Genomic DNA, 138,777 nt, shown 5'->3' with positions numbered 1-138,777 from the left:
AATCCTTGACAACATCGATCTTTTCTCCGTTTATCATGATGTTGCTTGTTTGTCAAGCTGTGAGGATTTTTATTTTCTTTATGTTGAGGTGTAATCCATACTGAAGGCTATAGTCTTTGATCTTTGGCAGTGAGTGCTTCAAGTCCTCTTTGCTTTCAACAAGAAAGGTTGTATCATCTGCATAGTGCAGGTTGTTAATGAGTCTTTCTCCAATCCTGATGCTGTGTTCTTCATATAGGCCTTCTTCTTGGGTTATTTGTTCAGCATACGGATTGAATAAGTACAGTGAAAGGATACAACCCTGATACACACCTTTCCTGATTTTAAACAACACAGAATCCTCTTGTTCTGTTCAAACAACTGCCTTTTGGTCTATGTACAGGTTCCTCATGAGCACAATTAAGTGTTCTGAAATTCCCATCATTTGCAATGTTATCCATAATTTGTTATATGATCCACACAGTCGAATGCCTTTGCATAGTTAATAAAACACAGGAAAACATCTTTCGGGTATTCTCTGCTTTCAGCCAAAATCCATCTGACATCAGCAATGATATCCTTAGTTCCACATCCTCTTCTGAATCTGGCTTGAATTTCTGAGAGTTCCCTGTAGATGTGCTGCTACAACTGTTTTTGAATTATCTTCAGCAAAATTTTACTTGCGTGCGATATTAATGACATTGTTCAATAATTTCCACATTCTGTTGTATCACCTTTTTTTTGGAATGGGCACAGATGTGGATATCTTCCAGTTGGTTGGCCAGGGAGCTGTCTTCCAAATTTCTATCGTAGATGAGTGAGCACCTCCAGCACTGCATCCGTTTGTTGAAACATCTCAAGTGGTATTCCATCAATTCTTGGAGCCTTGTTTTTTGCTGATGCCTTCAGTACAGCCTGAGCTTTTTCCTTCAATACCATCAGTTCCTGATCATATGCTACCTCCTAAAGCGGTTGAATGTTGACCAGTTCATTTTGGTACAGTGACTTTGTATATTCTTGCCATCTTCTTTTGATGCTTCCTGCATCGGTCAATATTTTGCCCATAGAATCCTTCAATATTACAACTCAAAGCTTGAATTTTTTCTTCAGTTCTTTCAACTTGAGAAATGCTGAGCATATTCTTCCCTTTTGGTTTTCTATCTCCAGGTCTTTGCACATGTCATTATAATACTTTGTCTTCTCAAGCCACCCTTTGAAATCTTCTGTTTAGCTCTTTCCCTTCATTTCTTCCATTTGCTTTAGCTACTCTGCATTCAAGAGCAAGTTGCAGGGTCCTTTGCAACATCCATTTTGGTCTTTTCTTTCTTTCCTGTCTTTGTAATGACCTTTTGCTTTCTTCACATATGATGTCCTTGATGTCACCCCACAACTCGTCTGATCTTCAGTCATTAGCGTGCAATGCATCAAATCTACTCTTGAAATGGTCTCTAAATTCAGGTGGGATATACTCAAGGTCATATTTTGACTCTTGCAGACTTGTTTACATTTTCTTCATCGTCAACTTGAACTTGCATATGAACAATTGATGGTCTGTTCTGCAGTCATTCCCTGGCCTTGTTCTGACTGATGATATTGAGCTTTTCCATTGTCTCTTTCCACAGATGTAGTCAGGTTGATTCCTGTTTCCTGTCCATTGAGGTCCATGTGTATACTCACTGTTTATGTTGTTGAAAATAAGTATCTTCAATGAAGAATCCATTGATCTTGCAAAATCTATCATGAGATCTTTGGCATCATTTCTACCTCCTAGGTCATATTTTCCAACTACTAACCCTTCTTCTTTGTTTCCAACTTTTGCATTCCAGTCACCAATAATTATCAATGCATCTTGATTACAGGTTTGATCAGTTTCAGACTGCAGAAGTTGGTAAAAATCTTCAGTTTCCTCACCTTCGGCATTAGTGGTTGATGCATAAATTTGGATAATAATCTTATTAACAGGTCTTCCTTGTAGGTATATGGATATTATCCTATAACTAACAGCATTGTACTTCAGAATAGATCTTGAAATGTTCTTTTTGCTGATGAACGCAAATGCCATTCCTCTTCAATTTCTCATTCCCAACATAGTAGACCACATGATTGTGTGATTCAAAATGTTCAATACCAGTCGATTTCAGCCTTCTAATGTCTAGAATATCAGTCTTAATGGATTCCATTTTGTTTTTGACAGCTTCCAACTTTCCTAAATTCATACTTCCTACATCCCACGCTCCAGTTAGCAATGTATGATTGCAGCTGTTTCTTCTCATTTTGATTCATGCCACATGAGCCAATGAAGGTCCTAACTGCTTTACTCAATCCTCCTCATTAAGGTCAATTCTTCTTTGAGGAGGTAGCTGTTCCCCAGTCATATTTTGAGTGTCTTCCAGACTAGGGATTCATCTTCCGGCACTAATCAGACAATGTTCCACTGCTATTCATAAAGTTTCCACTGGGCAATTCTTTCAGAAGTAGACCGCCAGATCCTTCTTCCTAGTCTGTCTTAGTCTGGAAGCTCAGCTGAAAACTGTCCATCATGGGTGATCCTGCTAGTATTTCAAATACTGGTAGTATAGCTTCCAGCATCACAGCAACATCCAAGCCACCACAGTAGGGCAAACTGACAGATGCGTGGCAGTGTATTCTCTTAAACCTACCAAAATGCTAAAGTAATCATGTTCCCATCTTTGGCATACTTGAAATCATTCACAGAAGTCCCAAAGCCCACTTTCCCCCAGCTGACCGGCTGCTCAGTGGAGCATTCTCTGCTTAGCTGCTTCAAACTCCCCTCTTTTTATAATTTTAGCTGATCTTCTCTGAGCCTGTTCCAGGTTGCCTGCATCTTCTTGACACCATGGTGCTCAGGACTGAATGCCGGGCATGTTTACACAGACGTTCACCTCTGTCCCACTGTGAGCCTCAGGCAGCGAGTGCAGCAACACCGTGCAAGCATCTTATCCAATCACTGTAATTGCTTTGGAGACACATGCGCACACAGACAGATATACTTTGCTACTCAAGAGAATTAAATGCCTTCCCAAGGTCAAAAACCACATGTCTTTTGGTTTAGAAAAGACAGAAATAATCTTGTAAAATTGATGAGCACAACAGTAGGGTAAAACTCTGGGGATCTGGTTAGAGGTCTAGCTCTGCCAGCTGGGAGACCTTGGAGACGTCGTTTCAACTGTCTGGTTCTCCATTTCTTTGTGAATAAAAATGAAAGGGTTATTCCTCAAAATGTTAGAGTTACCCTATGAACCACCAATTCCACTCCTAGGCATATACCTGGAAGAATTAAAGCAGGACCGCAAACGATGTTCATTGCAGCACTATTCACTATTCACAATAGCCGAGAGATGGAAACCCAAGTGTCCGTCAACAGGTGAGTGGATACACAATATGTAGTATATACACAGAGCCCTGGCAGTGTAGTGGTTAAGAGCTCGGCTGCTAACCAAAAGGTTGCCAGTTCGAATCCACCAGCCGCTCCTTGGAAACCTTATGGGACAGTTCTACTCTGTCCTGTAGGGTCTTATGAGTCCAAATCCACTCAGTGGCAACAAGTTTGGTTTGTTTTTTGTTTGTTTTAGTGTATATACAATGGAACACTACTCAGCCATAAAGAGACATGAAGTTCTGATTCATACTACAACATGCGCGTGCCTTGAAAACATCAAGCTGAGAGAAATAAGTCAGTCACAAAAGGAGAAACTTGCCAAGACCCCACTTACATGAAATATCAAGAATAGGCAAAGGTATGGATAGCAAGGCCATGAAGGTGATGCAGGACTCAGCAATGTTATATTCTGTCATACATAAGGCCACAACCACGACAATAGATACCAAAGTTCATTAGTGGTTAGAAGGGGTGAAAGTGAGGAGGAAGGGGGAGCCGTTATTTGGGGAGCTCTGGATCTCTGTTAAGGGCTGCTGAGAAATTTGGAAACGGACGATGGTGACGGTTACACAGCATGGTGACCGTGACTAGTGACTGAATTGTACATGTGAAAATGTTACAACAGCAAATGTTTTAGAGTATGTACTTCACCACAATAAAAAAAAAAAAAAAAAAGGAAGGCGTTAGATACGTCAGCACAAAAGTCACTTCCATCGTTGTGTTTGCGAAAAAACAAATACCATTTCAGAACGACATCTCAGACATGGGGTCCCAATGGGAGTGGGGCTCCATCAGAGTCACCAGGCACACTTTTGCAAAATACACTTGTTTCTCCAGCCCACTGCCAACTGGCCTCTGAGGCATGTTGACAGCTGAAGGGAGGGGGAATAAAAGGCCTTTCTGCTATATGAAAGTTCTTCTAGTGATCATGTGGTGGCTGTGGCAGGGAGAACAATAACCAAAAAAATCCTGCTGCCATTGAGTTGATTCCAACTCATAGTGACCCTAAAAGAGAGAGTAGAACTGCCCTATAGGGCAGATTGAGAGAGAGATAGAGACCCACTGCTGAGACCCCATAGGGTTTACAAGGCTAAAAATCTTTATGGAAACAGACTGGCACATCTTTCTCCCTCAGAGCTGCTGGTGGTTTCAAACAGCTGACCTTTCAGTTAGCAGTCCATCGCTTTAACCACCAGGGCTCCTTATAGGGCAGATCACAAGGCTGTAATCTTTATGGAAGCAGACCACCACATCTTTCTCCTGGGGAGCGGCTGGTGGGTTCGAACCGCCTACCTTTCAGTTAGCAGCTGAGAACTTGAGCACTTTGCTACCAGGACTCCCAGCAGAATAATGTCCACCTCTAACCCCGAGAACCCATGAATATGTTAGGTTACATGGCAAAGGGGAATTAAGGTTGCAGATTGAATTAAGGTTGCTAATTAGCTGACCTTAAGAGATTATCCCAGTGGGCTCCATGTAATCATAGGATCCTTAAAAGTGGAAGTCGGAGGCAGAAGGGTAGGTCAGAGTGATTCAGAATAAGGACTCCACCTGCCTTTGCTGGCTCTGATGAAAGAGGAAGGGGGTTACCAGCTAAGGAATGCCAGAAGCCTCTAGAAGCTGGAAAAAGCACGGAACAGATTCTTTCCTAGAGCTTTCAGAAGGAATGCAGCCATTCCAACGCCTTATATATTGTGATTTGTACAGCAGCAATGAAAATCTAATACAGTGATCTTTAGGGCCAATGTGTAGACATACACTGACACCCCACAAACACTCACATACACACTCATACAGTCACACTCATACAACCACACACTCACCCACCCACACTCTCCCATACACACACTCACACACTAACACTCACACAGACACACTCACACACATACACACTCACCTGCCCACAATCTCCCATACACACTCACACACAAATAGTGACATACACCCACTCACACACATTCTCTCACACACCCATATACACTCAGCACACATATACCCTCACACACACACACACAAGAAATAACCCATTGAACTGCCTTAGATTTTCTGGAATAATACCTATGGACTTTTCAGTGTCCCAAAGAGAAAACTTTGAAACTCTAGTAACTATACCAAGAAATAATTTGTAATGAAACAAGCTATGAAATGCGAGACAGGTTCTAACAATTCCAGCTTCCATCAGACTCATTGTGATGGTTAATTTTATGTATCAAGATGGCTAGGCTATGGTTCCTAATTGTTGGCCAAACACTAGCTTAGTTGCTGCTGCATAATGTAATGTCATATACTTCTGTTCCATAATGTAATCCAATCTAATGTAATCAATCACTCGGTTGGCCTGTGATTAAAACACATTGCCAGTGTCAGGTGGATCCCAAACCTAATCATTTCTGAGTTATAAAAAGAGCAGAATACACACAGACAGGAAAGACAGAAAACACCAAAATGGACGTCAGAAGAGACTCTGAAACTTGCTCTTGAATGTAGAGTAGCTAAAGCAAATGAAAGAAATTATGAAGTAAAACAGCCGAACAGATTTCAAAGGGTGGCTCAAGAAGACAAAGTAAAGTGTTATAATGAAATGTGCAAAGAACTGGAGTTAGAAAACCAAAAGGAAAGAATACACTTGCGATTTCTCAAAATGAAAGACCTGAAGAAAAAATTCAAGCCTCTAGTTGCAATTTTGAAGGATTCTACAGAGAAAATATTGAACGATGAAGGAAGCAGCAAAAGAAGATGGCAGGAATACACAGAGTCACTGTACCAAAAAGAATTGGTCAACGTTCCACCATTTCAGGAGGCAGCATATGATTAAGAACTGATGGTATTGAAGGAAGAAGTCCAAGCTGCACTGAAGGCATTGGTGAAAAACAAGGCTCCAGGAATTGATGGAATACCTATTGAGATATTTCAATAATCTTGTCTATACCAAGAAATTTGGATGACAGCCACCTGGCCAACCCACTAGAAAAAATCCATAATCATGCCCATTCCAATAAACGTGATCCAAAAGAATGAAGAAATTATTTAACAATATCATTAATACCACATGCAAGTTAAATTTTGCTGAAGATAATTAAAAAATAGTTGCAGCACTACATCAACAGGGAACTGCCAGAAACTCAAGTTGAATTCAGAAGAGAATATTGCTAATGTCAGATGGCCCTTGGCTGAAAGGAGAGAATAACAGAAAGATGTTTATCTGTGTTTTTTGACTATGCAAAGGCATTGGACTATGTGGATCATAACAAATTATGAGTAACGCTGCAGAGAATGGGAATTCCAGAACACTTAATTGTGCTCATGAGGAACCTTGTATGCAGCCCAAGAGGCAGTGGTTCAAACAGAACAAGGGGATACTGTGTGGTTTAAAATTAGGAAAGGTGTATGTCAGGGTTGTATACTTTCACCATACCTATTCAATCTGTGTGCTGAGCAGATACCCAAGAAGCTGAAATAAATGAAGAAGAATGCAGCATCAGGATAGAAGGAAGATTAATGAACATCCTGTGATACACAAATGACACAATCTTGCTTGCTGAAAATGAAGAGGGCTTGAAGTACTTACTGACGAAGATCAAAGACCACAGCCTTCAGTATGGATTATACCACAACATAAAGAAAACAAAAATCCTCACAACTGGACCGATAAGCAACATCACGATAAATGGAGAAAAGATTGAAGTTGTCAAGGATTTCATTTTACTTGGATCCACAATCAACACCCATGGAGGCAGCAGTCAAGAAATCAAAGGATATATTGCACTAGGCAACTCTACTGCAAAAAAAACTCTTTAAAGTATTGAAAAACAAAGATTTCACTTTGAGGACTATGGTGGACCTGACCCAAGCCATTGTGTTTTCAAACACCTCATACGCATGTGCAAGCTGGATGATGAATAAGGAGGACTAAAGTCTTGATGCCTTTGAATTATGGTGTTGGCAAATAATATTGAATATACCATGGACTTCTAGAAGAAAGAACAAATCTGTCTTGAAAGAAGTACAGCCAGAATGGTCCTTAGAAATGAGGATGGAGAGACTTCATCCCATATACTTTCAATGTGTTACCAGAAGGGACCATTCCAGGAGAAGGACATCACGCTTGGCAAATTAGAAAGTCAGCGAAAAAGACGAAGATCCTTAACAAGATGGATTGACACAGTGGCTGCAACAATGGGCTCAAACGAAGCAACAATTGTGAGGATGGCACAGTACCAGTGTTTCGTTCTGTTGTACATAGGGTTGCTACGAGTCAGAACCAACTTGAAGGCACCTAACAATACACAGACAGGCACCATGTGAAAATTGCCTACAAGTCAGGAAACCAAGGAACACTCAGGGTTCCAACGAGGAAGAAATTGACATGCCGAGTCCCTGACTTAGACCTTTAGCCTCCATAACCGTGAGAAAATAAATTTCTATTTTTTAAAGCCACCCATTTGTGATATTTGCATCACCACAGCCCTAGGTAACTGAGTCTCTCACCCTCCACCTCCTTGCACTGGTCTCAGGTCTGTGCTGACTCCGTGTGCCCTTCACTGTGGTCACACAGACCTCCCCTTTCCCATGGGAGAATGTCTCCTTCCTCCCCAGGCCTTGTGATCTCCCTTCCTTGGCCTGAAAGGAGCTCCTAGCGTTCTATACCAGCCTGCAGCAAGCAACTCTGACCCTGAGGGCAACCAGACTATAAAACCACTCTCCCTGCTCCTTTCCTCTCAATCCATACCAATTTCATCTTAGTCACCCAGTGCTGCCCCAACACAAATACCATTCAGGTGGCCTTAGAGAACAACCCATCTTCCCATACTTGGGGAGGCTAGAAGTCCCTACTCAAGGCATGGCTCCAGGGCAAGGTCCCTCCCTCTCTACTTCAGCTTTTAGCAGCTGGCAACAATCCTTGTAGGTGCATCTGTCTTCATTGTCTGTCTTCCTCTTCTCCCTGTTTGTGTCCCTGTTTCCATTTTGCCCTTTTCATAACCCAGCCATGATTAAATTTACAATCCACCTTACTTGGGGGGAGGGAGAGGGCATGGCCTAATTAACGTAACAAAAAAACCCATTTCCAAATAGGATCAAATCCACAGGTACGGGGCCCAGGGCTTCAACACCTATCCCTGGGAGACGCAATTCAATCACAACATCTTCCTGCCTCCAAAACGCATTTGAAATATTCTTCCTAATACCGAGATCCGGCTTTGTTTTCTTCCCTCCCTCCCCCCGCCCCCGGCATTTAGTGCACAAGTTTGTCCGGGCAGTTGATGGAGCCCTGTGCGGTCGACTGAGGGGTGAAGTGAGGGGACACTATCAAGGAGGGAGTTGGGGGCTGTGGGCCAGTGAGTGTGTGGTCATCTAATTACAAATAAGCCACCCTCTACAACCCCAGTTAGACCGCTTATCTAGACCCCACGTGAAATGTTTCCTCATTACTGGTGCATTTGTGTTTAGCAGGAGTGTTCTATGTCCCCAAGAAATTAGGAGCTCCTCCTGGGTACAAGCTGAAAAAAAAAAAAAAATGTTATTTTTAACTCCCCCCCCACACCTAGTCAGCCCCACACCCTGTGGGTGCCCAGTAAATGTGGGTACCCAGCAGATTATTTCATTCCAGTGCTGCTCTGGGAAGGGAGAGCGTTTGAGGGCAGGTATTTGAATCTTCCTCCTATCGTCAGCCACATCAGGGGAATCTATGCCTAAAATTCAGCAGCTGTCAAGTAATTATTAACATGATCATATCATCATGCTGTAATTATTTCTTAAAGCAGAACAGTCTCATGTGAAAATTACTGTTGTTGTTGTCGTCGTTAGCTGCCATCAAGCCAACCTACGACTCAGGACAGCCCCGTGTACAACGGCACTAAATGCTGCCCAGTCTTGACCTCTTACATTTGGTTACAAATAAACCAAATATTTGCACCACCTAGTCTATTGCCCTCAAATGAAATCCACAGATAGTGTGACCAATCTCGTTGTTATGGCTGTTAGCTACCGTCCCACGACTCATGGCGACCCTATGCACAACAGGACAAAACACTGCCTAGTCCTGCACCATCCCTGTGATTGGTTGTGAAGTGGACCGTTGTGGTCCATAGGGTTTTCGTTGGCTGAATTTTGGAGTAGATCTCCAGACCTTTCTTCTTAGTCCGTCTTAAGCTAAAGGATCCTCTGAAACCTGTTCAGCATCATAGCAACACGAAAGTCTCCAGTGGAAGGCAAGAATTCTGCCACTGAACCACCAATGACCAACCCACGTCTACGTAAACGCTCAAGTCCGACTGCACTAGAAGGCATTTTAATTAGTAGTCAGATGCTTGCTTTACTTATAAAACCTCTGTGAACAGGACAGTAACGTGTAAGCTGAAATGGGTGTGTTGCTTTAGCAACTCAAATCCCACGAGCAGTGTTGCCATCTTTGATATGGTTTTCAGACATGGTGAGCAAGTCTTGGTAAAGTTTCCACAAAATGGAATTCAATGTTGTTTTACTTTCTATGGTATTTACGCAACTGGAAAATTCAGTGTGTATTAAAGCTGTACAAAAAATGATTTGTGTTAAATTGGAGTTCAGTTCTAAGATTAGACCATTATCAACAAGTTTTTTACCTACATGCATGACCAGTAAGACCCTAAAAAATAACGCAGGCTGAGAGACAATTCTACTAGCCCCACACCCTGTAGGATGACTAGCAATCCCGGCTCCCACCTATAAATGCCAGGGGCATCACCAATCGCTGTGACCACAAAGAATGCCCCCATAGATTTCCAAAACATCCTGGGAGTAGAACTGCCCCCATTAAGAGTCACTAGACAAATGTTCTTAAAATAGGATACGCTGAGGCAAACACTACACTTTGAATGGGGAGTGACGGAAGAAGTGTGAAGTAAATTCCACAGGGATGTCAGATTGTTTCTATATCAAGTGCCATTGACTGGTAGAAGTTGGCTGAAGTGCAGTGTTGAGAAGCATCTGGAACTGCCTTTGGACTCAGCAAGGAAGAATGGACTCCTGATCGATCCATGGTGTCTTCCATGGAGGGGAGGGCAGGCCTGCGCGCCACGTGTCTGCAGAGCAAGAAACATCAACTGTCTTATTCTGGACGTCTTTTGCCCATGACTGAAGCTTAAAATCAAAATAGCTTTTTGGCAGGAATACACGCAATTGACTCATTCAAGCTCCATTTCCCACATATAACAAAACATTTCAGAATTTAGAGCAAAGAGGAAAACATTGGGTTCAGTTATTCAGAACTACGTGTATTTCACCAAAGGGGAAAAACTCACTGTGACAGAAAAATAGGAAAACAGAGAACTGCTCAGCAGATATATAAGGCACACTTCCTGTTGATGAGCAGTCTGGAAGAATTTACACATGGTCAGCTTCAAAACTGAAGAACCCGGAACCCTGCTTGCGTTTAACTTTGACCACATTTTCCTTCCATAGCCTGCCCTCTGGTGGAGATGTTGGTGAGCATCATACCACTCCCACCAGCTGGTGTGGAGTAGACTCCAACTCAGGTTGACCCACGTGTATCAGAGTAGAATGGTGCTCCACCGGATTTTCAATAGCTGATTTTTTCAGAAGTAGATAGCCAGGTCTCTGGGTGGACTCGAACCACCAACCTTTCGGTTAACAGCCAAGCTAACTGAGGCACAGAGATGTTATTTCAGCTCTTGCTCCCAAGAAGACATATATATATATACTATATATAAAGAACAGAGGCATTGGTGGTTCAGCAGTAGAATTCTTGCCTTTCGATGAGGAGACGTGGGTTCAATTCCCAGCCACAGTACCTCATTTGCCCCCACCACACATTTATCAGTGGAGGCTTATGTGTTGCTATGATGTTGAGCAGGTTTCATCAGAGCTTCCAGACTAAGACAGACTAGGAAGAAAGGCCTGGCGAGCTACTTCCAAAAATCAGCCTATGAAAACCCTATGGATCACAATGGTCAGATCCATAACCCATCATGGGGATGGTGCAGGACCAGGAAGCATTTCGCCCCATTGTGCATGAGTTGGGGGCCAGCTCGACACAGCTAACAACATGTCCTGTTGGGTCTGTTTCTCTGAAGAACCCTCGCTGGCACAGGACCTGACCATGCCAGGCTTTCTAAACCGGGGAAACGGGCTTTGTTTTTATTCTAACTCCAAGGGAGAAGCCCTGGGGGGGGATTTAAGCAAGGGAGTAGCAAGGTGTGGTTTATTTTAAAAGAACCTCCCCCCCTCCCCAGCTGTGTTTGGAGAAGGGCTGAGGCAGGGAGACCACTGGAATCATCTTAGCAGAAGCCCAGGCCAGCCCTCATGGTGGCTTGTGCTAGGGTGGAAGCAGAGAGAGTGGAGAGAAGAGGGCAGAGTCTGGGTACGTCTTGGACGTAGACAGGGCAGGACTTTGGATTAGTGGAATAGGAGAAGGACGAGAATCGAGGATCTGGTCTTTGGCCTGAGAAGCTGGGTGGATATTGGTGCCATTTATTGAGATGGGGGAGGCTGGGAACAGAGTAATTTTTCTCTTCTTTTTGGAGTGGGGTAAGGAGTGGATCAAGAGCTCTGTCGTGGCCACATCAGTTTAGAGATCCCAATTAGAGCCCAAGGAGTCCCTGTGTGCCACAGGCAGGGTAAGTGCTTGATTCCTTAGCTGGAAGGTTGGCGGTTCAAACCTGCCCAGGGAGGAGTCTCAGAAGACAGGCCTGCCAATCTACTTCCAAAAGGTCACAGCCTTGAAAACTCCATGGAGCAGTTCTAGTCAGCACACATGGGGTCGCCGTAAGTCAGTGACAACCAGCAACATCAATAACAAAAGAGACCACCACCTACCTATCAGTTGGTTGTAGGGCAGTGGCTTCCATGTTGCTGAAAGCTACGCCACCAGTATTTCAAATACCAGCAGAGTGACCCATGGTGGACAGGTTTCAGCAGAGCTTTCAGACTCAGACAGACTAGGAAGAAGGGCCTGGCAATCTACTTCTGAAAATGAGTCACTGGAAAACCCAATGGAGGACAACAGAACATTGTCCAATGTAGCGCTGGAAGATGAAGCCCTTAGGTTAACAAGTGGTGGTGGACACAGGCATTGAAAATACATAGCAGCTGAAAAAATGGATGTGAGCATGCCAAGGATTGTGAAGACGGCACAGGACCGGGCAATATTTCATTCTGTTGTCCGTGGGGTCACCATGAGTTGGAGCCAACTCAATGTCAACTAAAAACAACATTAGACATTAGGGAGAGATTTGAAGCAGGACACTCTAGAGAGAGGCCAGGCCTGAAGAAACAGAGAGCAGTGGGAAGGAGCAGACAAGGAGCAATTGCTTGACATTTGACAGTGTATGGAGCACCTGTGTGCCTTAGTTCATCAGTCTCACAGCAGCCTAGTGAGGTGGCTATTACTATTACAATTTTACAAATTCATAATAATACTCCCCATTTGTATTTCACTTTGGGGTCCCTGGGTGGTACAAACAGTTAACACAGTTGGCTTCTAACCAAAAGGCTGGAGGTTTGAGCCCACCTGAAGGAGCCTCGGAAGAAACTTCAGGCAGTCTACTTCCAAAAAGTTAGCCACTGAAAGCCCTGTGGAGCATACCTCTACTCTGATACACATGGAGTTGCCGTGAGTCAGAATCAACTCTACAGCAACGGGTCTGGCTTTTGGTTTAGAGTTGCTACAACGCTTCCCTGCTGGCTGTTGCCATCCCGATGGCCCCTTCCACAACAAGGGGAAATAGAGAGGCACAAGCCACGCTGACTGTGAGCGCGGAAGTTACACCTATTGAGATTCCTGCCTGTAAAGAGAGGCACACAGACGGCAGCACCTGGTCTGCACACCTGTGCTTAAGCTCTTTAAAAGCAGTTCACAAGAGCCCTCTGCTGTTCAGAGTGGGTTTATCTGTCAACCGGGATTTTTCAGCGGAACCATATAAAAGTATTGAATCTTTTAATCTTTAATCTTTGTTAAATGTTCTTGGGGCAGAAATCCCACGTCACACCTATGAACAATGTGTATCACAGTTTATTTTTTTCATAATCAACAACACTTCCGTATTAGAAAACCCAGTACTTTATTTTTCAAGAAAGCAAAATTGAGTGAAAGAAACTAAGTGCTTGTACGCTTGAGGCTTTCTTTTTCCACTACTAATTACCCAAATCCAGACATGATCCTCAAGTAGAAACGATAAATTCACGGCTAAAAGGAAGATGTAAAGCATCTAAGTCTGTAAATGTCTGCCTCAGAAGAACATGACACGAAGACAATACCTTAATATTTCAGAAAAAAATTAGGAAACATCATATTTGTTGCTGTTACTGGCTGCCATCGAGCCACCCCCAACTCATGGGGACCCCATGCATAACAGAAGGAAACACCGCCTGGTCCTTTGCCATTCCCATGACTGGTTTCGGGACAAACCATTGTGATCCATAGGGTTTTCACTGGCTGATTTTCAGAAGTAGATCACCGGGCCTTTTCCGTCTTAGTCTGAAAGCTCTGCTGAAACCTTCCACCCTAGTGACAAGCAGCTGCCACTGACAGACAAGTGGCAGCTGCACATGAGATGCATTGGCCAGGAATCAAGCCTGGGTCTCTAGCATGGAAGGCAAGAATTCACCATGAACCACCAATGCCTGTTGTATTTATCAGGGTGCTTTACCTGCTATGCACAGAAATTGGTTCTCGGATAGAGCAGCATTTGAACTGGTTCCTAAGGGATGCAGAGAATGCAAGAACACATAGGGGAGGGTATGCGTGGGTCCTGGATAGATGTAGAGGTCGCAGAAACAAATGGTAAAGCATTTTCCAGACAGAAGGAATACCCTGAAACCAAGACCTGGTTCTGGAAGACTTGGGAGATGGCCCCAGCCAGCTTGGGTGAGGGTGTTTTTACCCAGCTAAATGGTTTGGCCTTCATTTGGTAGGCCATGAGACCCCAGAAGGTTACTACCTGGGCAATAACATGATCATGTCTGAACTTTAAAGGATACGTCCAAAGTTGTATGGAGCGTAGGTGGAAGAGGGTAGGGTCGGGATAAAGAACTGTCGTTTAGGCAGCTCTTAAACAAAAATCCACAAAAGAAATAACAAGGTCCTTAGCTAGAGTAGGAGCCCTGATGACAAATGGTTAAATGCTCTCCTGCTAACCAAGGTCAGCACTTGAACCCACCAGCTGCTCCATGGGATAAAGATGTGGCAGTCTGCTTCTGTACGATTTACAGCCTTGGAAACCCTATGGAGCAGTTCTACTGTGTCCTATAGGGTCGCTATGAGTCAAAATTCGACTCAAGGGCAAGTAGACTCTTTGGTTTTAGCTAGAGTAGTATTAATGGAAAGGAGAAAAAAATAAAACTGAGAGAAAGGAAAGAAGGAAAAGGTAAGATGGCTGGGAGAATGGAAGTACTGCTGCATAAACTGTTGTACAGAAGTCTTGAACAATAAATTCCATTTTCATCATTAAAAAACAAAACAACACTCCTACAACTCAACAGCGAATGACACAATAAAAAAAAAAATGGGCATAAGCTTGAATAGACATTTCACCAAAGAAGATACAAAAATGGACAATAAGCATACAAAAAGATGCTCAAAGTCATTGGTCTTTCCAAACCAAACCAAATCCGGTGCCGTCGAGTTGATTCCAACTCATAGCAACCCTATAGGACAGAGTAGAACTGCCCTATAGAGTTTCCAAGGAGGGCCTGGCGGATTCGAACTGCCGACCCTTTGGTTAGCAGCCATAGCACTTAACCACTACGCCACCAGGGTTTCCCACTGGTCTTGAGGGAAATGCAAATCAAAACCACAGTGAGATATCACTTCACACCCACTAGAATGGCTAGTATCAGAAAAAACGGAAAATGACAAGCGTTGGTGAGGATGTGGAGAAATTGGAACCCTCATTCATTGCTGGTGGGAGCGTAAAATGGTGGAGCTGTTGTGGAAAACAAATTGATGGCTCCTCAAATAGTTAATTATAGGACTACCATATGAGCCAACAATTCCACTCCTAGGAATATACCCAAAAGACTTGAAAGCAGGGACTCAAAGACTTGTACACTGATGTTCACTGCAACATTATTCACAATAGCCCAAAGGTGAAAATAACCCAAGTGTCCATCAACAGATGGATGGATAAACAAAATGTGACATGTACATACATTGGAGTACTACCCTGCCATAAAAAGAAATGAAGTCCTGATACACGCCACAGCATGGAGAAGCCTTGAAAACATTATGCTGAGTGAAATAAGCCAAACACAAAAGGACAAACATTTTATAACCCCACTTATATGAAATAAGGAGCCCTGGTGGCACAGTGGTTAAGAGCTTGGCTGATAAGCAAAAGTTTGGCAGTTCAAATCCGCCAGCTGCTCCTTGGAAATCCCACGGGGCAGTTCTACTCTGTTATGTAGGGTCCCTATCAGTCAGAATTGACTTAACAGCAATGGGTTATATGAAATACCTAGAGCAGACAAATGCATAGAGGCCAAAGCTTATGAGTGAGCACCAGGGGCGGGTGGGAGGAGGAAATGAAAAGGTATTGCTTATGTGGCACTAAGTTTCTGTTAAGGGAGATGAAAAATTTGGAAACAGTGATGATGGTTGTTCAACATGGACTATAGGATTTTCCAGGAGAATGGAATAAATGAGGACTAGGAGTGATCAGGAAACGGGAGGACTAGATAAAAGACAGTGGCGAGGCCATGCTCATTAGTGTTTCCCAAAGTGGGTTCCCGGGAGCACTGATTCGATGGAATATTAACTGCTATTACTGGGAAAAAAAATTCCAAAGTCAAGTAAGTTTGGGATTGCTGGGTTAAGCAACATTCATCAGATTTCTTTATTCTAGGATGTTTTAGATTGTCATAGCAAAGATAAGACTTTGAGGACTAAGGTGCACCTGACCCAAACCACGGTATTTTCAATTGCCTCAAATGCGTTCTAAAACTGGACAATGAATAAGGAAGGCCAAAGAAGAACTGATGCCTTTGAATTATGGCATTGGTGAATAATATTGAATATATCATAGACTTCCACTTAATTGTGCCCGTGAGGAACCTGTACATGGATCAAGAAGCAGTTGTTCGAACAGAGCAGGGGACTACTCTGTGGTTTAAAGTCAGGAGAGGTGTGCATTGGGGTTGTATCCTTTCACCAGATTTATTCAACCTGTATGCTGAGCAAATAATCTGAGAAGCTGGACTATATGAAGAAGAAAACAGCATCAGGATTGAAGGAATACTCATTAACAACCTGCATTATGCAGATGACACAACCTTGCTTGCTGAAAGTGAAGAGGACTTGAAGCACTTACTAATGAAGATCAAAGACCACAGCCTTCAGTATGGATTGCACCTCAACATAAAGAAAACAAAAATCCTCACAACTGGACCAACGAGCAATATCATGATAAACGGAAAAAAGATTGAAGTTGCCAAGGATTTCATTTTACTTGGATCCACAATCAACACCCATGGAAGCAGCAGTCAAGAAATCAAAAGACTCATTGCACTGGGTAAATCTGCTGCAAAGAATCTCTTTCAAGTGTCGAAGAACAAAGATGTCACCTTGAAGACTAAGGTGCGCCTGACCCAAGCCATGGTATTTTCAATTGCATCATATGCGTGTGAAAGCTGGACAATGAATAAGCAAGACTGAAGAACTGATGCCTTCGAATTGTGGTGTTGGTGAAGAATATTGAATATACCATGGACTGCCAAAAGAACGAACAAATCTGTCTTAGAAGAAGTACAACCAAAATGCTCCTTAGAGGCAAGGATGGCAAGACTGTGTCTTACATACTTTGGACATGTTGTCAGGAGGGATCAGTCCCTGGAGAAGGACACCATACTTGGCAGAGTACAGGGTCAGCGGAAAAGAAGAAGACCCTCAACAAGGTGGATTGAAACAGTGGCTGCAACAATGAGCTCAAGCATAACAACGATTGTAAGGATGGTTCAGGACCGGGCAGTGTTTTTTTCTGTTGTGCATAGGGTCGCTATGAGTTGGAACCGACTTGCCGATAACAACACCGTAACCTTGTTTGACTTGATAGTTTAATTACATTTGTATATTGAAAACCCTATGGAGCACACTTCCACTCTGACACACATAGAGTCATCATGAGTCAGGATCAACTCAACGGCAACTGGTTTACTGGATATACATACATTGTGGAGTTGCTGATTTCTAAACTTTTATAAATGGATCATTCTGTAGATATTGTTCTGTGATTTATTTTTTCCTTCAGCTTTATGTTCCAGAGATTCACCCATGGTGATGCTTGTGGCTCTAGTTCATTCATCTTCACTGTTCTTTAGTATTGTGTTCCATGATATGAACATATCCCATACTTTTTCATCCATTCTTCAGTCAATGAACATTTGGATTGATTCCAATGTTTCTGGGGTTTTTTTTTTTTTTTTGGCTGTAACAAAAATGCTGCCAAGAAAATTATTCTGCATGTCTCCTGTGGCAAGTATTCAAGCGTTTCAGGATGGTAGTGTACCTTCAGCTTAGGTACTCCCACGATGTCTTCTGAAATGATTGCATGGACTCACAGTGCCCCCAGCTGTATGTACAAGTTCTCTTTCTTTACATCACTGATCCTGGGAACTTCTTTCGTGTGTGTGCTTTAGAGGAAGGTTTACAGAACAAATCAGTTTCTCGTTAAGTAATTAATACACATATTGTTTTGTAAGATTGATTGCCAACCCCTTGACGTGTCATCACTCTCCCCTTCTCGACCTTGGGTTGGGTTTCTTATTTCCATTAGTCCAGCTTTCCTATCCCTTCCTGCCTTCCCGTCCTTGCCCGTGGGCTGGTGTGCCCATTTGGTTTTGTATACATGGTTGAGCTACGGGTATTATTGTTTGTTTTATGGGTCTGTCTAATCTTTGGCTGAAGGGTGAATCTCAGGAGTAACTTCAGTACTGAGTTAAAAAGGCATCCAGGGGCCACACTCTCAAGGTTTCTCCAGTCTCTATCAGACCAGTAAGTCTGGTCTTTTTTGTTGTTTGTGAATTAGAATTTTGTTCTACATTTTTCTCCAGGTCTGCCCAGGACCCTCTATGGTGATCCCTGTCAGAGCAGTCGGTGGTGGTAGCCAGGCACCACCTAGTTGTGCGGGACTCAGTCTGGTGGAAACTGTGGTTGTTGTGGTCCATTAATCCTTTGGACTAATCTTTTACTTGTGTCTTTGATTTTCTTCATTCCCCCTTGCTCCCGAAGGGATGGGAAGAGTGGAGTATCTTAGATGGCCACTCACAGGCTTTTAAGACCCCAGACACTACTCACTAACGTAGAACGTAGAACATTTCCTTTACAAACTTGTTATGCCAGTTGAGCTAGATATCCCTGAGACAACGATCCCCACCATCAGCCCAGTAATTCGGTCCCTCGGGGAGTCTGGATGTATCTATGAAGCTTCTCTGGCTTTGCCTTGGTCAAGTTGTGCTGATTTCCCCAGCGTTGTGTACTGTCTTACTTTCACCAAAGGTACCACTTACCTATTGTCTATTTAGTGTTTTTCCCCTCCTTACCCTACCCCTCCCGCCTCGTAACAATCAAAGATTGTTTCTTTCTGTACGTAAACCTTTTCTTTAGTTTTTATAATAATGGTCTCATATTTATTTTTCCTTTTTTGATTACTTATTCCACTCAGCATAATGCCTTCCAGATTCATCTATGTTGTGAGATGTTTCACAGATTCGTCATTTTTCTTTATTGTTACATATTATTCCATTGTTTATCCATTCATCTGTTGATAGGCATTTAGTTTGTTTTCATCTTTTTGCTATTATGAATAATGCTGCAGTGAACATGGGTGTGCATATGTCTATTTATGTGATGGCTCTTATTTCTCTAGGATATATTCCTAGGAGTGAGAAAGCTAGATCATATGGTATTTGTATTTCTAGCTTTTTAAGGAAGTGCCATATCATTTTCCAAAATCGTTGTACAATTTTGCATTCCCACCAGCAGTGCATAAGAGTTCCAAGCTCCCTGAGGCCTCTTCGGTGTTTGTTATTTTCTGTTTTGGGTTTTTTTGGTGTGTGCTAGTAATGTTGAGGTGAGATGGTATCTCATTGTAGTTTTGATTTGCATTTCTTTAATGATTAGTGATCATGAGCATTTCCTCACGTGTCCGTTAGCCTCCTTCTTTGGTGAAGTGCCTGTTCATAACATTTGCCTATTTTTTAATTGTGATCCTGGAAACTTTTGAGCAAAGGAATGACCAGCCAAAGCTGTGTTTCTGGAAATGGTGGGGGTGGTGGGAGAAGTCACTTGCCAGTGAAGATGGATAAGAGCAGAGGATATCACAGAAGCATCCTTGCAGAGACCCATGGACCAAGCTAAGACAGAGGTCCCCAGGCTGCAAAAAATTCCACTGCCTCAAGGATCTTGCTTGGCATGCCCCGTTAGCTTTACATTAACATCCTGGTTCCCTTGCTTGACACAACCCATAGCTTTACAGTAAAATCCTGGTTTCGCTCTCCTTAACTGCTGCCCAGAGCTAGAGGAAATTGGTGGAAACCAGCGCAGGACGGGGTTCCTGCTGTGTATGGGGTCACCATGTGTCATTTGGCACCATGTTGACATTCTGGTTAACCTTTTAGCTCATTAAGTGCCTCATACATAGTAACTTCCCCGCCTCTGGGTGGAGTTTAACCACCATTTTCTGAACATGCAATGCATGAAGTTATATGTAAACCCCGTTGTGCCTGCATAGTATGATTGAAAATGTTGCTGATGTAACTTGTATAAACTTCCTGCTTGTAAACTCCATGAAAGTAACCTTCCCCCTTGTCTTCACTGAGCAGTCTTGGAGGCAGGAGCCCCAACTGTTCCTTTCCTTAAAAAAAAAAAAAGAAATAAAAGCACTTTCCTAATCTCCCACCTCAGCCTCTCATTTATTGGCTGAGATGAGTCACGCCAAGGAAAAGCTGGGGTTTCCACCTGGCAATAAAGCAAGGAGCAGGCTCCTTTTTCGGCAGAGCTTCTATAGTTTTTCTTTTGTGTATGGATTGGAATCCACCATTGGAGTTTATGAAAGGACCTAACAGTCTATGTACCTTCCATGCGCGAGATCAGTTCTCGTTTCCAGCCAATGCACCTCAAGCACAGCTACCACCCATGTGTCACTGGAGGCTTAAGTGTTGCTATGACGCTGAACAGGTTTCAGTGGAGCTTCCAGGCTAAGGCAGATTAGGAAGAAAGGCCTGGTGATCTGCTTCCAAAAATCAGCCAATGAAAACCCTATGGATCACAGCTTTGCGATTTACAACCTACCATGGAATCAGTGCAGAACTGGGTTCCCGCTGTGCATGGGGTCACCATGCATCAGGGGCTGACTCAAGGGCAGCTAAAAGCAACAACAGGACAGCGAACAGTTAAACACAGGAATTCTAATATAAGCCCCAGGCTCTGTTAGAAGGATTCTACCCCTAGAAAGGCACTTTGCATCTTCAAACTTCATTCCCCTTGTTTGTGATTCAGGTATCATTATCTGCCCCTACAGAATTGTTGCGTAGCATAGCAGCTAATTAATGGTAAGAGGCCCTTGGCACCCATAACGCAGGATGTAAATGTTTACTGCTGCTCTGAAGTAAGGAAAAAGAAAACCCATTGCCATCAAGTTGATTCCGACTCATAATGACCCTATAAGGCAGAGTAGAACTGTCCCACAGGGGTTCCAAGGAGCAGCTGGTGGATTCCAACTGCCAACCTTTTCGTTATCAGCCTGAGCTCTTAACCAATGTGCCATATATTAGGGTGAAGCAGGATTGAATGAGATTGGCCCAAACAGTGCTTCTCAGCTACAGCTTGAATCTCATTGAATTTTAAATGGATTCATTTTGTATTAACAGGTCTCTTCCAAAACTATTGGTTTCCTCTGATTTCTGTGCAACCAAACTGGACAGCCACTGGGGAGGTAGGTGGAATCTATAGGCAAGTTTCTTGAGAGGTCACTCCCCCTGCGCAGGCCTGACCAGGCCCCTGATGGAAGGCCCTTGGCCCGTCTGTGTGTTCACAGCCTCCCCAGCTCACGGGGAAATTCCCCACTACTTCCGCTCAGCTGGAGCCCTTGTGGCACAGTGGTTAAGAGCTCGGCTGCTAACCAAAAGGTTGGCAATTCGAATCCACCAGCAGCCCCTTGGAAACCCTATAAGGCAGCTCTACTCTGCCGTCATAGGGTTGCTATGAGTCAGATTTGCCTTCACAGTGATGAGCTTGATTTGGGGTTTATGTACATACAATGGAAACCTTGGTGGTGTGGTGGTTAAGTGCTACGTCTGCTAACCAAAAGGTTGGCAGTTCAAATCCACCAGCTGCTATGCGGCAGTTCTACTCTGTCAAATAGGGTCACTGTGAGTTGGAATTGACTCGAGGCCAACAGGTTGGTTTTTTGGGTTTTTATACATACAGTGGAATATTTTTCAGCCATAAAAAGAAATGAATTCCTGATACATGCTACAAAGAAGGGGAACCTTGAAAACATTATTCTCAATGAAATAAGTCAGGCCCTAAAACGTAAATATCATATGATCTCACTTATATGTAAATGCATAAAGACAAAAGTCTGTTCACGGTTACAAAGGGCTGGGCGGTGTGGGGAATTATTGCTTAAGGGGCGTTGAGTTTCTGTGTGGGGCCTTGAAAAACATTCAGAAATAGACAGCGGTGGTGGTCGTACAACATGGTGAGTGTAATTGATGTCACTGAATTGTATACTTAAAAATGGTTAAAATGGGATAAACATATTTACAACAATGACAAAAAAAAAAGTAGCTGTTGAGACTGTTCATATACAACCAAATACCTCATGGGATTTGGTTCACTTGGTTTGGAGGTTTAGAGTTATGGTTTCATGGGACATCCCAGTTAATTAGCCTGATATTGTGATTAGTGCTTCTGTTCTAACCTCCTGGTTCATTGAGTAGTGCCTGGGGTCTTAAAAGCTTATAAGCAGATATCCACTTACAAAAAAATTGGTCTCTAATTGCCTGAATTAACAAAGGAAGAAGGAGAGTCAGGAACAGGAGGAGGAAATGGAATGTGTGGCTAATTGCCGCCATGAACAACTGCCCCTTTGCCATGAGATCAGAAGAACTGGATGATGCCTGACTACTATCACTGGATATTTTTATAAAAGATTCTAGAAAAGAATCCTGATCAAAAAGAGGGAAATGCAGAACAGAATTTCAAATTCTCATGGAATCCAGATATTCTGGAGCCATAAAAGCTGTATAAACTGCTAAAACTATTGCCCTGAGATAACTTTTGAACCTTTAACCAAAAATATCCTCCGCAGTTTTCTTAAAACCAAACAATAGTTTAGCTTAACTAGTAAAGAATGTCTACCTTGTCAAAGTCATGGAAGCTCCATAGACACATCCAAACTCCCTGAGGGACCAAATTACCAGGCTGAGGCTGTGAGGACTATGGTCTCGGGGACTATCTAGCTTAAATGGCATAAAATAGTTTATAAAGAAAATGTTCTACATTCTACATTGGTGAGTAGTGTCTGGGGTCTTAAAAGGTTGTGAGTGGCTATCTAAGATACTCCACTGGTCTCACCCTGTCTGGAGCAAGGGAGAATGAAGAAAACCGAAGACCCACAAGGGAAAAATTACTCTAAATGACTGATGGACCACAAGTACTACAGCCTCCACCAGGCTGAGTCCAGAACAACTAGATGGTACCATCACTAACTGCTCTGACAGGAACCACAATGGAGGGTCCCAGACAGAGATGGAGAAAAATGTAGAACAAGATTCTAACACACACACACACACACACACACAAGAGACTAAACTTACTGGTCTGACAGAGACTGGAGAAACCCTGAGAGTATGGCCCCTGGACACCGTTTTAGCTCAGTAATGAGCTCACTCCTAAGATTCGTTCTTCAGCCAAAGATCAGAAAAAAAAAAAAAAAAAAGATCAGACAGGGCCATAAAACAAAATGAGACTAAAGGGGCGCACCAACCTAGGGGCTAGGATAAGAACACAGGAGCGGACAGGAAAGCTAGTAAAAGGGAACCCAAGATGAGGAAGGGAGAGTGTTGACATGTCGTGGGTTTGGTAACCAGCGTCACAAAACAATATGTGTACTAATTGTTTAACGAGAAGCTAGTTTGCCCTGTAAACCTTCATCTAAAGTACAGTTAAAAAAAAAAAAAGAATGTCTGCCTTGAGCATTGTGCTCTTTTAAGATCTATCTATATGGGATCAAATTGACAACAGCAACTCGAAAGATTAGATAGGAAACTTAGGGGGCAGAGTGTTTATGTGAATGGGGAGAAACAGGTCAGAAAAGGAAGGTGAGATGGTTGCATGACTCGAAGAATGTACTCAATGTTACTGAATTGTACACGTGGAAATTGTTGCATTGGTGTATGTACTGCTGTGTACATTCTCAACAGCACCAATAAAAATAAAGTATTAAAAAATTGTTAAAATGGCAAAATTTTTGTTATATATATTTTACAACAATAAAATTAAATACATATGTGTGTATGTATATATACATATATACATAAAAAAAATTTTTATGTATATATATATATATTTTTTCTTTTGGGACCCAGAGCCAGAGGTGTCTGAATCTCTGGCATAGCCAGGTTTCTTCCAGCTTCTTGGTTCCCTTCCTAAATTCGAATGTTCTTTCCCCCTTTTCTATCTCTTTGGCCCATTTTTCCGTTGTGTTGACTCACACTTCCTGCCCCCAAAGCCAACCAGCTCTAAAATCTACTTCCACAACTGTTCTGTATCCATCTGTCAGTTTAGGGCCCTGGAGATCCAGCAAGTCTCAAAGGCATATCTGCATCTCACTGGCATACATAGAGCAAAAAGGGGGTGTAGCTGTAATAAACAAATAATTGGAGGAGGAAGCTCTAAAGCACAAAGAGAAGGGAAAAGTATCCAAGCACAACTAAATATAGACTCCACTGCAGGCTGTGTGGCTGAGGCGCAGTCATTCATGGCAGGTGTTCAGTTTTGCTTATCACCACAACGCGCCAGACTCTGCAATCATTTTCACATCATACAGCAAGGAGGCCCTTAGAGACCAGTTCCGCCCACTGCCGTCCAGATGCGGAGCCTGAGACACAAGAAGGAGAACTGGCTCGGCCAAGGTCATGTACCTGCTGAGTGCCAGGGCAAGGATGCAATCCTGGGTCTCGTGACAGCCAAACAAGTCCTTTTATGACGAGCCCATATTGTCGTCTCTCAGCAGAGATTTATAAAAGGCCGGACAATAATAAGCTCATGCAACATGGTAACCCGATGCAAATTAAGAAGCTGATTTGAGGAACAGAAACTTGGTTAAGCATAGATAGCCAGGGCACCTACAACAACACCAGAGAGAAAGTTGAATACTTAAAATAGAAGAAGAAAACGATTCCTTTTTGTGACTTAGAGCACCTTCTCTTCTAGTCTGAGTAATAGAGGGCTGCCTGTCAAAAGCTTTATACTCACATTTAGAAATTGTAAAGTGTAACACAAGCTTCTAGAATACACCACAAAATAACCCAATATTTGCATAGTTCAATAGGTTACAAAACATTGTGATAAGAATTATCCTCTCTGTCTCCACAATATTCCTGTGTGATGCTGGGAATTAAACTATCCTAATCCCTGTTCCGTAACGGAGGGGATTAGGGCTCAGAGAAATTAGGTGACACCCTCAAGTCACGCAGCTGAGCCTTGAAACTCAGGCTGCCAGATTCTTTTTATAAAGTGCAGTGAGTTGAATAACTTCCCCCCAAGTTCATGTCTACCAACAACCTCAGAATGTGGCCTTGTTTGGAAACAGTGTCTTTGCAGACATAACCACGTAAAATGAGGTCGTACTGGATTGGGGGGTCCAATCCATGCCTAGTGTCCTTAGAAGAAGAACAGGGTACACACAAATAAGATAGGGAAGAAGGTCACGTGAAGACGGAGGCAGAGATTGGCATGATGTGGCTACAAGCCAAGGAATGCCTGGAGCCACCAGAGGCTGGAATAGGCAAGGAACGATTCTCCCTAGGTTATTTGGAGGTCATGTGGCCCCGTCAATACCTGGATTTCAAATTCTAGCCCCCAGAACCGTGAGAGAATAAATATCTGCTGTTTTAAGCCACCCAGTTTATCATGGCAGTCATAGGAAACTAATATATGAGGTAGGCTGTTGTCGTTGCTAGTTACTCTGGAGTCGATTCCGACACATGGCAACCCCATACATGCAGAGTGGAGCTGCTCCCTCGTGTTTTTAACTCTGTGACCTTTCAAAAGCAGATCACCAGGTCTATCTTCCCAGGTGCCTCTGGGTGGGTTCAAACTGTCAACCTTTCGGCTAATAGCCGAGCACATAACAGTTTGCACCACTGAGGGACTCCTAATACATAAGATATGGTAGAAGAAAACTCATGTTTGAAGAAAGCAAGAAGTTATTAAAAAGACAGAAAAGGAAAAAAAAAAAAGACCAAAATGGATGTCAGAAGAGACCCTGAAGCTTGCTTTTGAATGTAGAGTAGCTAAACTGAAAGGAGGAAATGGTGGAGTCAAAGAGCTGAACAGAAGATTTCAAAGGGTGGCTTGAGAAGACGAAGTAAAGTATTGAAATGTGCAAAGACCGGGAGTTAGAAAACCAAAAGGAAAGAACACACTCAGCGTTTCTCAAGCTGAAAGAACTGAAGAAAAAATTCAAGCCTTGAGTTGCCATATTTAATGATGCTGTGGGGCAGAAAAGAGGAAGATCCTCAACGAGGTGGATTGACACAGTGGCTTCAACAATGAGCTCAAGCATAACAACGATTGTAAGGGTGGCGCAGGACAGGGCAGTGTTTCGTTCTTTTTGTTGTACATGGGGTCGCTATGAGTCAGAACCGACTCGACGGCACCTAACAACAGCAACAACATGGGGCAAAAAATTGAATGGCTCAGGAAACATCAAGAGAAGATGGAAGGAATACACAGAGTCACTGTACCAAAAAGAATCAGTCAATGTTCAGCCATTTCAGGAGTTAGCATATGGTCAAGAACTGATGGTATTGAAGGAAGAACTGTAAGCTGTACTGAAGGCATCGGCGAAAGACAAGACTTCAGGAATTGATGGAATACCAGTTGAGGTGTTTGAACAAATAGATGCAGTGCTGGAGGTATTCACTCATCTATCGCAGGAAATTTGGAAGACAGCTACCTGGCCAACCGGCTGGAAGAGATCCATATTTGTGCCCGTTCTAAAAAAAGGTGATCCAACCAAATGAGGAAATTATTAAACAATATCATTAACATCACATGCAAGTAGAGTTTTGCTGAAGATAATTCAAAAGTGGCTGCAGTAGTACATTGACAGGAAACTGCCAGAAATTCAAGCCGGACTCAGGAGAAGATATGGAACGAGGGATATTATTGCTGTCAGATGAATCTTGATTGAAAGCAGAGAATACCAGAAAGACGTTTATCTGTGTTTTACTGACTATGCAAAGGCATTTGACTGGTGGATCATAACAAATTATGGATGACATTGCAAAGAATGGGAATTCCAGAAGACTTAATTGTGCTCATGAGGAACCTTTACATAGATCAAGAGGCAGTCATTCAAATAGAACGAGGAGATACTGCATGGTTTAAAGTCAGGAAAGTTGTGCATTAGGGTTGTATCCTTTCACCACACTTATTCAGTCTATATGCTAAGCAAATAATGTGAGAAACTGGACTATATGAAGAGCATGACATCAAGATTGGAAGTCTGATTAAAAACCTGTGTAATGCAGATGACACAATCTTGCTTGCTGAAAGTGAAGAGGACTTGAACACTTACTGATGGAGATCAAAGACCACAGCCTTCAGTATGGATTACGCCTCAACATAAAGAAAACAAAAATTCTCACAACTGAACCAATAAGCAACATCATGATAAACGGAGAAAAGATTGAAGTTGTCAAGGATTTCATTTTGCTTAGATTCAAAATCAATGCCCATGGAAGGAGCAGTGAAGAAATCAAACAATGAGCTTCATTGACACATCCAAACTCCCTGAAAGACCGAATTACTGGGCTGAGGGCTTGGGACCATGATCTCGGGGAACATCTAGCTCAACTGGCATAGTATAATTTATAAAGAAAATGTTCTACATTCTACTTTGGTGAGTTGCAACTGGGGTCTTAAAAGCATGTGAGCGGCCATCTAGGATTCTCCACTGGTCTCACCCTTTCAGGAGCAAGGAAGAATGAAGAAAACCAAAGACACAAAAGAAAGATTTATCCAAAGGGCTAATGGGCCACAGCTACCACAGCCTGCACCAGACTGAGTCCAGCACAACTAGATGGTGCCCGGCTACCACCACCAACTGCTCTGACAGGCATCACAATTTTTTTTTTTTTTTTATAGAGGGTCCCAAATAGAACTGGAGAAAAATGTAGAACAAAATTCTAACTCACAAAAAAATGACCAGACTTACTGGTCTGACAGAGACAGGAGAAACCCCAAGAGTATGGCCCCTGGACACCCTTTTAACTCAATACTGAAGTCACTTCTAAGGCTCACCCTTCAGCCAAAGATTAGACAGGTCCTTGAAACAAAATGAGACTAAATGGGCACACCAGCCCAGGAGCAAGGACGAGAAGGTAGGAGGGGACAGGAAAGCTGGTAATGGGGAATCCAAGGTCTAGAAGGGGAGAGTGTTGACATGTCGTGGGGTTGGCAACTAATGTCACAAAACAATACGTGTATTAATCGTTTAATGAGAAACTAAGCTGTTCTGTAAACTTTCATCTGAAGTATAACAAAAAAAATCAAACAACGTATTACATTGGGCTGCTGCATAAGACCTCTTTAAAGTGTTAAAAGGCAAAGATGTCACCTTGAGGACTAAGGTGCACCTGGCCAAAGCCATGGTATTTTCAATCGCCTCATGTGCATGCGAAAGCTGGGCAATGAATAAGGAAAACTAAAGAAGAACTGATGCCTTTGAATGATGATGTTGGTGAAGAATATTGAATATACCATGGACTGCCAGAAGAACAAACAGATCTTTCTTGGAAAAAGTACAGCCAGACTGCTCCTTAGAAGTGAGGATGGGGAGACTTCATCTCATGTACTTCGGGCATATTATCAGAAGGAACCAGTCCCTGGAGAAGGATGTCATGCTTATTAGAGAGTCAGTGTAAAAATGGTGTGGCATCAGAGGTCCTCTAACTTCAAGGAGGAGAGAGAATCCCATCAACTTAAGCCCAAGGCTGATTGCTGTCAGGCATACCTCCACCCTCCAAACTTTTTACTAGTTCTGACACCAGCTGTCCCTTCCATGGCACTCTCCACTTCTCTGCTGGGTTCGATAATTCATTGCAATGGCCACATAGAACTCAGACTATACCCACAGTTGTGGGATTTATTAGGGAAATAACAGGTTACAATTCAGGATCAGGATACTGTTCTTTGGTCAGGACAGCTTCTCAGCTGTGCCTCACAAGCAGGCCTCTCTCTCTCTGTCTCTTCATCCCTCGGCCCCTTGACACCTCAGCGCAGCTTCTGGCCTGCTCAGGTAAGTATTACAGAGCTCTTTAGCTCTGCTGGTAAGTACCCAGAGACACCCCACTCTACCAGTAAGCCTCTGCCCAAAAGTGCTCAGCTCTTTTGCTCCTTAAGTCCATGAGCCTCACTCTGCCAACAAGTGCTCAGAGGCACCGCACTATGCCAGGAAGCCTCCGAACTAAAGGCACTCTGCTCTCTTGTTCAATGGATCAGCATGCCCACTGTAGTTGCCTCGCTCCGTGGGCTGGGAAGTTCACTGCACCCTATCCTGGTTCTGCTGCTGCCATTTCTCTGCCACCAGATTCTGCCATGCTTGCTGCTGCTTCGGGTTTACGGCTCTCTCTGTTTCCTGGTTCTAGGATGTTCCCAGTGCAGGGACCCCAGGTCCAAAGGAAATGCTCCACTCCCAGCTTTTCTTCTTGGTGGTAGTGAAGTCCCCTCTCTGCTCTGAGATTGGCTCTCTTTTAAGCCTAGCAGGGTGGCAAAACTGATCAATCCCCTCATTAGAGTTCCATATACCTTATTTGCATGGCCCTACTCCCACAGGGGTTCAATGCACCTTATTTGCATTATGAGCAAGCTGTCCAATCCCCTTGGTGGGCCACAAACACCTTATTTGCACAGTCCCACCGAATCATTTTGTGAAAGTCACAAAGACTGTGGCTAGAAGAATCATATTAAGTAACTCACGGCATTGCAGTCAGCAAAAAGGAGGAAGAACCTTGAAGAGATGTATTGACACAGTGGCTGCAACAATGGGCTCAAACATAGCAACGATTGTGATGATGGCACAGGATCAGGCAATGTTTCATTCTGTCGTACATAGTGTAGCTATGAATCGGAACCAACTTGACAGCACTAACAACACACTTACATGTTGTTTGTCCTTGGAGAAGTTATTTACCCCACAAAGCCTTGGTTGACTCATCTGTAACATGGAAAGAATAACACCTATGTGTTCGGCATTGTAGGGATTAAATGAGAGAATGTGTGAAAAGCACCCAGCTCAGGGCCTGACACAATATCAGCCCTCGAACAAGGGTCTTTGTCATTACTAGTATATGTGGCTTTTCTTCATTAAGCTCATTTCTCAGCTTTTCTAGCCACTCACTGCACAACTCATGACTTAAAGATACACTGGGGAGACAGCCTTTCCCATGGTCTCCCTCCCTCATTCATTGGTCTGGTTTCTTATTGAGAAAGGTCTTGACCTGCTTTAAACAGAGAATCACTCATCAAAGAGCCAGTAGATGGACTCACCAGGAAGAAAATATGAAGGAGAAGATAGCCAGCCAGCACTTCATTTGCTCACTTAATAAATTTTAATGAAGTGTCTACCATTAGCCAAGTTCAGTAAGATCACTGGAGCCCTGGTGGCATAGTAGTTAAGAGCTTGGCTGCTAACCAAAAGGTTGGCAGTTCAAATCCACCAGCTGCTCCTTGGAAACCCTACTGGGCAGTTCTACTGTGTCCTATAGGGTGACTATGAGTTGGAACCGACTTAACGGCACCTAACAACAACACGGTAAGACCATGGTGAATTAGGTAGGTATGGCTCTGGGGCTTGGGGAGTTCTCCAACTGTGGAGAAGACAAACATCATGCAAGTTATTTGCATCGCCAACATGAATGTCATCCCTCTGGTCCTCTGGCTCTTTGAAGGTTCAGGGTCAACAGAGAGGCGTTCCTTTCACTTCACTACTTCTCTGCAAAATCATCTCCAATTAAGCAAGCATCCAGTCTCAGCCAGAAGAATAATTATGTCTGTCTTATTATCCTACTGCTGCCGTAACACAAATGACACAAGTAGATGGCTTCAAAGAACAGAAGTTTATTTTCTCACAGTCCTGGAGGCTAAAAGTCCAGATTAGGGTCTTGGCCAAGTTGACTTTTTCAGTGGGCCTCTCTCCTAGTTTCTGGGGTCTGCCAATCATCTTCGGTGTTCCTTTGCTTGCAGACGATCCTCACGTGTCTGTCTTCTGCTGTGTGTGTGTGTGTCTCTGTCTGGACTGTTCTTTCTATAATTCAGAAGTGATTAGATCTAGAACCCACCCTATACTGCTATGATCTAATTAACATAACAAAGAAAACCCTATTTCCAAACAGGGTTATATCCTGTTAGGATAGGATAGGGGTTAGGATTCCAACACTTATTTTAGGGGACACAACTCAATCTATAACAATGTCCTTGAAAGCCCTGGCCCAGAAGGAATTCCCATCACTGCTGCCCCCATTCCACCAGTGATAAATATCCACATGACCTTACCTGGGTTTGAGAAGGGCTATAAAAGTTATCCTTGACTGGGAAGTCACTTTCCAGATGATGGAGTGGGAGCATGAATTTTTTTTAAATCTTTTTTAAATTGTTGTAAAAATATAAACAATGTAACATTTACCAATTCAACATTTTTGTGTGTACCGGAGCATGGATTTTTGGTAGTCAACTGGCCACCTCTACCACAGCCAGAAAGAAGGCCAAACAGCAGTGGTGATATAACACGAAATGAAAATAATACAGGAAAGTTCAAAATAAAGAGACAGAAAAAGACTTTGTTGTTGTTAGGTGCTGTCCAGTTGATTCCAACTCATAATGACTCCATGTGTGCAGAGTAGAACTGCTCCACAGGGTTTTCAAGTGACCTTTAGGAAGCAGATCTCCAGGCCTGTGAAGGTGCCTCTGGCGGGGTTCAAACTGCCAACCTTTTGGTTACTAGTACAGTGCTTATCTGTTCGCACCACCCAACCAAAACCAAAACCAAGCATACTGTCATCAAGTTGATTCCAACTTGTAGCGACCCTGCAGGTCAGAGTAGAAGTGCCGCGTAGAGTTTCCAAGGCGCAGATGGTGGATTTGAACTGCTAACTTTTTAGTCAGCAGCCGAGTGCTTAACCACTGCATCACCAGTGCTCTTTTGCACCATCCAATGACTCCCAATGAAAATAATACAAGAAAGTTGAAAATAAAGAGATGGAAAAAAGCATGCTAGGTATTTATTAACAATACTAATTTCAGACTAAACAAAATTCAAGGTGAAAAGCATGAAAAGAAATATATCATAATTATAATATTACAATCCACCAAATATAAATCATAAATCTTTATGCACCTGAGAGCATAGCCTCAAAATATGTAAGCCAAAATCTGATAGAAGTGCAAGGAGACACTGACAAGTTCTCATAATGGGAGGCTTTAAACACATCTCGGAAATTGGCTGATCGAATACTGCAAAGCAAAGAATGTTAGAAAAGCCCTGAATAATAAAGCTAGCAATTAAAATCTAATAGATATATGGAGAGAAATAATTTTTTACCCAACAGAGACGACATATTCTTTTTAAAACTCTCATGAGACATTCTCCAAATATCTCAGGTCACAAAGGAAATTACGACAAATCCCCAAAAGCAAAACTCTGACTGTACACATTCACTAACTATAATCGAATAAAAGCGAAAATAACGACAGAAAGATAGCCAACAAAAACCTCTCCCCTTGGATATTTCGTAACACTCTACTAAATAACCCTTGGGTTTAAGAGGAAATAAAAACAGAAATTACAAACTATTTAGAGCTGAATCACAGTAAAAGCAGTATGGGATAAAACCCATGGGGTATGCCACGGTGGCCCTCAGCGGGAAAATTTATAACCTTAAATGCATACAGTAGAAAATTAAAAAGGTTGAAAATAAATCAATCAGTCAAGTTTCTAACTCAACAGGCTAAGCCGGCAAAGGCAAAATAAACCTAAAGAAAGTTGAAGGAAGGAATTAAAGAAGATGCAAGCAGAAAATTTATAAAAATAGAAAGAAGGTAGAACTGATTAATTAAACCGGTTCTTCAAAAGAACCAAGTAAAAACAAATCTTCGGCATAGCTGTAGAGAAGAAGGAAAACAGAAAAAATCCTGTCAAAAATCGTTATAAGACTGTTTACCTTTATGGCAAGCATTTTGAAAACCACTAGATAAGGTGACTAAATTTCTAGGAAAATATTAATTATAAATTATAATTAATATGTTTTTATATTAATTATAATTATAAATCATTCAGGAAAAAGTATAAAACTTGACTAGAATCATAACCATAAAGAAACTGATAATTCTTAAAGATCTATCCGTAAACTAGGAATAAAGCCCAAACAGCTTTTCTGGTAGATTCTACCTTAGAGAAGAAATAATTCTATTCGCACTGTACCAAAGCAAAGGAAAAGAGGGGAACCCTACCTATGTCACTTACAGGCTCAGTATGACGTTGATATATATACATATGTGTGTGTGTATGTATTACATATACTTGTATATGTGTACATGTGTGCATGTATATGTATGTATATGTAGATGTATATGAGTGTGTACATATGTGTTCTATTGAAGAGATGAAAGTAGAAAAACCATGTGATTGTATGAATAGATGCTTTCGAGGCATTTACCAACATACAACATCCATTCATGATTGTAAACTAGGAAAAGAAATGTCTTGAACCTGATAAAGTACGTTAGTAACCTAAGTAAGCATAATTTTATTGCTCAAATATTACAAACCACTCCTATTACAGTCAGGTACAAGGAAAGATTCCTATTCCATACTTTAAAGGCAGGTACGGGATAATACCTGGAAAAGCTAACATTCAACATTAACAAGTACTTTAGGGAGGGTAATAAAAACAATACTGTGTCTCTTCTCGCACTTTGGAGTTTCTGGGTGGTGTAAACAGTGAACGTGTTCAGCTGCTAACAAAAGGGATGGAGGTTTGAGTCCACCCAGAGGCACCTCAGAAGAAAGGCCTGGCAAGCTACTTCTGAAGAATCAGCCATTGAAAACCCTAGGGAGCACAATTCTACTCTGAGACACATGCGGTCACCATGAGTCAGAATCAACTCAACAGGAATTGGTGGTTTTGGTTTGCAATTTACACTTTATAAAAGATTTCTACAAGCATTATCCTTACAATGACCAAGCAAGATGAAAACAATGATTATCATCCCAATTTTAAGGATGAGGAACGCAGGGGCAACAGAATTTCAGATTTCCTTACAGATACATAGCTGGTAAGCAATGATGGAGGGAAGAATCCAGGTTTTCTCTTTCCTGGGCAGGTACTTCCTCAGAGCAAAGTCCAACCAAAAAACCAAACCAGTTGCCATCGAGCTAATCGCAACTCACGGAAACCCCATATGTGTCAGAGTAGAGCTCAGTGCCAGGTGTGCTCACTTAAGACACAATACAAAGCAAAGCCCTAGGATCTTCCTAGACACATCTAAACACCGTGAGTGGGACTGAGTTACAGGAGCTGAGAGCTGGGGACCGTGGTCTGGGGGGCATCCAGGTCAATTGGCATAACACAGTTCATAAAGAAAATGTTCTACATCCTACTTTGGTGAGTAGTGTCTGGATTCTTAAAAGCTTGCAAGTGGCCATCTAAGATATATCTATTGATCCCCTCCCATCTGGAGAAAAGGAGAATGAAGAAAACCAAAGACACAGGAAAATATTAGTCTAAAAGACTAACGGACCAAACGAGCCACAGCCTCCACCAGCCTGATCCCAGAAGAGCTAGATGGTGCCCGGCAGGGATCACAATAGAGGGTTCCAGACAGAGCTGGAGAAAAATGTAGAGCAAAATTCAAATTCACAAAAAAAGACCAGACTTAGTAGTCTGACAGAGACTGGAGGAACCCCCGTGACTATGGCCACTGGACACCCTGCTAACTCAGAATTGAAGCCATTCCGAAGTCCATCTTTCAACCAAAGATTAGACAGGCCTACAAAACAAACAACACCCGTGAGGAACATGCCTCTTAGTTCAATCAAGTACACGAGAACAAATGAGCACCACCTGCCCAAAAGCAAAGACGAGAAGGCAAGAAGGGACAGGAAAACTGGAGAGATGGACACGGGGAACCCGGGGTGTAAAGGGAAAGGGGGAGAGTGCTGACACAGTGCAGGGATGGCAACCAATCTCCCAAAACAATTTGGGTGTAATTTTTTAACAAGAAACTAATTTGCACCGTAACTTTCACCGAAAGCACAATGAAATTAAAAAAAAGATAGACACAATGTACCACATTTTGAGCAGTGACTGACATGACCCAGGCCACTGCCCTCTGAACAAGTGACGTCTGAGCCCCAGGAGCTAATTGGGGTGAGGATGGGGCAAGACACCGAATAGCAAATAAGAGTGTAGGGAAAAGAAGGAGTAGAAAGACGATGTATCCCTGGGTGCTGTTTGATAGATTAGGGTCGTTGACACTCAGGTGATGCCTACCATGCACCAGGGACCCTTCTAAGCACCTCACAGGTGTCATAAAAACTCTGAGGTCAGCGCTATTACTATCACCTCCATTTTACAGATGAGAATGCTGACAGCCATCCACGTTGAGTAGCTCACTCTAGGTCATACAGTTACTAAGTGGTAGTGTCAGGATTCGAACCTAGGCAGCTTGTGTTTTAGATTTAACAATGCTGATTAAAAAAAAAAAAAAGGCCTCAGTGTGCTCGTCAGTTTTTTTGGCCTTGTATGAGATCAGGTAGGGAGAAGGCGCTTTAGCACACAGGCACGCATGCCCACGCCGTCTCAGAAGTGCATCCACTCTTATCAAGCATCTCTCTTACAAAAGACCAAAAACTAAACCCAGCTCCATCAAGTCTATTCCGACTCCTAGCAACCCTATAGGACAGGGTAGAGCTGCCCCATAGAGTTTCCAAGGAGCACCTGGTGGATTTGAACTGCCAACCCTTATGGTTAGCAGCCGTAGCACTTAACCACTATGCCACCAGTGTTTCCTCTCTCTTACTGATGCCTGAAATTAACGTCTCCTTGGCTTATTTCCTTCAGTTTCTAGACCTGTACACTAGGGGTCTTCCTCCACAGCACCAGGTAAAATTATGATTACCTGGTTAGGAATCTAGTTAGGGACGATATAGAAGTGTTATCTTAGAGAATTACTTTTACTCCAAAATTTATTACCCCAAAACTACATTGCTCCAAACTTCTTTGATCTGCAGCTGTCCTCACTTCTTGCATCAAAGGTCCTCCATCCCTTCCCATCCCCTCAACCTGATTCTACACCTTGCGGCATCACCCAGAGAAAACCTGTGAACACTTTGGTTCAATCCAAGTTTTTACCAAGCACATACTTTTGTAAGTGCAGAGTTAGACGATCTCAACTCCATGCTTATGTGAACCTGCTGAAGATCATGCAAATAGAATTCCAGTATTTTATTTACACAACCTATTCTTTCCTCCTGGCATGCTTTACCCAAACCAAAGATACCCTATTCTTCTTGTAAGACTGAGTTCACCTCTTCCAGGAAGCCCTCCCTGATGGCACCACTACAGGTGCTCCCACAGAACCAGAGAACCCCCCGAGGCCATTGAACTTACCCAGAACAGAAGCTTTCTTAGCAGTTGTCACATTCATTGCAATTTCTTTCAACTTATCAGACTCTCACCTGAAGCTGCAAGGCTCCATGAGGGTAGGGACCCTGCCCTATTCAATTCTGTATCCACTGCTTTTTGAATTAAGAGATGAATTAATAGTTCAACAATTTGTCATGGAAATTAAAGATCAATGCTTTGAAAGTTATTAAAAAATTATTTTTGTCTTTTTTTTTTTTTTTAGTAAGTGGAGCCCTGGTGGCACAAAGGTTAAGAACTCAGCTGCTAACCAAAAGGTTGGCAGTTTGAATTCACCAGCCACTCCTTGGAAATCCTATGGAACAGTTCCACTCTGTCCTATAGGGTTGCTATGAGTAGGAATCAACTCGATGGCAATGGGTTTGTTTGTCTTTTTTTTCTTAATTTCCATACATATTAAAGTTTAGGTAGAGGTGCCTTAGATGCAATTTATAATGCTTCTAACTTAAAAAAAAAAGATGCTGTAGAGTCAGTTCTGACTCATGGCAACAGTATGTGTGTCCGAGTAGAACTGTGTGCGCCATAAGGTTTTCAAGGCTATGATCTTTCAGAAGTAAGTTGTCAAGCCTTTCTTCCAAGGCATTTCTGGACAGACTCAAACCTCCAACTTTTTGGATAGCTGTCAAGTATGTTAACCGTTTGCACCACCATGGACTCAATGTTTCTAACAGGACATTATAAATAATATTTCTAAAGAGATAATCAATCTATGGTCCTTTATCATTAAGAATATACTTAGATATTTTCTTAACAGTTTGGTATAAAAAGCCTATAAATAATCTCTCTATATGAGATCAAATTGACCACAGCAAATCAAAAGATTAGTTAGGAAACTTAGGGGGCAGTGAGTTTGTGGTAATGGAGGAGGAACAACTCAGAAGAGGAAGATGAGAATGGCTGCATAACTTGAAAAAGTATAATCAATGACACTGAACTGTACACATAGAGATTGTCGCACTGGTGTCTGTTCTGCTGTGTATATTCTCAACAACAACAACAACAAAAATAAAATGTATTATTTAAAAAAAAAAAAAAAAGCCCGTGAACAATCTCAGTAGATCAGAAGGCTGGCAGGAATGGAGCAGCTACTGTCCTTTAGGTAACAGTATCTCTTTACCAAAGTGATTATTAGAGAAAAATATCCAAGGAATGTAATAGACTAGAAAGAAAAATCTTTGAACTTTTACTTTGTGGGGGCAGGGAGGGAGGGAAAAAAATCAGGTATTCAATCTCATCCAGGCGGAGTTGGCAATAATGTCACTTCACAGAAGAAGTGGATGAAATGTCGGCAGTAACGAGTGCAGAATCTGTCCATGTGAACGGTAACACACCTTGAAGACTCAGGAAGCAATGTCATTGCGTTACAGGGTGCTAGGAATTATGTCCAGGGGAGGCAGGTTCTGAGAGTGGTCAGCGTTGCAGGAGAATTTTAGGATCATTTTCTTTGAGAAGATTTCAAGACAAATTGCCTAAAACCATCTGCATGGACAGGGGCCCTGGGAAAATCAATCCCACTCAAAGAACAAGACGTGAGTGAGATAACTGCAGCTCAGCTATAGTCTAATGGATCGTTTTAAAACAAAATGTTGGAACATTAAAAATACACAGTGATATAGCCACATGTCAGGTACTTAAGCTGGTTCTGTTTATGCAGCCAACACTCGTCACATGCCCCCAAACTATTTTCCCAGGGAGAAATTGTGATGGATTTGACCTGATCTGTCCAAACTCTTCTTCAGTCCTTCATGAACGCAGGCTGAGAATATCCAAGAGTAAGGGGAAAGTATGCAGTCATGAAGGTCCCCAGATGGCACAAATGATTGTGCCCATCTACTGACTGAAGGAACCCTGGTGGCACTGTGGTTAAGAGCTCAGCTGCTAACCAAATGTCGGCAGTTCAAATCCACTAGCTGCTTCTTGGAAACCGTATGGGGAAGTTCTACTCAGTCTTATAGGGTTGCTATGAGTTGGAATTGACTTGGCAGCAATGGGTTTGGTTTTTTAGTAATCTAAAAGTTGGTGGTTCAAACACACCCAGTGGCACCATGGAAGAAAAGCCTGGCAATCAACTCCCATAAAGATTACAGCCAAGAAAACTCCACAGAGCAGTTCTACTCTGTAACACATGGGGTCACCGTGAGTCAGAACTGACTCAGTGGTGACCTCCTAGTCTGATAGAAACTGGAGGAACCCATGAGACTATGGACTCTGGACACCCTGCTAACTCAGAACTGACACCACTCCTGAAGTTCACCTTTCAGACAAAGATTAGACAGGCCTAGAAAACAAACAATAATAAAAACGTGAGGAAAGTGCTTCTTAGTTCAACCAAGTATAGGAGACCGAATGGGCAACACCTGCCCAAAAGCAAAGTCGAGAAGACAGGAAGGGACAGGAAACTTGGACGAATGGACACAGGCAACTTGGGATGGAAAAGGGGAGGGTAACGACACATTGTGGGGACTGCAACCAATGTCACAAAAAATTTGTGCATAAATTTTTGAATAAGAAACTAATATATGCAGTAAACTTTCACCTAGAGCACAATAAGAATTTTAAAACATGTATTAAAAATTATACTTTACTATTGCATTGGTATAAAGATAAGTATCAGCCCCAGAGTTGATTACAACTCATAGAGACCCTATTGGACAGAGTAGAACTGCCCCATAGAGTTTCCAAGGAGCAGCTGGTGGATTTGAATCGCCATCCTTTTGGTTAGCAGCCCAGCTCTTAACCACTGCGCCACCAGGGCTCCAAAGATAAGTGTATTAATATTATATATTAAAATATTTTCTTCAACCTAAAAAAAAATTGACTCAATGGCAGCAGGTGGTATAGCCATGACTGGGAAGAAAGGCCTGGTGATCTGCTTTGGAAAATTGGTCAATGAAAGCCCCACGGATTACAACAATCCAGTCCCTAAATGATCTAGTAGATGTTGCAGGACTGGGCAGTGCTTGGCTCTGCGGTGCATGGGGTCACCATGAGCTGGGGCTGACTCCACAACAGCTGACAGCAACGTGTAATCATGAAACAGTGAAAAGCCGCCTGGTGTAACCCAGGGCCAAACTTGGGAACACTCTCCTCCAGGAAGTGGTCTGTGAGGTGGGGGTGGGGAGAGCCCCTTCCTCACACCACAAGGCCTAGGCCCCAGCCGGGCTTTGATCTGCTCTCAGGAGAGACGAATCACTCCTTTGATCTCAAAGAAGAGCGAAAGCCATGAAAGCCACATTTGAGGAGGGAAATGAAGTTCCTCAAACACAGAACGGGCGAGTCCACAGGCCTCTGGGCAGGCACAGGGTGGGCAATAGCAGCCTGCCGTTGCCATAGTAGCAACAGGTAACAACACCACCACTTGTCCCTTACCTTGGTTGTCAGTGAGATGGGCTCATTTTTATTTGCTATTCATTAGGAACAAGAAGGAACGGTGTATCCTTTTTGAACTTTTAAAAAGTGCAATATTTTCTTTCTCCTGAAGACTTAAAGCTCCAATATGTCTCTAAAACATATGTATCTAAAATTGTGGGCAAACTTCTTTTGAAAGGGGTCAGATGGCAAATTTTAGTCTTCACAGACCATACATGTTAATACATGTCCATTAACACTGGCTTCTGTCACCACTACATAACTCTGCCGTCATAGCAAGAAGGCAGCCATAGACAATGTGTACACGAATGGGCATGTTTATGTTCCAATAAAACTTTATTTACATTAACAGGCAGTGGGCCAGATTTGATCTGCAGGCTGCAGTTTGCCAAACCCTGATCTAAAACCCTGTCCAAAAAGTGACAGCACACTCTAACATAAAGCATTTTTATTTTATACACAGTGGGCAAAGACAGACTAAATCAAAATGACAATAGTATTTGAGGAGAAATACTTGAAACTGAGAATTAGCCACAGCGATGGTGGTAGTAGCAAGGGAAGAAAAAGAATGTATTTATTTATTCTTTAGCAGACATTTACCTAGTGCTTACTAAATGCCAAGTTCTAGTCCAAATACTATAAATTACACCACCACCACAGCCACCAAATCAAAAAAACCAAACCTATTGCCATCAAGTCAATTCTGATTCATAGTACCACCAAAAAACCAAACAAACCCATTGCCGTCCAGTCGATTCCGACCCATAGCGACCCTCTAGGACAAAGTAGAACTCCCCCGTACGGTTTCCAAGGAGTACCTGGTGGATGTGAACTGCTGAACTTTTCGTTATACCACAGTTGCCCTCAAAAAACGATTCCAACTCATAGCGACTCCATGTGTGTCAGAGAAGGACTGTGTCTCATTAGGTTTTCAATGGCTGATTTTTCAGAAGTAGATCACCCACCAGGCCTTTCTTCCAACATGCCCCTGGGTGGACTCAAACCTCTAACCTTTTGGTTAATAGCTAGGCATGTTACTTGTTTGCACCACTCAAGGACTCTTCATAAAAATATTAGGTCATTTAATTATCAAAACAACCCTATCTGCTAGGGAAAATTATTGACCTCATTTGACAGATTAGGAAAGTGAGGCATGACGCGGCTAAGTAACGTGCTCAAGGTCACAAAGCTGGTAAACAAGAAGACAAGAATGAGAAATTAGGAGAGACTCACAGAAATATCATCAGAAGCCAGGATTAAAATTCTCCTCCCACCACTTTCTAGCTGAACACATGGTTACGTACACCTTTCTACGTACCAGTTTTTACCTGGTAAATTGTGACTGTAATGCTGTCCTCCCTCCTGGCTGCTCAGAGTTCCTGTCTGTCTCAGATGTGATTACGCACTTGAAAGTGCTTTACCACTCTGTTCACTCTTATAAAATGTCAGTTATTACATTTATCTACAAATACATATTGAATACTGATGATGAAGCACTGGGATCCAAAGGTACACATCAACTGATTTGTTATTTTTTTCAAATATGAAAACCAGCAACCAACACAGAAAACAAAGGATTTCTATTAGAGATAAATGCCGTTAATGATCATTGTGACTATCTCCAACCAGGCACCTTGAATGGGTTCCAACTCATGGCCACCGCATATGTTTCTGAGTAGAACTATGCTCCACAGGGTTTTCAATGGCTGATTTTTTAGAAGTAGATCACCAGGCCTTTCTTCCAAGGTGTCTCTGGGTGGACTTGAACCTCTGATATTTCTGTTAGCAGCCTAGTGCGTGAACTACACCACCTGGGGACTCCACTACTGTCTCAGCCCTCTAAATTCAGAAAAACATAAAACCTGCCTCCACTGCCCTGGGCTCAATAATGATTTTTTGCATATATGAATTAATTTGATACCGTTGTGGATTGAATTGTGTCCCCCAAAAATGTGTGTCAACTTGGCTAGGCCATGTTTCCCAGAACTGTGTGATTGTCCACCATTTACTCATCTGATGTGATTTTCCTATGTGTTGTAAATCCTACCTCTACGATGCTAGTGAGGCAGGATTAGAGGCAGTTATGTTAATAAGGCAGGACTTAGTCTGCAAGATTAGATTGTGTCTTAAGCCAGTCTCTTTTGAGATATAAAATAGAGAAGGGAGTACAGAAATGCACAAACCTCATACCACCGAGAAACAAGAGCCAGGAGAATAGTGTGTCCTCGGACCCATGGTCCCTGCACTGAGAAGCTTCTAGACCAGGGGAAGATTGATGACAAGGACCTTCCTCCAGAGTCGACAGAGAGAAAAACCCTTTCCCTGGAGCTGGCACTTTGAATTTGGACTTCTAGCTGCCTAGGCTGTGAGAGAATAAATTTCTGTTTGTTAAAGCCATCCACTTGTGGTATTTCTGTTACAGCAGCTCTAGCTAACTAAGATGGAGCACAGTCCTATCTGCAACACATGGGGTCCCATGAGTGGGAATTGACTTGACAGCAATGGGTAATAAAGTAGCTCAAGGGGAAGAAAAAGGTGTTGGGGAGTAAGTGGAGTTATTGTTTTAATAAATCTTGTATAAGTGTGTTTTCAAATACTTAAAATGCTACTTGGAATTGAGCTGCCAATATACTAGAAATTTTTGGTAAGTAAATCTTATCTCCTTGATCATAAAAATTGTACTGATTGATCATTTTTTAAGTCAGTCAATACTCATTTTCTTTCATGTCGATATTCATATTGGCTATATTGTCATCTTAGTCCAGTTTCTAGCCACTCTTATCTGCCAGAACAGAAATGATTATTATAAATGGAATACCAATTCTGGAAGATGTCATTAAGAGTTATAAACACAAAAGATTTTATACTGAATAAATTAGGATACTTTCAATTGCCAATAGCAGAAAACTCAAACTGGCTTAAATAAGAAAATGTATTGGCTCTCACAAGGGCAAGTGACAAGACAAAGCAGACTTCAGGGCTGGCTTAATCCAGCAGCTCCAGTTCAGTTTCTCTGGGTTTCTCTTGGCTCTCTGCCCACCTTCCTGTAGCAGCTCCGTCCTCAGACTGCTATCAAGATGGTTGCAGACATCACCTACAGAAGATACTATAGTCTTTCTTTCTCTAGCTTTCTGAAACATGACGACTTTTTTCCAGAATACCCCTTCATCTTTCATGTCATTAGGCTAAAATGTGAACCAGTCCCTGGGATCGGAGGAATGCCATGTGCTAATTGTCTTAGGTTCAACTTTCTGAAGAAATCACTAGCAAGTGAGAGTATTACACTTGCCTTGGATAAAGCATAGGCCACCTTTGAGCTGGACTTAATCCTCTAAACCTCACAGTTGCTAAACAACAGAGGAAGGGTAAAATGGATCAGGGAAAAGAATTTGTCAGCAGCCTGTGAGCCCCCTTCCTATGTCTGGGATAAAATCTGGGTTTGTTTCACCAGATTATAAATCCTGGTGGAAGGCAGACTCTACTTCCCACTGTTGAAAATGAAAACGCCAGGTTTATGATCCTCCAGACTCTTCTGCAGCTAGGGTATGGGCAAGTGACTTAGGCTTGGTGAACTGGACCTCACCACCCCCAAATATTGAATCAGGAGCAAGTGACCCAAGGAAGCAGGGGTTAAGCGTTTAGCTGCTAACCAAAAGGCTGGAAGTTCAAATCCATCAGCCGCTCCTCGGAAACCCTATAGGGTCGCTATAAGTTGGAACCAACTTGACGGCACCTAAAAACAACAACAATTTGATCGTGGAATTTCTAGGAGCAAAACAACGGAAAGCTCTTCTAAACAAGGTATAAACTGAGCCACTGTTTATTGGGATACCAAAAAACCCAAACCCAGTACCGTCGAGTCGATTCTGACTCATAGCGACCCTATAGGACAGAGTAGAACTGCCCCATAGAGTTTCCAAGAAGCGCCTGGCGGATTCAAACTGCTGACCCTTTGGTTAGCAGCAGTAGCACTTAACCACTACGCCACCAGGGTTTCCGTTTATTGGGATATAGATTCCCCAATTCCCAGACTCACACCAGTTCACAACTTGTAGAACCGACTGAATGAAGGAGAGGTCAGGTACTTTTAATGAAGAACATTATAATAAGGTTACAAATATACGTTATAAGTCTTCACCCTGATTGTCCCCCAGAACTGCTACCACATTTAACCAGGGTGTCGTGGATTGAATTGTGTCCCCCAAATATATGTATATCAATCTGGCTAGGCTGTGATTCCCAATATTGTGTGATTGTCCACCATTTTACCATCTGCTGTGATTTTCCTATGTGTTATAAATTCTGCCTCTATGATGTTAATGAGGTGGGATTAGCAGCAGTTATGTTAATGAGGTAGCGCTCAATCTGCAAGATTGGCTTGTGTCTTGAGCCAATCTCTTTTGAGATATATAAGAGAGAAGCCAGCAGAGAGACATGGAGACCTCAACCCACTGAGAAGAAGCACCTGGAGCATACCGTGTCCTTCGGACCCAGGGTCCCTGCACTGAGGAAGCTCCTAGATCTGGGAAGATGGATGACAAGAACCTTCCTCCAGAGCCGGCAGAAAGAGAAAGGCTTCCCCTGATGCCTGGCACCCTGAATTTGGACTTCTAGCCTACCAGGCTGTGAGAAAATAAATCGCTGTTTGTTGAAGGCATCCACTTGTGGTATTCCTGTTACAGCAGCACCAGATAACTAAGACACAGGGTAAGTGTCTACTAACCCAAAAACCAAACCTGTTGCCATGGAGCTGATCCCGACTCCTAGCGACCCTATAAGACAGAGTAGAACTGCCCTGTTGGGTTTCCAAGGAATGGCTGGTGGGTGGGAACTGCCAACATTTTGGTTAACAGCCGAGCTCTAACCGGGGCTCCACGTGTGTGCTAGGGAAACGGAAATACCTAGATCTTTGGAAGATTATTGTCGAGTGCGACATGCCTGAATCGTGAGCAACAGCATTTGCTGACTTCCTACCTTCGTGTTGTTTAATAACCTTTTGTTTTGCTTCCAAATCTACACTTCTCTTTTGCCTCTTGCTGCCGCTGCTGCTGTCACTAGTACTGGTCTTGCAGCATTTGGGAGCCATGATACATTTCATGGTAATATTTTCAAAAGGAAATTAAACAGAGAGATAACGCTACACACTCAAGAGACACGCAATACACAAGATTAGATACCGCTGCCTACGGATCTAAGCAAACGCTGTTATACCGTAAACTTTTTATTTGTAAGTAGGGAAAGTTCACATTAAAATAGCAATGGAAAGCACAGTAGAGTATATACATAAGCCAGTAACATAGGCACTTATTATGACTATCAAGGCATATGTATTACAGGTTATGTATGTAGTGTATCACTATAAGCCTGGCAGCGCAAATATTTTGTATACAAGAGACATGAGATACACGTGTTGCGTGCAGGAAGCTGCTGCTTTCACTACGTCCATTTATGTTGGCCATGTCCTGTTCTTCAATTGGGATTTCTGAACTCTATTATAACCTTATGAGACCACAGACATATTTGCAGTCAGAAGTTGCCCGAGTGTTCTTTATGCAGTACAAGACTGTATTAATGATATTCAGTATATTGAACAAGCATGAATCATGCCACAAGCAAAACTTTAGCTCCGTGTGTCTCCCATCACTCCTTGAAGGTGTCTTCCATGCAGGTAGTCTTTTCACGATGCTGGATAAAACTCTAGCAGGTCCCAGCTTTTCTACTCACTCCTGGGGAATCGGCAGTCGTGAGTCGCATTAGGTCACAAATAGTCTCAGTGCAGTAGTCAGGAATGTCAGAACCCCAAACGTGACAGCATTAAACTTCTGCACTCCCCAGCTTTGGGCTTTGTGCCTGGGAGCCTGCAGTGGGCAAGAGGGCTGTGATCCTCTTACCCCTCTGCTCTCTCTACTCCCATCCTCCCCAACTTGCTAGCGGCTGGTGCAGTCCCATCAGGGTGAGGCAGGGGTGAGAGGCTGAGGAGATGTAGGGTCTAGGTCATCTGTGGCTTGGCTGGTGGCTTCATGCTGAGTCTCAGGGATGGCAGACGGTGAGAGGTGGCTCTCTCCAGATGCTTTAGTGGGCTCTTTAGAGTTCTTTGCTGGATCATTTTCTCCCACAACTCCTTGAACCACAAAGGATGCACATATTCTAGATGGTCTCTGGCAGTTTCTTCTCTCATTCTTGAGCATGCAGTGTTCAACTCCAGCCTATTTCTGCAGAGGTCTCTAGACGGCCTAGTTGCTGTTGTTGTTAGGTGCTGTTGAGTCAGTTACAGCTCATAGCGGCCCTACGCACAAAGGAAACACTGCCTAGTCCTGCACCATCCTCACAATCGTTGCTATGCTTGAGCCCATTGTTGCAGCCACTGTGTCAATCCATCTCATTGAGAGTCTTCCTCTTTTTCACTAACCCTCTACTCTACCAAGCACGATGTCCTTCTTTAGGGACTGGTCCCTCCTGATAACGTGTCCAAAGTACGTGAGATGAAGTCTTGCCATCCTTGCTTATAAGGAGCATTCTGACTGTACTTCTTCCGAGACAGATTTGTTCATTCAACTGGTAGTCCATGGTATATTCAATATTCTTCGCCAACATCATCATTCAAAAGCATCAGTTCCTCTTTGGTTTTCCTTATTCATTGTCCAGCTTTCCCATGCATACGAGGCGATTGAAGATACCGTGGCTTGGGTCAGGAGCACCTTAGTCCTCAAGGTGACCGCTTTGTTTTTCAACACTTTAAAGAGGTCTTTTGTGGCAGATTTGCCCAATGCAACGCGTCTTTTGATTTCTTGACTGCTGCTTCCATGGATCTAGCCTCCTAAACTTTGAAAAATAAAGTCCTGTTTGTTAAAGCCACCCACTTGTGGTACTTCTATCACAGCAGCACTAGGTAACTGAGATAATGACCACCCTGAGTGGCCCTCGGGAAGCCCTCGTTATCACTTTCCCTAACACCCTAGATCCTGACATCACAGCCACAAAAGCAGACATTCAGCCTGTCTCTCACGCTCTGGATTTCCCAGGAGAAGTCAGACCCCAGCCCGTGGTCTGCCTTAGCTGCTTTCGCTGTGGTTTAGGCACGAGTTCTACAGGGAACACATTGCAAAACTCTCCCCGCGAGCCCCAAGTCTTCCTCATGGGGCATGGGGTCAGAATGTTGTTGTCAGTTGTTGTCAAGTCACCGCCAGCTCATGTCGGCCCCTTCTGTGCGGAGCAGAACTGCCCCACCGGGTATTCAAGACTGTGACCTCTCAGAAGCAGACCGCCAGGCCTTATTTCTGAGACACCTCTGAGTGGATTTGAACTGCCGATCTTTTGGTTGATATAGAAGTCAGCAAACTTTTTCTGAAAAAGGTCAGATGGTAAATATTTTATCCTTTGTGGCACAGTGGTTAAGAGCTCGGCTGCTAACCAAAAGGTCGCCAGTCCAAGCACACCAGCCACTCCTTGGAAGCCCTATGGGGCAGTTCTACTTTGTCCTGTAGGGTCGCTATGAGTCAGAATTGACTCTAGGGCAATGGGTTTGGTTGGTTTTTGGTTTGGGGCCAAATGAACTGTTTCAAATACTTGATTCTGCCGTTGTCTCTTGAAAGCAGCCATAGCACAGACAACACATAAACAAATGAGCATGGTTTCGCCCCAATAAAATTTTATTTACAAAAACAGGTGTTGACCTTATTTGGCCTTCAGGCCTAGTGTGCTAATCCCTGGGTTAACTACTTGCCATCGAGTCAACTCTGACTCATGGTGACCCCACGTGGGTCAGAGTAGAACTGTGCTTCATAGGGTTTTCAGTAACTGAGTTTTTGGAAATAGATTGCCAGGCCTTTCTTTAAAGGCGCCTCTGGGTGGACTGGAATCTCCAACCTTTCTGTTAGCAGGTGAACATTTTAACTGTTTTTACCACCCAGGGATAGGAGGTAGTATTCCTCTACCCCTCCCTTCAGCCTCAAAACGGAGGAGAGATAGAGGCCTGGCACAGGCAACCGCTTTCTCCAGACACGTCTCTTCACCCATATCCTCACCCCAAATCCTCGCTCTTTGTGCTCTGAATGTGAAGAAGGTCTAAGACTTGCGGAATGCTTTCTTGGACATTTCCTTTGAAAATCTTTATGCGTGGGTTTGCCTTACAATCACTTTGGTTACCGATATCCAATTGGCATCTTGATAAAAAATGAGACGGGAAGAGTTTCAAATGTGTTGAGCTTGCAGTGTCTGTGGGCACTCAGGAGGGATGTCCAGTCGCAAACTGAGACCTGCACTTCTGCTCAGGGCCAGGTGCTGAGCCTTGGAAGTCACAAGAACGAACTGGACATTTCTGAAAGAGGCAGAGACATGGCTCTCCATTCTACAGTGCTCTGCTCTGCTTTCTTGAGTACAGAAAGTGGCCCAACTCTAACGTTGCTTGTTGAGTCAGGTCTGAGTTTCCACCAGCCATTGTGACTGATGCCACCACAGGTTGTAAAGTTGCCTAGAACCAGTTTCCTTTAAACTGAATGACCCTGACAGCTTTGCCCTTGTGGGTTCTTGTGTCTGTTTTCTATGGATTTTTTTGTCTCACCCCTCACACTCAGCCGCCAGCAGTCACCTCTTGTGGCCCCCAGTTTGATGCTCTCTGACAGTCTCCCTCCTTATTTTGCTACTTTCAATGTCTTTGGATCTAAAAAAACCCAAAAATTCAAGGTGTTGGAATTGTTAGATAATTCTACGAGAAGTGAGGGCCGGTGGCTGTCGGCTGGGTGACGTGTGATCGTAATGCGTGGACAACAGGCCATCCATGTGGCTCCTCACATGTGGCTCATGTTGCTCTTATTGAATGGCTTAAATTTTGCTTGAATGCAGGTGCTCAGTCATGGTGCTGACAGTTCATGCTGCCAGAAAAATGCTTTATTTGGGGTGGAGTTCAGAGTTGCTTTTTAATCTTCTATTTATGGATGTAGTCACATACATACAAAATTTTACATAAATGCATAAATGTGATCTACATATTTCTACCCCAAACCAAAATCCAAACCCATTGCCGTCGAGTCGATTCCAACTCATCGCGACTCTATAGGACGGGGTAGAACTGCCCCATAGGGTTTCCAAGGAGTGGCTGGTGAATTTGAACTGCTGACCTTTTGGTTAGCAGCTAAATGCTTAACACCTGCACCACCAGGGGACCTTTTTTTCTCCCATTTTTGCTTGCCTCCCTTCCTGCTTTCACCCACTGCAATGTACCACATGATCACCAAAGGAAAAAAAAAACCTGTTGCCATCGAATCAATTCCAACTCCTAGTGACCCCACAGGATAGAGTAGACTTGCCCTATAGGGTTCCCAAGGCTGTCATCTATACAGAAGCAGACTGCCACATCTTTCTCCCACAGGGCCGCTGGTGGGTTCAAACCATCAACCTTTTGGTTGGCAGCTGATTGCTTTAACCACTGTGACACCAGGGCTCCTTCACGTGTTCACAACTGCGTATAAACCCTTCCACAGTTTCTGCATGCTTATATAGTCACGCACACACACACAGGGTGTCCCTGTATGGCAGTCAGTCTTTATTGCCTACTCAACAGCAACACCTTAGCTCCCTCCCCCTCCCTTATTCCTTGCTAATAGAATTAGATTCCTTCATATGGTAGGGCAAGGACCCCTTGATCTGAAGGAAAGTCACCCGTATCCTATCCCTAAAGGGTGAATTCTGATTTCTCTTAAACAGAAAATCCTTTTTGTCCCTCACTGGTTTAAGTCTGAGCATATGCCTCAGCTCTGGCCAATAAGAGGTAAGGAGAACCATGTGGAGAAATTTCTAGAAAGCTTGCTTTTTTTGTATAAGGAAAAGATTCAGCAAGGGCCACCCTATTGGGTGATTCATGCCTTGAAACAGATGTGATGACTGGAGCTGTGGCAATCATCTTACAACCAGGAAGTGACAAGGAAAAGTAAAAAAGCCAACGCTAAGAAAAGCCAAGCAGAAAAAAAGACAGAAGGAGCCTCAGTCCTCCAGGTAATATTTTGATGGAAAAAAAAAAAACCACCATGAACCCAGCCAGGACCAGTCTGTGACTACCCAACCTTTGAAGTAGTGATTCTCAACCTTGACTTCACATTGGAATCGCCCTGGAAGTTTTAAATATTGCTGATCCTGAATCCCTTAGATTCTGATTTAATGGGCCTGAAGGTGTCATGTTTTTAATTTTATATGCAGCAAAGTTTGAGAACAACTGTGTACAGTGTTGAGCTGTGTCTCCAAAAAAGATTTGCTCACGTCCTAATACCTGTGAATATGCCCTTATTTGGAAATACGATCTTTGCAGATGTCAGCAAGTTAAAATGAGGTCATGCTGGATTGGGGGGGCCCCAATATAATGACTGGTGTCTTTATAAAGAGTGAAATTTAGACACAGGCAAACAGGGGAGAATGCCATGTGAAGATGGAGGTGGAGATTGGAGTCACATGTCTCTAAGCCAAGGAAAGCCCAGGATTGCTAGAAGCCACCAAAAGCTAGGAGAGAGGCCTGGAACTGATCATTCCCTAGAATCCCAGAGGGAACACAGCCCTCCCGACATCTTGAATTTGGACTTCTAGGTCCAGAACTGTGAGAGAATAAATTTCTGTTGTTTTAAGACACCCAGTTTGTAGTAATTTGGTACAGCAGCCATAGGAAGCTAATACCACTGCCTCAAGGCAATCCTTACACCTCGAAATGGCATGAACAGAAAGATGAGTGCGGAAGTTGTGTATTCACGGTAGGAGTATCCTTCCTAATAGGTCCACGGAGGAAGGACAGCAGAGCAGGGAGAACTTCCTGGTACATGAGCGGAGCAGGTAGAATCTCCCAAGGAGCAGAACTAGGGGTTTCCAGGTAAACTAAACACAAGAATTACACCATGCTAGTGCAGGGAGCCATCACTATCCCTGTCCAGCAGATTTGATATGTTTTCTGGACCAGTGATTCCTGGGTATTTCCCTCTTTCCCCTTCCCAAATAAGAGTTTTAAATGCACTTATTCAGTTCCTTTTCCATTGGTTTATGTTGGGAGTATTGGGATGAACAATTTATCTTTTAGCTACATGGCATCAGACAGTGAGGAAGCACATCTGTCTTGATGGAAAGGTTGTGCATCAGGGAGAGATCCAGGGCTTCAATCTGGACACATCTGGATGAGGCTTTGGGCTGGGTTCCTGTGTGCAAAAAGCAGTTTGCTTACTTTGGACTCTGGCTCACTTACTTTGGACACATCATCAGCAAAGACTAATTGCTGGAAAAGGACATTATGGTTGCTAAAGTTGAGGGTCAGCAAAAACAAGGGAAACCCTCAATGACATGGATTGACACCATAGCCACAAAAACGGACTCACACATACCAAGGATCATGAAGATGGCACAGGGATAGGCAACATTTTGTTCTGTTATACATAAAGTCTCTGTGAGTCAGAGCTGACTCAACAGCAACTAACAACAACAACTTGGTAGGAGCAGTGAGTGCAATAGAGCAACGTTTCAAGAAGGGAGAAGTAAAAGCTTCATATAATGCACGTGATCCAGTAAAGAGAGAAAACTGATGATGTAATAGACAAGGGGAGACACTGAGTAGGCAAGAAAGGCTGGGAGCTGGTGTACAAGGAGAGGAATAAACCCTTAGAAAAGACAGAAAACTGATGATGTAATAGACAAGGGGAAGACATTGAGAAACCAAGAAAGGCTGGGATCTTGTGTACAAGTAGGGGATAAACCCTTAGAAATGAGCACATACAGTCCACTTAGAGACACAGGAGTCAAAATGGAGTCTCTACATACAGAGGCTGGTAAGCCTAGGGGTGTGGTGTGGGAGTCTGAGGAAGTTCTACTGTCAGTGTTTCCACACTCTCAGTGAAGTGAAAGTCATCATTTGAAAGTGAGAACTGGGAGCATGTTAGAAGTTAGAGGAGAGAGAAAAAGGCATAAAATTGTTCTCTAGGAGAGAGGAAGACTGACTGAGGATGGCTGGATTTCGTGATTGGCCCACTTGAGACTCATGGTCATGAACTTCAAGTGGGCATGAGAACTCTCAATCAAAATCCAAACCCACTGCCGTTGAGTCAATTCCGACTCATGGCGACCCTATGGGACAGAGTAGAACTGCCCCGTCAATCGAAATACTCAACAGAATTCATTTTTCTCTAAAATTGCCAAGCTAAAGTTGTCTGCTATGCCAGGAATGACAACTTGAAGAGGAATGGTGTTGCATTCATCATTAAAAAGAACATTTCAAGATCTATCCTGAAATATAATGCTGTCAGCAATAAAAAAAAAATACCCATGCACCTACAAGGAAGAACAGGTAATACGACTATTATTCAAATTTATGCACAAACCGATAAGGCCAAAGATGAAGAAATTGAAGATTTTTACCAACTTCTGCAGCCTGAAATTGATTGAACATGCAATCAGGATGAATTGATAATTACTGGTGATTGGAATGTGAAAGTTGGTAACAAAGAAGAAGGATTGATAGTTGGAAAACGTGGCCTCAGTATTAGAAACGATGTCGGAGATCACATGATAGAATTTTGCAAGACCAGCAACTTCATTGTAAATATCTTTTTTCAACAACATAAACAGTGGCTATACACATGGACCTCACCAGACGGAATACACAGGAATCAAGTCAACTACATCTGTGGAAAGAGACAATGGAAAACCTCAATATCATCAGTAAGAACAAGGCCAGGCCCTAACTGCACAATAGACTATCAATTGCTTACATGCAAGTTCAAGTCGAAACTGAAGAAAATTAGAAAAAGTCCACAAGAGCAAAAGTACAACCTTGAGTATACCCCCCTGAATTTAGAGACGATCTCAAGAATAGATTTGATGTGTTGAACATCAATAATCAAAGACAAGTTGTGGAATGACATCAAGGACATCATACATGAAGAAAGCAAGAGATCAATAAAGAAAAGACCAAAATGTATGTTAGAAGAGACTCTGAAACTTGCTCTTGAATGTTGAGCAGCTAAAGCAGAAGGAAAAAATGAAGTAAAAGAGCTGAACAGAAGATTTCAAAGGACAGCTAGAGAAGACAAACCCAAAACCCAGTGCCGTCGAGTCGATTCCGACTCATAGTGACCCTATAGGACAGAGTAGAACTGCCCCATAGAGTTTCCAAGGAGCGCCTGGCAGATTCGAACTGCCGACCCTCTGGTTAGCAGCCGTAGCACTTAACCACTATGCCACCAGGGTTTCCTGAGAAGACAAAGTAAAGTATTATAATGGCATGAGCAAAGAGCTGGAGATAGAAAACCAAAAGGGAAGAACACGCTTGGCATTTCTCAAGCTGAAAGAACTGAAGAAAAAATTCAAGTCTCGAGTTGCAATACTGAAGGATTCTACGAGGAAAATACTGAACGATGCAGGAAGCATCAAAAGAAGATGGAAGGAATATACGGAGTCACTGTACCAAAAAGAACTGATTTATGTTCAACCATTTCAGGAAGTAGCATATGATCAGGAACTGATGGTACTGAAGGAAGAAGTTCAAGCTGCCCTGAAGGCATTGCTGAAAAACAAGACTTCAGGAATTGATGGAATGCCAACTGGGATGTTTCAACAAATGGATGCAGCGCTGGAAGTGCTCACTTGTCTATGTCAAGAAATTCGGAAGATGGCTACCTGGCCAACCAACTGGAAGAGATCCGTATTTATGCCTATTCCAAAGAAAGGTGATTCAACAGGATGTGGAAATTATCAAACAATATCATTAATATCACACACAAGTAAAATTTTGCTGAAGATCATTCAAAAGCAGCTGCAGCAGCACATCAACAGGGAACTGCCAGAAATTTAAGCCAAATTCAGAAGAGGATGTGGAACCAGGGATATCATTGCTGATGTCAGATGGTCCTGGCTGAAAGCAGAGAATACCAGAAAGAAGTTTACCTGTGTTTTATTAGCTATGCAAAGGCATTTGACTGTGTGGATCATAACAAATTATGCATAACATTGCGAAGAATGGGAATTCCAGAACACTTACTTGTGCTATCAAGTAACCTGTACATAGACCAAGAGGCAGTCAGTTGTTCAGGAAAGGTGTACATCAGGGTTGTAGCCTTTAAACATACTTATTCAATCTGTAGGCTTAGCAAATAATCCAAGAAGCTGGACTATATGAAGTACACAGCATCAGGATTGGAGGAGGACTCACTAACAACCTGCACTACGCAGATGACACAACCTTGCTTGCTGAATGTGAAGAGAATTTGAAGCGCTTACTGATGAAGATTAAAGACCAGAGCTTTCAGTTTGGATTACAACCCAACATAAAAAAAAAAAACAAAAATCCTCACAACTGGACCAATAAGAGCGTTACAATAAATGGAGAAAAGACTGAAGTTGTCAAGAATTTCATTTTACTTGAATCCACAGTAAATGCCTGTGGAAGCCGCAGTCAAGAAATCAAATGACAAATTGTTTTGGGCAAATCTGATGCAAAAGACCTCTTTAAAGTGTTAAAAAGCAAAGATGTCACCTTGAAGAACAAGGTGCACTTGACTCAAGCCATGGTGTATTCAGTTGCCTAATATGCACGTGAAAGCTGAAGAAGTGTTGACACCTTTGAATTATGGTGTTGGTGAAGAATATCGAATATACCATGGACTGTCAAAACAACAAACAAATTTGTCTTGGAAGAACTACAGCTAGAATGCTCCTTAGATGAAAGTCTCACATACTTTGGACATGTTATCAGGAGGGATCAGTCCCTGGAGAAGGACATCATGCTTGGTAATGTAGAGGGTTAGCAAAAAAGAGGAAGACCCTCAACGAGATGAACTGACAGTGGCTGCAATAAGGGGCTCAAGCATAACAACAATCGTGAGGATAACGCAAGACCTGGCAGTGTTTCATTTCATTGTACACAGGGTCGCTATGAGTCAGAACCAACTGGAGGCCACTTAACAACAACAACATGATGTTAATGAGGCAGTTATGTTAACGAGGCAAGACTCAATCTACATGATTAGGTTGTATCCTGAGTCAATCTTTTTGAGATATGAAAGAGAGAATCCAGCAGAGAGAAGGGGAACATCCTACCACCAAGAAAGCAGAGCATGTCCTTTGGACCTGGGGTCCCTGCACTGAGAAGCTCCTAGACCAGGAGAAGACTGATAACAAGGACCTTTCTCCAGAACGGACAGAGAGAGAAAGCCTTCCCCTGGATCTGGCACCCTGAATTCAGACTTCTAGCCTCCTAGGCTGTGACAGAATAAATTCCTCTTTGTTAAAGCTATCCACTCATTGTATTTCTGTTACAGCAGCACTAGATAACTAAGGAGCCCTCGTGGTGCAATGGTTAGGAACTCGCCAGCTATTCCTTGGAAACCTTATGGGGCAGCTCTGCTCTGTCCCATATGGTCGCCATGAGTCAGAATCAGCTTGATGGCAACGGGTCTGGTTTTTTCTTTTAATATATATGACAAAGACACAAAATATGTACACGACATGTTGAGGTCTCAGCAAACACTGCTGAGAACAATTAAAGGCCTAAATAAATGAAAAAATATATCATATTCACAGGTTAGAAGACTCAGTACAGCTCTGAATTTTCCCCAAATTGATCTAAACATTCAATGCAAACCCAGTCAAAATTCCAGCAGGCTTTTGTTTTCACTTATTTTTTTTTAAATCAACAAGTTGATTTTAAAGTTTAAAAAGGAATGAAAAGATCCTGGAATAGTGAAAATTTTTAAAAAGAACTATGTTGGAGGACTTACACGAACTGATTTCAAGACTTAGTTGAATTGCTTGAGAAATTAAGACTGATATTTATATGTAAGACAGATACGTGGGTGAATGGAACAGAACAGAGTGCAGAAACAGATCAGCACATACGTGGTCAATCAATTTTCAACAAAGGGGTCAAAGTACTTCAGTGGGGAAATAATGGTTTTCTTCAACCAAGAGTACTGGAACAACTGGATATACCTATGGGGCGGGGGGCGGAGGGGAATTGGGCTCAACACTTACCTCACACCATACACATAAACTGAAAAACGTATCGGAGACCCAACATAAACACTAAATTATATTCAAGAAGAAAATATAGGAGAAAAGTTCTGTGCCCTGGGGATAAGCAAAAATTCTTAGATATGATAGAAAAACACAAACCATTAAAAAAAGTGATAAATTATACTCAACAAAAGTAATAATGTCTGCTTTTCAAAAGAAAATGTAAGGGCATGCCACAGACTGGGAAGAAATATTCACAAGAGAGAAATCTGACAGAGGACTTGTGACCGACCAGAACATATAAAGAACACTCACAATTCCACAATAAGAAGACGAATGACCCAATTTGTAAAAATAGTGAAGAGATTTGAACAGACACTTTACAAAAGAATGTATACAGATGGCCAATAAACCCATGAAAAACACTCAACATCATTTACCATCGGGGCCAGATGCTGGACTCTGGAGGGATAGTTCCACGAGGAAGGAACTAGTCTGTTTTGCTTACCATGGTATCCTAAGTACCTAGCGTAGTACCTGTAGATGTTAATATTTGTGAATGAATGAATGAACGGGCAAATGTGAGATTGCAGTAGCCCAGTCTTGGAAGGTTATGTATCACTTCAGGTGAGACTTGATTTTAAGACTTCCAATGTTGGAAAAAGAGTCTTGGACCCCTATTGGAAACGGCCAAGAAAAAACTTGTTTTTCTCTTTTAATGACTCATATGCTCAATGGTATTATCATAGCTAAAATTATTAATCCAGAACATTTCAGGTTTGCTACACACTTACCTGTATTTCTTTTTTTAAGGCGCTTACTCTTTGATGGTAAAAGTCATACATGCCTTCTGTAGGGAGTCTGAAAAATGCCGAAAAATTAAGAAAATGAGAATTCCCTAAAATCCCATCACTCCAACTATCATTGGGCTCTTGAGATTCCGGTTTTTCTCATAGTCTGTACCTCTATTTTGGCACCAACACCATAAAGCACATGAAGACAGAGGTTGACAGGAGCCAAGTGGGATCCCTTGAGGGTTGAGGGGGCATAGTGTAAAATTTTCTAGAATTTTCCAGTGGGCAGTTGGAATTACAGCTCTAAACCAGGAGAAAGTTCAGATCCCTAAATGGGGACAAAGGGGGATCACAGGGGTCTCAAGTGAAGCCTCAGAAAGGGGATGAGCCTCACAGGAGGAAGAAAGAGGAGAAAAAGAAAGTACACCAAGGGGATCCAAAGTCTCATGTAATTTACACGTGCTCCAGAAAGTCTTTGGGATAAAGCATTAGAAAAGAAGAAACACATTTTCTGTTGAAATCTGTAAATGTTTTCTTGGGCTGTCAAGGAGTGGGACGTTTCTCTCTGTACTCTCTACACCTCTGGACTTTAGCCAGCATCCATTTCAAGGGCAACAGTTCACATGAGAACAGTAGAGAATTAACCCGAATATTGCTTCCTGAATGCGATCCTTTCTCACCTCTGAGTACTGATTTCATCTACTCTTTTTAAATAACACAACGAGTTTGTCTGAAATGGCTTTTCAGAACACTCCATTTTCACACCCACATTATTAACAAATGAATCTTTCAATCTACGCACTTTGAGAAAAAGCAAGACTGCAAGTGGATAAAACCTATTGCTGATTTTTATCAGTTGCATCTATTTATGGTTCTCTTATTTTTTAGCTATAGCTATCTTTTTTAAAATAATTTATTTTTGTTGTTGAGAATATGCACAGAACATACACCAATTCAACAATTCCTACATGTACAATTCATTGACATTGATAATATTCTTCAAGTTGTACAACTTCTCTCACCCTCATTTTCTGAGTTGTTCCTTCCCTGTTAACATATACTCACTGCCCCCTAAGTTTTCCTATCTAATCTTTTGAGTTGCTGTTTTCAGTTTGATCCCGTGTAGACAGATCTTAGAAGAGCACAATGCTCAAAGCATTTTTTTTTATTTTTATTGTGCTTTAAGTGAAAGTTTACAAATCAAGTCACTCTCATACAAAAATTTATATACATCTTGCTATATACTCCTAGTTGCTCTCCCCCTAATGCGACAGCACACTTCTTTCCTCCACTCTCTCTTTTCGTGTCCATTCGGCCAGCTTCTGACCTCCTCAAGGCAGACATTCTTTACTGTTGTTGTTAGGGGGCATCAAGTTGGTTACAGCTCATAGTGACCTTAGTTAAGCTAAAACATTGTTCGATTTTAAGAAGACTTCAGGGATATAGTTTGGTTTAAGGTTTAACGATTATCTCCGGGAAATAGTTTCAGGGACTCAGCCAGCTTTCCTAGATCCAGAAAGTCTGGATTCCATGAAGATTTGAAGTTCTGTTCTACACTTTCCCCCTTTTGATCGGAATTCTTCTATAGGCTTTTTGATCAAAATCTTCACTGCCAGCCATTTTTTTTTTTAATATGACATGTTCCTACTGCTTTAAGGTCTGCTCACAAAGGACAGCCCTCACATTTTTGTCATTTGCCAAAAATTACCTATTGGAACATTTGACTCATCTGCCTGCAGAGAGAGATGGAACTCCAGCAGTTGCTGTACAAATAGCTGCCAGATGAGCCAGGGCAGACAGACAGTGCCTTCTTCAGAAAGGAAAATGCTAGAAAGTGCTGCCGAAGCACCCAAAGTCCAGCTGATAACAAATTCTCCCCAAACAACTTGTTTAAAAGACCTTCCACATGCTGTCAACACAAAACCAAACAATCCTATCCACGAAAGAATCTCCTAAATCTAAGTCATCTGCCTCAACACAAGGATCTTAGAAGCTAAATCTTCTTCCTGTGCATTCGAATCTCCACAATAGGTAAACAGAAAACGCCCCTTTGGACTGTCATTCTCTCATTCAACAACCATTATAGAATCCTGTAGCTATAAAACATTGACCTCCAAAATCAACTCACCAAAACTGAATTCACCTCCCCCTCAAACCTCCCTTTTCCCACCCCAGCTCGACTTCATCCTTTCTTCGTCATTGTCAGTTGCCATTGAGTCAGTGTTAACTCATGGTGACCCTGTGTGCAGAGCAGAACTGCTTCATAAGGCCTACAAGGTCGTGGCCTTTTGGAAGCAGAATGCCAGGCCTTTCTTGTAAGGCTCCTCTTGGTGGCCTCGAACCACCAACCTTTCACCTAGTAGTAGAGTGCTTAGCCATGCCTGCCAGGCATTCCTCATCCTTCCTTAGCCAAATTCACTTCTCTGACATAGAGGAGGAAAGATTACTTGTATGAATTAGGGAGTGGGGGCAGGGAGGTTCCTATTAGGCTTCGTGGGTCCATTTTTAAGTTCTACCAATGTTCACAGAAAGAACTAGAGGGTGGTGGCAACACTGGAGTAAATCAGACCTTTTTTCAGACAACAGCAAGACAAGGTAAGAAGGGCTATATAGCAGTGAATGACACTTAAGGTTGTGTGTCAGCTCAGCTGGGCCATGAATCTTAGTGGTTTAGCAGTTATGTAATGATGTAGTCATCCTCCACTTTGTGAGCTGATGTAATCATCCCCCATTTTGCGATTTAATGTGAACAATCAGTTGAAAGGGGAATTTTCTTGTGGGTGTGGCCTGCAAGCTTGCTTGCTCTGGATCTTGAGCTAGCAGCCTGTTGTATTGCCTGCTGATCTTTGCATTTGTTGGCCTCCACAGTCATGAGCCAGTGGCCTGCCACCTGACCTGCTAATCTTGGGATTTGTCAGCTCCTGCAGCTATATGTCAGGAGAAGCCTCCAGTCTGATGCCTGACCCATGGACTTGAGACTTGCCAGCCTCTACAACCACATGAGCCATTTCCTTGAGATAAATCTCTCTCTATATATACATGTGTGTAAACATATGCTTCATGGTTTTGCTTCTCTAAAGAACCCAGCCTAAGACCCAGGGTCATAGAAGCATAAGGCAGGAAATGTTGAGTCTGGCAGGGAGGGGAGTGTGGAAACTTTTTAGCACAGTGCCTGGCTCAAAGTCTGTGCTAAATAAATGACTGGTGAACGAGGGTTGCGATGTTTGAACATCACCTTGATGATAAACAGGTCTGTGTATGTCGAAGAGCAGGGAGGAAAAAGGCCTGGCCGTGTCAATTCCTAGATGTGTGCATGGCAAGGCAGGACTTGAGGTGTGCCCTGGCAGGGAAAGGGGGCTATCTGGACTGAACTGTGTCCTCCCCCGAAATGTGTGTTGAATCCTAACCCCTATACCTGTGGATTTAATCCATTTGAGAATTGTTTTGTTAATGAAGACACATCAGCATAGGTTGTATCCTAATCACTTCTGGGATATAAAAAGAGCAGATGAGACAGAGGCCAGCACAGAAGGGGGAAGACAGATGCCAGGTGAAGCTCACCAAGAAGCCAAGGAACACAGGGGGCTACAGAAGCTGAAAAAGACAAGGATCTTCCCCTACAGCCAACAGAGACAATCTTCCCCATAGCCAGTGTCCCGAATTCTGACTGCTAGCCTGAAGTGTGAAAAAATACTTGTTCTTTAAAGGCATCCACTTGTGATATTTCTGTTACAGCAGCACTGGCAAATTTGGATAGGGGCCTAGGATGAAACGGGGCTGGAAACATGGAGTGGGGATCTTGGACAGAATGTGGTAGACAAAGGGTATCCAGAAAAGCCAAAGAGTAGGACGATCGAGATGTGCTAAAATCTTCATTTTCTAATGCACTCTTGCATCTTGTGCATGACAATTTATAGAAGCAAAACTGGTTTGGAAACCACGGTGGTAGTTCAGGGAACTGATAAAAGGGTAGTGATATGAAATAGATGCTAGGTGGACAGGAAAGTTTGGGGTCTATTTTGTGTGTTCCTTCAGTCAACAGTTAAGTGTCTGTTTCCCTCATAAAAGAAACAAGCAAATGCTCTTGCTTCATCCTGTAGCTTCTTCGTGGTACCCTCATGACTTGCCTTCATAGCCAAGTTTCTATAAAACTTCCCCGCCCCCTTCTGTCTCACCACTCCTGTCAATATTCCAAGATCCTAGATGCTGAAACCCTCTGCCACTTTCCAATACTTATCTTGCTGGGCACCTACCTTCTGCACTGGACAGTCTGACCAATTCCCAGGTATTTTCTCTGTCTCCTCTTACTCCGTCTTACCTCTTACGACATACCTGCCCTTCCAGGTTTTCACTTTGCCAGTCTTTTTCTCCCTTGTTTATTTCACTCAGCCATCTCTCCTGACTCCACACTTGTTTACCCAACTGCCTCCTAGACATGCTCAGTTATGTGTCCCGGGGGCAGTTCAAACGCCACAAGTCCCAGGCGGAAATCACGCGGCTGTGTGGCCTTGGGTATGTTGGTTTATTGAATTGGATCTCCGTTTCTCAACAATAAAACAGGGCATTACGGATGCAGAAGTGTGTTGTGGAGATTAAATGAAATAAAAGAGTAACATGTCACACAGACCCTGGAACGTGGTAAGCCATCTATGAGTGTTGGTCATAATTCTGCTTTTCCTCAAACTCACTCCTTCCTCCCCATATGTTCCCTAAACTGACTAGAACACCCAAAGTCTATGGCATCCATCAAGCAGGGGCCCTCCATCCCTCCTCTCATGCTTTACCTTACCGTACAGTCCTTGTGTCCCAGCCATGTCCACTCCACTTATTAAATACCTGACTTTGCCTCTCTTTCTCTACTGTCACCACCTCAAGCTTTATCGTCCCCTGGGACTAGGGCCACTCTCTCCCTGACCTGGCTCTTGCTTCTTCTCTGCTCTCCTCTCTAAGTGGCTTGCGACCCTATTCACAAACAGCACAATGCATGAAACCACCCCCCTTACAATTTCAGTGGCTCTTAACTGCCTTGGGGACAAAATCCAAACTCCTTGGAAGGGCACACCAGGCTCACAGGACCTGGCCTTGGTCACGTCCACCTCACTCCCTAAGGTCCAGCTGGTCCTCCCTCAGCAGGTGATTCCCAGCCAGCACTGGGGCATCCTCTCCAGCTACTTCTCCACCTTCCAGGTGTACCTGGGGGGCATTTCCTCTGGGAAGCCCTCCTGGACTTCCTGTCTGACGCTCATCTTCCTTCTCTGTACTCCAGAGCCTCCGCCCTAAATCTTACCAAACTGGTAGTTGTCTGCTCACTTACCAGTCCTTTCCCACTAAATTGAGTTGCCTGCAGATGGAAAAATGACCTTTTATTTCCGTAGCCCCAGCACCTGGCAGACAGTAGGCACCCGAGTTAAATAAATCGGGGCAAAGTGGTTCCGCCAAAAGGAAACAAATGGTTTGGAGATTCAGCGTCAAGCTTTGGCAAATCCACCCCTCCCGTGGCACAAGTCGATCCCTTTCCTGCAGAGAGGTTCCTTCAGGCCCACGTGGACATCGACTGCCTCCACGTCCTTCTGGGGGTCTCGGACCGCGCAGAATTAAACACAGGGCTGCATGGACAGACAGGCTTTTTCCAGCAGTGTTCAGGCGCCTGCAAATGCACGCCCAGCGGGCTGAGATGAAAGCCTGCGCCCTCGGTTCCAAAACCAATAATCCACATCAAACCCTTTGCAGTACAGTAGATTCAGACTCACAGCGACCCTATAGGACTGAGTAGAAATGCCCCATAGGGTTTCCAAAGAGCAGCTGGTGGCTTCGAGCCGCCGACCTTCTGGTTAGCAGCCAGCTCTTAACCACTGCGCCACCAGGGCTCCCGGCCACGGCGAGCTCCTCCGCGCCCGCCTGTCCGCCCGCCCGGGCGCAGGGCCTGCTTCGGCTCAGTGGCACCCAGAAACGCACCCGACAGCGCCGCGTCGGACGGGGCAGTGCATGTGCGCGGCCCGCCTCCCAGACCGGCTTCCCGCGGTCCGCAGCGCTCCCCGTCCGGCCGGTCCTCGGTGCCAGCCCGACCCGGGCCAGCAGCCCCCGCCGGCGGGAAAGCGCCCGGCGCCCGGCTGTCACGTGCCGGCCACCAGGCGCGCGGCGGCGGGGGCGGGGCCACGCAGCGGGGCGGGGCCCGCGCCGGAAGCGCTGGGAGGCCCGAGCCGTCCCAGGGTGCCCCGCGCGGCGTGGACTCGGGCCGCTGCCGCCATCCCGCTGGCGAGAGGGAGAGAGAGGCCCGCCCGCTCGCCGGCCGGGCCCGTGTGAGCCAGTGCGTGAGGGCGCGGGGAGCCGTGTCAGCGAGGCGCACAGCGCAGCCGCCACCACCGAACGGACATGTTGGAGCTCAGCGCCGTCGCCGCCGCTGCTTTTTCTTCAGCTTCCGAACGGGACTGAGAGGGGCCCGCCGCCGCCCGCCGCCTCTGCCTCGGCCGCCCGCCCCGCCGCCGCGACCGCAGCCTCTTCCTGCCCCGGCGTCGCCGCTCGCCGCCACCCCCAGGCCCGGCCGGTCCCCCGTCCCCGCTCCGCCGCGGCGCGAGGTCTATGTGACCGGCGGGCCCGGAGCAGCCGCCGCCGCAGCGCGAACATGGACGCCGTCAACGCCTTCAACCAGGAGGTGAGGGGTGCTCGGGTCAGGGGGCGCCGGGCCTCGGCGGGCGCCGGGGCGCTGTTTCTCCCGCCGCCGGAGGTTTGAAGCATCGTTCGGGTGGGGACGCTTCCTGCCCCGGTTCCGGGGCGCCGGGGCCTCGCCGAGGGGCCTGTGGCCTGGGAGAGGTCGCGGCGGCCGCGGGACTGACCCCGCGCCCCTCCCCCACCCGCCCGGGCGGCGACCTCGGGCCGCCCCCCGCCCCCCGCGGCTGCCCCTGCCCCGTGGCCCGGCTCCTCCGCCTCGGCCCCTGAGGCTCCCGGGCTCCCCGCCGTGCTCGGCCCGCTGCGGGCTCCGCGGTGCCGGAAGCCGCGAGGGGCTCAGAAAGAAGCGCGGGCGGCGGGCGGGCGTGCGGGGCGGGGGGCGTGCGGGGCGGGGGGCGGGAGTATCTGCCGGTCTGGGCGCGCCGGCGCCTGGACTCTGATCCCGAGCCGGGGAGCGCGCTCACCCGCCCGGTGGGGCTGACACTGGGAGAGCGGGGGGCTGCTGCAGAGAACCGCAGGTCTTTCTAGGTGACACGTAGAAAGTTGAGAAGAGCAGAGGGTTTGCTCCCTCTCCGTCCGCTGAAAGGCCGGCGTCCAGTCCCCCAGCCTCGCGCTCTCTCCGGAGGCGGTTAATCCGGGCTCCCCGGTACGGGGCATTTACATGTGAAAACCTCCCCAGACCGGGAACAAAGCTGCCCGCCGCCTTCGAGCTTTCTGGTTGTGTCTCAGACCGTTCCGGGTGCTGGTCTTGGAGCGTAGAGGCCGCACATCTATTTATCAATCGATTTGGGGAAAGGGGGAGCAGGGACTTGACCATTGAGGATTAAAAATGCAGTTACAGGAGAGAAACTATTGTCATCCTTTGAGTTGGATTTTTTTTTTCTCCTTTTTCAAATGCTGAAGAGAAACCAACATTGGGGGAAAAAAAATCACATGTTCAAAGTATCTTGATAGGGCATTAAAAACTTGATGCATCTCACAATCAGGTTTTGTAGCTTCACTTGTAACAGGATTATGGTGCGGTAACTTTGCTTCCGATTTGCAGTGCTGTAATATGGGATCCTCCAGTTACACCCCAGTTAAGACCATTACTCGCCTTAGAAATTGTTCTAGAAGTGACTTGTCTTCAGTCGATAGGTATAGAAAATACCGAAATGAAGTGGTTGCACCCGGTATTGGACAGTGTTTTGAAAAAGTTCAGTATTGACGATTTCCATAGTAACAAGTATTTCCTGATTTTTGATAGCTAGAGAATTTGGGGTATCTCCAGATAGTTGAGGGTTGGAAGTTGACTTTGTTTCCTGAAGGCAGAATTCATTGGAACGTGGGCTGCAGGACGGCAGAGAGTTCTGTTCTTAGCCCTCACCTCCATAGCGAGTGCCCAGCAGATACTTGGTGAATGAGTATTTACAGACACACCGATTCGTTTTTAAAAGATTTCCCTATATTTCCCCCCAGAATAAAACCCAGCTATAGAATAGTTTTAATTAACGAAGAGGAGGATTTTTAGTGTGTTCTTAAGATCAAAATTATCTTATTGTGATTTAGGCAGTATGGAAGTTAACATCGAGCACAGTATTAATGTTGTCTATTAAACTTGCATCGATCCTGAAAAAGCGTTCAGTAGATTTTAAAGCGAAATTAGGAATGGTGTTGACTCCTCGAAAAAGGGGAAATGGTATATTATTAACTTTTTAAAACATGCAAAATAAGAATTTTCTTACTGCTGGTTTTCCTTAACTTTTGTGTTCCTAATCTGATTCTATGAACAAACTGCATTATGTTAGGTGTATGTTGCCAGTTAAACTCTGTTCTGCTAAATGAAAACTTTTTTTTCAGGAGAAATCGGTTAGACTTTAAAATCCATCTTGTGCTTGCTTGGTTTGTAGTGTGTATGAACTATTTCTCCTTATCCGTGAGATATTACGATTTGTTCGTTTCCCTCTAACCTGGAATCCCCTAAATCTAACCATTTAACAAGCTTGAGTGCCTGCTCAGCTGCAAGACTGTCCTGAATACTGTGAGACTACAGAGGGTCTCTTTCCCCCCAGATCCTAATTTAATAGGGAACATTAGATTTAGGCAAATAAATTGTATGTGATAGTTTGCTTCGAGGGCCTTTACGAAGTACTGTGGGATGGCCATGGGGGATTAGTGAAAACTTGGAAAGAAAAGAAAACACCAGTTTAGTATTTCAGATGATATAGGAAACTTTGAGCCAAGGGTAACAATACTGAGAAATAAGTAGTAGTTTGATTCCAAATCCCTGGATGGCACAAACGGTTAAGTGCTGGCCTACTAACCTAAAAGGCTGGCAGTTCAAACCCACCTAGAGGTACTTCGGAAGGAAGGCCTGGAGATCTGCTTCTAAAAAGTTCACAGCCATGAAAACCCTCTGGAGGGCAGCTCTACTCAAACACATGGAGTCACCATGAACCGGAACCAGCTCAACAACCGCTGGAGAGGAAAAGGCTATTAGAAAGTAAGAGTGATAATGCGTTTTGAGACCTGGCCTTTGCAAGTTTTATGTCTGTCTAATGTGTTTGCATTTAATTTTTAGGCTGTGGGTAAACAGTGAAGGTTTGAGTAGTGGAGTTGTATAATCAAAACTCTCTGTGATTTGTAGTAGTATGTAGAACGCATCGCAGGCTGCAGAGATTTGGGGGAGGTGGGCCAGCTGGGAGCTGAGGTAGGAAACGCAGGTAGAACTTGGCAAGTCCATAGCAGAAATGGAGAAGGAGGGAGGAATGCAGGCCAGCAGAATTCATGTACTTTGGCATCTGATAGGTTTAATAAGCTAGTTAGCCCCCACATTCTAAGTGCTAGTAGGGTGGTAATGCCATTCACAAAGTCAAGCAGTCATCAAAAGCAAATTTAGTGGAGAAGAAAATGTGTTTGGTTTTTGAACAAGTTGAGTTTGAGTTATGTGTGGATTAATCATGTGGAAATTTTTGGCAAGCAGTTGAACATGTAGGACTCAAACTTGGAAACAACCAAGAGATAAAGGAGGGTGTCTGGGAGTCCTCAGAAGTGCCCTGGAGAAAATTGAGAGGGAGGAAAAAGGATAGTAATCATTAATAAGCACCTGTGGTGTGTCAGGCTCTTTATGTATAGACTTATCTCATTTAATATATCTTGCAGAGACATCCATTTATAGATGAGGAAACAAATTCTCAGAGAAGTTAAGTAATAATTCACCCTAGGGCATACTCCTAGCTAACGGCAGAGCTGGGGTTTGAAGGTGGGTCTCTCCAATTTAGTTGCTGCCTAAAGATCATATATAATACCAAGGGAGTGGCCAAAGGTTAGAGGCTTTTTTAAAAGGCTACTGAAACTCTTGAGGGTGATGAATCTGAAGTTTAGGATTGAATGGTGACGGGAGATAAGGAAATTAGAGGTAGCCTCTGAAAAGTGGTCTTTTAAGGGGGTGGTAAGGAAGGATTAGAAGGAAAGTTGCTTTGAGGATGAATGGAAGGGAGAACAATGTGCAAGGCAGAGTGTGTGTTTGGATGGTATGTGTAAGGTCTCAAAAGTTAGTTGGTGTTCAGACCCTGGTCTCTATTAGGTGAGAGTAGAGGCTTGGGCGTGGTGATGGTGGTGGGAAGTGAGGGGGAGGTAGAAAAAAATAGTTAAAAGCTACCAGAGAGGTTGGTTAACTTGCAGCAAAGTTCAGGATATGTGGAAAGGTACAGATCGGAAGAATGGGTAGAAGAAAAAAGTTAGTGTAAGATATAGAAGGAAGATAAAGATGAAGTTATTAAAGATACCATTCAACCGTATATGGAGGACTTTTATGGCAAGATTTTTAAAAAATGAAAAACAATGAGTGATCAATTATGGCCTGTAATCAATTGTGTTCTGTGTTGTAAATACACTCTTTGATACAAAGACTTTGGTACTTTGTAAAAGTTTGTTCAATGAATAAAGGTTATAGATTGGATTTTTAAAGCCTGTTGATTACATTTTTCACCTTCAATCAGTCATCCCTTAGAAAAAATAAATTTCTTAACCCCCTTTTTTTTTGCAGCTTCTACAAATTTATTTTAAGACGTTTAAGTACAAAAAGTGTGGAGAAAATACAACGTCTAATATTCTGTATCGATATACATAAGTGATACATGTACTTTTTTTGATTAAACATTACCACTACCGTATGTTAAGATTTATTCTTTTTAACTGCTGTGTAGTGTCGGTTCCTTGGTGGATGAACATTTAAGTTGTTCCTTATTTTTTGCTGTAGTGAACTTTCTGAAACATGTTTCTTTGTGTACATGTGTAGGAGGACTACCTGTTCAGGGTGGCTATTATCAAACTTTTGAGTCCTAGACCCCTTTACACCATATACCCTTAAAAGATAAAGACCACAGAGAGCTTTTGTATCTACGGGTTACGTCTTGATGGTTGTTGTTAGGTGCCATCAAGTTGGTTCTAACTCATAGCCACGCTATGCACAACAGAACGAAAGACTGCTCGGTCTTGCCCCATACTCACAGTTGTTGCTGTGCTTGAGCCCATTGTTGCAGCCATTGTGTCAGTCCATCTCATTGAGGGTCTTCCTCTTTTTCGCTGACCCTCTGTTTTAGCAAGCTTCTAGGAGTGTATTAGCACTCCTTCTCCAGGAACTGATCCCTCCTGACAACGTGTCCGAAGTATGTGAGACGCAGTGTCGCCATCCTTGCGTCCAAGGAGCGCTCTGGTTATACTTCCTCCAAGGCAGATTTGTTCGTTCTTTTGGCAGTCTGTGGTATAGTCAGTATTCTTCTCCAGCAGCACAATTCAAAGGAATCAGTTCTTCTTCGGTCTTCCTTATTCATTGTCCAGCTTTCCCGTGCATATGAGGCAATTGAAAACACCATGGCTTGGGTCAGGCGAGCCTTAGTCCTCAAAGTGACATCTTTGATGGTTACCATATCAGAAATTAAGACTGAGAAATGAATTTTTTCTTAAAAATAATAACCGTTAACGCCCATAACATAACATTTTTATGAAAAATAACTTAAACAAAAAAAAATGAGAAGAATGGCATTGTTCTACATTTTCCAAATCTCCCTTAAACTTTTGTTTAATAAAAGCTGGATCCTCGGATCTGCTTCATTCAGTCTCGTGATAACACATGTCAAGTAGCCTCTGGAAAAACACTGCTGTCCACTTGAGAGGAAGTGAGTTAAAAGGACAAAAACTGTCTCAGTATTAATATGAAAATGATTTTGACATCACACACCACTGAAAGCGACTGAGGGGAGGTCGGGTTCTCAGGGCACTTTCTGAGAACAGCAGCACTAGGACCCTGGAAGCTAAGGTGTGTGTGAGATGATATTCTGAAGTCCAAGAAAAAAATATTAGAACCTGTATCTTTTAAATTGGACTGAAACGAAGTTTTATGAATACTTACGTATGAGTTGACATTGGTACACTCGTGCCATTGGGCTGTCATTCTTGAACCACCGTGTTATCCTAAAGGAAGTCTTGAGTGCCACACTTAAGTTGGAGTTTGCTGCCTTTTCCTATTCCTACTGGAAATGGTTCTGTATGACTATTCCGTTTTACTTACTGATTAAAGGTCATTGTCTTTAGAATCTAGATTGTATGATGAGGATGTTTCATTAAGTATTTTTGTAACCTGTAATATTAACCTTTTCTGTTAGTTTTTGATCATTCCCTTCTCTAAGGTCTATCTAAAGAAATGGACAAAAGGTTGAAACAGAGCTCTTACTGTGTGGAGGAGATGTAGAAGACTAGATCAAGAGCGGAAGTAAAATCGGATGCCTTACTTAATCATTGTACGCTGTCAGGAGTTGGGGATATTAAAGTTGGTTGTAGTTTTCTCCCTCTGCTCTTTCTTGCCTCTCAGGGAATTGTTAATCTCTGACAGCAGCAGAGATCTGGCTTTATTGGAATAAAGCAAGCTCCTCAGCGCTTTCACTGGCAGCATTTATCACTGATGTTCATGTTGGACATACTTTCCCCCAGGCTATCATTTTCCTTAGTATTCTCCCTCAGGGAAAAAAATTACACGGACACTGGTAACAAATTGATCAGGGAAAAACCAGAATAATGAAAAAGTTAGTTTATAAATCTTGTAAAACAGAATTTAGGATAAAACTTTACCTAATAGAAAGCTGGCAAAATCATAGGTTTTTTTTACCAAATGTAAATTGGAGGTTGTTTTTCTCTGCCATGAGACTCAAGTGAATATAATTTTCCTTAGCATTCCGTGTAACTTTTCTATGGTTATCTTCGCACATTCAAATTTCATTTTAAATATACCTTGGGATCATGGTAGGAAAAAAAACCTAATAAATGGTGAGCCTTTAGTATTATTTGTAACATGCTGAGATAAATAAACCCAACCCTTTTTAACCCACTTCAGAGCAACAGCATACAACTTTAATGATAAACTTAAAAAAAAAAAAGCTACACTTATCAGGTATATAGAGAAAAGCAGCTTACTTATTAACAGTTTGAATTTTTTGGTAACATTGGTGGTTTAATTAGTTGTTGCTTGTTCTGTTCGTGTCAAACCACAGAAAACATAAAAAGGTGATCATTAAATTTGTATTAGGCATAGGCCTTACCAAGATATGTTGAGACTTTGGACTAGGGAAAACATGTCTACATTTCTGGGTTAATATTAGGTATAAATAGCATCATGGTAAGAAGCCCTGGTGGCACAGTGGTTAAGCGCTTGACTGCTAACTGAAAAGGCTGTGGTTCGAACCTACCAGCTGTTCCTCAGGAGAGAGAGGTAGTCTGCTTACATAAAGGTTACAGCTTGGAAACCCTATAAAGCAGTTTTACTCTGTCCTGTAGGGTCACTATGTGTTGGAATCAACTCGATGGCCACGGGTTTTGGTTTATTAGCAGGAAAACCAGCATAACGCTGGAATGGGATTAGATTCTGGAGCCCAGGGGCTTTGACTTAAAAAAATAGATAGCAGGGCTCAGTGAAAGAGGAGGGACATCCAAGTACCTCTTGAAAGTTATAATTTGTGTTTGGATAATTGGTGATTTTGGGCATAAATCTATGTGGGTCAGTAATCTCAGTTGGAAGAGACCACTGTAGACCAGTCGTATACCTAACATGTTTGACATCCAGAACAGACTTTTTTTTAAAAAAAAAAAACACACTCCTACAACAAATTATTTTCAGAAATAATCATGAAATGAAACAATAAAAACAGCCAGAAGGGAAAGTTAGACACACAGACACACACAACAATCATGAAGTTATTGTACAATCGTGAGGATGGTGCAGGACCAGACAGTGGTTTGTTCTGTTGTACACGGGGTCCTTGTAAGTCAGAGCCAACTCTATGGCAACTAACGACAGGAATGCACACTGTATATGCTTATTTGTGTATGTAATTCATGTAGATGGAATATATATGCTAACAACAGTAAAATAAATAGTATGATGGAAAACAGTGGGTTAATACTTTTTAAATTACATTAAATTTTTTTTTTAAAGGAAAAACGTATCTGCATATTGGTCTGTCATAATAATAACAACAGTTTTCCAGTTTTCTTTTCAAACCTTAATTTGTGCAGACTTGTCAATGGCTGTCCAAATTGATCTTCATGAACTCGTTTAGTAGACAGGTGTAGCCAGATTTATCAACCTATCTTCACCCATGATTGATTTAAGACCACTTTATTAATTTTAATCAGAATACGTCTCACATGAAGCAACAGAAATAGGAAAAGTCTTAAACATGAGGGTATATTTGGCAGAGAATTATAAAAATCCCATTTCATGATAAATTCTTGAAATCACAGTACTGTTGATATGTTTTTTTCAACATTGATTCCAGTGACTTTCAAATGTCTCCTCAGTCAAAAAATTTCTTTTAAAAAGTTTTTACCAGAAAACTCAATGTAAATTTCTATTATATTTGGTAAGCACTTGAAATTCTGTGTAAATGTCTATTTTCTTATATTTTGTTGCCTAGTTAATGGCCTTCTTCATAATTTCTTTTTGTGGATCTTTAATTTTAAAGCTTTTGTTTCACTATATGTTTGTTTGAGGCTGATTCTGGCTGTTTGCAGATATTTTTGTGTATGATTAACCTCATGTAAAGCATCATTCTGGGGGAGGAGGGGGGATTTTAAGAAAGAAGAGTTAACACAACTCTCATATTTTGAATGTGCCACTTCACTTAAATACCAAACCAAAAATCCACTGCTGTCGAGTTCATTCCGACTCCTGGTGACCCTGTAGGACAAAGTAGAACTGCCCCACGGGGCTTCCAAGAGTGTAAATGCAAATGCTTCTGCAGAAGCAGACTGCCACAGCATTCTCCCACGGAGCTACTGGTGGGTTGGCATTGCCAACCTTTAGGTTAGCAGCGAGGGCTTAACCGCTGCAACACCAGGGCTCCTTCGTGTAAATACAGGAATGTGTGTGTACCACAGAACTTACTCTTCAGAAAGCAATTACAGCAAATTTGCATGTAGTGAGTGCTTACCATGTAAGGGGGGGGAGGCTCTGGATGAACTTCCATGTAGACTTGATTGCTTATTAAATGATACGTAATACAGATAGGAAGGAGACTGGATGGTGCAGTGGTTAGGTGCCCAACTGCTGACTGAAAAATTGGTGGTTCAAACCCACCAGCCACTTCGTGGGAGAAAGATGTGGCAGTGTGCTTCTGTAAAGATCACGGCCTTGGAAAACCCTGTGGTGCAGCTCTACTTTATCTTATGGGCTGCTATGAGTTGGAATTGACTCAACAGCAATGGGCTTGGGTTTTTTTTTGGTTATTACGAATATGCAGATTTAACACATTTATATTAAAACTCAACTGTAACTACACCAGTTGTTTAAAACTTACACTGGTTTTCAGTCACTTTTATTACTGTATTTAAGAAATTCACTTATTACCTGCATCTGGGTGGATGGCACCCGATACTCTGCTCTAGGTACATTACTGCCTTAGAAGATAAACTGTTGACCAACCCCATACTCTGTAAATCTCCCTTTGCAGTAGCCCCAGTATATCATTAGGCACATTAGCCAAGGATTCCACTTTATTTCCTATTTTTGACTTTGTATATCAGTACTAAGTGTTTGCTAAAGAATTAGAGATACCTGCTGAAGAAACCTACCATGTGGACATTTACTGTAACGTGCCTTTTAAGAATTTAGGAAACAGGTACCTGTTCTTTACACTTACTTATAATTAAATAATTATAATTATTTAATTGTATTATAAATTTTTTATTTATATTTTATTTATATTATAAATTATAATTATTTATAATTAAAAGACGTTGAATGGAAACTCCCTTTAGAAAGGATAGGTAAGTTTGGGTTTCAGTTGGAGATACGTCCAAATCCTTATAAAGGTCTTTTACCATTGTCTAATGAGTGTAAGTATATTTCATGAAGTTAATGTAAGCCTCCTAAAATTAGGTTTTTTAAATATGAGATGTCCAGAATGGGCAAATTCATAGAGAAAGAAAGTAGATTATTGGGTGAGGAGGGCAGGCGGAGAGGAATGGGAAGTTACTGCTAATTGGTCTTTTAGATGTGATACGTATGAAAATGTTTTAAAATTGAATCATGATGGTTGCGTATCTGTGAATATACTAAATACCACTGAGTTGTACTGTTTAAAAGGTTGAGTTTTATGGTATAGTAAAACCTGTGAAAGCCGGAACCTGTGTAAGAAAGAAAACTAAAATATTTTCCTCTAAAACAAGCAATAGAAAAGTGGCAAGACTGCGTCCTGTCAAAGGTGGAAAACTTGGGAGACACGGAAGAACAAGGCAGTCCCACTGAGTTCCATTCTCTAAAAAACACAAAAATGTTAAACTTTGACACACCATTTTCCTTTCTGTGTTGCTTGATCTGATTTTCTGTCAGGTGTAAAACTGTAGTAGCTAATGAATGGTTTTATAAATTATTTTGTTGAACTTGAATCCTAAATTTGTTCAATGGATATATTAGTTTTTACCTGTTATTTTAAAAAGTAATCCATTGCAGAGGGGAGTGTTCAAGCAGGGGTGGGTTACCCAGTAAGGAAGGTACGCATGGGCTTACTTGTGCTTACTTACTATGAGTTGGAATCGACTCGACGGCACTGGGTTTGGTTTTTTGGTTTAGTGCAGAATTTCACCTGTTTTTCACCACATGAAAGAAATTTTATAAGTAAGGAAACTGAGAAGGTGGCATCAATTGTCCGAGGTCAGATGGTGTTGAAGTAGCAGTTCTGAGATTAGACTCAAGCCCTGTAAAAGCCTTGTCCTGCAGCCCCATATGGCTGCTCTGAGGTTTTTTGAGCAGCTAATCCGTCTGTTGTGTCGTTTGTTGAGGGAGGGACCTCTCTGAGCAACTTTTGTACATTTGAAGCCTAGTGGCAAGTGCACTGTCAGAACAATGCACTTTTTAAAGAATTTGTCAAAGAAAAGAATAATGAAAATTGGTAAGTTTTTAAGCCATTGTTAAGTTTTTAAGCCATTCAGAGTAATGTAGTAGATACAGTCAACATTTTTATTCCCTCTTTTGAAGCCCAGGAGGAAATACAAAAAAAATGTTTTTATATAGTTAACCTTTAGGGTATACAAACTTTACCAGTGAGGCGTAACTATAAAAGTGATTTTGAAATCTGGAATCTATGTTAGTAAAGTACACCAATGACATGAATAAACATCTGGGATCTCCTTAAAAATCACCATATTTCTTGAGAAAGTGAAAAGGAAGAACTGATGGGAGTTCAGTGAGCCAAAATGAAGGTAAGGAGTGGAAAATGACCTATCGTGGAACTGAATGGGTTAAAAACTGATGAGGGAAGCGCTCTTGGTTCTAGAAGTAAAAAGTTTGAGTGAAGAATAGACTCCTGGAAATTGTAGGGGAAATATTCTTAAATGGGAAGTAAATTAGGACATAACTCTACAGAGTAAGTCATCAGAAATTAACTACTTAGAAAATCAGTTCTGCCAGCAACAAATGGTAACAGAATTAGGGCTTTGTGATGAAATTAAAGCATGAGAAAAATGACGAAGTTTAGTTCTGTTACTATTTACTAAAAAACACTGTTTACAGTATTAATTTTCTTAATGTACATAGAAATATAAGTAGCTATTTTTTTACCATAAAAATGATTTCATAATTTAATATCAGTAGTACATATTTGCACTTACATGATTGTAAAAACGTTGCATGAAATTCTGGAATTAGAAAAGTTGACGAGTTTGTGGGAGAATGGTATGGTAAATTTATGAGGAAGCAAATGTAATTTTTTTTACCCGTTGAACTTCAGAATGCTGTATACAACCTTGTTACTTGTTAAAAAAATGACCTGGTTTGGAATTGTTCAAAATTTGAAGAGTGAAATGTACGGAGAAATAAATGAACTATTTTTCTATTTGTAAGGTTTAAGTCAAACTAAGGACCTTGCTGTGTACAAGCAGGGAAGCAGTACCATTTCTTTTTCGTCTCTTTGTTTAAACAAGCCTTACATATTGGTTGCACCTTAGGAATATTTTGTATTGATGACAGACCTGCCTTGTCTGCATACTCCTTTAAGTGGAAAAGTAATTAAATGTTTGGGTTTCAAAGGATTTGATTCTGTGGAAAGTAGATTGAATTTACATGGAATAAATTATATTAGTAATTAAACGAATACTTTTTTTAATGCCCAGGTGTCTGAGAACAGAAATTTATAATTAAAACAGTGTCCCAATTTGGATATTGTATCTACAGAACTTAGTTATCATAAGGGTTTAAGGAAAAAAAAAATTGTTTTAAAAATGTGTTTTAGTATTTTTGAAAAGTTTTATCAAAGATTTCCAAATAATTTAAGCACAATAACTATTGAATTCAAAGATAAAATTTTTACTCTATAGAGAAGTCATATCTGGTAGTGGTGATTATATTTAAGCATATTATTATATTTATATTCAAAAGTTGGAGAAAGATGCATTTTTAATCTCAAGTAGACACAAAGTTGTCCTTTTTAAATTAATGAATTTTAATTATTTTAATTTTAAAATTAATTCAGATTGTTGTTATTAGGTACCAGATTGACTCATAATGACCCTATGTGTTGGATTAGAAATGCCCCATGAGATTTTCTTGGCTGTAATCTCCATGGAGGAGGCCTGGTTGTGCAGTGGTTAAACACTCAGCTGTTAACCAAAAGGTTGGCGGTTTGAACCCACTCAGTGGTTTCATGGGCAAAAGACCTGGCAATCTGCTGTAGAGATTACCTGGAGCAACAGAGGAAAAAGTAGAGTCAGGAACAGGAGGAGAAAATAGAATGTGCTGTTAATGGTCTCCATGAACAACTGCCTCCTTTGCCTTGAGACCAGAAGAACTGGATGGTGCCTGGCTACCAGTGCTGAATGTTTTGTTCAGAGATTCTGTAGAAGAATCCTGATCAAAAGATGGAGGGGGATGCAGAACAGAATTTCAAGTTCTCACGGAATCCAGTCTCTCTGATGCTGTTGAGCCCCTGAGATAATCTTTAAATCTTAAACCAAAAACATCTTCTGAAGTCTTTAAACAAAGAATAGCTTAGCTTACATACTACAGAATGGGAAACCCTCGTTGCGTAGTGGTTAAGCGCTACAGCTGCTAACCAAAGGGTCGGCAGTTTGAATCCACCAGGCGCTGCTTGGAAACTCTGTGGGGCAGTTCTACTCTGTCCTATAGGGTCACTATGAGTCGGAATCGACTTGATGGCACTGGGTTTGGTTTTTTGGTTTACTACAAAATGTCAACCATGAGCAGCATTGTGCACTTTTTAAAGAACTCTGTCTGTGTGGTATCAAATCAACAACAGCAACTTGAAAGATTAAATAGGAGGCTTAGTGGGCGGCAGTGAGACTACGTTAATGAGGAGGAACAACTCAGAAAAGGGCGAGAATGGTTGCACAACTTGAAGAATGTGATCAGTGTCATCGACCTGTATATATTAGAAACTGTCGAATTGATATATGTTGTTGTGTATATTTTCAACAACAACAAAATAATTCATTTAAAAAAAGAAAAACCCCCCAAACTACCTGAGGGGGAAGTACCAATTGGATCTCATCAGTGTTATGAGTATCGTTTTTGCTTTATGGTAATCTACACTCATGCCAGTTAAAGAATTGTGTGTCACTGTTTTAATTTGTACTTCTTTGATTACAGGTAAGGTTGAACATTTTATTACTTAGCCATTGGTATTTCCTTTGTTAGTTGAGTTGCTTTCCTCGAGAGAGAGAGATGTGGCAGTCGGCTTCTGTAAAGATTTACAGCCTCGGAAACCCTGTGGGACAGTTCTACTCTGACCTATAGGGTCGTTATGAGATGAGTTTGAACCGACTTGACGGCACTGGGTTTGTTTGCCCTTTTTTTTGTGTGTGTGTGGGGGGGAGAATTTTTTAAATTTCACTAACCGTGACTCCCACTGTTTGTGTTATTGATTAACTCGTGGTATTCTTCTTTCAGATAGAATGGCATAGTGGTACCTGTTTAACATGTGATCGGCTTGCCCTGCCCCCTCACTGCTCCCTTCCCCCAATCACATTAAATTTCCCAGTAATAAACAAGTATTGGCCCAAACAAATCTTTGGAAAATTATATATTAAAGGCATACAATAAAATAGCAGGTAATAAGAGACTGTAAACTGCCGCTTACCTATTAGTTCTAGCAGTTAAGTGTTTTATGGAGTAGTTGTCTTCGGGCCATAGTTACAAAGCGTCTTTGCAGAAAGGATGATCTTAAAATATTTTTCCCCTAATTATCTTTTGTCAGGAAATTTAATGTAGTCTTTTATAATAAGGTGTCTGTGTTATTGATTAACACTAGTGTATCTAATATATTGAGTCAAATGAATGAAAGAATGGGAAAGTCTATAAATAACACTTACATATCTAATCATTGAGGAAGGCAGATTTGCGAACCAGCCTGTCACTGCTCGTATGTGTCTTTTTGGACACATTTCATATTTTTTTCTTTAAATCTTTGTAGTTCAATATTAATAACAGCTTGAGGGAAAATTATTTTGTCATCTTGGAAGTCATAATAGTGAAGGAAAGACTACCGGTTGTAATCAGCATAGTCCATTATAAAGTGAATTTAAGAAAAGCAAAGTTTTAAAAGCTTAGGGAAGAGAAAAGGAGTAAGTTTCCCACTGAGAGAAGCTTTGAAAGGAAATGATGCTTGAGAGATTTAAGGCTTAAAAAACTCCTTAGACTAGTATATAGCCGTCTAGTTCTTTTCATTGCCTCAACATCTCAATTTCAAAAAGTAGGAAAAAGCATATTCTAGAAATTGTACACTTATATGCCAGTAACTTACATCTCTGCCAGTTCTGTTAGACAGTTCATGAGTTTCTAGAAATTGCTAATCACCAGGAGCCAGAACAGATTCAGTAACAATTTACAGCAGACTAAATTCAGCTTCTTCCTTTTGTGAAGTGTCTTATGTCCCTAGTGGGGGTTATAAATCAAATATTTCAGAAGGCCGTTTGACATGGTTGTATCATGAATAAATTAGATACAGGCAGGATTTTAGGTGACTGTCAGTATTCAAAGAGTATCAAGTAATTGGTCATCCTACAGGTAGGTCCTGTTGTTTAATTTTGTATAAACCACTGACTTGGAGGAGGGCTACAGAGTGGGTTTATGAAATTTACAAGCTGATTGGAATAGCTGCTACATCAAATAGATGATTTCAGAACTCCCTAAATAGATTGAAAGGATTGTGTGGATCCAACGTAAATTCTGCTTAACAATGACTGAAGCCCCCCAGGCCTTTTTTTTTTTTTTAAGCTAATAAAGCTGCGGTAGGCTGAGTGATGACCTTCCTAAAGATGTCCATGTACCTTTTCCTAGAACCTATGTGTATGTTACCTTACATGGAATAGGTGTCTTTGCAAATGGGATTAAATTTAAGGATCTTGAGATGGGTTGATTATCCTGGGTTATCCAGGGTGGGCCATTGTAATCACAGTTGTTCTTGTAAAGGAGGGTGAGGGTCAAAACTATGTGATGGCAGAAGCAGAAGTCAGAGAAGATGCTGTGCTGCTGGCTTGGAAGGTAGAGGAAGGGACCATGAGCCAAGGAATGTAGGTGCCCTCTAGGAGCTGGAAAAGGTCAGGGATGGATTCGCCTAGATTCTCCAAAAGGAATGCAGTCCTGCCAACACCTTGATATTTCGACCAATGAGACTTCTGTTTTCCAAAACTGTAAGACAGTAAATTTGCGCTTTAAGCTACTAAGTTTGTGATAGTCTGTTGCAGTAGCAATAGGAAACTAATAGAAAATCCAGTTCAGTATTAGATTCCATGAACACAGGACTATATTTGGACCCTGTCTATTTGGGGGTATCGTCCTTAAAAGGAATATAATAGCAGGACTAACTAGTCAGATATAGAAACCGTATCATTTAGCTAAGTTGGAGGATAAAAGTAGGGGAAACGTGGTAGTTATCCTCAAATATTCAGTTACCTATGGGAAGGATCACTGTTGTTCTGTGCTCCAGAGGCAGGCCTAGAATAGAAGAGGAAAGCGTCAGAAGGCAGATTTGGAGTTAGTGCAGAGAAGACTGCCGTAACCATTAGAGTTGATGAGTTATGAGTTTATTAAGCCCATGTTACTGGATGGAATTTGCCGGATATACTGTATGTAGAATGGGTGCAGAATTTGGTACCAGTATTGGATTAGGTACTTTGGTTCCATCCAGCTAGAAGTCCTTGACACTGCTTTATTTTCATCATATCCAAAACCAAACCCATTGCTGTCGAGTCGATGCCGACTCATAGCGACCCTAAAGGACTGAGCAGAACTGCCCCATAGTTTCCAGGGAGCACCTGGCAGATTCAAACTGCCAGCTGCTTGGTTAGCAGCCGTAGCACTTAACCAATACGCCACCAAGGTTTCCTGTTTTCACCATAGAGATGATTTTCCTAAATGCAGCATTTGAATAGTAGGGACAACAAAAAAAGATACTGGTAAACCGTAGCAAAAAATTAAACCTGGGTGTGTATGTGTGTGGAAACCCTGGTGGTGTAGTGGTTAAGTGCTACGGCTGCTAACCAAAGGGTTGGCAGTTCAAATCCGCCAGGCGCTCCTTGGAAACTCTATGGGGCAGTTTTACTCCGTCCTGTAGGGTCGCTATGAGTCAGAATCGACTCGACGGCACTGGGTTTAAACAGTTTTGGTTTGGTGTATGTGTGTGAAGATACCCAGGGCACTGGAGAGGTATATTTATTGAGCACTTAGGTGTCAGGTGCTCTTCATCCTAACAACCTTATGAGAGGAGGTGAGTGCTATTCCTGTTCTTCAGATTTTAAAAATTCTTCAAGTTTAGAAAGATGTAAACTTGTCAGGAGTTACACCATTAGTAAATAGCAGACTGCCATGTTACTTTGACACTCAGTACTCTGCTCTGAAACCCTACATTGTATTCCCTGCATAGAACAGCTAACCCCAAACACTATGAATACTACAGGTGTCACAGGCCAAGACCCCAAGCCTTGTTATTACCTTCCCTTCAAACTCTACAGATACAAGGGATCATGATGAAAAATTCCTGGTAATTTTTAGAGTCCTTCACACCTCAGGCTTCTGTGCATCATGCAGGAGGACGGAGGTCATGTTTAAACTTTCTCAGGGTCCTTTACCTCATGACAGGAAAGAGCCAGATGTGTGTCTGCTGCTGGCGAGTATCATGCTGTTCCTACAGTACTATGCCTTCTAAGAGGGCTTGTACCTTTTGGAGAGGGGTTGGTGGTTTTCATTTGCTGCTGCCCCCCTTTTCCCCATTGACAGATTAATTAAGGGGGTACTGAACTTAATGATGTTTATTGAACACTTGCCCTGAGCCAGGTAGTATACCAGTCATTTCATGTACAAAAATTCATTTCTTTCTCGTTGAAACCGAAACCTATGAAGTATTGGTACCACTATATCCTTTATACATGTGAGGCCACTGGCTTGGAGAGGTTGAGTGACTTGCCCAGAATCATCTATATGGACAGACCCAGATTCACGACCAGGTCTTCCTAACTCTTTCTGAAATACCACAATGTCTGACTTCTTTTTCACTAGTAGATTCCTTTGCAGTTATATTAAATTGCATGGTCATGTCCACAGGAAATGTATTAGTGGTTTGAAGGCATCTGCACATTCTTGAAAGGTGACTGGCAGTCATCTTGGCCTTGTTTTCCTAATTTCTACAGTAGCAGTGTTTCTATGGGTCATTAGCTTTCCTGCTTTTCACTACGGCCCACACAGTAAGGATTGCGTTTTGCTTGAAGCTCAGGTGCTTGTGCGTACATACCCATGCACAAAACTGAGAAGATCCGAAAAACAACACTTAGCTTCACTGTGTACAGCACTGTTTTATTTTTCGTTCTCTTCTACTAAAAAGTTTTGTCACTACCATCAAGCTCATTTTTACTCTCTACTAATGTGTTTGAAAAACACTGCAGTAGATTACCTTCAGGATTCTTACTCTATGCTCAGTGCCGCACTGAGTGCTTTTACATGAGTCGTTTTATTTAATTCTTAAAATTTCCATAATTAAGTAGGGACTACTACCCCATTTTACATCTGAGGCAAGAACTTCTAGTGAGTGGCAGAGCCAGTATTTCCCAGGCGGATTGATTACTGAGCCTTTGTGCTAACCATTAGGGTCACTAAGTGGCACGAATGGCTTGCATTAGGCTACGAACAAGGAAAGACTTTTCACAAGTTGTAAGTCTTGTGAAATTGAAATTTGAATACTATGCTATGTAGCTCGCTGTTCTGACCATCAAAATTAAGCAGTTTACCTGAATCAACACCTTCATTACTAAATTGAAGAACCATTTAAACATCAGAAACTTGTATTAAATATTGTAATAACTTTCACCATACCTATTCAGTCTGTATGCTGAGCAAATAATCCGAGCAACTGGACTATATGAAAAAGAACAGGGTATCAGAATTGGAGGAAGACTCGTTAACAACCTGCATTATGCAGATGACACAACCTGGCTTGCTGAAAGTGAAGAGGACTTGAAGCACTTACTAATGAAGATCAAAGACTACAGCCTTCAGTATGGATTACACCTCAACATAAAAAAAAATCCTCACAACTGGACCAATAAAGCAACATCGTGATAAATGAAGAAAAGATTGAAGTTGTTAAGGATTTCATTTTACTCGGATCCACAGTCAATACCCGTGGAAACAGCAGTCGAGAAATCAAAAGATAAGTTGCACTTGGCAAATCTGCTGCAGAAAACCTCTTTAAAGTGTTGAAAAGCAAAGATGTCACCTTTGAAGACGAAGATGCATCTGACCCAAGCCATGGTGTTTTCAGTTGCCTCATATGCCTGTGAAAGCTGGGTGATGAATAAAGAACACTGAGGAATTGAGGCCTTTGAACTGTGGTGTTGATGAAGAATATCGACTATACCATAGGCTGCCAAAAGAACGAACAAATCTGCCCTGGAAGAAGTACAACCAGAATGCTCCTTAGAAGCAAGAATGGTGAGATTACATCTCACATACTTTGGACGTGTTATCAGGAGAGATGAGTCACTGGCGAAGGACATTATACTTGGTAAAGAAGTCAGCAAAAAAGGAAGAATGAGATGGGTTGGCACAGTGATTGCAGCGATGGGCTTAAGCATAATAACGATTGTGAGGGTGGCACAAGACCTGGCAGTGTTTCATTCTGTTGTACATAGGGTTGCTATCAGTTGGAACCGATTGGACAGCACCTAACAAAAACAACACTGTAGTAACTTACATTGCCTCTAACTTGTTGCTTGGATGGGCACATCACTTTACTTCTGTGTCACTTTTTCCAGTTACTAAAAAACCACTTTTATATGTAGCAATTATATATGCTGGTATATTACCTTCATCACCTGTCAGCTTGTCATATTGTGGTAGCTTGCATGTTCCTGTAATGCTGGAAGTTATGCCACCTGTATTTCAAATACCAGCAGGGTCACCCATGGTGGCAGGTTCCAGCAGAGCTTCCAGACTAAGATTAGGAAGAAAGGCTTGGTGATTACTGAAAATCAACTACTGAAAACTGGATCGCAACAGAATATTGTCTGATACAGTGCTGGAAGTTGAGCCCGATAGATTGGAAGGCAATCAGAGTGGACTGGAGCATACCTGATATCATGAAGGTGGTGAAGGACCGGGCAGCGTTTTGGTCTGTTATCCGTGGGGTGGCTGAAAGCTGGATGTGATTCAGTGGCACCTAACGACAGCAACATGTATTACCTTCTAGTTTGGATCCACATACGTTAATTTCTTCATTTTACATAGCTATAGAGCCCTTATTACCTTTAAAGCCTGTGTACTATTCCTCTGTGCTAATCTATCGTAGTATTAATTAAATCATTTCCTTCTTTGTTAGGTACTTACCGGAAAGAACGGAGCTTTGGGAAATGGGAGACCACAGATTGAGTTCTACCACTTAATTAGCTTTGTGACTTTGGGCAGATTCTTGAACCTCTGCGCCTTAGTGCCCCCGTCTCTAAAATGGAGGTATAACATCTACCTCACCATAAGGCTGTCAGTAATTGTGTCAAAATGGGTAATGTTGGCATGCGTGGTTACCTGTAAAGTACATCAATTTATATACTTTGTTGTATATAATTTATATCGTGTCTGGGTCTCTATCCAGTGAAGGAGTTGACCTAGATATCAAGGGACCTTTCTGCCTTCAATAAGGCAATTTGATGAATTTGCGTTTTGAAAAAAGTCAATAAAATATTTTCATTGAGCTTTAAAAAGTAATTTTATAAACCTCCATTTGTGAAGAATTTATATCTGCCTGTAACATTTTTCATCATAAATTATATCAGATACATATTCACAGTTTTAAGAGTTAAGGTAAGCATTGGTAAAGGGCATCTAAAAAGAAATTTAAATGTGGCAGAAGCCTTCAGCAGTGCTAACAGGTAAGAGGTATCCTGAGAGTGGTCACCTGGAAAGCATGGAAACATGGTTCTGTCTCCATTGTGAGGCACACACTGAGCTTGCCTCTTGTTAACATCTCAAGTATTTGTCAAATGAGCGAAAAATGGGCCAAAACTGCATTTCTTCTCCCTCATCTGCCACTTATTCCTTAACTGATTAGAATTTGGTATCACTTAGAAAAACTGATGTCACTTGGCTCCATCTAATTGCCAAACTGAATGAACAGGGTTTGGTTTACATCCTATTTAACCTCTTAGGGCATTTGACCCTGCCAAATACCTTTAAGTTCTGAGACACCACTTTCTCCAGGTTTTCATTTGTGCACCCTCCCGTCTTGGCCACTTTGGATTTTTTTGGTATACCTTCGCTAGGTATATGTTCTTAGCTGTCTTCCCTCACGTAAACTCCTGCTCAGTCACCTCATTCATCCTCATGGCTTTGATTCTGTGACATTTTAGGTTCTGGACTGGACATTTCTTCTGTTCTCCAGATCTGTTTTTCAGACTCTACATGAAATCTCTGCCTGGATGTTCAGTTTCAAAAAAAAAAAAAAACAGTTGCTGTCAAGTTGATTCCAACTTACAGTGATCTCATGTGTGTCAGTGTAGAACTGTGCTCTGTAGGGGTTTCAGTGGGTGATTTTTCAGAAGTAGATCGCCAGGCCTGTCTTCCAAGGCACCTCTGCGTGGGCTTGAACTTCGAACCTTTTGGTTAGTAGCCAAATGCATTAACTGCACAACCCAGAGACTCTGGGTATTCAGTAGGCATCCCAGATTAAAATCAGTATGTTTCATTGTTACCAATACAATATACACATGGGTACAGATTCCTGCCTGTTCTTTTCTGTATTCCCCATCACAGTTAATGGTCTCTGCATCTACTTAGTAAGCAGCCTTGTGTAAGGGCTTGAGTATGCTACTAGAAATTTTGAGTTTCTTAGAATTGACAGATTTTAGTTCCGATCTATCCCCTGGACATCATCTAAAACAGATAAAACCTTTCTTACCTTAGAACAGGCGTAACAAAACCTGCTTCTGTATTAACATGATTAAATGAAATAACCAACCACCTAGGTCAGTGCTGCCTGATAAATAGTAGGCTCTTGAAGTGTTTTTGCTGTCTTCTCTTCCCAAGTTGTCTTTTCTTTACCTAGTGCTGTCAAGTTGATTCTGACTCATAGTGACCTTATAGGACAGAGTAGAACTTTCCCATAGAGTTTCCAAGAAGCGCCTGGCGGATTCCAACTGCCGACCTTTTTGTTAGCAGCCGTTAGCACTTAACCACTGCGCCACCAGGGTTTCTTTATGGAATGTAAAACACCCTTCACCTCTCTCTTACAGTTCTTGAAGTTTCTCTTACTGATCTTTTGCCTGCGTTCTAGTTATACTGCTATATGGTATTGTCAGCATTTGAGTTTTGTAAATAAATTATGGTCATTTAAATACAGACTATGGAGTGTGTCTTCTGTGTTCAATTGTCTGTATTTTTATATGACGAGAAATGATCAAGGAAAAGGCTATTTGTGGCATTAGATGAATATTAGTTCTGATTTAGGCTTCATTAAAATACTGTTCTCCAAGCTTCTAATGCCCCAGAAGTAGTTCTTGGTGTTGCTCAATCTTAAGATCCATGTGGTGTTTTTGCATCCCCCTTTTCAGGTACAGAGAAGGAAATAGAATGACAGTAATAGAATGAGAGTAATAAACTGTCTTAATGCATTTTATAACTTAGACATGGTCAGAATATGCTCTTTATAGATCTATGCTGTATATTCATGAATTCATGCAGTGTTGATGTTTTTCAGGATTTGTGTTAAAATTGAAATATTTTAAATTATTCTCAGTGTCTTAGGGTTTATATATTTTTAAAGGTCATTATCTTTGACCTTTCTAGTGAAAGTGTATTCTCAAGGAGCTTTTTTTTTTTTTTTTTTTAAATGAATTCCTGTGTTGTAACCATTAGGGTTAATCTTTTTAGTATGGGCTGTTGTTTTTATTCAGTACAAATTTTAAAAATTGTCAGTTCTCAGAATAGCATCACAAAATTACTGCTTTATGATGGCATTTTAAATTTCTTGCCTAATCTGTATTATACATGTGCTTCTCCAAATGAACCCTAAACCATACCCATTGCTGTCCAGTTGATTCCCACTCATAGTGACCTCGTAGGACAGAGTAGAACTTCCCTTATAGGGGTTTCCAAGGCTGCAAGCTTTACAGAAGCAGACTGCCACATAATTTCTCCTGAGGAGTGGCTGGTGGGTTCGAACCACTGACCTTTCCATTAGCAACCGAGTGCTTCACCACTGTGCTACCAAGGCTTCTGTAAGTGAACCGTAGAACATCGTGAGTTCTCCTCCGAGATCCTGCTGAGATTTGGATTGAAATTGCATTAACTGTTCGTGGAGTCCTGCTGTTGCCACATTCAGTCCGGGAACATGATGGGTTTCTTCCCATTCTAATCGTTTTTGAGTTCTTCAGTGAAGTTCTGTGATAGTTTTTCCATTATAGGTTTTGTGACTTTCTTAAGATTTTTACCTCTGTGGATTCATGGTTTGTTTTTTGTTCGTTAGTTTTGCTATTTTGAATATGATCTTTTCCTAATATTTTCTAAGTGATAGTGCAGTTATGTAGTAAAGTTCATGGTTTTTGTGTTCTAGCCAAATTGTTAAACCCTTAGTTCCAAAAGTTTGTCATTCTCTTAGTGAATGCTTTGCAGGTATCTTTGTAGAGCTGGGAAGTTAGCATTATAGATTAGAACCTTTGACAGTATTGCTTGGGTTTTTGTCTTTTTACGTTCTCCTTTATGTAATCAATTCTTTCTGTTTTTTTTTTTTTTTTTTTTTTAAGCTCTTTTCCCTTATGGATATGAAACCTCCCATCTCTCGAGCCAAGATGATTCTTATCACTAAAGCTGCTATTAAAGCTATTAAGGTAAGAGTAAAATAAATACATATTTCATTTGAGAAATCTTTTTGAAGTTTTGAAAGTGTTTTTGTTAAGTGTGAGAATTGGTCTTGTGAATTAGTTTAGGGCTGACTCAGAGCACTAACCAGCTGCTGCTGAAGGTGAGTGGGAATACTGCGCATTTGGATCCCAGCGGGCTGTTACTAAAGAATTTTGTTCTTTAATCCTTGTGATAAACCAGCTGAGTATTAGCCCCATTTTTATAAAAGAATGTTGGACTCACTGAAGCTAAATGTCTTATCCGAGATCACACTTTAATAAGCTGCTCTTTGGGGGAGTTTTTATAGTTTTCTGTTTCAGCTGATTACTTTCTGAATTGTTATGTAAGGTTTTTTCTTTGTTAACTTGTAATATGGGTAATTTCTCGTGGTTCATTCAGTATTATTTTGAATTATTTAAATCGTACAAATGTCAAAGTTTTAACTGTTTTCTAATTTCTGTACAGGAAATGTAGAAATATTTAACTGGACAGTAATTTTCTTTTAATTTTTTTCAGCTTTATAAGCACGTAGTTCAAATAGTAGAAAAGTTCATCAAAAAGGTAACTGTCTGTTTTGTTATTACCTCATTTAATTGCACTGGGTTTTGGTTTTATTTCTAAATTTTAATTTGGATGCTTGCTTCCAAAGCCACTGTACAAAATAAGTAGTCACTAGAGGCTCCATTTATCACTAGAGGGCCCTTAAAAATAGAACAAATTAATTTCTTGAAATACCATTGATTGAACACTTAGTATGAGCCAGGTACTGAACCTGTGTGAAGCCTACAGCAGTTTTTCTTGTCTGCCCTCATCAGCATTAAACTATTTCCCGGTTCACAGTTGGTATGTTTTCTTAACTGTTCAGTTAGCACATGTCTGTATCAGAAGAGGACTGAGGATGGAGATTTATATGTCTTTATCTTGTCACCTTGACCTGGCTGTATAGCACATGCTAGTAATGTTTAAGTAGTGCTCATGGCACTGTAGTCAAGTGCTTGGCTGCTAACAGATCGGCAGTTCGAACCCACTGGCTGCTCTGTGGGAGAAAGATCTGGCAATGTGTTTCCGTAAAGATTACAGCATTGGAAGCTTGACGGGGGCAATTCTGCTCTGTACTGTAGGATCACTGTGAGTCGGAGTCGACTCAGTGGCACACAGCAATAATGAATGTTTGTGAAAATATTTCTAATTCATGACCTTTGAATACTGGCTTAGGGATAGAAAAGTTAAAGCTCCAACAGGCGAAAAATGGTCACTAGAGGTTTTTATGATAGCAAATCAAGGTAAGATGGAAAACAATTTTTTTTAATTACCTATATGCCACCACCAGAAACCCTGGTGGCGTAGTGGTTAAGTACTACGGCTGCTAACCAAAGAGTTGACAGTTTGAATCTGTCAGGTGCTCCTTGGAAACTCTATGAGGCAGTCCTACTCTGTCCTGTAGGGTCGCTATGAGTCGGAATCGACTTGACGGCACTGGGTTTGGGTTTGGGTTTGGGTTTGGGTATATGCCACCACCTTCAAGTTATGAATTTGGATTCGCTTTTTGTGTACATACCAGTACGTACACTTTTTATAAAAGTATAGAAATTGGGCCTACTGATTGGTAACCTGCTTTTCCTGCTGAGTTTATTGTAAACATCTGCAGAATATTCCATTGTGTGGTTGTTTGCACAACTCATTCAGCCAGCCAGATATTTAGAGATTTCTGATGTTTTACTTATAAAACAGTTCTTCAGTGGCTAACCTTAGGGGGAAAAAATGGATACATCGTAATTGTTTCTTTAGGATAAATTGCCAGATGTGCAATTGCTGGATCAAAAGTTTTTAAATAAGACTTTGCTTTAATTGCTAAATTAACCTCATAAAGGTTTTACCTGTTTACACTACTACCAGAAGAATATGTAGGTGCCTGTGTCTCTGGAATTTTTTTTTCCCCCGTTCTTCTTTTTCTTGTCAATTTGATAAGCCAGAAGGGACCTTTTTTAAATTTTTGTGTCTCTGGTACCATGCTTCTTTAAAAGAATTGAAATTGACATGTTGATATTATCTTTTTGGTAATTTTTAAAGATAAAATTGTAATAAGAGAGTATTATAATAAGTGGATTTGCAAAGTAATGTTGACTCTGAGAAATTGTATGTGGAGAGGTAAAGGAATAGAGAAGAGTAAAATATTGGGGGTCTGAGGTGTGAAGAGAGTGGCAGTTTTGTATAGACGTGTGGGACATTGGACCAGTTTGCTGACTAGAGTTAAAACATTTGAGTAGTTTCTAAACAGAAATAATCATTGAATATAGGTAGATAACTATTGGAGTGTATATTGTGAATTAGAGACACATAGATAGATAAGTTTTAAAAATGTTAGATAATTCTAGGACTCGTATGGTGCGTTTGCTTTTCTTGGATTGATTTTACATCTTTATCTTTACAGTGTAAACCAGAATACAAGGTTCCAGGATTATATGTAATTGACTCAATTGTGAGGCAGTCTCGTCATCAATTTGGAACTGATAAAGACGTTTTTGGGCCTAGATTCTCTAAAAACATAACTGCCACATTCCAATATTTATATCTTTGTCCATCTGAAGATAAGGTATAGTTAATAATGTTTAAATTAAAGTTTGAAATTTTGTTGGGTTTGTTTTTATTATTTTTCTGTTTATTTAAATCTGTTTTATTAGCTGTTTGAGACCTGCTGTAGTACTAGGTAATACCTTCATGTCGTGAATTGAAACACAATCCAGTGTTTTTCTGCAGTTGGTCATTTCACATTCGTCTATTTTCTTGTAAAGTTCTTTAGGAATGCTGTACTTTTGAAATATGAAAGGAGTACTAGCTTTAAAGAAGCCATTGGAAAGATTTACTTATAGTTGAGTGATAAGAAATTCTGCGATAAATGCAGTGCTTATCTCAAATTGTTGCCTGTTCCAGAAGGAAAGGACCAATAATTGATGGCTTTTCCCAGCATACAGAGATGCTAGAGTATAAGTGGTATTCGTTAGCAATCAGACGACAGTATTTAATTTCTCGTAATACAGAGCTGTGTTATAAAAAGGTAGAAAAACCTTAACTTCACTCTGATAGGTGGGGAAAATATGCTGGTAAACACAGAATAATGAAGTATGGAAACATTTACAATAAATGGCCTGTAATTTTGAGCGTTGTAGATTTTATGTTTATTTTCTTGAAGGGGAGCACACTTGTGGTTAAAATGCACAAGAGAAAAGAAAGTAATTCCTTGAGTAGGCAATTAGAGTTAGACTAATGAATAACATGTCTCGTCTGGGTCTCCGTCTCCATATTTACTTGTCCAAAAACAACTTACCTGTCTATTTCAGGCCAGTTTCTTAAATCTTCTCTTAGCGTCATCCTCAAATTCTCCTTCACGTCACCTACTGGGATACCTGCTTTTTGTCAGTGATGAAGTCTCTTAACAGATTTTTGATACTCGACTTCCGTTGACTCTTTAGGTCCAATATTTCTCTGTTCCTTACTCTAGATTATACCACCAAAGAAAGGCTGATACGGAGTGGTTTAACCAGGTAGTAATTCTGATGATGGATTTTGTTTTTTGTTTAGGAAATGACTTTGTAGCAGTGGAAATGTTAGCCTAGGGAGTTTTCCTTTTTTTATAAAAGATCATAATAAATTATTTATACTAATATATATGTTTTCTCACACGTTACAGAGTAAAATAGTTCGTGTACTGAACCTTTGGCAGAAAAATGGAGTATTTAAAATTGAAATTATTCAGCCTCTTTTGGACATGGCAGCAGGAACCAGTAATGCTGCCCCAGTAGCAGAAAGTGTTACTAATAATGAAGGTATGGTCAAGTGTGTTTGGCATGAAAGCTTTAAGTCTATTTATTTTGGTGGAATTTTTCTATAAGAAATGCATTTACATCTTAGAAGTTATGATTTCTTTGTCATAATTCTTAGTTTTAATAAAAAGGTGCTCTTCTGTACTTGTTATAGCATAAGTTCTATACTGTGTGTATACTGTGTGGTAAACCAAAACCAAACCCATTGCCGTCAAGTCGATTCCAACTCATAGCGACCCTGTAGGACACAGTAGAACTGCTCCATAGGGTTTCCAAGGAGCACCTGGTGGATTTGAACGGCTGACGTTTTGATTAGCAGCTGAGCTCTTAACCACTGTGCCACCAGGGCTCTGTACTATGTGGTACTGTAGTATAAATTCTGTAGTACCACGATCTGTGTATTATGTTATATTCTAAACTGGATGGAATTTTATTTCAGTGAAGAAACTCAAGTTTGAGGGAAATTTGTAAATTAACATTTTCTTAGACTTTAATTCCCCCTCCGTCCCGTTTTTTAAGGTTCACCGCCGCCTCCAGTAAAAGTTTCTTCTGAACCCCCCCAAGTCACTACAAACTCAGTACCAACTGTGCCACAGTTGCCCAGCTCTGATGCTTTTGCTGCTGTGGCCCAACTGTTTCAGACAACTCAAGGGCAACAGGTAAGCCACCCACCCAAAGATTAAATTGTTTTCAGGCTTAGGTGCTGTCGTCTGTTCATGTTTTCCATTTCTAATTAATGATCACATACAAGGGAGAAGATATGTCTGCTTCTCATCTATGCCTTCACTAGGGAGGTCATGGCATAGAGATAGGGGAGTGTGGAGGGGAAAGTAAGGGGACAACACACATAGAAACAGCAGTCCCCTTCGGAGAGAACTTCACAGCTGCTAGGTGGCTGGTATTGTTGCTCACATTCCTAGCATGTTTGAGCGATGCCAGAATTACTTGAAGAGATTTTTTTCTATTTTTCTAGAAAACTGAAAATTGACCTTATTCACAATTCAGTGTATTTTCTCTTCTCCTTCACCAACATTTTACATCGTGGATGTTACCAGCATTTATTCTTAACCTTACACCACACCCATTGTATCCTTGATATATTCATGTCATAAATACATTCACCACAAACTTAACCGTTAGTAAAAGGTGGATTTTTTTTTTTTTCTTGTTTACTCTGTACCTATGCTATTTTGAGTGACATTTAAGGTTTTATTTTAGCAAATTAACTTTTGATGCTATGATTACACTTCTGTTATGTGGTTTATCATTCTTTAAGCTTCAGCAGATCCTTCAGACCTTTCAACAACCTCCAAAACCCCAGTCTCCCACCATTGACAACGCTGTGATGGCTCAGGTTCAGGCCATCACAGCTCAGTTAAAGACAGCTCCGACCCAGCCACCTGAGCAGAAAGCTGCTTTCCCCCCACCTGAGCAGAAGACCGCCTTTGACAAGGTACGCTTATCTGACGTGACCCACCCCACCGTTTCTGCTACTCAGTTTGGATTGTGGAAGTTAATCTCTTCTGTAGCTAGTCTGTGGATTGTTCATTTTATTGTTTAAAGTTTTTCGAAAAGCCCTAAGTGATATCTCAGGCTTCATCAGTCTAAAATTCAGATTCTTACCAATATTTTAATTCAAAATGTAATATCTTTATTGCCAGTAGTACAAACTAAGAATTTATGTGGTAAATCTTACATACTGGTTTGCATTGTATCTCAGTGATTTACTAATGACTGCTGATTAAAAGAAAGTTGGATTGAGTACGGAAGGAATACATATTGAAGGGGGAAATGCAAATAATACGGAAAGTCATAAAATAAAAAGAAACCGTTTCACTTTGCTTTTAACAGGTTTGTATATGTTGGACTATTTTCATGTACATACAAACAAATTCTTACATATGTGGGCTTTTTAGAATGGTTTTATTAAAAATGAGATCTACTGTGTATTTCCTACATAATTGTGTTTTTCAAATAAGAATATACCATGATCATCCTTTTAAATTAGTACATAGAGAGGTGTCTGGTTATTGTATATGATGCATAATATTCCATAGTGTAAGCATACTCTTCCTGGAATCATCCTCTCTTGGTAGACATTGAGTTTATTTTGCATTTTTCATGAGTCCAGTGAATGCTGAAGCTAATATGATCCTTAACAGATTTTTGTATATCTGGGTACATTTTCTGTAAGCGGGGGGGGGTGTGTGTTAGGTGAAAAAGCTTACATAGCAAGTTAGGTTGCCATTTAACAACTTTTGTACAAGTTGTACCATGACTTTGGTTACATTTTTCACGATATGTCAGCATTCTCATTATTTCCATTCTTTTTGTTCTGTCTGTTAATCTAGTTTCCCTGCCTCCCTTTAGCTTCTCATCATTATTTTCGGGTAAATGTTGACCATTTAGTCTCATGATCGATTAAGAGAGTACAGTATTCATGGGTGATATTATTTATAAGCCGGTCTCTTATTTTGATGAAAGGTGTCCACTGGGAGTGGCTTCAGTTTCAAGTTCAAAGCATGTATTAGGGCTGTAGGCTCCGGGGTTTCTCTAGTCTCTGTCAGTCCATTAAGTCTGGCCTTTTTTAGGATTTTAAGTTTTGTTCTGCATTTTTCTCCCATTCTAACTGGGATCTACAGTTGTGTCCATGGTTAAAATGGTTGGTAGAGTGGTAGGCAGGCACCATCTAGCTCGTCTAGTCTCAGGCTAGAAGAGACTGCTGGCCTCGTAGGACATTAGTTCTGTAGACTGATTTTGTCCTTGGATCTTTGGTTTCCTTCACCCTCCTTTGTGCCAGACAAGAAGAGACCCGTAGTTGTATCTTAGATGGCAGCTTGCAAGCTTTTCAGACCCCAGACGCTACTCACTAACCTGGGATGTAGAACATTATGAGCTAACGTTATGCCAGTTGACCTGGATGTTCCCTGAGACCATGGTCCTGAGCTTTCAAACCCAGTAACTCAGTCCCACGAGGTATTTGGATATGTCTAGGAAGTTGCCTTAACTGTGCCCCCACGTGCTGTATATATGTGATTATATGCAGGGCACGTAAACACACGTTCCTTACCTACAGATAGGCCTGTACCTAGATGCTCATATACTCACACTTGTGTTCCCATACCTGTATTAACCCAGTGCCGTCGAGTCGATTGCGACTCATAGTGACCCTACAGGACAGAGTAGAACTGCCCCATAGAGTTTCCAAGGAGCGCCTGGTGGATTCGAACTGCCGACCCTTTGGTTAGCAGCCGTAGCACTTAGCCACCATGCCACCGGAGTGTCCTGTATAGTAGGGTAGATTCTTTGAAGTAGATGGGCAAGGTTACAAAATAATGTACTCATTTCTGTTATGTTTACTTCAGTAAACTCCCCCTTCTTTCATCTAGCCTTCGAAAAAAGGACACGCTGTCAAATTGTCCTCCAAAAATGTTTACCATTTTTTTATCTCACCAACAGTGTTTAAGTACCCCTTTCCCTGTTGGTGTCACTGTGGGTGTGGGCAGTGTTTTTTGTTTTGTTTAGTTTTTTAGTTTTTGACACAAGTTCAAAATGGTATGTAGTAATGAAGTTGCTTCCTTTTTATAATTGCTACATTTTCTGTGAGTTACATGTCTTTATCTTTTCCCATCTTTCTATTTAATAATTTGTAAAAATGCTTTTCATATTTGAAACTATAAGCTCTACATATTTCTCCTAAGCTGTCATTTGCTCCAAAGGTTTATGGAGTCTTTTGCAGAACAGCAGCTAGAAGTTACTATATAGTCAAATTAGTCTTCTGTTTTTTTTATTGTATTTGGGGGAAAATAACTATTATAAAATAATTTTATATTTTTTTAGTATAATGTTTTTGATTTTCATTTTTATCACTTCAGTCCATCTGGATTCTATTTTAGGATGTGGTACAAGACAGTTAAATCTTGATTTTTTTTTTTGAAATAGCCAGTTCTCCCTCACTGTGTTTGTCATAGGAGCCCTGTTTGCACAGTGGTTAACTATTTAACAGAGAAGTTGGCAGATTGGACCCACCAGCCACTCTGCGGAAGAAAGATGTGGCAGTCTAGTTCCGTAAAGATTATAGCCTAGGAAACACTCTGGGGCAGTTCTACTCTATGAGGTGGAATAAACTTGACAGCCATGAGTTTGGTGGAGTTTTTTTTGTTTTTATACACTGAATTCCCGTGTTTTGATGTCTGTCTCTGGACCCTTTCCTGCTTCACTAATATATTTCTTTATTTTTGCATCATAACATGTTGTTTATAGCATTTATAGCATTATTGTGGAGTATCCGCTTTATTCTTTTTTAAAGTTTCTTTGACTATTCATGGTCTTACTTTTTCAGAAGATCTTTAGCATAAATTGAATTTATGGGTAAACTTGGAAAGGACTGATAGCTTATACAGAATCTCCATTTATTATTAGATATTTAGTCATTTTCAGTGTTTAATGTTTTACAACTTTTTATTTGGTTAATGATGCCATAGAGGGAAACTGTTGATTTTGGTTTTATTTTGTAAATGGTCAGGGCCATAAACTCTCAAGTTTTCTAGTGGGCTCTTTTGGATTTTCTGGGTAGCTTCTAAATTTGACTTTTCCTCTTCAGCATCTGTAGTCCCGAAAACCCCCAAGGATGGCGGAGTACCAGCAGTGGTTCCTTCTGTTGTACACGGGGTCACTATGAGTCAGAACTGACTCAGTGGCACCTAACAACAGTACTCTCTATGGAAGCCGACTGCCGCATCTTCCTGCCGGAGAGCGGCTGGTGGGTTTGCACCACTGACCTTTTGGTTAGCAGCTGAAATAATGTGCTCATTTCAGCATCTGTACCTGTTTGTTTTCCAGAAAAGTGTTAGATAAGAATAGTGATGATGGGCAGCCTTATTGTGTTCTTAATTTGAATTTTAATTCTTTTAGTATTTTATCCTAAGTGTTTGTTGGTTACACCACACTTAAAAAATAGAATTCTTTTCTTTTCCTTTGATGAGAAAGGTCTATTTTAAGCTTGTCAGTCAGTGAGAACAAGTTTATTTTAGCTGCTTCGTAGAGGCTCAGTTTCATGAAAAATCAACAGAAAACATTTTTTTTTCATTAGATGCTGGTTTATTTTTTAATTGCTTGTCTTTTTTCAAAGCAGTAGGTTTAAATCTTAAAACCTTTGAAGAATGTATCTATTTGCGATAAACTGCAAAGATCATAGTTTGTTTTGTAGACAGCCTAGACCCAAGTTTTAATGTTGACTCTCATTACTTACTGGCTTTGTCTTGATATTGAGTCATGGAAATGTTCACTGTGCACCACTGTAAAATAATGATGATAGTAGCTATATTTTATGGTTGTCGTGAGGGTTAAGTACACTACTTTGTTTAAAACAGAAGATGCCTGGCCCGTAGTGGATGTTTAGAAAATATTAGTTCTCTCATTTATAATAAGAACTTTTAATCACTGACCTAGAATGAAAAAGAAACACAAGTTAGCTCTATCCCAGAACACCCTTTATATTTTGTTCAGTCTTATATTCTGTGTTGTCCATGGAGAGGACTTTCTTCCCTAATTTAGAAATTGGTTGTTCAGTAAAGTAGGACCTGAATTCCTAGGCAGGACTGTCATAGAACAGCACAGGGTTAAGAATTTGAGTTTGAAATCCATGAGCAGAATGGGCACAACTTGGGAGAAAAAGCTGCTTGTGGGACGAAAAAGACCTGAGGGCTCTGGAGTCCAGAACACCAGTTGTCCACATTCCAGTTCCACTCACAGACTGTACAGACTTGGTCCCATTTCATAATCACCTGAGCCTTAGTGTCCTTGTCTGTGAAAAGAAGAGGCTGTACCTACGTTGCAGAGTTGGTGTGATGATGAAGTGTTTTATGTCATCCACCTAGCACAGTGGTAGGTATTCAAGATGTCATCTTTCTTTGTGAATACATGGGATCTTGTCAGGTGTGCTGATCTTTTTTTTTTTTTAATGAAAGTTTCTGGTAAAATCTTCTGAAGTTTTAAGAAAACCTCTGAAGTTCCAAGAAAGGAGCTACTGCACTGGTGGTGAGACTTTGTGCTCATGGGCTGTGCCGCTCTCTTGTTCAATGGAGACCTGTTTCTTTTCTATGTGAGTGTATTCTTGAGCAGGCAGCATATGAAAATTTTTCTGTAGACATTTATAGTGACTGGCTAAGACAGTCTTTTTGTACTTTTTACAGCTAACTCAAAATGGACACCCATTTTGATGTGTATAAAGCACCAAAAGTTTTTAGTCTAGGAAAATGAACATTAGTAAAGTATACTGCTAAATTAACTATGAAATAAGCATGTAGAAGGTAGTCAAAAACTGCGCTTAAAATTGGAGAGGGAAAGCAGAAGAAAATTGTATTTGTGTCAAAATTGTTGACATTTGTGAATCAGGGTCCTAGAGGGCACATGAAATGCTGCCGTCGTCCCTGGCCATGTGGTGGGATTGTGTATGGTGGTACGCATCTGTGGGTTCTCTGACGTTTTTATGTAGTGAATCACAGCCTGAATTTTAAAGTGGAGTATTGACAAACCTATTCCAGAAGCTGCTGGATAGATTTGACTATGATGATGAGCCAGAGGCTGTGGAAGAGTCCAAGAAAGAAGATCCTGCTGCCACCGCCGCTGCCACCACGGCCCCTCCGGCTGCCGCCCCTCCAGCCCCCGCTGCTGCCACCCCTGCCGCTGCTGCCGCTCCCGCTGCTTCTCCTCCTCCACAGGCACCATTGTACGTGTCTTCTTTTAACTCCCTGGAGGTTGTAAAGTTGATCATTGTTGGAAAAGCATAGCGTATGTAGCGTTCAGCGACAAAACCAGTTTTCATCTATAGACATTGTCTTGTAAAATGGAGGTGATGTTTTGAGCTTTCTCCCAAATGAGGAGGCATCCTATCAGATTTACAACAACAACCAAAAAGAAAAAAACATAGCTTCTATGTTGGGAATAATGCTGAGTTTATAAATTAGTATTTGGACAAATATATGATTTAGTAAAATGTTGATTGTTGATGGCTCCTCAGTGACATTCTTTGAGTTTTTATGGCATAGATGTAACTAACAATCTTACCTGCTTTTGAATGCAATTCAGAATTACTTCTTTTTTTTTTTTTTAAGTGGATTTCCTGGTGATGGCATACAACAGCCAGCATATACACAGCATCAAAATATGGATCAGTTTCAGCCTCGAATGATGGGAATACAGCAGGATCCAATGCACCATCAGGTACAGATGTTTTTTTCGGCAGCTGGGTTTTAGTAACTCAAAGTCTGTTCATTAGAGCACAATGTGGCGCGTACTTCACAGGCCAGTAATACTTAGCTGCGTGATTGGCAGAATCATACTACAACTCTGATAAAAGCTGTTGAGCACACATTATTTTGAGTTGCCTTTTGCTTTAATTAAAATAAGGATGCTAAATACCATTAGATGTTGATCTTTTAATACTAAGTATTCCAGTTAAGAGTTTTAGAGAGTGGTTATGTTTCTCCTTCAGGAAACTGATGTTGTACTGTTCCTTCCCTTGCTGGGCCTTTTTTTCTGTAAAAGTTGTGTGATCATATGCTTTAGAGGGCATCCTAAGGCTGATACTTGTGGTCCTTATAGGATTAGATCATCAACAGACCTTTCAGGCTACAGTGGCTTCCTCAGCTATCCCACCAAAAAGTACTTTCCGAGATGCACTGGTTTTGTAAATTTAGAACTACATGCAAACAGTTTATGACACTAAGGCCTCTTGTCCTCTTCAGAATTTGCAGAATCATTAGGGCCTTTTCCTTTTTATAGCAGCTATTGTGAAAAACTGTTAGCTTCATGAGTTCCCCCTTGAATAGGCAGACTGTCTGCCTTAAACATGTGTTTCTATCAAATTCTTTATTTTTCATCTCTTAACACTCAGGAATATGGTTTGAAAGGTGAAGTAAAAGGAGCATAGCACACTGGAAAATTGCAGGAAGTTAGCAGAGATTGGTTCATTGGGTTTATTTTGTAGTAAATGCCCTAGAGTTTTCTTAATTTGGCTGTGTGTTGAAATTACAGGGGCAAGGAGGGGCATTTTTTAAAATATAGCTTCTGGACCCGTCTATGGAACTGTTATCAATCTCTGGAGACTGTATATTTCTTGTTTAATTGTACAGTGGTTCTGTGGTGTGACCAAGCTTGGGAGAGAGCACGTGTGTAGCCTTTGTTTAGAAAGGGTTCTGACGGTGTTTTGAGAGTGCGCTCATTTCCATATCCAGATCAAGCTTGGTCATTTTGTATACTTGGTAATAAGACATTGATGTGATTTTAATAACTTAGTGATGAAGTTTGAGAAGTATTCTGTAAGTCTGTTTAAAATATGAAGAAAACCTATGAACTTATATCCAGGTGTTCCACAGGTACTGAAAGTTTATAATTCTTTAAATCGTATTGGTGTTTGAACTGCACGTGTAGAATATGTTAGGCTGTGGTTTACTGTCATTATTGTTACATGTTTTAAACTCTGAAAGTGGATATTTTAGTTGAAACTTCCCTTGGAGTAAGTAAAACAGTATGAACCTAGAAGCCACTGCTTCTGGCCACTCTTCCCACCAAAAGGCTTCATTGTCTTTAAAAGTTCAGTCTGTCACGCTGCATCCTCACAGAAGTGGAGCTGTGTCTTTAAGTATGTAAATATGTTCAAATATATCAAATTGTATTTATAATTTTGAAGTGAGTTATAAGGTTTTTAACCTGTGTATTTGGATATGTAATGATTCTTTGGATAAAGATTGTATGTGTGGGAATTGTTTAATGGTGTTGCATGTCATTGTAGTTAATTCAAACGAAATCCTCTCTGACACGTGTAGTTTTTCGTTGATCAAAGTTTATTAAAGATATTTTGCTTTTACCTAAAACACAACTTAAAAAAAGATTGTAGTTTAATATAAAGTGATTAAGCATTTTCTAAATTATTTTTGGTAGCCGTCATTTAAAAACTACTCCTACACTTTGTTTAAAAACAAAAGGTTCCACTTCCTCCTAACGGACAGATGCCAGGGTTTGGGCTCCTTCCTACACCTCCGTTTCCACCTATGGCCCAGCCCGGGATGCCGCCGGCCCCACCAGTGCAGCAGCCTTTCCAGGCTTCTTTCCAGGCACAAAGCGAGCCGCTTACACAGAAGGCACATCAGCAGGTAAAGCTTCACGCCCAGGCTGTTGGTTTGGTTTTGGTTGCCTGGTTATTTGGTTTTTGGTTGGCTTGACTTACATACACACGCCTGGTTATCTGCCTGCTGTCTTCGCTTTTGAGTTTGAAGAAAGTAATACCTTGAGCATGTGATAAACCATCTACGGCCCAGGTTTTTCATCTCAAAAGCGGGCATCCCAAGGCTGCCAACTTCCGTAGGGTCCTGTGAGAATTCAGATCAGAGTGTGTAGTGCTTAATTAACCAGTACTTGGTTCGCGTGTTATATGGTGGCTTATTAAAATGGTGCGTAATTTATACAAAGCAACTCCCAGAACTAATCTTGTAAACCACATAAAAGTTTCTCGTACTGATGACCAGTCATTAATAAACTAGTAATTTGGTCCCACGTAACCTAAAGAGAGATGTTTCAGGGCAAGAGAATTTTAATTTAACATTTGTTAGATTCTGGCCTTTTGCCTCTTGTTTATAATTTTCACGTTTTTCTTTTTTTTAAGGAAATGGAAGTGGAACAACCTTGTATTCAAGAAGTTAAACGGCATATTTCTGATAACAGAAAGTCAAGATCTAGGTCAGCATCCAGGTAATTTATAGGAAATATTTTTCCAGCCCTGTATGTCTTAGGAAACATCGAGATTAAAATCAAGTTTGATTAGTTTCACATTCGCAGAGTGTTAATAAAATGACACTGGATATGTATGTCCATATGTGCGGAGCAGTGGGGGCAGAAGTACTAACACAAACCAAAAAAAACCCTCTGGTCCCTCAGTCATGTTACCCACATTGTTTCCCTTAGAGTTGCTCTAATGCCTGTGTATAAATATACAACATGGAATTTTAAGAATTCATATTCACAGTTCCTTTATAACTTTGTCAGCCGACAAAAAAGGTGGAAAAATCATAAGTATATCAGAAGGTATAATTGGAGTACATTTTTAATTATTTTTAATTGCTTCAAAAAGAAGACTTTACTAAGAAGACAAGTAGTAGCAGATATTTCAGTGAGAAAATTAGCTTCTCATGCTGCAAGTATAGTACGAGAGGTACTGAACATGAGAGATACTTTGATGAACTGGAAGTCTTACTTACCTGATTTGAATTATATATATGCTTTCTAACTATGAGCTTGTTAAAAATCTTTTAAAAAGAATTTCTTGCTGTCAGATTCTTACACAGCCAAACATTAAATTACTTGGTTGTGTTTTTTCATTTTCAAATTAATACATGTAAGAAACATTTTCTTTTTTCTTCCCATATGCTGTCTCTTCCCATGAAAATAGATCACCAAAAAGAAGACGATCTAGATCTGGTTCTAGATCTCGAAGATCTCGTCATCGACGTTCTCGATCTCGATCCAGGGATAGACGCCGACACTCTCCTAGGTCTCGGTCGCAAGAAAGACGGGATCGAGAGAAAGAGAGGGAACGCCGACAAAAAGGCCTCCCTCAAATCAAACCAGAAACTGCAAGTGGTGCGTAACCTCCATATCCAGCCTTTGTGCTTTATTTTTCTTCATGTCGTGGGCTTAAGTGTTTCATAATTGCTAGCAAAGTCGTAAATGACATGTTGTGTCTGTATTGATTTTTGTTCTGAATACACGTTTATCATGTTTTGTTTGTGTATGCGCTGGTGTATATACTCTTGATCTTTGCTTTTGTACATCAGACCAGTTCTGAGAAGCAGCAGTAAGGAGTGACCAAAAGTCCCAATTACCAGTGATGAAGTCTTGGATCTAATGGATGAAATACAAAAAATCATTTACTCGTTCTTCTGTTTGTTTGCCAGAATTACTTATATCCTTCTTTTATAGAGATTTGAAATTTACAGAATCTGTTAGTTTCGTTATCTCCTAAATCTCATTAGTGTGTTAGAATATTATAGTAAGGTGTACTAGATATATTCTTGATACAGGTACATGACTATTAGTAAGATGTTAATTTGTTATGACTAGGGCGTATGTAAAACCTCTGACTCTGTAAGACTCATGACCCTAGGACACAGCTTAAAAGAAAAACCTGTAAACCATAAGACTTGGAGAAGGACAGTTACATACAGTGGACAAAAGCACTGAATTGGCGGGTAATCACGATACTTGGGCTCATGTCCTATCTCTGCTGTTCACTACCAGGGTGACCTTGCAGGAGTTAACTGCTTCTCTGGCCTCAGTTTTCTAAAAATGAAATCTTTAAATCTATCCACACAAAAAAAAGCCAATTTTTTCCAACTCTTAGGTATACCTTTCACTGTCCTGGTTCAATTTTGGACGTATAGCCACAATTTTTCTAGAACTTTTTAAGCTAAAATTTTTAAGACAGATGGGACTTGCTGTTTAAAGTGTGTGGTATCATAATGTAACTCAGGCCTGTTTTACCTGTTTGTTTTTTTTTTTTTTTTTTCATATACAGTGCTGCTCATTCACAAATGTGAATATTTTTGTGATTATACTTTTCAGTTTGTAGCACTACACTCTGGGTTGGACAGCTGGACAAACGGACAACACAGCAGGATGTTGCCAGTCTCTTGGAAGAGTTTGGTCCAATTGAGTCGATTAATGTGAGTGTTAAACGATTTAATGACAGTAGACACATGATTAATGTCATTTTAAGACGCTAAGTACTTGAGACCTAAGTTACAATTGGCCCAGGTTTATAGAAAATGTGTCTAGAGTTAGGCATTTGCATTTAATCATGTTCCTTAGATAAAGATAACCAAGTTTAATTTAAGACCTTTTTCCAGTAAAGTCTTTATATAACAAAGCTTGAGGGACAGTGGAGATTGATTAATACTTGTCAATTGAAGGATGCCATGTAGGTTCATTGGAGCCCTGGTGGCTCAGTGATTAAGAGCTCAGCTGCTAACCAAAAGGTGGGCAGTTCGAATCTGCCAGCTGCTTCTTGGAAACCCTATGGGGCAGGTCTACTCTGTCCTGTAGGGTCGCTAGGAGTCAGAATCAACTCAACGGCAGTGGGTTTATGTAACAGGTTCATTAATAATTGTCAATTGAGGGGGACTGGGTAAGTTCATTAATAATTGCCAATTCAGATCAAGCTGAAAATGCCAGTTTACTTTTTTTTAATAAATGAAATTAATCTCAGATATAGAAAGCTGACCAGGAATGTTGGGAACATGGGTTGTTGGAAGTGTTGCTTAGTATTTTATCTTAACTGCTTTTTGCTTTTATTGTCACTGTCACCGTCATATTTTGTCACGTTAAATGTTTTTGGAGCAGATGATTCCTCCCAGGGGTTGTGCCTATATCGTTATGGTTCACAGGCAGGACGCTTATCGGGCCCTGCAGAAACTGAGCCGAGGAAACTACAAAGTGAACCAGAAGTCCATAAAGGTACTGTTCTGTACTTTACAGCTCAAGTTTTAAAAGTTTAATAGATATGTGGCTTTTTTTAACTGTAATTTTGGGCTTAGAAATGACTTTGACACTGAGACATTTTATACACATCTTGCCAAATGTGATTTTTTAAAAGTGGTTCTCTGCCAGAACTACAGTGTTGTTTTAACAAAAATGTAAATGTTTGGTGCATGGTGGCATTTTTTTTTTTTTTTAATGTAGATGGCTTGACCAAAAGTAATTAACTAGTGCTTTAAACATAACATCATTTAATAAAATATTTTGTCATTCCAAAAAGTGTTTAATTTTCCACACTTTATTCTTATGTTTGCCATGTCACCTTAGAATCAACTGTGAATAACATTCACCAAAGATAGAGAAAAAGGGTGTAAGTATATAGGTAGTATCCCTCCTCCTAGAAATTCTTGAACATTTTTCAGAGAAGTTGTTAAATGAAGTTAGTGTTCCCTCAGCATTATAAACCATGGTATGGTTCTATCTTTGGGTCACTCTCCCAAAGGGACTTAGTCTGTTGTTGAGTAATTTGCTGTACCTAGGGGCTTTCAGAAGTGCCCACCAGGTGGCTTATGGGGTGGGCGTGATGGGATTAGAATGGTGGAGAGTAGTTAACTCTCAAGACTTATAACTTTTTTCTCTCTCTCGCTCTCTTTTTATGTTTTAACTAATGGTGAAATAGATTGCCTGGGCCTTAAACAAAGGAATAAAGGCAGATTATAAGCAGTATTGGGATGTAGAACTTGGTGTTACTTATATTCCATGGGACAAAGTCAAACCTGAGGAACTAGAGAGTTTTTGTGAAGGAGGAATGTTGGACAGTGATACACTTAACCCAGGTAAAACAGTATGTAATTTCTCTTAAGATTCATCTATGTACTTGGTAATGCATGTGATAAATGTCCTGTTTATTCTCTTCAATAGAACGTGAGTTGTGAGATTTTTCAAGTACCCACTGTGTACCAGTCTGAGGATACAGTAGTGAATGAAATAAACATGGTCTTCGCCCTTGTGCAGTTTCTGTCTACTGGGAGAGTTGCTAACACAAAGAAGTAGTTGCTGGTTAACTCTGCTGTATTTAGAATTTCCGCTATGAAAAGTTTCACAAATCAAATGAATCTTAAACTGCTTACCGTTGGTATTATGTTCTAATCCAGAGCTTCATAATAATTTCTTGGCCACGTCTAAATGTCCAGAGTAGCAGTAGATGAGCAAGAGGAGAAGACTGAGGAGGTGCCGGTATTTGTGGGCCTGAGTACTTAAGATGCTGGCTTGGCATCGGGACTGGAGCAGAAAGAAGGGCAGAATGCATAGGCGTGGCTTGAAGACAGGCTGCCAGAAGGAGGAGGAACCCAGGATGACGTGGCAAAGTTGAGCAACCCTTAAAGGCAGCTCCAGGCAGGAATGGTGGTTTGAGGAAACAGTGCGGTGCTGTTTCCATGCCTTCTCTCCTCCATGCCAGGCCGTCACTTACAGATGGAGCTGGGTTTCTGCTCAGACAAATAGGTGTCAACGACCTGTTACGTGCCAGGCATCCAGAAAGGCTTTGGTTGGGGGGCGGGGAAGGGGGGGGATGGGGACAGGGGACAGTGGGATCTCCACCCTGCCTCTCCCCAGTTCCCTCGGAGCTCATGGTCCAGTGGAGGGCTTATTGAGAGGTGGAAAGCAGAGGAGAATTTCCTGTGGAGATAGGACCCCAGAGGGCAGAGTGGCTTGTTTTTCACTTGCACTGGAAGATAAGTAGAAATAGGTGGAAGGTTATCTGAGTTGTTCTGTAATATTAGGGAGGTTTATTCAGGACATAGTGGGTATTTCATTATCTTTATTGCTGCTGTTTTAATACTTGAGACAACGTGCTGTTGTAATTGAGAGCATAGAATCCAGAGCCAGAAGTGTCTGGGTTGAGTCCCAGCCCTGCCACTTAGTAGGCGTGTGACCTAGACAAATGGTTGATGGCTTTCCTCCTTTGTAAAATTGGAATAATAACAGCATTTATGTAAAGTCTATATAAAGATGGTTATGAGAATTCAATGAATCAGTATACACAGTCCTCGGATTACAAATTCTGTTCCTAAGTCTGTCTGCAAGTCGAATTTGTGTGTAAGTCTGAAGAGTTAGGTTTGGTTTGTATCTTAAGGTCAGTCAGTCAAATGTTTCTGTTAGTATATAGCATATGGTTCTGTGCATAGAAAAAATTAAACACTTCCAGATACAATAAAACAACTTTAATATAATAATGTAGTAATAATAATAATGTATTTTGACTTAATGTCACTTAGCTGGGGAGCCCTGAGAGTGCGAGCCAGCTGAGCACTGCAGGTTCCTGCTGGACAGGGTGGTGCAGCCCAAGGAAGCCCCGGGACTCTGTCCCCGCTTCCCCCAGCAGCTGCGCTCCCCAGCGGCCACCCTGGGGAGGGAAGAGGAGGGGAGGCGGGGTGGAGAACCGTCAGAGAGTAGGAAAGTTCCCCCAGCCCAGAGGTGGCAGCTGAAAAGAGCAGAAGCCAGAGTGGGAGGAGGAGGAAGTGGCTGTGGAGTGCTCGTCCAATGAGTGTGGAGCTGTGATTAACCAAGCAGTAACACATCATTTCCTCCCCGCTTGCTCCAGGAGGGAGGAAGAGGGAAGGGCGGAAGGGCGTTTGTAACCCTGGGACTGCCCGTACAGTGTTAGGACAGTGCCTGGCACATGGCGAGTAGTCTTTTACATGTTTACTTTGTTACTCATTAATTTAAGTAATTGATAAAATTAATGTAGGAATTAACCTTTGTCAGATTGCTGGGTTTTGTTTATAATTAACATTTTAAAAAGCCATTTCTAGATTTAGACTTAGAAAATGAAAGTGGTGAACTTTTAATGTTAAATTTGTTTAACTCTGACAGATTGGAAAGGAATTCCCAAGAAGCCTGAGAATGAAGTTGCTCAAAATGGAGGTGCAGAAACTGCCCACACAGAGCCAGTATCACCCATACCTAAGGCTTTGCCTGTTCCTGTCCCTCCTATTCCTGTTCCTGCACCTATCACAGTACCACCTCCACAGGTGAGACTGTTGGGGCAGTTATTTAAACCTCTAAGTGTCTGAAAGATCCCTTGCTAAGTCTTATTACAAAGATTTGCTGTAAATGTGTGTCTAGGTTCATAGTCAGAGATAAAGTACAAAAATGTGCATATTCTTTGTTTACATTTTGGTTTATCCAGGTCTATTGTTTATAAACTCTTTAACACATTTTTTCATAAATGTTTCTAAAACCAGAATAAATTCATATTGCCACCCATCTGTGTATATTATTGAGTGAATCTGACCTTGTAATGTCCCAGACATGAGAAGAGAGCCTATTGGAGTTTCACGTATTCTGCTTAACTCCTTTTTTTTTTTTTTTTCTCGTGTTGGATATTTATTCTTTGGGGACTGTATGCTCTGAGGGAACCTGGATTTGTACCCAATAAGCAGCTGCTTTGAGGGAGAGAGAGCTTAATCCTGGATTTGGCTGGTGCCATTATAAGATTTTTTAACGAACAATTGAATGCCATTTCACATGAAAGTATATTCTTATATAGAGTCTCCACTGTCTAAGCAACCACCCTGTTACTAAGGAAAAAAGAACCTGGATTCTGGCAGAGCTGGGTGTGAATGTCAGCTCCATTGTTGACACGCAGTGGTGTGACTGACTTCTAAGCATCGGTTTCCTATCTGTATTGTAGAAGTTCCCCCCTCCTGGCCTTGCTCCTGGAGTTGCTTAACTTACCTAACCCCCCTAATCATGTGAGGTCTACATTTTCTCCGTTCTACTGATGAGTAAATTGGGGTCTAGAGGGGTTAAGTAGCTCGCTCAAGGTCACAGCTAGTTAAGAGAGGGGCCAGGCAGACTGGACCTTGGAACATTTTAAGTCATGTCATATCCTATCAGACATCAGCAGATGTTGGTAAAATATAATGTGAGTTTGCTGTCATAAAGTAGAGAGCAAAAATTTGATTTGTATGAGTTTGGTGAGTACAGATAATTACCACCTGTTAGCTAATAAATTTGTGTAACTACAAGTATAAAAACGACTTTTTTTTAGCAGTATGACATTTTCTTGATCTGTACTCACTATGTGAGTGGTGGTGAGGAGGGGAGTGGATATGTGGTTTCATTTTTCCTTCTCTCTAGGTCCCACCCCATCAGCCGGGTCCCCCTGTAGTGGGTGCACTCCAGCCACCTACTTTCACACCTCCTTTGGGAATCCCGCCTCCAGGCTTTGGCCCTGGCGTTCCTCCTCCTCCTCCACCTCCACCGTTTTTGCGCCCAGGATTCAACCCAATGCATTTACCACCAGGTATGCTCAGTTTGAGAAGACATTGTTCTAGAACCCAAAATGAAGTGGCCCAGCATAAACTGATGTTATTTCCCTTGTTCTAGGTTTTCTTCCTCCTGGACCCCCACCTCCTATAACTCCACCAGTATCCATTCCTCCTCCTCACACTCCACCAATAAGCATCCCAAACTGTAAGCATATTTTTCCTTTGTGCTCCCCTGTCGTCTTGGGACTAGGAGGGAGAGTGAACCAGTAGTAGGGTCTGTAGTGCGGTTACCGGGGAGGTCGTTAATTACTCAGCTTCACGTGTTGATGTGGTTATATTCCTTAGCCACTATCGCTGGTATAAATGAAGACACTACAAAAGACTTATCTATTGGAAATCCCATTCCAACAGTGGTGTCTGGGGCTAGAGGAGACGCCGAGTCTGGTGACAGTGTGAAAGCCTATGGCTCTGCCGTGCCGCCTGCTGCTCCCACGAATCTGCCCACCCCTCCTGTAACCCAGCCTGTTTCACTTCTTGGTAAGTTCATTTTTTTTATCATTAGTTTTTTTCTTTTTGTTTAAATTAGGTTTTTTAAAAACAATGCTTGTTTTGGTAAAGTGTTCTCCAAGGCTAGTATTTTTAAGTATCATCTTTCTTTTAATATACATGCACTTGGTCTTTACCAGGAGATGATCTTCAGAGATGAAGTCATGTTTGTTTGTCTTGAATAAAAGTTTGGATTTGTACATTTTAATTTGGTGTAGAAAAAGTGATTTCTCTGTAAAAAAGGATTTGGTACAAAGTTCTTGACTGACATAACCTCAGACTCTTTCCCCAGCTTTACAGGAGATAGCATTTCTTTGACAACATGGGTTTGCTCCTGTCAGGACTGATTATTTATCTAGAACTCCTAGGGAAATCCTGGTGTGGCATACTGCTAGGCCTGCTAACCGAAAGGTCGGCAGTTCGAATCCACCAGGTGCTCCTTGGATGTTCCATGGAGCAGTAGTTCTTCTCTGTCCTATAGGGTTGGTATGACCTATAGCAATGGGTTTGTTTGTTTGCTTTTTAGAACTCCTAGACTCTGGTAGCATTCTTTGTGGGCTAGCAAGGAACTCCTGTTCCATACGTTTGTTGCAGTGAAATGGCCTTGTTATCTGAGTGGTGGTTGCACGGCCTGAGGCAGTGCTGCCCCCGGGGCCCCTCAGTTTTTTCCTGCCAGGCCTTATCGGTTATGATCTTCACATAGCTTTCAGGATTCTGGCAGTTACTACTAACATATGGGAGGTGTGATGCAGATTGTTTACCCTTGCTTGCTTGAATTATAGGTAAATGTATTACATACTTGTTATAGTGGACCTTCTTTTAAATAAATGAATTGTTAATCTGAAGTGGCATTGCCATAAATAATTAACATTCAGGGAGTTAATATTTCCTTAGTATTATAACATGCAAGTTACTTGAGCCCATTGATGTTTTTAAGCTTTTATAGTCATAGGAAAGGGGCATATTGGTTCCCTCTGGGATGTAGGGCTGTGGGACACTGGTTTCTGGTGGAGGACTTTTACTTCTCCCTTATTCCTTTCAGTACTTGTGAAATTTTAATTTGTGCATGTGTTACATTTATAATAAAAACGTGTTTTTAAATGGCATGCTGCCTTCTGCCCTCTCCAAGATGGAGCTTAGGCTGATGATAAACTTGAGTTTTACTTTCCTTCGTACACAGACTGGGTAATAGTGACACAAATGGGATTAAAATTTGTCCCAGTCATGTAGCAGTAGTCATCATAATGATGAAAATGGTTTGTTGAATGAGAAGGTTGCCTGAGAGGTCTATGTCCTGATGGAAATCATATAGTAGAAGGAGCCCTGGAGTAGGAGCCTGGAGACCAGACATCTTGGGATCGCTTTTATTTTGCTTTTTTCCTTAGCTGTAAATAAGGTATTTGTACAAGAATCACAGCATCTGAGTTGGCCAGAATTTCCTTATCAGCTTCCTGACTGTACCTTCCCACCTCCACACCCCTGATTATGAATTCCCTTTGAAATAGAATTTCCTAGTCTAGGGTTCATGAATATTAGACTACTCGAGACTTATTTACAAAATTGCATTTGTTTGTGCCTTTTCCTGGGCTAGAAGAAGACCAGCCACATGATGGATACTTACTAACTTTGTTGAATAGGTGAAAAGGTTTCATAATCTCCCAGAGTTTAAGAACCACTGCTTTCAAACAATCCTAAAGAGTAAGTAGTCCACCTCTGACTTAGGTCTTGAAGACTCTGCCCTTTATTTGTAATCATTATTGAAACCTGCAATTTAAACTCTGCATCCAACATATGAAACAAAATTAAAAAACAGATCAAAAGCTGGTAAGCCTAAAAAATAAACTTCATAAACTAAGCACTGCTAGAGAAAGAACTAAACTCAGAATCCCTGTTAGCATTTATCACCACTGGACATGTGTCTGTCTGTCTGGGGGTCCACCTTCCCCCAGTAGAAGGGAAGCTACCTGAGGGAGGGAGGGGTGTTTGTTACCCCAGTGAGTCAGTGAGTGGATGGCTCTCAGTGCAGGGCTCTATTTTACCTCTGATGGTTAAGACTCTTACAAATCTGGAAGGTTTAAACATTGACGTGAGTTAAAAATGGTAACTGTCTTATTAAACATTTTTAAATAAAAATGCACCAGTTTAGCTTCGACTATCAGAAGAATGAATGCTCCGTGTTCCTTCAGTTGGAAACCTTGCAGAGAATATTCCATGATCTTGACCTCTTAGAGGAAAATGAGGTTTTTTAAATGTTCATGCATATAAAGGAGAATGCATCCAAAAGACCCTAGTCACAGTTCCACCACTTTGATAAAAGAATGTAGTGATGAGGTCACAATACTGCAGTAACAAAGGGTCAGTAATGAGGTTGGGGTATTGTTGGCGTTATCCAGGTAACAGAACACTAGAACCAAGATGCTTTCACGTTTCCTTCTGGTGCACTAATATTTTTGCTTATGATAAAAAAGGAAGTGGTTTTTTTTTTTTTTCAATGCTGTAGCAGAAAACCTTTTTAGCGTAGAAAGGATACTAAACTTCAGTTTCCCCATTTGTAAAAAAGGGAATAAAAATGACACATCAGAGCGTTGTGATGGTTCCGTGGGTCAACGTGCAATCAAACGCCTGACACAGTGCGTGGCACAGGTTAGGCAGGCGCCCAGTGAATGGTGGATGCTCATTACAGGTAAGAAATGCCACAGGTGAAACAGAACACCCAGGGGAGAATATTTATACTTTACAGTTCTAAAATTGTGTTACTTCAGCTGAGATTCACTTTTAACTGCTCTATTGGTTGGCAGACAGAGGCAAACTTTTTAGCCAAAATGTATCTTGATGTAAATAACCCAAACCCATTGCCACTGAGTCACTTCTGACTCATAGCAACCCTATAGGACAGCGTAGAATTGTCCCACAGGGTTTCCAAGGAGCAGTTGGTGGATTCGAACTGCTGACCTTTTGGTTAGCACCTGAGCTCTTAACCCCACTGCCACCAGGGCTCCATCTTGATACAGTTCCCTTAGTTATTTTCAGGGTAGACCAGATCATAAGTTCACACACATAAAGTTCCTAAATCTGTTGATAGTCATTAGTATTGTGTCTAAAAAGCATAACTCAATATCTGTATCCTTCCCATTGATAATCAAATAGTTTTCTTAAAATGAAAGGTAAATGCCTCATTGCCACTTAAGTGAATTTTTGGATCTTGATTTCTAAAATGTGGCAATATTTTTAAAGTACACAGGGGCCAAATGAGTATTCAGCAAATCTTCAAAAATTCTGTAGTGAGGCCACATTATACTGGAAGGAGGCAGTGCCTTAAGGATGGTTTGGTTTAAAGAATTTTCCGTATGATCAGATTTACGTGTGGGTGCTAGTTTGGGAGTGGTACCTACCTGTTTCTAGAGTCTGACTAGTTTAGCCAACACTACTGAACTTGGAGAGAACCAAACCTCCATCTTTCAGAGGTTCTGTTTCTTTTAATGATAATGATATCTGAAAATAATCAGATTATTTGAGGCACAGTAGTAATTCATTATTTAAATCTGTAACCCTTTGCTCAAGTCTTAGTTACAACACCCTCAGCTAGTAGAACAGTGGTGGCTTTGTGAAAGCTAAGGCAGCATCTTACAGGCCTTGGTCAGTGAGGAGAGAAGGAACTTGAAAGACAGTGACCGCTTGGTTTATTCTCTTTACTGTATAAGTGTCTGATTTATTTTTTAAATTTTTGTATGTTTCTCTAATACGATGTATAGCATTTTTTATTTAATTAAAAAATTTGTTGTAAATGTGAAATTTGGGTTACTTTGGTGTTCCAAATAATAAAAAATAATACACAAAAAAAGTTTGTTTGTGTTACATATCTCTCTACTGTGTTATCAGTATGTCCAAAGTATCTTTTCAAGGAGAAAAACTCTTCTAAGTTGGACACATTGTTTATGTGGAAAAGTGAAGCCTCTTTCCTCCCAAATGCATTTATTCATTACTATTAATACGCACAGATTTCTCCCAGTTTTTGTCACATTACTGTAGGTGACGGTGAATTTTGTAAATAAGAATAGATTATTTGTGAGGTTGTTTCCTACTTGTTGGTATTTTTTTGTTACCAAAGGGTTTAAAGACAGCTACACATGGGTGGCCTGCAGGTTGAGTTACTGGAAAGCGGTGTGATGTACTTCACGCGTGATTTGCACACATGTTCCCTGCATAACCTCAGTAGGAATTTATGTCAGCGATCCCAGACTTGGACATCTCAGGAAGTTATGTGGACAAAATTGGTGTGTGAACTGTTACACAGGTGTGTTTACTTTCATGCAGTACTCACCCTTAAAACTGCCTAGAAAATGAATACGTTTATCACCGATTTCAGTGATGACTATAAAATCGGTGTTTGTTTTGTGGTAGTTTCACTTAGCTTTGGGTTTCTCCGTCTAGCCTCTGTCTAGAATTTTGTAATACTTTCATAGTTATCCATTTTTTTTAACAACATTTAAATTAAAACATTAGAGCACCAATCTGCTAGTATAAATAACATTTAAAGGAAGCCTGAAGAAGATTCTAGAAAATAGTTTTTAAGTGATGTTAATAGTAACACTTAATGTTTTTTCAAACAATGTTTGCATTTCTATGTATTTTTTCTTACTGTGAACCTTACTATGATGTTTGAGTACACTAAATTAGAAGCCAGAAGGATCTACCAGGTATTTAATTCGGTACAAGAAAAGCCTGTTGACATTATTTATCCTATAAAAGTGTTCTTTGGAAACTTGCAAATATTTGGATTGGTACTCTAAATATTACATTGTTATTCCATTTAAGTTATATAGTTGAAATGGTTCCCAAATACGCATCACAGTGCCTTCAACTTAGTATATAACATTGTAAGTGGATACAGTGGATAACTGAAAATGACAGCCTGCAGCAGATACTTGCCATGGCTATAAGTTTATGCATAAATACACTATCTAGAAGGTGAAGCTCTTCCAACGAGCCTGGAGAAGTTCTTGCCCCAAAGGAACTTGAACGCTGCTTGTCACCTTGTCTCCATCCATCACTGGCCGGCACTTCCGGCTTCTGCAGAACTCCATCCTAAAAAGTGTCTTTAAATTGAAATCTTTTGAGCTTGAGGAAGGTGATCGCCTTTGCTTTCTTTTGGAGGGGCAGACAAGCAGGGCTCTGGGTTGGTTTTGGTAGACAACAATATTGCTGTGCAGAATATCAGGTAAGAGTTGTTTTCCCGCTGACACTGAAGATAAAGTGCCCTACATATGACCTCAGTTCAGTGATGGAAGGTTAACTGTGTGTATTCTGAACTTCTTGACTGACAGTACAACTCTTAACTCCAAGACGTAGCTGCCGTATTTGCCTGTCATCGTAAAATAGCAATTAGTATACAAACCAAAATTTAAAACTCAAATATAAGTGACCCGTAGGGAAATTAAGGCGCCCTGGTGGTGCAGTTGGTTAAGCACTTAACTGCTAAGCAAAAGTTTGGCAGTTTGAACCCAGGCAACGGCTTCACAGGAGAGAAGCCTGGTGATCTGCTCCTGTAAAGATCACAGCTGAGAAAACCCTATGGGGCAATGGTACTCTGTCATATGGGGTAACTATGAGTCAGAATCAACTCAGGGGCACCTAACAATAGGGAAATTGACCCTACAAAGCCTTTTGTGTATGTTACCAAAAAATGAGGCATTTTAAGTAGATGATGATATGGTTTCTCATGCATCATCTTTTAAAACTTGTTATGTATTGGGTTTTATGAAAACAGTGTACCCCTATGCTGAACATAGGTTCATATCTTAGTGTACCTGCATTATTGAAAATTCAGATTTCTCCTAAGATCTCTTGCCAACATTCTGAACGTGATTTTTTTTTAAATAATCAATCTGAAATGCATTTTCTCTTTTCTTTGAAAACTAGCTCCTTATTCTTGTTCTCCCCAGTTCCCAGAACACCATGTCTGCTATAGAGACCATGTGGGAGTCTTTCCAAATAAATACGCCCCGAGTGTTCATCTAGGCAAGGAAAGTACAGTTGTTTTGTACTTGTGATTTCAGTTCTCTCAAGGCCTGAGAGCAGTAGGAATCAGGGCAGTAGAGGGAGATATGAACACCTGATGACATCTTTTTCCTTGTGGGAAAACTTCATTTTAGGTTCATGCAAAATGCCAGTGCCATTCATTCTGTCAGGATTAAAAATGTTTTAAAAAGTGGAACTGGGACTCAAAAAGAAGTTGACAGAAATTTACAGCCTTTCTTAGAACTCAGGTGTTCCTAGGTTTGCAATAGGGAAAGACTTACCAGCTTGGGAGAGACGTCTGCTCTCTTGTGCCCTGAGAGCTACCTTCTCGATGAGTCTGATTGACGACCTCTGCCAGCACCATGCGTTCGTACATTCAGCATGTATTTATTCAGTACCTGCTGTGTGTCAGCTACCCTTTTAAGTACTAGGGAAAGCAAAACGAACAAGACAAAGCTGATCTTGCTGGAGCTTACATTCTGTAGGGACCTAGAAAATAAATAAGTAAACTGATAGATAATTTCACATGGAGATAGTCCTATGAAGAGAATGAAACAGGATGATTAGGGATAGGTAGGTGGGATAGTGTGTGTCGCACCAGGGAAGGCATCTCAGGGGGTAACACTTGGAGGAACCTGAAAAAAGCACAGATTAAGCTGTGTAAATACAGAGGAAAAGCATCTGAGGTAGAGGGAAGGACTAGTAAGGGGGTCTGAACTGAACACATGGCTTGTTTGAGGGAAAGCGAGTGGGTTAGTGTAGCTGGAGCAGGGCAAGCAAGGGAACGGGATTGGCAGCAGGAGATGGGTTTAGAGAAGGTTGTCCAGGGCCAGGTTGTGAGTGCAGTGAGAAGTATTGTAGAGTTTTGAACAGGGAATGTCATGATCTGATGTATGTTTTTTAAAGGATCGCTGCTATAGCTGCTGTATAGAAGACAGGTTGTAGGAGTTGGGGGGAGGGGAGATTACTTTCAGTGCTGTTGCAGTAGATGGAAACTAATAGTTTACTGATTAGGGTAGTACAGTGGAGGTGATCAGTTGTTGGATTCTGAATGTATTTTGAAGGTAGAGCCTTCAGAATTGCCTTCTTAAATACGCAGTGTGAAAGAAAGGTGCCAAGAATGACTTGTTTTTGGCCTGTGCAATCGGTAGAATGTAATTGCCCTTCCTGAGATCAGTAGGGAGTGGCTTTGGTTGGGATATTAAGTAAAAATGTTGGCTGTTTTAACTTGGGTGGATGTAGAGTAAGCAGCTAGGGTAAGTAAGGTCTAAAGAGGTAAATTCTGGTGTCATCAAGTATATATAGATAGTCTTTAAAGCCACCCAAGCCTGTGAGATTACCTAGGGGTAGGGTGTAAATTGAGAAGTAGTGAGAAGGCTGAGCGCTGGGATCCTTAAACATTTAGCATTTGAGTATATGATACCAAGAGCTAAGACATAATACTTCTCATGTGCCACCATCTCTTCTAGCACTTTGATAAAGTCAGAAGCCTTACAGGTTTGTGAGGTTGGTAGAGTTGTCTCTACTTTATAGACGGGAAAACAAGCATCGATGATGTAATTTACCCAGGGTCACAAGTGTCAGAGCTAGGACTCAGGATAGCCCGACTCCAATGCCCGTGCCTGTAAACCACTGTCCTATACCGTTCTAATCAGCAAAGAGGACTGAGAAGGCACAGCCAGTGAAGTCAGAGGCAAAAGTAAAGGAATTTTCTGGACGCCAAGGACAGAGTTCCTAGGAAGGAAGGCGAGATCAACTGTCAGTTGCCACTGGCGAGTCAAGGAAGAGTGCTGAGACGAGCCAATTGAGTTTAGCAGAATGAAGGCTCCTGGTGACCTTGGGAAGAGTGGTTTCATTGGAGTGATGGATGGGTAAAGAAGCCTGACTATATAGGGTCAGGAAAAAATGGGAGCTGAAATGTATACAATGATGGTGGACATCTCTTTGAGGAGGTTAGCTACATGGGATGATAGCTGAGAGGAGATATGGCTGAGGTAGGTGATTTTTTTCAGTTTTAAAGATGAAAGACATTACAGCATGTTTATCTTTGGAAATTCCAGTAGAGAAGAGAATGTTGGTGCAGTAAAAGGGATAATTGCTAGGTTGATATTCTTATGTAGATGAGGGGATGGGTTGCAGGGTTCAAATAGAGGGCTTTGCCTTTGGAGCACAGATGATCAGACAGGAGTGTGTGAATACAGATGTAGGTACCCCAGTAAATGTGCTGGTAGGTAGGTGGATGAAAAGGTGTTTAAATAAAATGTGGTATAGCCACATAATGGAATATTTGTAATAAGAACAAATGAAGTACAACATGGATGAACTTTAAAAACATAAGAAGCCAGTCACAAGTTTTGTATGATTCCGTTTATATGAGGTGTTCAGAATAGGCAAACCCATGATTATGTGGTTGCCTGGGCTGGTGGAGAATGGGGAGTGACAGCTGATAGATATAGGCTCTTTTTGAGATGATGAAAAAGTTGTAAAGTTGGTTGTGGTAGTGGTTGCACAACTCTGAATATACTAAAAACCATAGAATTGTACACTTTAAATGGGAGAGTTGCAGGCTATGGGAATTATAGCTCAGTAAAGTTGTTATAAAATACAGTAAACCAGCTAAGAGTAAACAGGTTTAAGGAGAATCATGAACATGTGATACAAATATCTAGGGATGGGAGAATGGGAATTGACTAGGAAAATGTAGGGTTGCTGGCCAGAATTAAAAACCAGTTGCTGTCAACTAGACCCCAGCTCAAGGCAAACCCACGTGTGTCAGTAGAGCTGCTTCCTACGGTTTTCAATGGCTTTTAAAAAAAATAATCTCCAGGCCTTTTTTCAAGGCACCTCTGCAGCCTTTTTGGTTAGCAACCAAGAATTAAGTACATTCTTAAACGGTTGTGGTTATAAATTTAAAATGAGATCAATAAGCATGTTGTGGGGGCAGGAACAACCACCCCCAATGAAGATCAGGTACAGATTAGGGAGGAGAGTTGTGTTCACAACCACTGTTGAGGTCTTTCCAGGTAAATACACAGTGAGGGAGAACTATGGACTCCACATCAGGTAATGGGGGAAGTAAAGATGTGAAGGGCACTGGGGCTGTGGTCCTATGGGATTGAAGATGGTCTGGGAAGGAGTCCCTGAGAGAAGGACCTGGAAAAAAAACGAGACCAAAGAGTGAGATGCATGAAATTGAGAAATCTGAAGACGGTATTGGTAAGGAAAAGTCCAGGGCTGCCTGGAGGCTGTGGCCCTGGTAGAATGGAAGCGAAGATCACCGGAGAACAGGTAGAGAAACGGTGAATATTGATGTTCCTTCTGCCTCCTCCCTCCCTGTTTTCACATAGCAAAAAAAAAAAAAAAGCAAATCCCTGTTTTTTCTTTAAGGATCCCACACAAATTTCACATTCTCTATGAAATCTTCAACTAACCAATGCAGTTGGTCACTTTTTTTTTTTTTTTAATCAAACCTATGGTAAGTTTTGTGTTTGTCTTCCTGGCTACGCTCTGGTCCTTGCCCTGCTCACTGATGTGTCCTTTGTATCCCTTATTTATTTTCTCCCAAGATTTCAGGGTCCAGAGTGTACTCCAGCCATGATAGCAACCTTCCCCAAGCCCTTCTCTCTTCTGACCGTTTAATGTACTTGTTTATTCTTCCTTCCACGTTAGCATCTTTAGGTAGCAGTGGCACCTCCCCTTTAACTTTGACTTATATTTTAATTGTGATGCAACCCTTTTTTGGTTCATCATGGGAAGCATCAAAAGTTAAGTTTTGATTATTTTGAGTTAAACTCCAGTGTAATTTCCTATTCTCGAATTTGAATACAGGCATTTGGGGTTGTGTTTTTGGTCAGCCTTAAAACCTTGGTGTATTAGAAATTTTGGTCTTCTATCTAATGTCGTATTTCCTCAGGTCTGAACTCTTAAAACTTCACCCAGTTCCGAAGGGTGATGCTAGGTGCTGTCAAGTCGATTTTTGACTCACAGCTACCCCATGTTACAGTAGAAGTGCCCTACCCGGTTTCCGAGGCTATAATCTTTATGGTAGCTGATTGCCGGGTCTCATTCGTGGAGCCACTGGGTGGGTTAGTTCAGATACCCCACTGTGACTCCTCTTCCGAGCTCTGAATATACATGTAATCAAATTCTTCAGCACATCCCCACCGTATGTTACCCAGGTCCCTCCAACTCTCAGCATGACCTTGTAAAGTTTTTCATCTTTCTCCAAAAATTGTTCCCCTTCCCGAGTTCTGATCTTGCATTGACACCTCCATCTACACAGTTATTCAGAGATAAGATCTAGGTTCCTCTATCTTTTAAACTCTGTCAGCCTGCCCACTAAATCTTTAAATCTGCCCCTCCGACAGCACCTCTCTTAGGTTCAGTCTCATCTCTGTCTCCCATTTTTGGAATAAGAGCCTAACTACCCACGAGTGTTTTCTGCCACCTTCCGTGTATACTACCTGCCAGGAGGATCTTTCAAAAACAAATGAAGGGTCATCTCCTAAAAATTACTCAGTGGTTTGCTTCATCACTTCAGGTCATAGTCCATGTTCCTTGTCATGCCAGTTAAGGACTCTGAATTACCCAGGCCCACCTGTCCGGACACACAAACCTCATCTATGAGACAAGCTTTGCTGCTTCGCCCTGTTAACACCTTTTTAAAAGTTCCTGCTCTCTCGTCCCTCCTTCCTCGTGTTGGCATTGGAATCGTCCCTTCCTTTGAGACCCAATGCAGACATCCCCTGTGCTCCCACTCATTCACACACACCAGCTTTTTCAGTTCCGCCTTTGTCTGACTAGACTAGCTTGTGCTGTACCATGCCATCTCCAGCGGTTGTTTACTTGTCTGTTCCTGTTAGGCTCTGTCCTGCTGAAGGAAGGGACTATGTTTTATTTCTCTTTCCCAGCACATGAGAGTTACTGATGTGAAATGCAGGTGTTCAGTATATATGTGAATGAATTTTTAAATTCGCAGCTCTCAAAAACTTGTCAGTGATCTTGCATGTCATATAGTCCATAAAATGAAGAATTGCTCTGAGTGCCCTTTTGACCTGGATAACTAGTACAATTCCTAGTATACGCATAAGTCTGCTTTTCTAATAGTTCAGCTAACGTGTATACCAAGGTTTCTGCCACCTGATAGATTTTTTAAATTAAATATAATTTATAAAAGCAATATATGTTCACTGCGAAAAAGAGAAGATAATGATAAGCAAAAAGAAAACCTACAAGCATCCGTAATGGTACCACTTATGTGACCTGAAAATCAACATTTAGGGCTGTAGGAATATTCTGTCAGGGCAATCTGTAAGTTTTGTTGGTCCATAAAAGTTGAATTTATAAAAAAGAAATGCAGCCTGATGTGTGTTTCTAGCGTTAATTACAAATGGAAGGAATTCGAGTGTACAGCATGTTAAGCAAATCCCAGATACAAATGTCCGCATGTGTAGAATAGGTGAATTAATGCATGTTATCAAGAACTTCAGAGATGTGTCCCTAGAAAGTGGAGTTTATATTTGATACAGAAAAAAAAAAGTCACCTGGTTTGTCCTGTCAGCGGAGCGCTGGGATGGCCTTGCATCCTTTGACTGCTGTCAGATTGGTGGTGGGCAGAGCAGGGCAAGGCCGCTTCACCTCCCCGGTGTGGTTCAGGTGAGAAAGCCAGTCATCGTGGCAAATCAGGAGTGAGTCTTCCCATTGGCCCCCAAGACTCAACTTAATTCTGCCATCATAGTGAGACATGAAACCCTCCTTCCTTGATCTTTCTAGTGTTACAAATTTGTCATTTGGCTTCTTGAGCCTGTAGACAACGTACGTGAATGTGCCTCGCTGACGTTCATAGTGGAGTGAGCACTGATCGATCCTTGAAAACAAACCTTTTCTAATACAAATTGATTTGAAAGGTAGGTTTTTTTTTGTTTTTTTTAAGTGATTCTATATAATGGTACCTGCCTCTATAACAAGAGACCATACCTGGGCATGAACTGAACATTTTATGTTGGTTGTTTTGAGTTGAAGTCCACAAATGTTGAAACTTCTTTAAAAGGTGAGGAGGACCTGTCTTGGGTGCTTTTGTTATCCCAGTACCTAGCGTATACTCAGTAAACGTTCACTAAATGATGGGAAGAATGTTTCAGGCTGCCACTGAGTTTTATTTTCATCTGTGAGATGGTATAGGCGGTACTTCGGTGTGAGTTCACCATCTGAGATTTTCCAAACAAGAGGCTGAAGGGACTCTCTTTGCCTTGTTCATTTAGTTCACCATTTCTGGCTTTTCGGTGTGGTATTTAGTAATTCTAAACTTCAGACCTGACATGTGAAAGCTCAGTGTATTTCAATTTTTTCCAACCACCAAAGTGCTTGACTTTAAACTGTGGTGGATATTGGGGGGGGGGGGATTTATTATGGTCTTATCAGAAATGAAAAATGTGTTTTTGCTTATGTTAAATATTTTGTATTAGGTTATCACCTGTATAAATAAATATGTGGAGAATAATAACTTGAGCATTTAACTGTGAGTCAGGCACAGAGCTCACTCTTAGGTATTTTATCCCATTTAAATCTCCCCAAGGGCAGGTACTATCCTCCAATTTATAAACCAGAACAACGAGGCACGTGTCTAAGGTTCCTGAGCATTTAAAAGGTTTTTAATACCAAAGCTGATTAGTCTGTGTTTAAAGGAGTTATAAACTGGCACACATACATTTTCAAGTGCAGTTTACATAGTGGTTAAGTCTGACAGAACGGTGTTGGACCACATACTTGAGTAGCAAAAAACTAGTAGAAATTCTTGTTGATCATGTTAACGTTATTTGTCCAGGAAATGTGGGCACATCAGGAACATCCAGGACTTGTCACTTTGCTGAAGTGGGTGGGAGGGAGCTGGTTCCAATTGTAGACATAAAATAACGTCATGTCGCAGAAAAAATATTGTGAAGTTGTTAACATGAAAGTATAGGGCTTGCTCTCAGGTGGAGTTCTGTCAGCTCACACAAGCATTTATCTTAAAAACTCATCATCGCTTGCCACCCCCTCCTGTAGTACCTAGGTAACATGTTCTGGCAATGTCTGGAACACTTCGTTATCAGAGCAACAACTTTGGTCATAGTATTTGCCTTGTGATATTTATATTTGCAAAAAAAATTTGGAGATAACCATGATGCCTTTACATAAGTGGTAAACCAAAATGAAAATCCCTACTTTCCTCTGTCATTATAAATGATGGATTGTTGAACTCATACAATAACTCTTCAACAGTGAAACAGGAGCAAACCCTCGTGAAAATGGGAGCATAAAGCCAGCAAGTGGTCGTTACTTTCAGCAGCTCTAGCTTTATCAGTCTTGATGCCTTTGGAAGGATGAATTGAAAGCGAATGGCTGAACAGCATTATTCAGTAGTCATTTTGTCTTAGCAGGTTACACATGATGCTGTCCTTTGAAAAAGGAGTTGTATAAATAAACTTGACATTTGCATATGGATCTTTATTTTGTAAACATTAGTGTTTATGTGTTGCTTATTGCATAGTAACTGCCTGAGGCATTTTCGTAAGACTCAAGTGTAGCGGGGAATCAGAGTGACCTCCCTCTGTATGCTCCTTGTTACTGGACTTTCCCTAGCGTCAAGTCAAATGAAGACTTAGAGTCTGAGTGTAAAATTTTGTAAGAGTGTCAGTGACAGTACCCTTCAGTTGGCTGTGATAGTTACTGATCCTGAGTTCAGTCCTTTATCCTGTGAAGACTTCAGCACACTGTGTTTCTCAAATGCTTTAAGTACTTCAAGTGGTAAGCTAATAATGAAAGGCTGTAGAAGGAGATTTTGACACACTCTTTCCCAAGGTTGGTGTATTACAATTTTCAGCTTATTTTGACCTCTTACCTATATTAGATACTGAAAATGAAAGTCTTTAGAGTGGCCCAGAATTATTACTGGGCCCTCCCATTGAGTTTGTGACAGGTAGACTGGCAAGCGGTATGAAATGGCAGATATGTATTGGTTTTCATTTTAACTTTAAGCATCACCAGAAATAGTTGTAGATAGAATGCCACGTTCTGTGTTATTTATGTGATTTTTGTTGCCTTTTAGGCACTCAAGGAGTTGCACCTGGTCCTGTGATTGGGCTCCAAGCACCATCTACTGGTCTCCTTGGTGCCCGACCTGGCCTCATCCCACTCCAGCGCCCTCCAGGAATGCCTCCGCCTCATCTGCAGCGATTTCCTTTGATGCCACCCCGTCCTATGCCACCACATATGATGCATAGAGGGCCACCGCCAGGACCAGGGGGCTTTGGAATGCCGCCACCACACGGGATGAAAGGTCCCTTTCCACCTCATGGCCCCTTTGTTAGGCCTGGGGGAATGCCAGGGCTTGGGGGCCCAGGCCCGGGCCCAGGGGGCCCTGAAGACAGAGATGGAAGGCAGCAGCAGCAGCAGCCACCGCCACCACAGCCCCAGCAGCAGCAGCAGCCGCCGCCCTCACAGCAGCCACCACCAGCCCAGCAGCAACCACAGCAGTTTAGAAACGATAGCAGGCAGCAGTTCAATTCAGGTAGAGACCAAGAAAGGTTTGGAAGAAGATCTTTTGGAAATAGGGTGGAAAATGACCGGGAACGGTATGGGAGCCGTAATGATGATAGAGATAATAGCAGTCGTGAAAGGAGAGAGTGGGGAAGAAGGAGCCCAGACCGGGACAGGCACAGAGACTTGGAAGAGAGAAATAGACGCTCTAGTGGGCATCGAGACAGAGAGAGAGATTCTAGAGATAGAGAGCCTCGTAGAGAAAAGGAGGAGAACCGAGCAAAGGAAAAGCCTGAGGTGACAGACAGGGCAGGTGGTAACAAAGTCGTTGAACCTCCCATTAGCCAAGTGGGAAATGTAGACACTGTTTCAGAACTTGATAAGGAGGAGCCCGAGGCCACAGCTGTCAAACCTTCTGAAGAGTCACCTGCTGAGGCTACCTCATCCGTTGAACCTGAAAAGGATTCTGGCTCAGCAGCAGAGGCTCCTCGTTAGACTGGAACTTGCCAAGGTGTGGCAGTGACTCTTCCCGGAGCGTAGAGCGTGAGGTGTACAGATGCTGTAATATACTTGCTCCTGCTATATCACAGCCCCGCAGTAGTTGGTGGGGAGTTGTAAGCAATTTGATTGCTTCCCTTCTATTTAAAAATAGCCACAAAATAACAAAAAATACGGAAAATATGAATAAATATGACCCTTTTTGCTGTAACTTTTTTAAAGTTTTGACTTTAAAAAGTTTACAAACCGTAATTAGAAGTGCTATTTTTTTTTTTTTTTTTTTTTTAATTTAAAGACAAGGTAATGGTGAAAGCTCTTCAAAATAGTAGGGATGTTTTTAATAAACTCTATTTTCGTAACAAACTTCTTTAACGTGTGCTATTTTTCCTACGCTGCACTGAGGTGGAAGAAGATTGTTCACAGCATCAAAGTTTGAGCTGTCAGTACTGTATTGAAGTCTAAATTAGACTAAGGTGGAAGCAGACATCTTTATGCAGTTATTCTCCAACACTTTTCACTTGTAATACTTTTGATTTTTGGCATTTCAATCATAAGGTAAAGTTAGCGGTTTTAATGTTAATTATGATGCTCATTGTTAGTGTTTGCAATTCAGTCAAGGTGGATTCTCCCCCGTTGGCTTTGTGGTAAATGTTGCCCTAACTTGTAAAGAGCTGTTTTGCTGGGGGAGAAGATGGATCATACCATGTTGCACTGTACTATAAGGTGATTGCCTGGGTATTACATGTTTAGAAGATTGGGTGTTTTGTTTTTTTTTAACCAGCCCATGAAATTTTTTAAAAGGATAAAGTTAATATTTGCAACCTAAAAGCTTTTTGTCTTAACACATGTAAGGACTTAAATGCAACTTCTGTTTCCTGCAAGCCATGCCTGTTGTCTTTCTTTGCATTTTTGTTTTTTTTAAACTCTCCTGCTGGGCAGAGGTAGACGGAACTTTTTGCCACACATGAAATATTTTCTCTTTCGGTTCAAATTGTTGGGTTAACTAGGAAGAATAGTGGTAGGTTATCCAGGAATTAATACAGGGAGACAGCCAAAGCCAAATCTAGCCTTTATCTTGCAGTAGGTACAGAAAAGCAGTTAGGTACAACCGCTTACCCAGTGCCTGGTGCCAAGGAAAATCCAAGTATTTATGACCTCGTTATTGTAAACATTCCTCATTCCAGTCTGCTGGGCAGGTAATTTCTCCTTTGCCCTCATCCTCAGGGGAAGCTGCTTTTCTGCTTGGGTTTGTACATAGTTCTCTGCGGCAAGATCTTTTGTTTTGATAGACCACCTGGAAAAATGTTCCTGTGTTCCTGCCATTAGAAAATAAGAGGAAATCTCACACCTGTAGACTAAAATTACAAAATTTGTCCTTGCTTTCTGTTGGCTGAGAAGTTTAAAAGTTAGACCCTGAGACTGGAGACACATCTGAGTGTCCAGACCTCAAGGACATGCAGCGCCAATTCCCCGTTGAAAGAATTGAGACCTATTTGCACATGACAGTTACAACCCTGACAGTGGGGCCTTAAAGTCACAGGTGAGTCTTTCTGTGTGAGTCTCACCTCACATGTGCAACAAATTGTACATTAGTGAAGACTGTTCAACGCTGTCTGGTTTTTAAATTCTTTACCTGAACTGGTCGTTTTAACCACTTGTTGTGATCATGGTTTTTTATCACCAACTTAAAATTTTGAAGATACTACAAACTTTTTCTCCAGTGTTGCTCTTCCTCTCCCAAATGACCTAGAGTTGATAAAGTACATTATGTATTTAACAGAATTGTGGTTTATTCCTGGCTTCTAACAATATTCTGCAATACCCAACTGACAGCTGTAACACAGTCAGCTACAAGTCACGTTAGCATCTCTCATCTAGAAATGTTCTTTCACAGGTACATACTTGCATTAAGACAAATAGACGTGACTACCTTAACTGGGTATGTGAGTCCTTAGGAGTTTTAAATGGTCAGAACCCAGTCAGACATTTCTTTGGCTCCATGTTACAATATATACTGTATAGTTCTTCAAAGGGCTAATGTGAAAGATTTTGCCAACTTCTACAATGGTCACAGACCTTCACAAGTGGAATACGTGCCATCTTGGCAGGTAGGTGAATTGATCTCTTACCTAACCAAAGCTATAACTGGCCCTTTACAATTTCAAGAGTTACCAAGGGTCTCTCTTAAACTATAGCATCTACTTTAGCACCTAATAAACTTAGATACTTTAATCAAAATGCTTAGTAGTTAAGTGGGAAGCTATCTTAATTTTCCAGAAATTGGCCAAGAAAAACCCATTTGTCTAAGATCAAGCTGGTCAGGTTCAGTCTTGGCTAAAAGATGTTGGTCTTTTGTACACACTGATGGCCTTATTTAAAATACTTTCAAAAGCAAACTCTATGAAATCACCATGTTACTAAACTTGTTCCATCCAAGATCTAATGAGTATGGGTGTGAATTTACAATTTCAACTCGGATTCTTTAACAAACTCAAGGTAATAGTGCCATATAGGGTGTCTGCTTTATTCAAAGACTTGAGACTTGAAGAAATTAAGACAGTTATGTTTAATACCCTTATGTGACTATAAGTTTGGCAAAATACAGAGATCACTGAAACAGACATTTTAACAGTTTTATAAAACTATACAATCTTTCAAGTGGTCAGAAATCATTTCTCATTACAAGTACTTAAAGCAAAAAAAGCAAAAACAAAATCATACAGTTAAACTTTTCAAGAGTACAGTGTTTAATGTTTGCCAAGTTAAATTCCTACAGCTAACAAGAAGACAGATGAGTAGTTACTAGGTCTCAGACCACGTCCTAAGGAAGGTTTATTGGGGCGCGATCCCAATCACACCACAAGCCAGACGACCTCCAGCATTGCCTGTCTTGGTGCTTTCTTCATTTCCACCTTGGCCCAAGTCATCCGCTTTTTCATGGATCTTTGAAAAATTTAAGAACACGTAACTATGGGCTATAAAGAAATTACCACTTCTTCCCAACAACACCCAAAGACCTTTAAGAACCACTTAATATTACTTTAGTTAAGAAAACGTACTAAAATAATCCTATTACTAAAGAAATATACTAGTATTTAATCCAGTAATAAAAGTAGAAACTGCTACTTAAAGGTTTTTCTTAATGGTGCAAATCTATTCTAAGAGGCACAAGTTACCTTCAGTTTGAACCCTAGGCCAATGCTGCTATTTCTAAATTAAATACCAAAAACTCAAACAATTGTTACAGGCCACAACATGCTGGTCGTAATCCTCCAAAGTAAGATATTGTAACCTCAGTTATAGTAGTCTTTCTTTTATAGTATAAATTGCTGTGAAAAAAAAAAAGTGAATAAACAAAACTATCGAAAGCTCCTGCCTAATAGAAGTCGAGGGCTATAAATAACAAAACCAAAAAACCCAAACCCCTTGCCGTCGAGAGGATTCCAACTCACAGCAACCCTATGGGACAGAGCAGAACTGCCCCTTAGGGTTTCCAAGGAGCAGACGGTGGATTCAAACTGCCACCTTTTGGTTAGCAGCTGAGCTCTTAGTCACTGTGCCACCAGGGTTCCAGGTAATCCCCAAAATATCAAACTATTTAAAGAATGAATTGTAAATTTTTTTCACCAAACATTGGCAAATATGATTTTTCTGCTTCACAACTACTGCTGAAGAAAATTCAAAGGGTAAAATGCCAACTAAAAGTGACTACTGAACGCTCACTGTCCCCAGGGGTAGGCAGAAGAGCAGGCACCACAGGTGGGTTTTGCGAGAACCAGATGCCGCTCCCGAGTAAGGTGGGGCGACTCCTTCCCACAGTAAATGTGGTAACCTAAACTTGAACATCAGTGCTGAGGTCCATTGCTGAGTTTAGGCAGGAGAAACCTGGTCGTGGCTAGAAAATCTGGCAGTTTTAATACTAGAAAGACTACTTTCTGTTTCCCCAAGTTAGGTCTAATATGATCAAATATAACCTGCTTTATTACTGCCTCTTAGCAACTGATCTAGACAAACTGATCCGTTTTCACTGTACTCATCAAATAAGCTAACCGCTTTTTTCCTAATCTGAACTAAAAGTGCAATTTCTGTGGACACTAAGAAACTGGAATCAATCATCACAAAACTACAAAAGATACAAGCCTGTATGTTTGTTAGGAGAAGTTTTAGGCATATCATGATCATATGAATACTTACCACCATGGTGCGGCCAATGATAGAATTGCTTCCTGTGAGCGAGATCACAGAGTCTTCAATACACACGTCGGCCACGCCATCCTTGTCAGCAGTCACATTGCCCAGGTCTCCAACATGCCTTACATTGAAAACCATCAGATGGGTTAGGGCTGATTTCCACTTAACATCAGGCAAGTTCATTGCTAAACTAAAAATTGGTGGAGTTAGATACCTAAGGGTGGGCTGAGAGGTTTTAATCTTTATAGTATCAAATGAGACCCACCTTTCCGGATAGACAGAATTTTGGAAACATACAAATCAAATCTGAAAACAAGTACCTAGGCATTCTAGACACACAGCTCTTCAAAAAAGGCTTCAGGTCTACAAAGTGATGTATTGGCAGAGTCACAGGTGAAGAGGAGGCATACCTCTAATTTTAGACGTAAAGTACCAAAGGGTAAACTTCAGTTGCTGAGCTGTGCCTGTGGGTTACTGACACAGCTAAAACGGCTATCCCCCCAGGCCTCTGGTATAAATTAATCCTCGTCCTTAAAGTCTTCCTGGGAGGCTCTCAGAAAACATACACAAGCAAATGGGCCTCACCTAGTTTTCAGTATCAGATTTTACCTAGGGAAGCTTCTCATGTTTCACAATGGTGGTTTTATTTCCCTAACGGTTGACAGTACTGTTATTCATGACATTTTCTGTATTGGTTCCCTCTGGCACTTTTATTAGTTCTGTATTCAATAAATGCTACAAAACCAAATTATTTTAAGCGTTCCCATTTGTCAACTCCCTAGCTAGTGAGTGAGCCACTCTAGCACTCAAGGGACAGGGGCTGTGGGGGGGGCGACCACTCAATTACGTTAGCAGCAACTGGGAAGTAGCACACCCACATCGACCCAAAAACCCATCACCATTATTTCAGCATGAGTCGGCGCCTTGTCACTCACCTCTCTTCAGACTTGGGCCCACCATGTTTTTTGGACTGAGGATTAAAGTGAGGACCAGCACTGGTACAGCCTATTCACATATACACAAAACACGAGGGGAGCTCAATTATTAATCAACATTCTAAAAAGAAACTGATCACTGCTTAAACCTCCAATGGAGAAAATACGACCTGGATCATGGCGGCTTCTAGTAACACTCAGTATAAACACAGCGAGAAGCGCGTAGAGACAGGTTCTAACTTCTACATGACACTGGTAAAACGTCTCCTGCAATGAATTACTTGGTGCATGCAGAATCTAACACAACAACTTACGTCCAGGAGCCAAGGTCGCTGCCTGCCTGGCACAACTCCAGGGGGCGGCACTCAGACTATGCTTTGTAAATGGCACTCCATGCAGAGGGGGTGCTGTTCACACAGAATACAACTGCCTGCAGTGCAGGGGTTCTTTCATGACATGGCATTCTTCATTCAGCAGCCGGTGGAAAATTTCCATTATCTACGCCCCCGTACCCAGCCTCTGGAGCCCTGGTGGCACAGTGGTTAAGAGCTCGGCTGCTAACCAAGAGGTTGGCAGTTCAAATTCACCAGCTGCTCCCTGGAAACCCTCTGGGGCAGTTCTACTCTGTCCTATAGGGTCACTATGAGTCAGAAGGGGTCCCACACAGGGAGGACGCCCAGCAAGTTACAGGAAGCAGCAGAGTAAGATAAAATTACACAGCAATCACCCCAAAGCCAGAGATGGAGAAATTAAGAAGCAACCTGGGGAATTTCAGTAATTACTGAAACAAATCAAACCTGGTCATTAAATCATTATTTGGAACAAAATTTTGGAAAAATAACAGCAATGTCCAGCAAATGAATCAAGTTATCACAAAAAGTCTACAAACACTAAATTCAGATTATTACACAAATAGAGCAAATGATCACTAAATGCACTTTAACCCATAAACGTTCGTTAACTTGCGTCTAATTCCAAATTGAGAAAATGAAACTCTTCCAAAGTACCGAGAATCCATCCTGCGTTTTCAGTCTGTGTCCTGCTTCTGTCCCAGGAAGACCTTGTGCTGGGGAGCATGGCATGGGGCTACTCTTACAGGGTAACAGAGAGAAATGCAGACCTGGTGCCTTCAACACCCACCCTCAGCCCCCAGCTCAGACACCTGGGCTCGCTACAGAGGACAGGGAAGCAGCTTAGATTTTGTTTTCTAAAAAACACCTGAGGCTCTTACATAATCAAGCCCAAATCACGACAGTAAGAAAACCACCGGCTCCCTCCCCTTTCTTTCCACGCTTAGGCATCACCAGGGTTGACCTTCACAGTTGTTTTGACTGTTTTAAGTGTTAAGGATTTTAATGCTTAGGGGTTACCCTACTCGCCTGTTTATCTTATGAGGTTGGCTAGTAGGGTTAACAGACCAGCACAACACCCACCTTGTGTATTATCTCCAAACTGGTGAACGTGGAATCCATGGAGGCCTTCCGTCAGTCCTTTGATTTTTCCCCAAACCTTGACGGACCCGTCTCCCTTCATTCAAAGAGCAAAGTTTGAGTGAGCAAGAGCTTCTAAAGAAAGAAAATACTTTATCTCTGTAACTCGCAATAATTGTGGAAAGAACAAAGGCTTGAGAGTCAAAACAACCCGGGTCCAAATCGCAGGCCCACCACTTTCTAGTGTGAGCCTCCAGCAAGCCACCTAAGCAGGGCCGGATCACCCACTAAGCGAGGTCCTCACAGGCTTCCTGTGCTTCCTTCCTAATCTGTCGGACACAATATTCACCTGCTTCCCACATCTTTGAAACCCACGTAAAATTGTGATGACAGATTAGGAAGGATGCACAAGGAAGCCCGTGCACCTTGCTGACTGGTTAACCCACTCCGCCCCAATGGCTCTCGGCCTCAGCGTTTCATCAACAGCGAGATGACAGTCACCTTCTAATGCTCGCTGGCCAGGACCCTGCGGCCGGAAAGACGGTCAAGTCAAACAGCATATACAAAGCACCTAGCAGGCAGCCAGCAGGGTGCAGGGTGTGCTTAACGTTAGACTGATACATACAGGTTTGCTTTTGCTACCAAATGTCATTCTGGAAAACGTCCAACTGCCTGTTCTTGGAGCACTAATCTCTGCTCTCTACTCAGTGGGTGTTTAAGAGCTTCCATCATTTTTTTTTTTTTTGAAAAGTAGTCAGAAGATATCCTGTCCCGCTGCCCCAGAGGGGTGACTCTAGTCTAACTATAGACACTGTTTTCTCAAGTCTTCTTAGGCCTCAAAACCTCGATAACCTTTCCACTGTAACTGCTGAAACCAAAAAGAAAGGACAAAAATACTAGAGCAGGTGAAAACCAGGGCACCGAGGCAGCGGTGGTGTGCGCATCACTGCGTGGCCACCTGCTGACAACAAGGAAGCCCCTACTACAGCTGCATAGCATCCGCACCTCACAGGCACCCAGGGGCTGCGGTCTGTTCCCAGCTCCGTCCGTTCTTAAATAGCCTGTGCCAACGGTCAGAAGACACATTAGCCTTGAGGATCTAACTTTCCACTGGATAAACACCACTGCTTAAAGGGTTCTAACAACTGCTGCCTTTTTTCTTTTCTTTCTGATTCTATGATGACTATGATTCTTCTCAATATAATCTTCAGTTTTGGAAAACTCAAATGTGACTCTTATCCCTCAAGAGAGGCTGTTTTATCAAGAGCATATACACTTGATGGTACTTTTAAGCCTCTGTTTAATGGGTATCGCACAAAGCAGCTATTCAACAGTGAGCTACAAGGGTATGACCGCCCATAGGGGCCAGGGCACTACCTCAAATCCGCAAAACAGGTCAGGGAAGCAAATCGTTGCTGTCGATTCAGACTCACAGCAACCCCAGGACAGAACAGAACTGCCCCACAGGTTTCCAAGGAGCAGCCAGTGGATGTGAACTGCCGGCCTTTTTTTTGGGCGGGTGGGGAAGGGGAGCTAGGAGCCAAGCTCTTAACCACTGCCCCACCAGGCTCCCAGGGAAGCAAAGGGGACATCAATAGCTTCAGCAATGTTGTCCAGGACCCATGAAGGTTCAGTATGGACAGATGAAGAAAAGCTAGGAATTTGGGCTTTTAGGTTAAAAAATCGGATTTTTAAGTTCGCAACTAGTCCAAAACTTTATAGGCCAAACCGAATAGTTTATAGCAAATGTATTACACGTGTATACCTGGAGAGCTGTACTGGATGACTACCCAAAGGTTTTTAATTAAGTACCAACAGCACCACCGAAACGAAGCTAGGAGCTTAAAGAGGCAAACAAGCAAGCTGCCCAAACCAAACCCACTGCTGTTGTGTGGATGCTGGCTCACCGATCCTACAGGACAGAGTAGAACTGCCCCATATTTTTTAGGATGTAGTCTTTAGGAAGCAGATCACTAGGTCTTTCTCCCACGTGGTAGCTGGCAGGTTCCAACTTACAACTTTTCAGTTAGCAGCCGAGTGCTCAGCCATGGTACAACCAAACCAAACCCTCTGCCGTCAAGTCGATTTCGACTCATAGAGACCCTACAGGACACAGCAGATACAACTGCCCCGTAGGGTTTCCAAGGCTGTAAATCTTTACAGAAGTGGACAGCCACATCTTTCTCCCGAGGAGCAGCTGGTGGGCTTGAACCAACCTTTTAGTTAGCAGCTGACCTCTTAACCACTGTACCACCAGGGCTCCCTAAAAACTACTGCCTAGCAACTAGTAAAAAAAAAACGAAAAACCCACTGCCATTGAGTCAATTCTGACTCAGAGCAATCCTACAGGACAGAGTAGAACTGCCCCATAGGGTTTCCAAGGCTGTATGTCATCTTTACGGAATCAGATTGCCACATCTCTGTCCCGGGGAGCAGCCGGTGTGTTCAAATCACTGACCTTTCCTTTAGCAGCCAAGTGCTTTAACCTCTGCACCACAAGGGCTCCTCTGCAAGCTGCCTAGGGAGGAAAAAGCTACAGGGGCCTCTGAAGCACATACTTTCGCTGACCTGGCCCGAATTATTTCTTGGTCGCCAGAAGGAAAAGGTCCCTCAGAGGTTTCTCTGATTCTCTGGTATCAGTGACATACGTGAGGAGAGGAGGCAAGAGAAGCCTGACAAAACACAGCGAAATTTAGTCAATACTAAAACTGTCCCCAAAATTTGGGAACCACTTAAAAGAAAATTACTCTTGAATATAAATTCTCCCTCGCCACCACTTCACAGGTCGGATGTTTACCTAGATTACTGCTCCTGTCCTCCCACATTTCTGTAAATCACTTTAAAGATTACATCTCATTCATATATTACAAATTCTCCCAAGATTAAGCCAAGCACAACACAACCTTCTGCCAGGTGGCAACCTCACTAAGGCTCAGGGACAGTCTTATCACAAGTAATTCCCTAGCACGCTATGTGTTTTGCAATATTATTGATAATGAATATTCCTGTATACTTTTCAAGATTTGTTCAGAAGTTTACCTTTGACCACCTCAACAACCTACCTGCTTATTGATAGAGCAATTTCAGAGCCACTTTACAGAGAATTTGGTTAAAGGAACGCTCCAAGACCAGTCTTACAACCCAATGTAGTGGAAACACACCAGGCCTTCTAACTTCCAAATCCCCAGCCCCATCCACTAACGACTACCCAGAGTGGTTCTCAATCCTGGGTGCACACTGACAATGGCAATGCTCAGACTGCGTCCCCCGAGAATCTGATAGAATTGGCCTGGGGTTGGGCACCGGTATAAGTCTACTGTGCATCCAGGGTTCAGAACGACTGCTCTAGAAATACGCCAACCGGTGAGTCAGTTACACCTCTGGCTTTGGGAACTTTGAAGGAGGAAAAGAGCTTTGCCCAAGGCCACCTTTGCCACTGCGGCCTGACCGCGTGACCTAGAACAGGCTGGCAGAGGTCTGCGAACTCTTCTCTACAAGGCCACAGACGAGCTATGTCGCAGATTGCTTTTTGCACAGCCCTTTAAAAATACGCAAACCATTCTCAGCTCGGGGGCTGCACAAAAGCCTGCCACCGGCTGCCTACGCCCGCGGGCCGCAGTCTGCAGAGCCCTGACCTAGAGATGAAGGCGGAAAGGTATCCCCGAAGGGGCGGAAAATGCGACAATCCTAGGTCGCCTCGCGGGCCCCCAGCACCGGCCCCGTGACCCACAGGAGCAAAAAAACAAGCGTGCAGGGAAGGCCACATCCTCTTCACGAACGTCAGCGCCCACCCGGCCTGCAGCCCCCCAGGCGGAGGCGCGCTGGAGGCAGCCCCCAGCCCCGCGCCCCGCCCAGGCCCAGCCCCGCAGCGCCGGCCCGCCCGATGACTCAGCACTTGGCGGCCGCACGCGGGCGGCCCGAGGCGACGCGGGACTCGGACAGAGCCCCGGGCGGCGGCGGCGGTGGCGGTGGCGGCGGCCGCCCAGGCCCGGGACGGTCGGGGCGCAGGTGCGCGGGCCTCCGGGCGCGGCCTCGCCGGGCCTCCGCGCCAGCCTTGCCTTCTGCTCGAAGTAGACGGTGCCCGCCACCGGGCCGTCGCCCTTCAGCACACACACGGCCTTGGTCGTCATGACTCGCGAGGCACTCTCCGGTCCGGCTCCGAGGGCGCGAAGAGGGAGCGGGGCGGCGCGACAAGATCACGCGGCAGCAGTCGCCAGCGAAAAGCCAGCGAGCCCCGCCGCGGGGACTTTATACGCCAGATTCGAATCCCCGCCTACCCGGGCCCAGAACCAATAGCCGCGCGCGTACGGCCGCCCCCGCCGCAGCACCGGCACGCAATTGGCCGGGGGCGGGGCCGAGCGGCCACTTTCCCTCCGCGTCCTCACCTGCTGCTCCCTCCGCCCCTCCGGGGACAAACGTTTAGAAACCCGACACCGAGTGAAAAAACAGCCTTTTAACTCCAAGGGCTGTGATGGTGGGTTGCAGTACGTGAATTTGGAAAAATGAGGTAGATGTGGTACGCCTTGAAGATTGGAAGTCCTGTTGTCTAGAAAAACATTAGGTATAACTGATTTGGGTCTCCCATTGTCGCATTTCTTATGGAGAAATCGGGACGCCACAAGCTGGCTGCTTTTTTGTAGTGTTCATTTTTTACTGTTTTGCTTTTTGGTTTTTTGGTGGTGTATAAAACCTGTACATCTCAATCCCTGACATCTCCTTTCTTCCTATCCCTGCAGTTTCCTTAGTCCTCACTCATGTTGTGTGCCTCCATTCCGACTCATAGCGACCCTGTAGGACGGAGTAGAACTGCCCCACAGGGCTTCCAAGGCTGTGGTCTTTATGGAACCAGACTGCCACTTCTCCCCCAGAGCAGCTGGTGGGTTTGAACCTCCAACCTTTTAGTTGGCAGCCTAGCACATTAGCCGTTTGTTCTACCAAGGGACTCCTACTTAGCGACCCCGGATGACAGGGTGCCGCCTAACACGGTTTCTAAGGCTGTAAATCTTTTCAGAGGCAGATTGCCACAGCTTTCTCCCGCAGAGTGGCTGGGGAGTGGAGCAGCTAGTGGGTTGGAACTGAACTTCAGTTAACAGCCAAGCTTAATCACTGCTCCACGGGGACTCTTGCTTACCACATAGAGTTACTTACTTGGTTGGACAGAATTCTGTGATTTTTAAAATATTTTCCTGTTTGTCGAGGGTACAACCTTTGGATACCAAAGTGGCAATTGTTTGACTTCCACGTATCTCTCACGTTTACGTCTGGTTCCGCTGCAACTACACTCAGGGAGAATGGTAGGAGGGTGAAACACTGTAAGATACCCCCCCACAACCTGGGCTTCCAACCCCTGCTGAGAATTTGCATTCCTAACAAGTTCCCAAACCAAAAACCCTCATTACTGTCCAGTGGGTTCCAACTCACAGTGACTCTACAGGACAGAGTAAAACTACCCCATAGAGTTTCCAAGGTGCACCTGGTGGATTTGAACTGCAGACCTTCTGGTTAAGCAGCCATAGCACTTAACCACTACACCACCAGGGTTTCCAACACGGTCCCAGGCAATGTTAATGCTGCTGGTTGAGGACCAGTTCTGAGAACCACTCAAAACTTTTTTCAAAACATTTCACACTATGAAATGAGCAAACTAATATGGTGTTTAAAAAAAAAAGTACAAACATATGCTTACTGTGTTTGCAGAAATGCCTAGAAAACTATAATGTGACTACTTTTGGGGAGTAAGAATTTTACTTTTACTAATGCTCTTAAATTTTGTTTTGACAATGAACTTGTATTTGTCTACAAGGACATGGCCTACATTTTCTTAGAATGAAAATTCTCCTTCCTTTCTAACGCCTCCTCCCCCACATCTGTTACCATTGTTGCCATCCAGTCAACTTTGATTCATGGCGACCCCCCATGAGTGTTAGGGTAGAACTGTGCTCCAAAGGATTTTCCATGGCTGATTTTTCGGAAGTAGATCATCAGGCCTTCCTTCCGAAGAGTATCTGGGTGGTCTGAACTTCCAACCTTTGGGTTAGCAGTGTCGTAGGGCAAAAAAATCACAAAGTTTAGTAAAGCAAAAAGGAAGTTTTATTCAGCATATACTCAAAAAGGCAAAAGTGGGAAGCGGACAAGCATGTTGCTAGAGCCATGTCTGCCTGAGTCCAAAGAACATTACAGAGTGAACAAGAATGGGAAAACGGACAAGCATGCTGCCACAGCCATGTTTGCCCAAGTACAGGAAAGGTTACAGAGTCATCAGTATAAACATTACAAATGGGCAAAACCATTGAAAGCGTCACCTTTTTGCAGATTGGCTACAAGCTATGATCTTACATTTTGAATTGCCTTTCTTAATAATCATTGGTGTAGGTTTCAGTAACCACAATCAGGAAGGCCTTCATTGGTCCAACAAATTTTCTATTCACTAAATGCTAATAGAAAAAGGTAAGAGTGGAAAGTCTTTTGTGTTCTGGCTTATGTGAAATTTTCCCTAAAAGATATTTTCCAAGATTATTTTAGCTATTGTCTTTATACTTCAGGGCCCAGTTGAAGTGTCCTTGTGGGCCCTTGTGTGCTCAGTTCTAGCTGGGTCACATTCTCTATGCTCAAGGACAGGGAATAATGACTCCAATATTATTTTCTAATCAGCAGTCAAGCCAGGGGCTCCTTTTGTTGGGTGACTATATTGATAAACCATGGGAAAGGGATGGGGGAGTATTAATCCTTCCATCCAACAGCACATACTTGGCTAACAGCAGAGGTCAGTGAACTGTTTTCTGAGGAAGAGGTGAGGTGAACTTCATCTGGAACTTGAGCATGTGTCTGACTCGACCTAAAGTGCTTGTTAGACTGCAGATTGCTGTGGTCTGATTTAGTAGGCCTGGGCTGGGAGCCGAGAATTTGCATCCCTAACAATTCCCATGAAGGAGGACCCAGCAGTCTACTTCTAAAAAAACTGGCCAGTGAAAACCTTATGAATAGCAGCGGACCACTGTCTAGTATAGTGCCAGAAGATGAGCCCCTCAGGTTGGAAGGCACTCAAAATATGACTGAGGAAGAGCTGCCTCCTCAAATTAGATTCAACCTTAATGATATGGTTCATTTGCTGATGTGGCACAACTCAAAATGAAAAAAAAAAACTAGCTGCAGACATCCATTAATAATTGGAATGTGGAATGTACGAAGTATGAACCAAGGAAAATTGGAAGTTGTCAAAAATGAGATAGAATGCATAAGGATCAATATCTTTATTAGGCATTATACCAGTATTGGCCATTTTGAATCGGATAACCCTATGGTCTACTATGCTGGGAATGACAACTTGAAGAGGAATGGCGTTGCATTCATCACCAAAAAGAATATTTCAAGATCTCTCCTGATCTCACCACTGTCAGCGATAGGATGATATCCATATGCCTACAAGGAAGACCAGTTAATATGACTACCATTCAAATTTATACACCAACCATTAAGGCCAAACATGAAGAAACTGAATATTTTTACCAATTTCTGCAGTCTGAAAATGATCAAACCTGCAGTTAGGATGTGTTGATAATTACTGATGATTGAAATGTGAAAAGTTGGAAACAAAGAATGATTGGTTGTTGGAAAACATGGCCTTGATGATAGAAACCACACCGGAGATCACGTGATAGAACTTTGAAGACCAATGATGTATCTGTTGTATATACCTTTTTTTCAGTATCATAAATGGCGACACGTGGACCTCACCAGATGTAATACATGGGAATCAAATCAACTATATCTGTGGAAAGAGATGATGGAAAAGCTAAATAATATCAGTCACAACAAGGCCAGGAGCTGACTGCAGAACAGACCATCCATTGCTCATATGCAAGTTAAAGTTGAAGCTGAAGAAAATTAAAATAAGTCCACGAGAGCCAAAGTGCGAACTTGAGTATATCCGTCCTGAATTTAGCGGCAATCTCAAGAATAGATTGGACATATTGAACACTAATGACCGAAGACCAGACGAGTTGTGGAATGACATCAAGGTCACAGTACATGAAGAAATCAAAAGGTCATCAAAAAGACAGCAAAGAAAGAAGAGACCAAAATGGACTTCAGAAGAGACTCTGAAACTTGCTCTTAAATGTAGAGTAGCTAAAGGGAATGGAAGAAATGATGAAGTAAAAGCTAAACAGAAGATTTAAAGGATGGCTCAGGAAGACAAAGTAAAGTATTATAATGAAATGTGAAAGACCTGGAGTTAGAAAACCAAAAGGGAAGAACACACTCGGCATTTCAAACTGAAGAAAAAATTCAAAGCTTGAGTTGCAATTTTGAAGGATTTTATGGGCAAAATATTGAACAATCTGGGATGCATCAAAAGAAGACGGAAGGGATACACAGAATCACTGTACCAAAAAGAATTGGTCAATGTTCAGCCATTTCAGGAGGTAGTCATATGATCAAGGACCGATGGTATTGAAGGAAGAATTCCAAGCTGCACTAAAGGCATTGTCGAAAAATAAGACTCCAGAAATTGACAAAATACCAACTGAGATGTTTCAACGAATGGATACAACACTGGAAGTGCCTACTCATCTGTTGTTGTTGTTGTTGTTAGGTGCTGTCGAGTCGGTTCCGACACATAGCAACCCTGTGCACAAAGAACAAAACACGGCCTGGTCCTGCGCCATCCTTACAATCGTTGTTATGCTTGAGCCCACTGTTGCAGCCACTGTGTCAGTCCACCTCATTGAGGGTCTTCCCCTTTCCTGCCGACCCTATACTTTCCCAAGCATGATATCCTTCTCCAGAGACTGATCCCTCCTGACAACATGTCCAAAGTATGTAAGACGCAGCCTTGCCATCCTTGCTTCTAAGGAGCATTCTGGTTGTACTTTTTCCAAGACAGATTTGTTCTTTCTTCTGGCAGTCATGGTATATTCAATATTCTTCGCCAGCACCACAATTCAAAGGCATCAATTCTTCTTCAGTCTTGCTTATTCATTGTCCAGCTTTCACATGCATATCATGCGATTGAAAATACCATGGCTTGGGTCAGGCGCACCTTAGTCTTCAAGGTGACATCTTTGCTCTTCGACCCTTGAAAGAGATTCTTTGCAGCAGATTTACCCAGTGCAATGAGTCTTTTGATTTCTTGACTGCTGCTTCCATGGCTGTTGATTGTGGATCCAAGTAAAATGAAATACTTGACAACTTCAATCTCTTCTCCATTTATCATGATGTTGCTCATTGGTCCAGTTGTGAGGATTTTTGTTTCTTTATGTTGAGGTGCAATCCATACTGGAGGCTGTGGTCTTTGATCTTCTAGGTGCTTCGAGTCCTCTTCACTTTCAGCAAGCAAGATTGTGTCATCTGCATAACTCAGGTTGTTAATGAGTCTTCCTCCAATCCTGATGCCTTGTTCTTCATATAGTCCAGCTTCTTGTATTATTTGCTCAGCATACAGATTGAATAGGTATGGTGAAAGAATACAACCCTGGCGCACAGCTTTCCTGACTTTAAACCATGCAGTATCCCCTTGTTCTTACTCGTTTATGCCAAGAAATTTGGAAGACAGCTCCTGGGTGAACCGACTGGGAGAGATACATATTTGTGCCCATTCCAAAGAAAGGTGATCCAACAGAATGCAGACATTAACGAACAATATCATTAATATGACACGCAAGTAAAATTTTGCTGAAGATAGTTCAAAAACAGTTGCAGCAATAATTGACAGGGAACTGCCAGAAATTCAAGCCATGTTCAGAAGAGGATGTGGAATGAAAGATATCATTGCTTATGTCAGATGGATCTTGGCTGAAAGCAGAGAATACCAGAAAGATGTTTACCTGTGTTTTATTGACTATGCAAAGGCGTTCGACTCTGTGGATCATAACAAATTGTGGATAACATTGTGAAGAATGGGGATTCCAGAACACTTAATTGTACTCATGAGAAACCTGTACCTAAAGCAAGAGACAGTCATTTAAACAGAACAAGGGGATACTGCATGGTTTAAAAACAGAAAAGGTGTGCGTCACGGTTGTTTCCTTTCACCATACTTATTCAGTC

The 138,777-nt window shown here is 41.9% G+C and overlaps 2 protein-coding genes and 1 long non-coding RNA gene across 8 annotated transcripts; 1 reads left to right on the top strand and 2 right to left on the bottom strand.

The window, feature by feature from the left end:
• Nucleotides 1–42,157: 42,157 nt before the first annotated feature.
• Nucleotides 42,158–62,469, bottom strand: LOC135228308 (uncharacterized). Its single transcript, XR_010318723.1, has 3 exons — nt 61,751–62,469; nt 56,437–56,503; nt 42,158–50,838 (listed from the first exon to the last, which is right to left on the bottom strand). It is a non-coding gene; the product is annotated as an uncharacterized LOC135228308 (long non-coding RNA).
• A 213-nt stretch (nt 62,470–62,682) lies between these two features.
• Nucleotides 62,683–122,171, top strand: SCAF4 (SR-related CTD associated factor 4). 6 transcript variants are annotated; one of them, XM_064273181.1, is made up of 21 exons: nt 63,004–63,088; nt 82,458–82,588; nt 85,873–85,956; nt 86,486–86,530; nt 88,401–88,562; nt 89,658–89,793; nt 90,310–90,449; nt 91,067–91,243; nt 96,336–96,520; nt 96,906–97,014; nt 98,778–98,945; nt 99,455–99,540; nt 100,238–100,428; nt 101,410–101,510; nt 102,187–102,300; nt 103,001–103,157; nt 105,196–105,353; nt 106,465–106,630; nt 106,714–106,800; nt 106,941–107,132; nt 121,246–122,171. In XM_064273181.1, exons 2-21 carry the CDS (start codon nt 82,583–82,585, stop codon nt 122,169–122,171), a joined length of 3,390 nt encoding a protein of 1,129 aa, XP_064129251.1. In that variant the 5' UTR covers nt 63,004–63,088; nt 82,458–82,582. The 6 variants fall into 6 exon arrangements, with proteins under 6 accessions (XP_064129250.1, XP_064129252.1, XP_064129249.1 ...); XM_064273180.1 differs by lacking the exon at nt 82,458–82,588 and having other exon boundaries at nt 62,683–63,088; nt 99,455–99,528; XM_064273182.1 differs by lacking the exon at nt 82,458–82,588 and having other exon boundaries at nt 62,683–63,088; nt 107,007–107,132.
• On the bottom strand, nt 119,034–132,947 carry SOD1 (superoxide dismutase 1). Its single transcript, XM_010590320.3, has 5 exons — nt 132,789–132,947; nt 128,734–128,827; nt 127,301–127,370; nt 126,369–126,486; nt 119,034–125,117 (listed from the first exon to the last, which is right to left on the bottom strand). The coding sequence occupies exons 1-5, from the start codon at nt 132,858–132,860 to the stop codon at nt 125,007–125,009; spliced, it is 465 nt and encodes a 154-aa protein (XP_010588622.1). The 5' UTR covers nt 132,861–132,947; the 3' UTR covers nt 119,034–125,006.
• Nucleotides 132,948–138,777: the final 5,830 nt, after the last annotated feature.

This window comes from Loxodonta africana, chromosome 20, assembly GCF_030014295.1.
Source record: "Loxodonta africana isolate mLoxAfr1 chromosome 20, mLoxAfr1.hap2, whole genome shotgun sequence".
Lineage (NCBI taxonomy): Eukaryota > Metazoa > Chordata > Mammalia > Proboscidea > Elephantidae > Loxodonta > Loxodonta africana.
The sequence above is the reverse complement of the archived record's forward strand: the minus strand, read 5'-3'. Positions and strand labels throughout refer to the sequence as shown.

Excerpts from the sequence above, each read along its gene's own strand:
- SCAF4 (XM_064273179.1), top strand. The coding sequence starts at position 63,059 with ATGGACGCCGTCAACGCCTTCAACCAGGAG. Across the intron at positions 100,429-101,409 it reads CAAACCAGAAACTGCAAGTG|TTTGTAGCACTACACTCTGG; the intron begins GTGCGTAACCTC and ends TATACTTTTCAG. Across the intron at positions 103,158-105,195 it reads CAGTGATACACTTAACCCAG|ATTGGAAAGGAATTCCCAAG; the intron begins GTAAAACAGTAT and ends TAACTCTGACAG.
- SOD1 (XM_010590320.3), bottom strand. The coding sequence starts at position 132,860 with ATGACGACCAAGGCCGTGTGTGTGCTGAAGGGCGACGGCCCGGTGGCG. Across the intron at positions 128,828-132,788 it reads CCGTCTACTTCGAGCAGAAG|GGAGACGGGTCCGTCAAGGT; the intron begins GCAAGGCTGGCG and ends CTTTGAATGAAG. Across the intron at positions 126,487-127,300 it reads GGGCCCAAGTCTGAAGAGAG|GCATGTTGGAGACCTGGGCA; the intron begins GTGAGTGACAAG and ends TTTCAATGTAAG.